A 120,465-nucleotide genomic window follows, 5' to 3' on the forward strand; every position below is an offset into this window, starting at 1 on the left:
GGCCTGGCATCTGGTGGTGTCAAAATGAAAATGTGACACATTGTGTTTAGCTAGACCTGAGATGAATTTTGAAAATTGCTCAAGCTTGGAAAGTTTTACATGGTTTGGGAGGAGGATGAGCTGCTGAAATGCTCAGCTTTGCTATAGCAGCCACTGTAGATCTCATGTATGTGTTGAGCAACCCAAGATTAACAAATCTGACCTGAGAGATAAAAGTCATCAGGGGAGAATATGGTGAACCCTGCAAAGCCTGGACTGTTTCTGTCTTGTTTGTATCTGAGCACTGGACTGCTCCAATAAACCACTGAGTACCTGGCAAAATGGTGTGAAAATCTGCAGTCATTTGCTTTGCCAGCAGGTTTGTTGAACCACTAACAGAATCACTCCGTTAAAGGTGGCTTAAAGGTACAGAGTATGGCCAGGGCTTCAGTTTTAAACTTGAATCAAATTTTGAGTATTCAGCTCTGTGTTTCAGATCTCAGTAAATCACAATCTGGACCTGTGTTTTCACCCCTCCATCTGAAACTGGGACATTCAGGTTGACCCTGCTGGGAGCTTCTCTCTCCATGGTGGGAGGACACGTGAGAAGAGGCTGAATTTTGGTTTTCCATTTTCCATTGTCTCGCTCTGACTCAAGACATGCCCTCAGAGCTGTCAGGCTTTGTCCTGGATGAACAGCGGAGCACCTTAGTCCCTGAAAGCAGTGCAGCCATACACAACCTCTTTAACCATCATCACCTCCTCCAGCCTCCCAGCAGGTTTGGGACAACGACACCGTGGCCGGCTGGTGTCAGACGCACACAACAGTGCAGTTTGTCATGCTCAGCTGCCCCGTGCCCAGAGCTGTACAGAGGCCGCTGTTTCCCACCTGTGTGCAGGCAGTTATATAGCTCCAGTATTTGCAAACAGCTGTGTTACAACTGGTATAACTGTTCTTGTGAGGATCCATCATGTTGGGGAGTCCTCCAAAGCTGTGAAGCTACAGCAGTGCCTCCTCAGTGTGCCAGACCATCCTTACAGGTTTTTGGTTTTTAATGATTATAGTATCACCACGATTCTAATTAGAAGGCTGGAGGTCTTGGGCAACGATGAGGTGCTGCGGACACGGCACAGCACAGCTCTGGGAGCAGACGCTGCGGGTCAGCCACGCATTGAACCAAGTTAAACAGCTAATTCTTGACAGGAGAGTGCTGTCACTCACGTGCCTCTGTGGAGCCGATATATCTACACGTTACTTTGCTGTGACAAATAGAGGAGGCGTTTACAAGCCTCTGTTTACATCTTCCCAGTTTTCTCGGCTCCAGTAATTATTGACAGGTCTAATTACCACCAGATGGCTGTATTTTAGCGTGGAAAATATCAAAGACACCCAAAGCTTCTGTGAATCCGTAGCTTTTACCTGGAACCTTAGCAAGGCAGAGAAGTTCATAATGTCACTGATAGTATCTCACAGAAATAGTGATTTGTGAGAACAGTCAGAGTTTTGCTGGCAGATAGCAGATATTTTTTTGACATTCTGAAAACAGCCACAAATAGAATTGGTAACGTTCAATTAACCAGATAGGAGCAGGAAGGAAAATGTGTTAGAGAAGGGAAAACAAATACTTCCTTTACATAACAATAAAACTTTATAGAAAGAAAGCAACCTGACCATATCATATACCTTTCAATGTTGTCTGCTCAGGACAGCATAATAATGCAACACCGAGTAATCCCAGGAGCATGCTGTTGCACAAACATGCAAACCTCCTACGGCATTTCAGTTAAACTGAAAGTCTGACATAATTTTCGGTCCTGGCTATGATGTGGGGTCTGGAAATACTGCTTCAGGTATATCTATTCAGTGCCTTCTTCATTAATCGTTGATGTCAGTTATTTTGTTTTTCAGGAGCACTAACAGTCCTAGAACGGCTCCGGCAGCCCCTTCACGTTAGTAACTAACTGCACACGCTCGAGACACTACTAGGCTGAAGATGTCAGAAGAAAGGATGGTGGAAGGTGCCATATGGCCAAGGGAGGACGTACAGACAAACCATTGCACCGTCTGCTTTGCTGTCCTCTATCGCATGGGCTGAGTTGTGTAGGACACCATGGGAATCCCTCCTCTCCTGCAGGCAAGTAAAAATGTAGTGCTAAGAGAAGAAATTTTTCTGCTTCTTTCAATTTGCTAACAGTAAAATAAAAAAAAAAAACAAACAGCAAATGCACCTGGGGTAGCACTTCCAGGGATAGCCCGTTCGGTCATGTTTGTGTAGGCTGCAACCAGCTTGGTATGTAAAGTCACACGCTGCTGAACAAAGGCATCAGCAGTGCCCTCAGCTCGAGCCCAGCGTGTGTGAGAAGGCAGCTGGCAGCTTGTCCATGGAAAACTCTTCATCTTAGTCCAGAACAAGTTCTGTAACTGCAGGCAGCAATGGACGGGAGTCCTTAGATACTTGGTCTCTTGGCTGATAAAAACATGTTTTTCTCAAATTTTTCAGTGGCTGCTGCCTTAAGCTTTTGGGAGTCTGAAGTGATTAGGCTGAGAAATGCAATGCAGTGGAAAACTCAAAGGATGCATTAGTCACTGTGTTCTTTGCTAAGTGAGTAAAATAAGAGACTATGTAAGAACCATAGTCAGAGGAAGGAAGTTATTGTCAGCCCTGGGTACTGAAACTGAGTGGGTTTACACTTTTTAAAGTTTCACACATTACAGCCTTCTGAAAGATTCATTGATTCAGGGGTCCTAAAACAACAGAAAACCCAGCATTAAAGGACAACCTTGGTGAGGGACAGGTACAGTCTGAGACGCTGTACCTGTGGGAACGTAGCCACGAGATGTTGATTTTGGGGGGTCCTGAAATGATTTGGGCCACTACCATCTCCATTACTGCTTTCAAACAGATTCTCTGAAAACACCTGTGTTTGGAAGAAGCAATTCTGTGCTTTAAGAGAGCTGAATTTCCCTGGCAAACCCCCTCACTGGCTCTAATACAGCAGTTGCTGAACTCGCACGTGTAGGGAAAGACAGTGAATTAGAGGTTTGCAGCCTCACGTGGAGAGAAAATTGCAGGATTCATAAAGCAGTAGCTGGAGGAAGTGTGTACAGATGCTTCAGAGACCTCTTGTGCAAACAGACACCGCCTTAACTCATAGACTTAGAAAGAGAATTAACTTTGTCCTTCAGCACTGGTTCACTTAACTATTTCACTGCCATCACGAATGCTACTGAAACACCCTCTGGGATGACTTTTTCATGGAATTAAGCCTATGATGTCTAGTACCTTCCTCCAAACTAATTGTCTCTTTCAGCATCTCTCACTGGATGTAGTAGCTGGGCCCTGTGACTGTGTTCATCTTTTAACTTCCAGTATCTGACAATTTATTGTTTTCTTAATATTGCATCCTAGACATATTGGGTAGTACCTAATAGACTCGACTGCATGCACTTGATTATACCCCTTTGTTTTCCAGTTTAGGAACAGCTGACTCTAGATGGGATTTATTACAGCATGAAATACCTGACTCAGCAGGTGCAGCATCACATGGTGCCTTCCCCAATAGCTGATTTTTCCTGAGTTCATTTTGAAGTTTGTAAAATGTGCTAAGCAAACTAAGAGACATGATCGACTTCAGGCTTATCCATCCTAAAGCATCACAGCACTGCTCAGTATCAAAACGTGAGTCAGAATTTGCAATCACCATCACAGCAAATATCAATATGGTCAGTTTACAAACCCTGAAGCATTCAGGTTCACTCAGGGAGCCTATAACATGTTTGCTTTTCATTTAGTTCATGCAGAATTAATTGTATTTCATATGAGAATTTCATTTTACATTAGTTAAATAAATGTTATTTGACTCTACAAATGATAATTCCTATCTTTTTTAGAAGTTCCTTTATGTATTAATGATGTTCACATATCTAGCACAGCCTTGCCAACTGTCACAATCTTATTTCCCTGTCACCTGGGTGTTGTTGGCTATTTATGTATAAATGGATACTTTCTTTCTTTTATTTTTGTAATCATCTGATCATTTGTCCTGGAGACAAAGGCAAACCCCTGTGCTTCCCTTGCAGAAAAAATGAACTTCATTAAGTTCATTCACATGCTGCATATACCGTTGAAGCCCCTGAAACAGACCACTTATGAGGCAATCTCTTATCAAGAAAGTGCTGTCAGGAGGATCTCTAGATCAGATTAGAAAATCTCTACGGAGTAGGGCATTTAAATAACCGGCTCTGTTGGTCCCTTAGGATGTGCCTGTCTGTGAAAACTTTCCAAACAGCATAGTCCTTTGAAAGCATTTCTCCACTCTGGATGGAAAGCTGCTCTAACTAGGACGATGTAATAAAATGCCCTGTGTTGAACCTGGCAGAAGGGGGTTTTGAGGAGAATGGTTTCTAAACAGCTGGTTTTTGAAGTTTGCTTAGAGATCTACTCAAGCTGCATTGCCTCGGTACGTTCCTGGCACTACAGCATGCAAATGCAAGGAATGACTGGACGGAGCCCCTGAGGCTGCTGATCACCCCAGATCCATAATCTGCGTGGAAGCTGGGCTTGTTCACGGGGGTTTCTCATGCCATATCTCAGCCATGCAGGTTCTTGGGGCTGCCTCTGCTGTGGTTCTTTCCCCAACTCACCCACTGCCTCCTCCAAGTGCTGCATCAGCCTGTCCTCACACAAAGAGCTGCCCTGAAGTAGCTCTTCTGTATGTACAGGGCCTTCTAATGCTCATCAGTGGCAACAGAGTACCAGCCTTCTTCCAAGGAGAACAATGGGTGATGACAGCACACAAAATAGAGGCTGATACAAGCAAGTATCTGAAGAACAGGATGAGGACGTAGGAGAGATGAGTCAGACGTGCAGCAGGCTGAGTACGCACTTTGCTTTTGTTAGTAAGAAAACTCGTGGCACTCTGAATGCATCTTCTAACTTTCTGGAGTCAGTGAACATGCTTTTGATTTGTCCAAACTAAATCAAGGAGCTGGGTGAGCTGGGCTAGGTGGTCGTTCTCAGAAGGAAGAGGCAGTTGTGTTCAAGCTCTTCCCCTGGCCTGAATTCCTGGTTGAAAAGCAAAACAGTTGCTTAGCTGAAAAGTAAATGTCAAAAGATACTAGAATTCAATTATTTCTTATTTCCACCTATCAGAGAGACTTAAGTGAGAGGGATTAAGTGGATAAATGTACCAAGTAAACCAGCAGTGAAAACAATATACTCCATTTCTACAACTGTAAACAATTACTACCGTGTGATTTGGAAACTGTCAATTAGCCCCAGCCACAGTGAATCAGAGCTGCTTTCTGGTGTAATGAAAATAGAGCATCTTAGTGTGACATCAGTATAGATTGCATTAACCTTAATGACTCCTGTAAGGCTAAACCTTGCCTTGGCAGGCAGATTGAACGCTGTGCGTTGTAAGCTTTGCCTTTAACTTATCTTTGTAAAACTTCCATTGATTCGACTCTAATTTAAACTAGAAATACAGACATTGTCAGGTTGGAACAGACCACTGGTGCAACTAATTTGATTTTTTGTTGCTAACTGTAACCAGTGATGGATGGACTCGGGGAAAAAAGAATAATTCATTCCCTGTCCCCTCCCCCTTTTTTCTTTCCCCTTGTATCCTTCCCCTAATTTGTTTAATTAAGTGTGATGCGATGCCATGAAGGAACAGATTTCTTTAGCCCCAGTTGATGACAAGTTTATGTACTGAAATGGAAATACTAACAGCTCTTGTATCTTCAAACTCCCTAGTATTACTAGAGATATTATTCTTGCTAGTGTAAATGTCAAATCCCAGTTTGGAAATAATTCTTCTGTATCTCCTGTATTAAGTATATTATTCTAAGAAGTTTCCAAATTCATTGCCAGGACCCTTTTTTTTTTTTTAATTGTTGAATGCTCACTTTCAGTGGGAGAAAATGTAAATAGGACCATGTTACTCCATGAGCACCACCATCTGCCACATCTCCTCTTTCATTATTAATCCCTGGCTAAAGTTTATTTGGTGAATTCGATAGGAGTTCCTCTTGGACTTATCCCAGCATAATAAAATCTAACCCCCTTTTCTTCAGTTGCAGGAAATCTGTCTCTTCATGTTGCACTTAGATAAAATTGCTAACTCTTCATGAGAAGAAAGATATAAGGTGATGTCTTAGCTAGAATGATTTCTTCTTGGTCTAAACGTTGGTATAGCTTTGTTGATTATCTTCTCCAAAATGTCTGTTGACTTAAGTTCCCAACCTATGACATATTAAAGTGATTTTGCTATGGGCAGTTGCTCTGCACTTCAAAATTGAGCCCACTGAGGATTCAAACTCATGATTTTAAAATGAAGGTACCAGAAGCTAATTACTTTTTGTGTAAAAATATGATATGGTTTCAATTTCTGAGATATATGAGTTTTCTATTAGTTTTACTTAGCTCATACTGTATCATACTTTAACTGAATCTCTACCACGCTTCAGAACATTTCAGCTATTAATACAGCAAAGCCACTGCTCTTGTCAACCTTATTGCTGCACAGATTTTTTCCAAAGCTCTCTTGCTGGTGTTCAGAGAATATATATTATCAGTTTATTTGTTCCACACATTAGCAAAAAAACCTGCTTATGAATTAGGAAAAAAGCTCAGAAATATTTTATTCCTGATGACTACAAACACCACAACCTGCTACAGCGCAGATTAGAAGGTTGCAGCTGTACTTGAATTAAAGAGGGAAAAGAATCCTTCAAGCTGTGAAGTTAACTGGGAATCTCTGAGTAAAGCACTTTCCTACTCCCATGTGAAGCTGGAGCATGCTGCTGGCATCGTGCCGCACAGCTTTGCAATCCTAGCTATGTTTGAATAGTAGCTCCACTGCAGGCAATGTACTACAATATTTTTTTAAATTCAAGTTTAACTACTTCTCCTATCTTTATTCTTTGCATTGGTATGTGCAAAAGCTTCTCATTCAAGTGGGAAACTTAACGATAAGCAAGTGAGAATGAAGCAGTCAGGAGGTTAACCTGACAATTCCCAGACCAAACAGGGAAAATGTTTAAAAGTTGAGCATCTTTAATATCAGGATAGAGGAGAGAAAAACGTTACAAAGACCACATTTGTGGGAACCTGTGCAAGATTTTATGGACTTTCAGAGTGCGCAGTAACAACAGAGCTGAGCGAACCTGAAAAACAAGCTAATTTAGCTTGTTTATTAAGTTAAATAATAAACTTAATTATTTTACGTTAATAATAAGGGGAAATGGATAAAAGACTAAAGGCTCAAATTGTTGCTAAAGCTTCCCTCACTGAGGACTACTAAAAAATAATTATAATAAATCAGGAGGTAAGGGCAGAGGTAAGGACAGAAGATTTCACTAACTATAGAACCTTTTATTTGAAACTCAGCCTGTATTTACAGCACAGCTGTGTGTGTGCACACGCACAGGACTGTACGGTCTAATGTTCCCTAATCTAGTTCTCAAACAATGCCAGAATGCGTTTTTCTGCAGAAATCTCCTTTGCAGCTCTGTTTGCTGTCAGGACTTGAATGTCCCTACCCTCCCGATCAAGTGTAGCAAGCACTTCTGAGCTGGTGTCTCATTCATAACGGAGCAGCCAGTCCCATAAACTTGTTTTGCTTAATCACACCAGAGGCCAGGATTCAGAAATTTGGATGTAGCGTTAAATGCGCATGGATGATTTTGTACAGTAAAGAAGCTGCTTAGTGTTTGCATATAGATGTGGGTGTGATGAGCAGTGATGTCCTGTGTAGTTTGGAGAAAAAGAGATAGGAGATGCTAATGGATACAAAAGTTATATTAATCTCATTTATCACAGAGCCACCCCAGCATTCATACTGCTCAGACACGGTGTTAATAGCAGGGTTTTGCAGTTCTCAAGTTTGAACCATGTATTTGTTTCCAGTCTCCCATATTGTTTCAGTCCTGTTCCTCTTCCCCTCATACAGTAAATCAAATAGGATGTATCTAAACTTCTAAAGGTTTCCAGATGTTTCCTTTATTAGGTTATTGGGAGGCAATAACTTTCAAAGGGTAGAAGAGTTTTGGTATCTGGTGAATTTAATCAAAACATATGCGAGTGAAATTGTGGGGCTTGTATGAGGACAGGCTGACATCAGCTGTGCTCTGGGAAGCAGGAGGAGAGCAGCACATCAGAACTGAATCAGGATCCCCTTCTGCAGGGACTATCTTGGGCTCGGACATGTGCACTGCCTAAATGAGGCCAAAAACCACGACAGGGAAGCTGCAATATACATGTGACTGAAAGATGCTGTCAAGAGAATTTTTGCATGCTAAAGAACATGGACATTGGGAAGAAGTAAAGTGTAAGTGGAAAGTAAGAAATACGAAAGTAAGAAATAAGAAATAAAGTATAAGTGGCTTTTTTTTTCACGTTACTTCTCTGCAGAGACAGGTTTTCTTCTGAGAGAATGCAAGAAGACCATAACACTTATGCTGTATGTTACCTCCTTGGAAGTGTTTTAAAGGGAGAGCTCAGAGTCTATCAGAGCCTGAGATTCTCCTGAGTTTAATAAAAGCAGCAAGGGTTCACCTGGAAGCAGAGGGGCTCCAAGTTTGCTCCCAGGAAGTGCTTCCCAGCTGTTTTGTTGTATCCTCATGGCAGGGGGTATTACTGAGATTACTGAAACCATCCTACCTAAGAAAGTCGTGCCCAATCCTGTTTATAACTTGAAATACGAAGGAAATGCCAAGACGTCTGCTTGTTGCAGCGCTTTGAAGGACTGGTGGCCTCAGTGGGCGCAAACGCTGAATGCTGCAAAGGTTGTGTGACAATATTGGAGGAAGCTTTGAAGTCAGGGAGTGTGGAAGAAAACACGAGGCTATGTTACAGCGTGTCTGGATTAGGTCCTGCATGGTATGTATAATAAGTGACTATATCTTTTAATTGTACTTTCAAGTCTGTTGCTTTTACATAACTCAAAGAAGAAATTTCTGGGAAGGAAAGCCAAACCAAATGCATTTCTATATAAAGCAGAAATAACTTTTGTGCCAGGGGTTCACGTGGTCTCAGAGCAGTGCAAATTAAGTTGTTGTGATGTTTGTGCCTCATACAATGTCTGTGCCTTGGTTACATCAGGTGCAGACCCTGGTAGTTCTCAGCTCAGGTGGATTAGAGAAATAGTGTCACGGGTTTACTTGGTTTCTGTTTATTTATTTCTTTCACAAATTTTTACACTGGCCTCTGTGTTTCAGACTGGGGGATATGAAGAGTTTACCAGTTCATTGACTGTTTTGACAATCATAGATTAAGCCAGCTAATTGCAGAGTTTGGTTATTACAGCCATATCATGTACCTTGTGTACATCACTGAGGTTCCTTCTTGCTTTGTCTTCCTGGTAAGTTGTGTCTCATTGCTTTTAAATTTCACTGTTGCCAAAACCAAGTGCAGGATGACTGAACTGCCACTGGGACAAGCAAAAAACCCTATTGCTTAAAGAGATCTCTTTTTTTCCTAAAGTACCTCCAGACCTGTTTGCATCTTCCATTTACCTTTAGTGAAGGAATCTAAATAAAGAATTAAGATACAAGCACTTCACACTCTCCCAACTCCATTTCTTTGTCCAAAACAAAGAAATTTGTTTCCCCTGCTCAAAATCCCATTTTTAAGCTTATAAACAGACTGCATTAAGTAGCCTCTCTGTGTGGCAAATTTCTGAGGCCACTGGAAAGCCAAGGACAGAAACAGCTGCATTCAGTAACTTGAAAACTCTTAATTCTGAATAAATGAGGTGGGGCTTACAAAGACTGAAGTTTTTTGTTTAGAGAAAAGGTTTCAAAATTAGCAGGCTTAGGTTGAAGAAAAAGTTAATTGAAACTTATTAAAGCTGAAATTAAGCACTGCCTTTACCATGTTGGCCAGCTGAAGTGCATTGGTTTGGAGTTGGAGTCTAGAGGCACAGGGAATGGCAATAGTTTAAACATGGTTTCTCTCTGGGCAGTGAAAGTATAGGGTATGACAAAGAAAACATGCCAAGGGTCTAGACCCTACGTTCCCATTGTACATAATACTATTTGCAGAATTTGGTTCCAAATGCAGAAATCTCCAGCCTGAGAAACACTACAGTCCTGGTAAAACAGGAGTGACAGCACGGCGCGCTGTGGTGCAAACAGCTCCTGGCTGCCTCTGCGCCCGTACCCTGAAACAGTGTGCCTGGTCCCCAGAGGGGGACCCTCCTCCCAGAAACTCCAGGAGGGACACTGCAAGTCCCCCACCTTCAACTGAGATAGCACATCCAAGAGATGTAACAAGAGCTGTATCTTCATCTCTGCAAGCAATATATGACTGCTGCGCTGCTCACCTGAACTTGTACCAGCTCCGTGCATTTCCGAGATGCTGCATGTCCAACCTGCTGGCTACAAGCCCATGAGATCTCATGATGCTGCAACCAGGTACTGCTAATACCACGTGTGCTGTTTTCCTATTCCCATTAGTTAATCTGCTTCTCACTTTTGTAGCCTCACTACAAAAGTACTCACTGAATATCACAAACACCCAATTTGGTCAGCTGCCGTTCATTTGAGCTTGTATTTTCTATTTAAAATGCCTAATTTGTTACCTGAAATAACAAAATATTGTTCTCATTTCTGAGGGCTGAGACTGCTTAAGCAGAGGCTTGAATTACTATTGAACACTGCGTAACAGACTTCTGTGAAGGGAGTTTGTGTCGTGTGTTGTAATTTGTCTCCTGAGGTATGCAAAATCTGTACGTGACTCTTCAGTAGCCATAAAAATATGTGAAGAAATGCAACTACCCCAAAATTCTGCAACTTCTTTTGGGTATAAACGTGTTTCCATTTCAGAAATGTTTATGCAGCTCTAGGACATTTATTTGCAAGATACAGACTACTTCAGCAGTACCTAGAGTACCTTAACCTTGTCTGGACTTGACTCGAGGTGCTTGTGTAATACAACAATAAAATCAAATTAAGCCCTAACTTAAGTAATTGAATTTCAGTAGCCAAAATTTATGAAGGAAACAAATTTCAGTTACACCTGTGTGCTTGTAGAAGATGAATTTTCAGTTGTTAAATGTAAGTGTTCATAGACAAGCTTGTGCACTCAACCAGGGAGGGAAGAGAATCAATATCACCCCTGAGCAGCAGCTCAAATTTCAAATATTCACAGCTTGTAAAGTCGAACTTGTGAAGTTTAATTGACCAGGAATAATTTGAGGGCAGAGTGATCTGTATGTGCTTCATAGGCAGAACACCACCGAGTTATTCACTGGAAATTATTTATTCCACTTTAGAAATTATGGGACACTTGCAATGGGGCTGTGCATTTGCTAAAACCTGAACTTTAATTTGCTCACGAACAGTGCATGATCCTCAACCAGAAAAGGAACAGCAATTAGGAACTTGTTTACATGTAATTCCCTCCCACCATTGCGCTTCCAAGTAGTTCTTAAAATGTCTAACCTGGGTATCAGTAAGCACATACCTGCTGCTACAGCTACACAGCATTTTAGCTGTAAAGGAGAAGATTAACAAGGGATCCATGATCCCTTTTGCTTCTGTGACTTTCACGTTCAGAGCAGAATTAACCTGTGATTCTTGCCTCTGCTTCTCTGCTTAGACCAGTGAACTAAACGCCCGTTTTTCTTCCTCAACTGCCAGTGAATATTTACTGTAGTTTTTCCTGCAGAGCCTTGCCCCTTTAGCAGAGCTGAGAGTTTGGCTCATCCAATTTCAGTGTCATTTTTTTGTAACCTACGGCAGAGCCTTGCTCCTCTGCATGGTTGTTTAATGTTACGTGTCTCTGGAAAAGCCAGGCAGGAATCAGGATCTAGTCGGAAAAGAGCTTCTGGGGAAATGAGGCGGACTTCAACCCCCCAAATATTGTGAGTATTGTACTCAAGGATGTAAAAGCTCAGCTAAAAGAGTGTCAAGAGGAAGAAAGGCAAAAGTAAAGCGAGTAGAATTTAGAAGATAAGTGACATTTCAGTTCTGTTTATAAACTTAAACCTTGGCTTAATTCTAAAATTGCATATTGTTTATGAATATTACTGTTGGCGGACATAAAGTCATTTGGAGGAGTCTGTGGTGACTAAGAGATCCCATGTGAAATACTTCGGTGTCATCTTGCAATCTCTCCTCCTCTCTTGGTGTCCAGATTTACCACTTCTGTAAACCTGTTAAATTAATCTCCAGTCAGGGTCCCTTCACTAGCCAACAGGCCAGGCTACCTCTGCCTAGGTTTGGTAAGGCAGCTGGGTTGGAGAGGCCATCCTGTCATAGAGCTGTCATGTTTGCAAATTTGGCATCCTAAATTAGACAATGTCTTTACTCTTAAGCTGCAGTTATCAGGCACCTGGTGAGACTGATATCCTATAAGGCTTCTGTGAACTAGCTGGTGAGCCCACAGTACAAAAAAGCATGAAACAGAACCAATTCTGATAGGTCTTCACCTCATGCCCAGGTGTAGGTACAGTTAATATATAAGTACATACTGGCTAGAGAACAGATACAGAGTGCAGTGATACTTACTGCTTGAAAAAATGTCACATCCAGACTCCAGGATTTAGATTTTCCAGGAGGGCACTGGTGGCAGAGATCTCTCCTTTTCAAAGATAAAAATGGAAACTGAGCACATAGCAGTTTCTTTCTACAGGTCTACCTTAGTGCTAAGTTTTGATCTTTAGGATTTAAGTAGGTAACAATGCTTGTGCCCATTAAACATGTGAACTCAGGAGTCCCTGGTTAGGAGACACAGTTATGATGCATGGGTTCCCCAGCCAAGGACCTGGTATCCCTGCCACAGCATTCAGAGCTCACTTCAATCTGATAAATGTTAAGAACCTCTTAATATTAGAAGCCTTAATTGTTCCATTTCAGAGAAGGTGCTACCAGACTGTGGGCTGAAGGGCTGGGGGTGCTGAGCACAGCTGTCTGCGCTTGGCCAGTCTGACCATCAAGCTGGCTCGCTGTTGATGCCTGCTCACCTCCCTTCTCTAACAGTCCTGTCTCAGCATTTTAGTCTGCATCACCTCTCTGTTAGACACCTTTTTATGTCAGGTTTCCTATAGGTGCAAGCCAAGTAACTGCTGCAAATTATAAGGAACCTTTTGTGCTTTGCCTTATTTCAAAGCCCCTTTGTCACTTAACGGTACATGGTCTCTTTCAGTATTTAAGCAATACAGTTTGGGGGCTTTTTTTGCTTTAATCCAACTTGTTTGAAGGGTTATCTGTGTTTGTTCTCTGTTGAAATTCTCATCCAGCTTTTACAGCTCTAGTTCCTTGGTGTAAACCATGCTGCGAAGCTAACATCTCCATTTTCAGGTCTGCCTCACATCCTAAGGAAGGGCATCCTTTGGCCAGACTCTGACCTGATTTATGCGATTTTAAATTCTTATGCAGCACAGCCCTCTCAAAAACCAACACACCTCATGTGTCTGGGCAGAAGCATAACACTAGCCTGAATAGCAGTGGTTAGACAAGCGCTGGTGATCTACAGAGAACTCGTCTGAGGGAAATAATGGGGGGGTTTTTAATATTTTACAGGATGAGCCTCCTAGTTTGCAGTTCTTTACAGCTTTATGCTGTACATTGAATGAGAGTCCTTCACCAGCTTCTAGACATTACTTTCACAAGAAAATTGACTGGCAGGAGCATATTTTTTGCCTGTCACTCCAGGTGAGATGGCTCCATTGACTTCTTTAGGTCACTGGCTGAAAATCCATCAGAAAGCAAACTTTTCTGGGCATCATGATTACTAGCAATGTGAAGGGAGACAAAATGAAGCAGATTTCTATCTTTTTCATACAGCTCACCAGGGAACATTTCTTCCCATCCATTCCTTGTTTTTTCTTCTGGAGTGGACAAGGTTGTCTTCCTTGACATTGGCCTTGCACCCCAGCAACCATCCTACTCCCTGGTCAGAGGAGAGGAGCTGCTGTGGTCTGATATCTATTCAGCCTGATCTAGACCTCAGTGGCCACAACCGAGCTGTGATTACACAGATATCCTTCTTTTTGCCCTCGCTGTTGAGAACCGCTGAGTGATGTACGCTCAGTGGTGGCAATGGCATTCATACATCTGTTTCATTGTACTCCAGTACCTTAGTTTCCATGGCTACCACAGAAATTGCAGGTTTGCTATACAAATTGGTAGGAGAGATTCAGAACACCACCCCATATGCTACAGCCTCCTGAACCTCATTCTCCTCTCCTGGGCTCAAACGTGCTTCTCTCTGTCAGGGGCTATAATGTTGGTCTCCATCGGGTACGGCAGGTCTTTGCCACTGCCGGGCTGCTTCTGGGGAAACTCAGAGCACGCACCAGATTGCCCCCTTGCACTACTCTTTGTTGTCGAGTTTTTGAGCAGGGAATATGATCTGCATTTTGATGTACAGCTGACGTGCCTGGGGGGACGTTTCGTCCCTAGTGTTTGGTTATTCTGCCACTACCTAGGTGTAAAGCAACTGAGTAAAGGCATATTTTAGCATGTGATCATGGAGCTTTATGCAGATTGCGTGCAGGCTGCAGGCAGAACATAAAATCAGCCAGATTAGGTAAAACAAAGCCCATCCAGGCCAGTACCTGTTGTGACTGGAGACTGACAGCAGGTCCGTAGGGAAGATTACAGGAATGCAGAAACATTGGAAATACTCTCCCTGTGCCCAGGTAGCTGCGGCTCTGCTTTCCTGAGTCAAAGATGGTATCTGTGTGTTTATTTGTTTAGTGAATTTTTTCTATTAATTTGCCTATATCCCATTTAGCCTCTGCAAATAGCCCAGCAATAGTCTTCACAGCTTAACTATGCACCAGGTGAAGAAATCCCCTTCAGTCATATCTTTCTCAGTGTCAGCAGTCCTAGTTCATTTAGCCGTTCCACAACGAGAAGCCATTCCATAACTGTGATTATTGCCCATCTTCATGTCCTTTCCGCTTCTAGTAAATCCCTTCTGAGAGGGATGGTGACCAGAGCAGCTCATGGTTGTCCAGATGTAGACACGTTTTGGATGTCCCTGTTCCTCTCCTAGTAAATCCCAGTATCTGGATTGTTCCTGAGTACTGAGCTGGCACTATCTGTCAGAATACCAAGATTTCTTTCTTCACTGGTAGTTACAAAGGCAAAGCCCATCACTCTGTGTGCCAAGACAGCTGCCTGTTTTGAGGATTCTGTCAAACTCCTTTCTTGGGACCAGCCCATCCCCTGGCATGCCTTGTTCAATGGGGTTAAAAACACAGATGGTTTTGGAGACTAGAACAGCCTTTGGACCTGTGAGGCAGAAGTTTTGATTCACACTCAGTTTGAAGTTCCTTTCCACCAAGTGACTTGTATCAACGTGATCTTTCTTGAAGGCCTCTCACCAGCTCTCTGAGGAGAGGGCAGGACTCTGGGCTCCTTATTCTGTAGCAGTAATGAGTTAACCGCCTAGTCAAGGCATGTTTCAAGTGGGCACTTCTGCACTGTGGACTACTTTGGTGATCCTCCAACTCTGCCATCCCACAATACTTTGCCTACTCGACTACTGCATGTCTTCTGCCCAGAATCCTAATCCAAAAGTGAGGGTGGGAGATCCTCAAACCAGAAATGCCATCCTCTACCCTGATTTAGCCCAGCTTGAATTTTAAGCAATATTTGTTGACCATCATTTATTTGAAGTGAAAGATATACTGAAGTAGGTAGTTCTGGTGCTCCTATAAAATTGTCTTGTTGTAGCTAGTCATCAAAAACTGCCCAGGGTGGTAATTACAGAAGCAGACGTGTCCCATTACAGCCTCTGAAGTAATGTCACAAAGCTCACCCAGACACCATACCCTGAAATCGCCAAGTTCCTTGCAGTGCGTGCATTATGCCAGGCACATTCAGCCAACTAAGAAGTGTGTTTATCTGGTGATAATCAAATCAATAGAGTGTGTTATTACATTTGAGTGTGTTATTGCTGTTATTAAATAGCTTTCCCAAGGTTTATAAAATAGCTATTTTTCAATAACATTTTGCATCATACCACCGTGAAAAGAGTTCATGAGGAATTTTAAAAGGTCTGTTAGCAACATACCAATTCAGTTAAGCATTGTAATTTTGTAAATGAACTCAAAAAATAATGAATAAAACATGAAATAGATTAAGCAAGATGAATGGAGTGTTGAGAGAAGATCCAAAATCTGTTTTGGCTAATGCTCATAGCATTAGTTCTCTAGAACAGCCTTCTTCACACACTGCTAACTGAAACTGCTTCATCCATTCAAATACCTGCACTGCCGTGGAAAAGTTTCTTCTACATTTTCATCTTTTACCAACTTGAAATTGAAGGGGAGTGACCATATAGGATGGCTTCTAAGATACATAACTCTAGCATCTAAAGAAATTTAACTTTGCCCTGTGAAGTCAAACAGCATGTGTTTAAGATGGTAGATTTTGTTGCCAGATTAGAACAAATTTCTTTACGGATGTGGGAGTTTTAATGTTTTCTTGTTTTCATGGTAGATCTAAGTGTGTCTTTGCAATATTTAATATTTAAATATTTCTTTTAAGTGAAATTTTAATTCTGACTTGGATCACTTGCATTATCATGTAAGTAACATAATTTCAGTTTTAGTTGTCTAGAATATTTTCTTTAGGCCCTTATGATATTTTTCTTCGGGTTTTTACTTAATTTTGTGTATTCTGACTAAACCTGTTGAAACAGAACAATACCATGGACTATTTCTAGCAGTTTGACAATATATAACATTGACCTTGCTAAGAAGCAAGGATATTCGTTCTCTGTTTCCCAAGATTAAGAGCATCACCAGATTTACTCGCTAGCGTTACTGCTCCCTCCCCTAATAATGTATTTTGTGAATTTGTCCTCCAAGTTTAATGGAGGACAGTGCTAGCAATCTGGAAAATTTGGCAACATTACTCATTGTAAAAAGTCTATTTACATATATTAAATACGCCTTGCTAAAGTCTAACAACTAGACATCCCTGACCATCCCAGCAGCACTGAACCTCTCAGGTACCCACACAGTACTCTGCATGCCTTTGATGTTCGGCGAGGTTAAATTATGCAGCTGAGTCAGCTAATAATCACTGCGAAGAAAACAGATCCAGATGTTTACTGTAAAGCACTGAGTTCTTTGAACAGGCACATTCACCATCACTGCAGAAAATGATAAAGCATCGAGTCAGGCAAAAGACCCATCTACTGTAATAATCTGTCTCTGGCCTGTAGCAAATGTCAGGGGAACAGCATAAAGACAGGGCAAGCATATGGTGATACCACTCAAAATACTCTCCCAGTCTTCAGTCATCTGCAGCACAAATATTTCCTAAACCAGCGATGGTGCCTGTTTTGAAGAGCTTTAACTGAGTTTTCTTTCATTAATCTGTGCAGTAAGTTTTGAATCCCTATAAACACTTGCATTTACAACCTCCTGTGGCAAGGAGGTCCAATGATGTGGCAAGGATCTTCTTCCAGTTTATCCTGGTTGTCTGCCTGAAGCATTAGTTTTAGGAGAGGGATTACACAGTGGAAGGTGTAGAGCAACTCTTATTGAACTCTTTGGGCTGCTTTCAGAGGCACATAAAGGAGATGTCCACATGGCAAGCTTTGAAAGCAGGAGTGACTCATGTCCAGTGAGCACACTGTAGCTGGGAAGCAAAAAGTAAGATTTTGGATGAGCTCTAGTCTCCTCACTACATTTTCTCTCTTCCAAGCACACTTGTGGTGCTGTTTGAAACAACTCAGCCTCCTTTGAAAAATGATGTGAATGTTCAGGTAGGGCTGGACAGAGTACAATGCATAGGAAAATTCAGAGCAGTTTTAAAATCCAGGTGTGCTTCAATTTGTTATGCTGTGGGACCCACTGTTGTATGCAAAATCCTTTTTGGACACTTGTAGTTTCTCCAGCAGTTGCCACTCTCCACAGCAACTCCTACCTGCACTACTCTTGTGTGTTGATCCCTGTTATAATTTATCAATGTTACATCTGCCCCATTCTATACTCTGATTAAATTAAAATCCCATTAACCACAGTTGGCTGTCAGACAAAGGAAATATCTGATCTTATTTTCAATATAAGACATGACCTCTGCTCTGCCGCACGTCAGAAAATTTCCAAGGAGTGATAAGGCTGCAGTTTTGATAGGATTCCTACATTTCTCCAAGGATTTGTTGAAAATGTGGCATCTTGGTAGTTGAATATTAGGTTATTAAATTGCACAGTGCAGTGTCAATGTATTGTCTACAACATGCAAAGTATTTCCTGAAGAGCTGTCCACTCCCTTGCACTGCTTGAGAGCAATCCTTTCACAGCAGCAGGCAGCAGCCACCCTCCAGTGATGCCACAGCAGCAGGAGGACCTGAAGAAAGCCACCCCTTCAATCCGTTAGACCAATCACGCCAGTGGAAACTGTGGCCTGTTTCAGGATAAATGACAAACCGAGTTTGGCAGTCCTTTGAGAACTGCTGACAAAACCTGAATTTAATGCGCCCTGTGTTTTTTTTCTTTTTGTTGAAAGAGTGGGATGTCAGTAGAGCAATTGCCTCACGGACCATATGTTGAATGTTCCCTTCGGCATTTCTAATGAAGCCCACGGGCCTTGCCACAGTGTTCAAGGGATTCCTTACACATGTCACCCTTACCTATATACCTGGTCATGTTCCTATAGGGATTACAAGTCCTTGCTCATCAAATGTTATTTTAAATGCAATGTGATTTCTTCTTGCATGTTGCGGGTATTTGGCAAATCATCAAAATCTCTGCTTAGTTGCTATTGTGTTAATATTGCTATTTTCCTTTAAAAGGCAGTCTGTCTTCTGCAATCTTCCCTTGAAATCAGGTTGCTTGACAGATTAAAGTCTTTAAAACAGTGTGCACCCATTTTGTTCTCTTGGACCATTTTATGCTTTCTACCAAGCAGTAATAAAACAAAACTGAAATACAAGATTTATTTTTTTAATCTTCACTCCTTAACTGTGCATCCTTCAGGTTGGGCTCAGCTAATCTCTAGATTTCAGCATCAAATATTATGGTATTTATCTGTAAAACTCATTTGTACTACACAAGACTCTCACTTGAGAAAATCCCCAAACCAAAAACTTTTTGTACTTGGCACATTCATTTTCTGCTATCAAAGGAAAAAAAAAATAGCTTCAGACCAGTAAGCAGCTGCAGCCTTTTCTATAGACCTTATTTATCTGATATTAGCTGAATTGTGTATTGCACTTTGTAGCAACAGAAAGAAATCTCTGCTCTAAAGCAGGAGTCTGCAATGCCTGTAAATGTCAGCCAGCCCTCTCCAGATCAAAAATTAACTGTGCACCCACCATGAGAAAGTGAGCAGGTTGAAGCACTTAGAATATTATGCTCTGTCAGGTTATTAGGTTTTCACCTCAGGAAATTCAGCTTCAAATGCCATGTAACCTACCTGAGCTGGTCACTCTGGAGCATGTATGCAATATACACAAAAAGTTAATAAAAATACATCAGAAACCCCCCACTGACAGCTATTTAATTACCAAACATTTGCTGCTCACACAGGGGAACAGCATGTTGTCCTCTTGGGTGCTTCATTAGTACCATCCAATTTTGGCTATGTCAAGGTTTATTTTGTGGTCAGTCCTTTGAAAACAGAAAAATCAAATATAATAAAAATATAACCTGGAGTGTTATAACTGTCAGGGTAGCAAATATTGCTCTACTGAAACCAGACCTTCCAGCCTGGTTTTCACACGCTTATAGTTTCTTTTGTTGTTGTTTCAAACTATTTGGAGGATAAGAAGGAAATTTCAAAAATATTTCAGGTTGTATTGTTCTTCAACAGAAGAACAGGGCTTTGAGCCACTCTGTCATGACAGACTTGCAGGGGATTCTAGGCGTGCTCAAAGGACTAATCCCCCTCCTTTCATCCATAGCACAGCTGACCAATGTATTTGGTCCCTCAGTCCACCCAAAGGTTAGTGAGCACCAATGAGCATTGCAGACATGCAGTGTTTGCAGCTGATTTAAGATGGGAGAGCATCATCTGTGATGCTGTGCTTCCTTCTCCTCCCTTAATTTAGGGCTCCATTCTGGCCAGTGGTGTTTAAATAGCCAGATCCCATCCTATGCTCAGAAAGAATGAGATTAAAGTGAGAGACTCCTTAAAAAAAATCTCATTGGAGCATCTAATAGATTCTTGGGTCTCTTCTGCCACCACATTTTTTGGTTTTCTTTGCTCAGCATGATAATCGCAACAGCTCCTGGATTTATATACTGGAGGGGGATTAAGACATGCACAACACTATCTTTCAGAAGGTGCAATTTATGTTTATCTTCCTCCTGCTGCTAGTCCCATCTATTGATTTCCAGCTGCTGCTTTTTTACCTAAGCCTTGCTGCAGAGGGAGATTTAGTCAAATAAAAGGTCCACACCTGTTCCTTATGAACTGCTCAAGGTTCTTTAAATCTTTTTCAGAAACAGGCCTGTGGCTCTGTGCTGGAGCCGAGATCATCTCATCATTCATTCCACTTGGTCAGCTTTGTTTTTCATGTCATGGTCACGTAATAAGGATGGCAGCCCTGAGCAAATTGGGCACTTTGTCTCTGGGGTTGGATCTGTTCTGAGCTGCCTGTTTAGACTAAGTTTTTCTTGAAAGGAACTGTGTGGAGAGTAATGTATTTGTTTTCCAGGACATGTCTGTATGCAACTGCAATACCTGCTAACCCCTGTGAGCTCCAGCTTCAGATTTTTTCTGCTTTGGATTGAATAGTTAATCCTTCATTTCTGTTTCATCAAATTGTGTACTAGGTAGGTGCTGTGTGCTGTTAGCCAGTCCAGGTCATCAACGGCTTCAGCTGCTTTTACTAGCTCTTTTATCTTGCCATAATTCCAGCCAAGCCCTGTGAACAATCATGGCATTTTGTTGTGGTCAAAGCACAGTAAGCTCAGGCTTTGCAACTATATGCAGGGGCTTTGCTGTCAGTGACTAATTCTTTTAGGCCTTTGTTTCCAGAGGCTCTATGACAAGTTTTGATGCTTTCCTGAAAGCTGCAGCCATCTGCTGCAGCTGGAGAAGGCTCAGGTTAGTATTTCTTTCTGCAGCCGTGTCCTCTTCCCAAGCTTGGTGAAGGACTGATTCCAACACTGATGCTCAAACTGTGAAGGAGAAGCTATCTGCTGAGCTAGCTCCAGCACAAAGAAAATGTCCTTTGGAAAATAATCATGCTTGGGATCACTGCTGTTCTCTACGGCTGCTGCTGTGCTCTAGCAGTAACCTTTTGTGTCTTGTTGAGCTATTTCACAGTTCAGAAATGCATGGTACAGACGATGCCGTAACACTGTTGGTTCTGTGCTTTTCTGCTGCTTGGTTTTACTCAAGGTCGCTTAACAGAAGCGATTCTTTGGCTGACTTATTCCCTCAGCTAGTTTAGATTCTAGACATGCTAAATGCTAAGTATTCACTTTTTTTTTTTTTTTTTTTTAAATTCTGTTTGGTGAGTTTTATGGACCGAGTGCTGACATGCACATGTAGCAGTAATTAAGTAGGGATCGGGAAGTAAATTTATTTGTATAATTACAGAAAAGTTATTAAGAAACATTTTTATACCCTGCTTTTTCCTTAAGAATGTGGACTCATCAAAGCAAAGTGTTTGTAGGAAGCTACAGATTTTTAAGAATAATTTCTTGGATCCAATTCTACTTAAACCTAGAGAGCTGGATCAACCTTCTGAGTAACCAGCTGCTGGTATGTAAGGTAAAAGTCTTGGGTTCAGTTTCCTCTTTAAGATCAGCAGACCAGGAACTTGAATCCAGATTCTTTGCGCACAAAATATGTTCTCATTATCTTGTGGCTGCTAGGGAGACACCAGCCTTCTATGATCTTATTTTGCCTAGACTATTTTGGAAGATTTTGTGCTATTCCCTACACAAATTGAGGCAAAAATGTTCTCAAATCTCAAATATTTGTGTGGAGGGAAGCGTTTTCCTGCCCTGCTGTAGTGTAAACTTTATAGTGGATAAATGCACAGATATTGCAATGGTATTTGCAAACTCTAAAATACAAATCCTTATCTTCCCTTTTTTTATACTTTCACGACCCAATCCTCATCTTTTCCACAGCTTTTAAAGAAAAGCTTTGCTTGTTACTGCAGCAGGAACAACTAGATCTTGTAATATGGCCTAAAAATTACCCATACAGAGCTCCAAGAAACAGACTGAAAAGTTAATTGCACCTTCTATGCTCAAATGGAGCATTATTGATTAGGAACACTTCTTTAAAAAGAAAATTTCTTCCATACTTCCAAGCTTTATTGCCCAGATAGTCAGATCTACTTCCAAAAATCAGTGGCTTGAAACTCCACTCATCAGTAGAAGTTTATTACCTGAGTTAATCTTGGTTTGTAGCAAATAAGAAAGGTATATCCAATATTATGTTTCTAGAAATATTTCCAGCCTTACTTTGGCAAAACACTGTGGTTTTAGTGGCTTGAAATCTTGTTTTAATCTTGTTGCAATTGAGATGGGAAGAATATAATCTGCAATACTTTTCTTTTGCTATATCTACCAAAGTGCCACACTGTACTTTAAAAATATTCCTGTACCTGAGGTTATTACTGGCATCTATATACTAAAGGAATAGAATATGTATACCTTATAGAAGTAATTAGTCACCTACCCTTTTTTTTCCCTCCATCTTTTGTGATGAAAGCAAATTCTAACTTTCCTTTCTGCCTCTCTTCCCAATTCAACCTGGCAGGCAAAGATTCACCACAGGAAGCAATGCCAAGCACTTTCTCTGGGGATTCCTTTGCCTTGGCTGCTGACTTAAAAGTCTTTTTCCCTAGTTTAAGGTCTGATTGAAGAAAGCTGTTCATTTGTATTTTGCTAAATTTAAGTCGAAAAATGTAAGGTGAGGAGGAAAAGCACTATCCAAATCAAGCCATTAAATTCCACTGATTTAAGAAGTTACAGCATCTTTTTGAGATATTTGCTCTGTTATAGTCCTTGCAGAGGAGACAAATGCTTTAGTTAAGCCAGCTGTCAGGTTTAGCGGAGCTGGGCAGTATATTACCTTCCCTTCCCAGCGGCATGCTAGTAACTTCAGAGCTCTGCCACAGATCATGCATAAATGGTACCTTGTTAAAGTGTTACTTTTACATCTAGAGATACTAGCATCTCTCAGTGCCCGGCGTATTTCCTAAAAGTTTACAACAGCCAGTTCAACTACTAGAATAAAAATTAGCACGAGGATGTTGGCACAGCTGCTAATATAGTGAGTCTGAAACTCTAAGAAACAGTCAGATGTAGTTACGCTCTGAGTCTAGTTACCCTTCTTCCTTCCCACTAAATACTCTAACTATAGAGACAAAAATCTTAATTTGAGCTGTTTAATCAGGGAGGTCATGGAAGCAGCCACAATGACATATTCTTGACTGTGAAGGGGAACAAGCATGCGTGCTTTCCAGATGTCCATCTATTTGGTGACTCTGACAGAGTCTTGAAAGACAGACAGCATCACGTTCATCACAGCCTTTTTCCACAAGAAATACAGCATCCCTTGAAGCACCTCTCCTAAGCAAGCACAGGCCAGTGAACTCTGTAGCACAAGTCAAAATTGCCACCTTCTAGGATAGTCATGAATATTAAATCACACTTTAAAATGATTATATGAAAGTTGCCCTGCCTTGCCAAGTGAATGAGCTTTGCCTCTGTATTCAGTCTCTTTGGGTGAAATAGATTTGTAGCAGTGTTTTGGTTTTGTTAATACCGAAGAGTCAACACAGGTCAGTGAGCAAACTGAATTGTCATCTGTCTGTGTGAAACAGAATTGCTGGCTACGTCTTAATCAGCAGCGAGCCTGGAGAGTAAGAAGAACCCTTCTCAGGTCAGCCGGTCTTCTCTGCTGGGCAAAGGGACTTTCTAGGTGTTGGTATGAAGCATGCTCACAGCAAAAGGCTCCTCAGGAATAGCCACTGCTCCTTGGCTTGTCCAGTCCTTGTAGAACCACTTTGCACAGTGAAAGGAAATAATTTTTTTTTCACTTTTATGTACTCTAACAAACATCAGAAGTGATTTCGTGAGATTAGTGCAGTATAAAATTTTAACTCACTTTGTATAGCTTCACTCTTTTTAGATAGGAAGGTTTTTTCTCCTCTATAGTATGATGTGCTTTGGCAAAAGCAATCTTATTCTTTTATCAGTGGCAGCTTGGGATGGGCATAATATTTACAAATGATGCCATGAACAAGTTATGCAAATCACCCAAATGAGAACCAGTAAGATTTTATATCCTGCCAAACAATCGTGTATTGTAGAAATGCCACATTTTACACTCAATTTGAGAAACATTTTAGAGACTTTAAAACATTAGTGCCCTATTTTTCATATTGCTCAACATATACAACAAAATTCATTAGTACCATGAGTCCAACAATACAGCCTTTGGAATAAGAAGGAAAAAATAACCGTAATAGATTTTAGAAACCTAAGTGACTTTGAAAAGCTTCTTGGAACTTCATAATACTGTCAATTTTTTAAAGATCTTGTCTAAAATTGAAAACCTGTATGACTGCGAAGAGGCAATCTGTGCCTTTCTACTAGTATAAAAATACCATTTCTTAGTGCATGTAAATGAGCCATTATAAAATAAATCAGCAAAAAGTAATGGATTCTCTTAACTTATTAAGCTCTCCAAAGGGCTCATCTACACTGCAGAATTTACTAGTGTCTGAACTGAGTGAAGGATCAGTGATTGCATGGCCACATTAACTGAGATTTTTAAGGTTGTTCCACGTTCCCTTTGGCAGTGTCCTGAACAGCATCAGTTTTAGGAGGTTCTGGCTACCCAAAGTAGGGTTCCTGGGAGCCACATACCTGAGGGACATTTGCAGGACCCCCCTTTCCTAATTCACTGTGGGCCTACTAGTGAAAGACCAGTGGAGCCAATTCAGCTTGTCAGCTTCTACGCTATTGGTAGCTCAAGTTTGAGTGACTTATCTAAATTTGAAGACACTATTGAATTATTTGTAAGCTTTTATCTTTCCAGCTCACAAGAGGCATGTGAATTCTTGGATTAAAAAATAGCATGAGTTTTCCCTTGGAAAGAAAATTGCTAATCACAGTAGCAGTCCACACAACTTTTCTCCCCAAGTCAAAGGAAGAAAGAAAGGAACATCTTGGGAGGAAAATAAGGAGCAGCAAATATTTAACTGATAGGTAATGGCGAATTTGCGGGAACTACAAAATAATAACTTTAAAAAAGGTGTTTCCATGTTTTTTTTTCAAGCAAAAATATTTTCATGCCATAGTATATACAAAATCCTTACAGCAGCTTTCCACCTTCCCTGTAAAAAGGGCTTATTTTTTTAAAGCTCTCCCAAGTCTTCATCTTCCTGCCAGACCTTGCTTCAAAGGTAACAGAGCAATGATACTTCTTTTCTGGTGTTTTACTCAAGTTTGTGTACTGAGCCCAATGCCCTTGTTTTGCATAAGGCTGGCAGTGTGTGTCTTTGTTTTTTTTTTTTTTAGCAGTGAACTGCTGGATAAGGGCAGAGTTGGTGATTTTCTAACCTTGGTTTTCCAGGAGATGTTTTTTGTTAAGGTGCCAATAATTTTGTTTTGATTGAAATAGTGACAGAAGCACCTGCGCTGAGTTTCTGGGCTGGATGAAGCCCTGGCCAGGCCCTGCCAGCAGTGGGGACATGGGGAGAGCAAGGGGGTACATCTGAGAGGTAAAAAGAAAAAGTATGAGGTAGAGAAGAGGGGGTGAGGGATGCCCATCCACATGGTAAAACCAGTATGAGGAAAAATGTTGGGGCGCATGGGCACAGCCAGCAGGTGAGGAGAGGGGAGGCGGCCATCTTGGCCGTGGAGGCCTGCGGAGCCCGGCCCTTTCCAGAACCTTCTCCTCAGAACAGCCTCTGGTGGGGCAGTGCAGGCTGCAGCCAGTGGCCTCATCTGCTCGGCAGAGCCGCAATGGGTAACCGACCCCCAGGACAGGCTGGCAGGCACCCAGAGGAGATGTCTGTGGGGAGAAGGCACTGCTGGGGCAAACTTCACATTTCAGTCAAAGCGCTTCCCTCAGCTCAGGGCACCGACAGGATTAGTGAGGCCCGGAAAGGTAAGAGGGTGCTGGTGTTCCAGTTTTCTTAATTTAATTGAGATGTAAAAGTTACCGAGTTTTGCTGCCCCGAGGGGAGTACAGACCTGAGTACTGCTGGCTACAGGCCGAGGGCACCATACTACCTGTACAGCAAGCAATTACAGGTCATTTTTGTGACAACATGCCTTCGGAATGATTACTTTCTACACGAATTGAGTTCAGTATCATGTGCTACTACACAAAGATATTAAAAATTGTACCTCTCTGTACCCTCAGGGACCGCAGGGCCTCTCTAGCTGCATCTTCTTCCCTGCACTTTTCCTGCTCAGAGAACGTCCTCCCCCATCACTGCACAGGGGTGTCAGGTGTTCCCGGTTCAGCCTGAAGCCCATCGCACCACCTCCTGTCCTAACTGCCAGCAACAGCGACGTATTTGCAATAACTTAATGTGTTAGGCCTAAGTGTTGGGACTGAATGAAAATGTTACCACTGCTATGAAGCACCCTACAAGTTTTTGGCATTGAGAAAGTAACTATTATACTTAGTTCTGCTGGCAGTGTTAGATTATGAGCTATTTCACCCGTGCTATGGCATGTGCAATATATATTGCACGTGTTCCAGAGACAGGAAGGGATGATGAATGGGTAATATGTGGCCTGCTTTCTGCTTCTGTTGATAAGTGACTGATAAAGCTGACAAATAGCTATATTAAGTAAACAGAGCCTACATAACTCACTCGAAGTGAATAACTGTTTACAAATTACCAATTGTTATCTGCAAAATTTTCAATTAGGAATGATGGATCCCATTCCTGCGTAGAAATAATGGGCCAGTGATTACGTGTATCAGGTACGTGAACATAAAACTGGCCATCTGACAATGCTCATCCTCAGGACAGGAACTAGCAAGAACTAGAAGAGAAACAAATGCTCTTTGGACCAAGTGCAGCAATTTTTGACTCCAGCAAAGAACAAGAATCTGAATACAATAGAGGCTTCGGGATTTGGCTCCTAAATACAGTCAGAATAATTTGTAGTCTCTTTCAGAAGCTATTGTAACTAGTTACTACTTGAGGACCAATTTCCATCTCATTCCCATGAGTAGTGTTTGCAGAAAATGTAGAATGGGTATCTTTTTATTAGAACAGGAAGAAATGCCTGCTAATATAATACCGCTTCATTTCATAATTCACTGTAGTATGAGAATGGAATTTCAGAGCTGTTGATGTTTTAATCTCATGTTTCTTTGTCCAAAGTAAAAAGCTGCGTACAAATGATGTTAAGTGAAACAGATTTAGTTCATCAATGGCTGTGTCATGTTTCTACCACATGTTAAAGGCGGGGGAGGGTTTATGCTTGGCTCTGTATGATCAAGTGCTTGCTTTTAATTTAGTGAGTCGTTTCTGCAACATCCTGATAACAAAACATGGCTTCAGATTCCTGAGATAACATTGAGTGCCAATTGCACATCAGAGAGAAAATAACTTGGCTTGCAATAGCCTAGATTGATCCACAAAGTAAGAGGTTATAAACTGTCATGGAAGTGCTGACACAACCAAATGAGGTAACACACTCCAGTACAGCTCGCAGCGCGGCTGGAACACGCGGCTCTGAAGTGTCCCGGGGTGGCCCGATCACTCGTGCTGGAGCAGAGCTGTCCCCGCGGGGCGGGGGCGGTGATGCGGGAGCGCTCGGCGGGCCGGGGGCTCTCCCTCCTGGGGGTTTGGCACCCTCTGCTGTCCAGGCTTTGAACAAAAAAAAAAAACAAACCAAAACCAGAAACCGGACTGTACAGGGCATGTAAAAGAGCAAAGAAACTCTGAAATCAGCAATTTTGGTAATCGAACCCCCACGCTCTTTCTTGCTGCAGCAAACTGTGAATGTTTACAAAAAAGTATTTTTCATGCTTCACAATAGTAATTGCATAATTGCATTGACTCTGTGTCTCATAAATAAAGTGACCAAGTCTTGTGCTCCCAGTCCTACCATAAGGCTTCCTGACCATTCATGTTGGATGCAAACAAAGCACAAAGGCTCTGGTCCTGGAGGGGTCTGAGATATGTTAGGGCATAGGGAGGCTTTTACTGCCTCAGCGAGGTCTCTGCACAATTGTTGTACAGTTAAAACAACCCTGCCACAGTAGAAATGCAGTGGAAACAAGTGGGTTCATACCTAACATCTGGCATGACTGTTCTCACTACACAAGCATCTTGTGCTGCAGCTCATAGTGCTGAAAATTGGGTAGGGCACCTTGTGCATGTTTTAGCTATTTAGCTAAATGTTTATTCACTCTGGGATTTTTTTGGAAACAATTAACAAATGCTCTCCTTTACAGTGAGACGCAGAGCTTCACTTCTGTAACTGGAACATGAAGGGGCACCCAGCACTGCAATAAGCGGAATTTAAACCTGAGAACTCTGGAAAACAGGATTCCTTTTTCTATTCTCTAACTACCTCCATTGAATACCTCCTATATTTGATTGACAAAGTGCGAAATATTCCATACAGTAGGCACAGTAACCTGTAGGAAACTGCCTTTGTTTGTTCCTTACGTATTTTGCTTTTTGGATATGCTCTTGCACACTGTATTCAAGATAAAACCAGAAATTTATCAACCAGATCTGCAACACACACCGTGCCAGTCTTCCTGGATACCAGGAAACCAAGGCTGTGCTTCCCAGTAGAGGTCCTTCAATGGCTTCAATTATTAAATGGTTTCAGTTATGGCTTTATCAGTTTTGACTTATCAATGGCTTCAAGTATGAAATCAATGTTGGCTTGACAAGAGTAGGAGAAAGCACCCATCTTCTGAGGGCACAGAGATAGCTAGATCGTGACAAACATTGCTTCATTCCTTCTCAGGTTAGCTCAGGTTCTGAGTAATATTCCTCTGGCAGTTAGTCTAGAGTCGAGAAGATACACTTAATCCAAGGCAATATATACATATGTCTGTGTAGGGCATGTTGCACAGTTTTCGTATGTGGTGGGGAATGCCTCCTCCCATACAAGCAGGGGGGCAGCTACAACGTGCCCTGCGTGCCCTGGATCTGTGTGGTTCTTGGGGTACCTAGTTCAACAAGAGGCTGTTCTCTGCAGGAGCTGGCTGGCTGTGCCTCTGCCTGCTAATGTCCACCATGTTCTTAGGGAAAAATAATTTGGAGAATGCAGCTATAGGGTAAATTGCCACTTGTTTTGCTTATGTTTCACTTCGCTCCAGCAGCCTCCACTCTACTTCCTTAATAGAGCATAAATAAATGGATCTACTAATAACTGCTTTTCTCTCCACACCTGCTCTGCTTCTCCTCACATCTTCTCAGACCTGGGAGGATAACTAAAGGCTCAGAATGCTCATATTCATTTCTGTTATAAGCAGAAGAAAATACACTGATTCTAAGAAATTCCACGTTGGAAATAGCTTTGGTTTTCTGCTGCAACAGCCATGATCTTCTGAATAGACTGCAGCTCTTCACATTCAGTCTCAATAGAAAATAAAATGGAGGAAATGCACAAGGCAGCACTGGCATGATTTGCATATAGTCTTTGAAAACAAACATCAGATAGTGGCAACTGAAAACCAGCTTCATATTAGGCTCTTGCTGCAAATGTTGTGTAAAAGTTAAAGAAAGAAAACATGACCTTGTGGAAAAATAACCCTCACCCTAGCGTATATCTGAAAAAAAAAAAAAAAAAAGATAAACCATTATTTTAAAAAGGACACAGAATTAGGTAGAAACCTGAGTGGTGGGGAAAAGCTGAATAAAACCCAGAATCCTTATTTGAGATCTCCAGTGAGTGGAAGCCATGGTACCTAGTGCTGTCTGCACACGGGGCAGTCTGCTGCTGGGCTATATATTCAACCACAGATTGGTTTCCCCAAGCATCAACCAAGACATTGTTTTTATTGATTTATTTTGCTATCTTCCCACTGCAGTGATAGGATGACAAAGGAACCACCTGTGGGTATCCTAATATATCTAATGCCAACAGATTTTCAGGTTGAATAAAAACAATAAATCTTTCTAGGCACAAAGGGGAAACCATGAGGTAAGTTAATTTGGGAAACTAAAGAGCATGATTTAGGAATATTGGGTTTGTTAGAATAGATCAGACTGGTCCTCCTGGTTTACTCTCCTCTCTCCAGAGACAGTTCCTAATGGATGACACACAAGAAGATAAAATAAGCTGCAAAACAGTTAACTGTTCAGTGACACTTCTAGGGACTAGGCTGCTTTCTGACAGTGTAGCAATAATTGTGTTACACCAGTAAACATGAGGCCTGATTCTCACTGTATTATGCGCATTACAAGTGCTACAAAAATTAGGTGGCATTTCTTAAAGAACCCAGATATAATGCAGATGCTCATGGCTGTGCTGATCACTGCATCTATTGTGGGACGCAGCCTGTATTTTTCCCTACGGCACTACAGTTAGATTTGTTGTACAACTTCCTGTTAAATTAAGGGAGAAAATGAATAAACATGTAAATCTGTTCAATTGCTTAATATATTCACAAACCAAGGCTAAAACTGTAGCTAGTCAAAGAAGGTGTAGAGTCTAGCACACTAGAAAACAAAGTTCTCTTTCTCTGCTGTTCTTCCAATGGGTTTTCCTGTCTCCTTGTTTCCATGAACAGGCTGAACTTGTCTTGTGAGGTGCTCCTAAAAATGCATATTAAGCCATCGTAATAACATAAGGATCCTCAGTTCTAATCTACTTCAAACCAGTAATTTTACACTCTTTTGAGCTTTCTGCTAGTAAAAGCTTCCAGAGTAACACACCTCTGAGACTATATTACTCTGCTTTCCCCTAAACAGGTACAGCATGGGCTGCAGTGGATGAAGTTCCCTACAAGTGCTGCTTTGCTAATGTATCTCAGCCCTGACCTGTCCTTGGAGGTCCATCTGGAAAGGCTAGTTTTTGCTTTATAGGAATTTCAACTCCTCGTTGCTGCATCATATTTCTGTGTCTAAATTTTGATTCTGACCTCAGGAATCTAGGCATTTTTCTTAATCCTGATTGTAGATTTTTTTTGATGATTAGGCTACAAGATGATATATGCATGAGCACTGCTATTTATGTAGCTCAAGAATGCAGTTTTGCATGATCTAGCAATATACTTAAGCTTCTTTAGATTGCTTAAAGGAACATAAATAAAGGCTCAGTGTATCTGCTTTAATCTATGCCACTGAAACCCCAAATAATATTGGTACTGGTTGCCTCTGTAGAGTCAAGGCAGGCAATAATACACACATGCCAACATCAGACCTGCACCCTTCTCAGACACAGGAAAAAAAAAAATCAAATTGAAGTGAAGATATAAGAGCTCAGGAGATATTTCAAAGGAAGCCAATGAAAGAGAAAAGCTAGAAACTGACACTCACCAGTAACAGGATTCTTAAAGCCTCAAATTCGATAAACCCACAAACCAAAAGAAATTAAGCAGGCTTTGCCGCTTCAGGATGGCATGCTATGGGATTTTAACAAGAGTCATAGGCATTAAAAAGTAATGGCATAAATTGGTTATTTAAAGTCAATATTGATTTGTTGCCAGATTCTGCATATCAACAATTGCACTTGAGTGTCCATTTACTTTGCTCAGAAATGAATATTCCTGTCCAGCTGCATGTGTTAGTTGGAAGAGAATCAGTTTTCACCACTGGCAAAGGGACAGGTTGTTATCTCAAGCCACATGGTTCATTGATTTATCAGTGGTGGTGTAAATACAGAAATTTATAGGGATGCTGTCAAGATCATTTATTTAAAAGCTTTTTTTTTTTTTGAAGAAGGATGATAGCACATTCCTAGGTAAGAATGTGAGAGGCTTTCTGAGTATTTGGTTGAGGTAAATTATCTCTGTTTGATGTTTCTGGCTGGCAGAGTTAATTTATTTGTACAAAAGTATTTAATGATGCAGGGAGATTGTTATTGGTGGCTTAATTATTGTTTTGATCAGAGCTTCTGTATGGGTGGTAGTACTCTTAATAAGATAATCATACTTTTTCATCTGTTAATGAGTCTTTGGAGTATTCCCAACACAGTTTTAAGTCTTAGTTGTTTTCCCGCTCTTAGTTTAATTTCTGTGTTTCTTTTGGCTTGCATAGTGAAACAAGATGGACTGCTTCACTGCTGTTTATAATCTGTTTTCGTAATCTGGTTTTCTGTGCTTGGGCTGATCAGGATTTTCCAAAACTATATACACGTTTCTAATCTGGAGGGAAAACCCACTTTGCCCATAAATTGAAACAAATAAGTCGGGTATTTGTTCCTAAGTAAATTACAATATTGTTTTTGCACAACCTCATTGTGGTATCTAAACGTTATCATTAAAAAGCATGTTGTCTGCATCTCTTTTCCACCTGTATCTCTTTAAAAATCCCCAAACATTCCCTGTATCTCTTCCTGCCAATACTTGCTAATCAGTATTGGCAAGATCATAGTCAAATACAGCAAAATACTGACAATATGGGCAGTATTTAAAAGTTAATCTTAGCAAGGGAATGCCCTTACTGAAGTCCAGGGTACTTCAGTATTGAGTGTTGATAGTAACTATCTTGTATAGATGTTAAGTTGAATTGTATGAGAAGCTGGAAAGTGAATAGAAATGTTAAGAGAAGAACCATAAAAGAGCAAAGTTAATATCATATAAACAGAGGGGCTTTGCTTTTCTATAGAGATGAATATTCTGGTTCTTATAGTACCTTCTATATAGAGTATTTATATACTCAACTTTTCACTGGTTTGTGACCATACTTGCTTTCCCTCTATTTCATTTTTTATTCTGAGTTTATTGGGCCTGGATCTTATTTGCTTTGAAGTCAGTACTGGTTCTGTTACAGTAGATGCCCACACTGCAGAAATGTAAAAGCGATGGGGGACAGGAAGAAGCAAGTGGTGTCCGAATGTTCACACGTGCTGCCTGCCACAAGCACAAATAGTATTTCAGTCCTCTACTATAGTCATACAGATGCTTACTACAAAAATCATACTGGGAGAAGGTGATAGTTAGGAAATTCCTCCTTCTCCTCTGGAATGTTCTCATCCTCTTGATGGCATGGAAAAAGAAATGTAAACACCGACATATACTAGAATACGATCCTTCTCCTTCATTTGCCTGTTGTGCCTGTTGTTGACTGAACATCTCACCGAAACTGGAGGAATTATAAACCTTGCAGAAGTCCAAAGTGAACATCACCCGGTGAAATCTGACCCTGTTTAATCAGTCTATAATTAAAAATAAGTGAAGAAAGCAAACTCAAGGAGTTAATGAGAAGTGCAATCCGATTGTAATATTAGAATCCAAAACTATCCAGCCATTCCAGGAAGCCTAACCTTACAGTGAAATGAAACAAATCTTTTCTATAACATACTATTTTTACAGCAAAAAGCAATTTAATATTTTCTTCATTAACTAATGAACTTTAATTTCACGTGAGTAGGTTTCTTCTAATGTGAGAGCAACACAGCATTGACCATACCTTGTGAATGGCTGCCAAAGAGGGTGATTAAATCTTCTTGATACCAATGGCTATTCAGGGGCAATTTTTAATGCTTCGGATTAGCGTACTCTACAGTCCAGCCACCAACCCTACTCTGCACATGGAGTTTATGCTGTGGTTACCAAGAGCATCTTTATATCTCTTACTGCAGTCAGTAAGTGTTTTGTAGCAGTTCACACATTCATTAGATAACTAGCAGCACTCTCATAGCTGTTAAACGCAGGCGATACTTGTGCAGTACTTGGGTGATGTGACCGTCTTCTTACCTGCACAACTTCAAAAGCATCAGCTCCAATTGTTGAAGAATATTTTTCCCTTTGACCAGAAACAAATCACTACTGCATGTCAGCATGCAGTCATCGTATGAAGCAAACAACTTCCCTTTGTGCTGTAATGTGCTGAAAACATTACATGGGCTTGGGGTTTAGAACAACCTGTGCTAGCAGAGTACTTAACTACTAAAGGAAGTGCTCCCAGTCCAGCTTTACCTTCAGAGCTGGGCGATGGCTTTTCATTAGGTCATTGTTAGGGTCTCTTTGGGACTGCTTCACTGTTTCTTATGTCATGAAGTGTTTCACTTGCGCCATCTCAGAGAGCTTCCAGAGGCAGCAGGAGACAGAAGGAGGCCTGGTAACATTCTGGAGATTAGTTGCCAAAAAAAAAAAAAAAGAAAGGACTGGAAGGAACTGGAGCAGAGGAAGAGGGCTTGCTGTATTTTCTTGTATTTTATCAGATATCACAGATCTGCAGAGTTAGCAATAATTTCCTGTTTGGTACACACAGTGAACTGGGGAAAGGGCATCAACCACATCTGCCTATAAGTAACTTGGGAAAACTGCAAGGGTACTTAGTTTCTTCTCCCAGCTCTCCCAGGCTTCAGCCTGAGTTGTTTTTCCCTTTCTGTTGTGACCTCTATAATGTGTCTTACACGTGCAAAGTCTTCAGCTGTTTAACTATGAAAAAACTGTGAAAAGCTGGCAACTATCCTAACATCCAGTCATAGTAAGGATGAGGAGAGACCATGCCCTAGGGAAGGTGTAGGATGGCAGAGCACTGCTTTCTGCAGCCAGTATCTCTTAATAGGGGCAACATTATAAAAAAACTTCCAAAGATAGCTTCAAAGTGCCCTCTTCTGCTGGTAGCCTGGAGGAGGAGAAAATATTTATCCATGCCCCTTTGCAGAATAGCATTTAAGCTGTGTGAAAGATTGCATGCTTTTATCTCCATCTGTGTGCAGAGGGACTTAGAATAAGGAGCAGGATTCCAGATCTGAAATACTGGACTGTTGTAAGGCTCAACTTGAGGCTTGTATCACTTCATCAGTGACTCATTTCCCTTATGGGTGAAGGGTTCAACTTTCTGCCATTAGAAAAGTTGTGAAGGAGTCTACTTTGTGTCAGTTATCTCCATTAATTATTACCGTATGAACCTGGGGAACACCAGCTAACACTGGACCTCATATATGGCGGAGCTGTTGCAAAGTAGAGATTAAAGCAAAACCTCTCTGAAAAGCTAAGCCTAAATAGGCTAAACAAAGGGCAGAGGAAAATTACACATATGTAAAGTGAACAGCATCATGTCTGGTGAAAAACAGGTTTCTTTCATGAACTTGTTTTCCTTACAATGTTGGGAATTCATCTGTAGTGTCAAATAAACCAATAACCCAAATGAGGTACAACAGATATTAATAGAAAATAATAAAAATTGGGTGTACAGCAGTCAGGTGAAATGAGAAAGAAGCAAAAATGCAGGCAGAAAAAAGCAATCAAGCATAAAAAAGCATGCCTAGAACCTGAACGGGAGAGAGAAGGTGAAGGTGGGTGTCCCATGCTGTGGGGAACAGTTTACTGATGTTTTCTGCTGCTGCTGCCAACTAAGTGTCTACTAATGGCCCCGTAGCCTTTTTTTGTCACTTACATAAAATGACTGATAAGGGAGGCTACATGGGCCCTGAAGCCTTCTTCCGTCTGGAGTCTCAAAACCAGAAAGCAGGCAGGTGGGGAAGGGAAGGCAGAGAGCAAACCACTTGGATCTCAGTTTCTTCCTTCCATCCTACGGCTGAACCTGATCAAGCATATCTGCAGCCCAGCAAAATGCCTTTTAAAGAGAGCTGTTATGAGTATTTGAAACAAAGGAAAGTGTTGCCTCATAACTATTAACATCCTCAATGTCCACACCATAAGCTACCGGCACATCTGGCACCTGCTGCTTAACGGTGGGAGCGTCTTTAACAAGGCCACTGAAGGAGATGGCTGGTCTGAATTGCACTTAACCTTGTGTGCCATCAGCATACTTCTGCAATAGCGAAGGGAGGAGTCTGAGTGGCTCCTCCCTTGTGTCTGCATTACGGTTCCTTTGCGGATGAACAGATTGTCTTTCACAGGGCTGTCAGCTGAGCCTTTCGCCAACTTTAAAACTGACATGATTTTCAGACTAAATAAAGTGTGAAAACAGGAAGAGCAAAGCAGAAGTCCAGGGATGTCACTCAGTCACCCACAGGAGGTTATCTTCTGGGTTAGAGTTAGTCTGATTCATTGACCACAGAAATGGCAACTGCAAATACTTCAACATAGGTCTCTGGTTATTATCCCAAAAGTACGAGCTCTACATTGATGCCCATGGGAACAGTGGAGAGCATCGAATGTTAAAAAGTCTTTGGCAATTTTTGTTCTTTAGCATTGCAGCAAAATACTGTGTATTTTGGAATAAGACTTGCAGTTCTAAGCTAACAGCTAAACATCAACAGCATTTGCTGAGAAAGTCGCTACAGTTAGGGAAAATTTAATGAGTTCAAACCATTGTGTCGAGCTCCCTGTGGAGTAGTTAGACTAACTCGTCTTGGTCTCAGCTCTGCTTTGGGCATCCTGGGCCATGCTGGTTTGCCCTGCAGCTCTTGTAATGCCCCTGTTTCCTTCACAAGCACCAACTTTTGCCCCATTAAGGGGTTGGGTTGCAGATAAGGGTCATGAGGGATCCCAGGATTTCCAAAGCACTCTTGGATTCGCCATGTAATATACAAATAGTAATTCCAGTAAGACCAGTATATGATACTCATGTCTACGTTAGGTCCAATCTCACAATCTTTACTCAAGCAAATCTGCTCTATAAGTAGGGACAAAAAGTTTTGACCAACTTGTATCTAATTTTAATTAATTAATCTGTAACTTAAAGCAATCACCTCTGCATTTTGCTCCCACAGACACTTGCAATGTTCCTGTAACAGAATTATGCCCATTTCACTGAAGGGAAATGCTCTGCTCCATGAATTACATTTGAATACAAGCACAGGATTGCAAACCCACACCAGTCCTGTTCTCAGCACAAGGATGTATGGTTTGAGCCTGCTGTCTGTGCACTCACAAGTTCAGTGCAGTCAGAGGGACTGCTTGACACTTGCAGTCTATAGGAGTGTGGTCCTAATTAATGCAGCAAACCAAAGCCAAGCTGAATGTTTCACTGAAAGGAGCAGAAAACCCTGCTTAGGGAACAACTGGCTGACGCTTACACCTGGGTACTGATTATCTAATGCTGTTCACACCGCTTGAAAACTTAGCTTCAAAAAAGATTTTCCTTAATATGAGGGAATGACAGAAGGAAAAGGCAGTGTGATACTAACAATATATGTGACTTACTGATTCAAGTACTGAGGATTTAGAGAAAATTTAGAATGCCTCTTTAATCACTTAATGTAAACAAGAAAACTAAGTTTTTAATGATTAGGAGGCTGATGACCCTAAAAGACATGTGGCTTATTTTGCGTGAAGCATTCAGGTTTAATTTTGTGGAAGAAAGGCCTACCACAGCCTGCAGCAAAACAAAAGTGCCAAAACATAGTAAGAGGTTGTAGGGAAACAGGTGAACCATCGCGGTTCTTGGAGATTAGCATGTTGCCAACGGTAGCTTTGGGTGAAGAAATGGAGCATGCTGAGAAATTTGTGAGTGGCCTTGAGCTGGGAAGTTTCAGAGAGGCTCAGGAGCAGAGTGCTTTACAGGAACAGTGTGTTTGCCACCTTTCTGACACGGCAAAAGGTGTGGATGGGTTGCACAGAGAGTGAGCTGCTATGGAAGAGAGGAAACCTCTGAGCAGGCTGGATGGTAAATAATCTTAAAAACAGGACAAGTTGCATTTTTTAAGGCATAGTATCTTCTTAAACTGCACTAGCACAATTACTGAAGATGATCTATTGCCTGAAGTACCAGAAATGGGATAGAATATAATAGCAAGAAGTCATGCACTTAAAGATTAATTAGAATAACTGTGAGTAAGCTCGGAGGTTCATCGAATGTGAGATTACGAGGAGAGGAATCCAGGTACGTTATTGGTTGTAGGATAACAACGATGGCACTGTAATGCGGTCTTAAAAATGCTAATGTATTCCGGGATGCATCAAGTGAGGTATTTTCAGTAGATGGCAAGGTATTAATATCATTGTACAAGGCAGTTGTTGAGACCTTGTTTAGAACAGTGCACAGAGGGTAGAAGGTATAGAGGACGCTGGAAGAATGGAAAACCTATTTAGAGAGAAGATGAAAAACCTGGCAGAAAGACTGAGAGATGATGATCTGATTGCTATTTATAGGGACATTTTAGGTAAATATCAGAGAGGCAAAATTATTTAATTTGAATGGTAATAATGGTAAAGAACAAATGGCTATAAATTGGTAGTGAATACATTTAGGCTGGAAATTAGAAAGTTTCTAGTTTTAGAAGAGTGGATGCTAGAAAAGCCTTGAAGATAGAAGCAAGGCATCTAGGCTGTGTGAAGGCAGGGTGTCCATACAACATCCTAGTTGTCCACTTCATCCTCCAAACTGGATCATAAAGTGGTGTTGGGTGTCTTGTGTATTACCAGTCCCGCAAAAGGCATATAGAGATTTAATCCAGGATGAAATGTGTCTTTGCACTGTGTTAGCCCCGTGTTCCAGGAGGTTTGCTAACATACTAGAAGGTCCAGAAAGGAAGATTCCGCTTCCTTTCGGTGCCGTTTTACCTCCTCCAAATCACGACAGATGACACAAAGCTAATTTATCATGAAGTTGGCCAGGCGAAGATTTTTGTAAATAGCTACCCTTCTGTGGCTGGCAATTAACAGGACATCGAAGTCAGTGTGCAGTGGCAAACCAGACCCTTTGAGGCGTTTCATACTGGTGGGGATGATGTTGCTTTTCCTATGCTCTTTTTCCTCCCCTGTGGTACGTCCCAAAGGCTGACCTCCAGGCCCATCGGAGCCTTTCCAAAGGGCGTGTTTCTTGCCCTTGCCGGTCTGAGAACTTTGGCGATACTTCTGACTTTTGCGGGTTTTCTTCCTGCTGCACACGGTCGTTCGGGGCTTTTGCAGAGAAAGGTCCCAGTTTCTGCGAGGCTGTGCGCTGGGAAGGGGGGGGGCTCCGGTGGCTCGGGACATGTTTCTCGGGACCCACGGAGACTGGATGCCTGGCCGGGGTGGCCCGGGGCTGCCAGGAGCTGCACTCGCTTATCCAGCTGGTGTCTGCTGGGACTCAATTAGGCGGTGCAGAAGCAGTTTAATTGGAATAGTTAATCCCGCCTTGCCGCCGGGACTCAGCCCGGTGCGCGGCGGGGCCTCGGCACGGGCATGGCGAGACCCCCCTCTAGCGGATGGCCCGGGCCTCGCCGCGCCCCCGGCGGGAAGGGCAGCGGGCGGGCCGCCGCCGGGCCTTGCTCGCCTTACCGGCAAACGGAATGGCGGGCAAGAAGCCCTCCAGCCCCGAGGGGGGGCCCCTTCCTCGGGCAGCGCCGCGGCGGCTGCCGAGCCCCGGGGCGGCTCCCTGCCCGCTGTGCCGCGCTGTGCCGGGCGGCGCGGGGCTGCCGGGCGCGCTGTGCCCCCTCCGAGTGCGAGGGCAACCGTCTCCGCTTTTTTAAAGGCAGTGGGAAACGGAGGTTTCTCATCTGCGTGGAGAGCGAAATCTCTCCCGTGAGGGCGCGTGGCTGTGTCCATCCCGCTCGGTACCGCAGTGCATCGCTCGGCAGTAATTTGAGCTCGGCGGGTCTCCCCGATGCCACCGCGGACAGACCCGTGTATGCAATTTGCCTGCTGGATGGGTAATTAGCGAGTTCATGGTTACATTTGTTCTTCCCGCCCGCTGTTCCGGCACTGTCAGGTCTATTTATTTCTCGGCACTTCTCTACTTCAGAGACAAACGGTTACGGCTTATTCTGTCCCGCCCGCTCTTCCCCTCTGAACGCGTATTCCTAGTTGCCAGCAACTAGTGTCCACCGCATCGCGAGGGGCACGCACGGACGAATAATGCCCGGCGGCAAGGCGGGTGCCTGCCCCGCTGCCCGCGGGCTGGGCGGGCCGGCCGAGCTCCCGCGGCCCGGAGCGCGTCCCTCCCGGCGACGAGCGGACCGGAACGCGGCCGCAGCGCTCCCGCCGCCGACTCGGCCCGCCGCCGCCGCAGCGGGCGGGCGTATGCCCTCCCGGGGAGCTCAAGGGCTTTCCGCGCTCAGATCCCGCTAGCCCCCGCTGCCATTCGCCACAACCGACCGGCGGGCTTGTTACTGGCCACCGGCTCGGTCTGGACCGCCTGCGCGGTCCGGGGCGGGGGGGGCGCTCCCTTTCCACCCCTCCGTCTCCGTCGCACGGGCAGGAGGAGCGCGGTGTTGCACAACCCGCTTCCTTTTTCTTTCGCTTCGCTGTTCCGCGGGCCGCGCCGGCGAGTGCGCGGGGCGCCGGTCTCCACCCTGGGGCGGGGGGGGGGGCGGGGACCGGTGCCGCCCGCCTGCCCACTCCCCGCAAACTGCGGCGCCGGCGCGGCCCGCTGGCTGCGCGGCCCCGCGGGGAGGGTCGCGGTCGCGGTCGTGGCCGCGCGCAAGGGGCAGCGCCGGGCCCCGCGCCCCGACCGGCGGGGCCGACTTATCTCCGAGAGGGAAGGGGGCTGAATCCTCGGCGGGGCACGGGGGGATGGAGACGGGACCGTGCATCCCGCGGGAGGCACCGGCCGCCTGCCGGGCTGTGCCCCTGCCCGCGGCGGCGGAGCGAAGGCGGGCCGGGCAGGGCGGGGACGCCCGCCCCGCCCCGCCTCGGCCCGGCAGGGTCGCGGCTGCGGCACGTCCCGTTACCCGGCGGCCGAGCCCGCGCTGCCCCCGGCGCGGCGGGAGCAGGTGTCCGGGGGGGCAGGAGCCCGGGGCAGCGCGGCGGGGGCGGGGCTGGCGGCGGGCCCCGCGGGGCCGGCCGGGCGGGCGGCCCGGGGGGCGCGGCCGGCGGCGCGGCGGCGGACTCGGCGCGCCCGCGCCAGGAGGGAGCCGGAGCGCCCGAAAAGCCGTGAGGGGAGGGCGGAGGGGCGGGAGGGGGGGAGGCAGGCGGGCGGCGGGCGCATGCGCTCTGGCGGGCCGTGCCATATTGGAATGATGGCAGTGAGCGGAGCGCCGGGGAGCCCGAGCCCCGGCAGCGGCGCAGGGCTGGAAAAACTCCCCGCAGGTGAGGCGGGCGGTGGCGGCGCCCGTGCGCGGGCGGAGCGGCCTCGGGCGCAGCTGTTGAGGGCGTTTTGCCGGCGGGCCGCGGGGCCCGGAGGGTTTTTCCGGGCTCCCGAAGTTTGGATGCGGGAAAAAGGCGGCGAGGGAAGAGGAGGAGGAGGAGGAGGAGGAGGGGGGAAGAAGCAGGCGGAGCGCGGCGGGGAGGCGGCGGCAGCGCGGGGGGAGCGCGCCTTCGCCCGCGCCGAGGAGCGATGCGCGGGGCTGGCCGGCCGCCGCCGCGCAACTGCCCGCGCGCAACTCCGCGCGCCCGCTAGGGGCCCCGCGGCGCCCCGGCCCGCGGCGTCCCGCGGCGCGCTCGGGCCGAAGTTGCCCCCCCCCTTCCCCCGGCCGGCCCCGCGCCCGCCGGGGGGGTCGCCCCGCCGGGGCACGCGCCCGGCCCGCGCCGCCCGCCGGGCCCCCGCGGGAACTTTGTGCGCTCCGCGCCGCCGCCCCGGCGCGGCCGGTCCTTGCCCACGCCCCGCGGGGGGCCGAGCCCACCGAGCGCCTCTCGCTCGCCCCCCTCCCCCTCAAAATGGCGGTGAAAGGGGACCTTTAAACCCCGCTCCGCTCCGTTCCGCACCCCCGCCGGGCGCGGCCGTGTCCCGCTCGGCGCGGCGCGCGTCCCGCCCGGGGCAGCGGCTGGCGTCGCTCCCCGTCAAGTGGCCCGTCAGCGGGCGGCTCTTCGCCTCCCGTTCTGGGTGGGTGTGGGGGGAGAGGGGCGGGCGCCGCCTCCGCGGCCGCGCCACCGGCTCTCCCGCAGCGCCGCCGCCCGCGCTGCGGGGCCTGCGCTGCCGCGGGGCCGGGCATTGTGTGCGCGCCGCGCCCGCCGTCGCCGCTCCGCACCTCCGGCGTCTTCGCGCCCGGCGGCGCTCGGGCGAGCCAGAGCCTTTGTCTCTCGGGGAGTCGGTCTGCGCTGCTCGCCGCTTCTGCACCTGAAGTCGTAAATCCGCCGTTGGTGACACTGCCGGGGCGGCCGCCGAGGTGCCGGGGTGCCCCGGGACGCCAACTTCGGGCTGGGGAGGGATCGGCGCTGGGGCAGCGGCTGCGGGAGGGCTCCCGCCCGGGCAGCGCCGGGTGGAAACGGGAGGGCGGGATGCCCGCATGGGAAGGACTGTGCAAGTTTTCCGTCTGTGGCTTTTGCAAACTTATTACCAGGGCCCCCCCCCCGCCCCCCTCAGCAGTGGAAATAATGAGAAGAAAAACCACGCGGGCAGTTAATTGTGAATTTTAACTGCATTCCGCTATTGTAGTTCTACAAGGCCCTTGTTTATTCAGAAATAGGCTAGTGATGCCTAGTCACGTGTGCTTTAGCGGAACAATTATATCTACTTTGGAGAAACTTGTTGCCATGATGGAATGGTTTTACATGGTAACCTTTATGTCTGACAGTTTTACTCCCTCTGATAGCAGAATTCTGGTGGGAGAGGTCTTACAACCAAAGAAAAGGCCTGCCTTGATGTTTCTTTGCTGTTCCTTCATGGGAGCTGGCTGCTGTCAGTAGCCCAGGAGGTTACCATAGCGAATATTTCCATAAGGCAGGATATAAGGTGCGCCGTGCTAAAGTCTTGCAGGAGGAAATGATAACCCATCTTGTAACTTCAGAAATACCATTGTTTTGCAACTTGCTTAAGGTTTACGATGTATGTCAACTGGTCAGAAACATCTGGTTTGTAAATGAAAAAGTTGTTAATGGGAAATAGTCTTGTATTTACTGGAGCGGGGGCTGTAGCTTGGAGCGTCTACAGCACTCGGCAGCATGGAATCCTGATCTGGCTAAGGTCTATGATTGCTGTTTCAAAATGGCTAGCTTCTTGGGAAAAGGAAATGAATGTCAAGATGAAAATATATCGATTAACTGTGAAAACATAGGTTTTCTGTGTGGTAGGTACTACTGACTTGGATTTTACCATTAAAAAAGAGTAAAAAAGCATCTGCCTATCTAAAAGATCATCTATAGGAAGAAGGCTTAGTGGGCTTTCCTGCCTTCAGTTCAGCCATTTCCTCTTTTACTTTTGGTTGTGAATTGTTGCTGTGATTGAAGGATGAGAATGAAATCTAGTTCTTCCCAAAACACATGTTAGTGGAAGAACAGGAAGATGCTTCTGGACAAGACAGACAACAAAATAAAACTGATAGATCTTACTCTGCCTTTTTTTTTATGACTCATACTTAAGACTGAGCATGGCAGTGTTGGGAGAATGGCTTTGCCCGTGTTTGCGGCATGTCTCTGCTGGGCAATTACACTGGAAGACTGAAGTATCCTGTTGTGTTAAAGCTGGCATGCACGTTCTCCGCAGGAAACAGCAATGCAAGATAGATAGCTAAGAAGCAGTGGCAGATCTTAGTGATTATTGATCTGTATGGTTCTTCCTTTGCAGGTTTTTTCCCCTCTACTATTAATTTGCTGGTATTGGATTATCTTATCTGATTCTTAAACCTGGCAAATCTCCTAAGTGATTGCTATGTGGAAAAGAAAGGCGGGTTAAGTGTAAGATGACACGTTAATGACTGATGTAGTTTGCATGGTGTGATCTTTATATTCTGGGAACCCTTTCACTGTCTCGTGAGGAAGATGTTACACAGTATTGCAAAAGCAGGTTTATCATAGTATATTTTGGTAACACGTTACAGGGTTTTTTTTGTTGTGTTTCATGGCAGACCAGTGACGGCTCTACACCTTCACCTTTCTGTCATGCTTACTTTTTGTATCCGCTCTGTTTATTGTTTGGAAATCACTTTAACATCATTACTGTGCTTCCACTTGTGAAGGTTTGGCCGTGGCATGATCATCATGCGGTGACGCAGGCATCAATACAGTCACTTTGCGCTGGCTTGACTTAGGTAATTGTCCCTACAAGTGATGTGCTTTAGACACATGGCAACTTAATTACATGAGCACGTGACAGTGAAATGACTCATGTTAAGTTCACTGAAGTGTCCTTTAAGTGTAGGAGAAATTGAAACCTGGGAGGTGTTTAGTAAGGGGTGTTTTGGGAAGAGAGCTTTCCGTGCCTAAAAACACAGGGCTTGCGTTACATCCATTGTTCCTGTATTAACATGGTAGTCTTCTTGTTACAGAATAGTCTTCGGATGTGTTTTTTTGACCTTTTAAGTGTGCATTCTGTATCTTGTAGATTGATTATTGACTTAAACCTTGTAGCCTGTGTAAGTTACAAATGTTTTCTGTAACTATAAGGTCTTTCTTTTGTGCTGTCCATCTGACACCTTGCTTGATGATTAGCAGATTTTGTGTGTCGTCTCTGTTTCGGTGGCTTTGAGCATGAGTGTTGCTGCTGATAGTGGACTTCTTTGTGCCCGTTTCCTTCTGCTCTTGGGAAATGGCTATCAATTTTTAGGTCATAGGTATAAACTTGAGGTGGGTGTTGTTTATTTCTAAAGCTTTTGGTTCCCCCCCACCCAGATTACTTTCTTACTTGAGAAGTCAGGGGATAAAGTAAGCGGGTGGGAGTAGATTGTTTTATTTTATTTTGTTTTGATTCAAATGCTCTCTGAAATTGTCCTGAAGGCAAATGCTGTATTAGTATGCGAGACCCAGAAAGGGAGATTTAGCAGTTTGCGTTCTCCAAGTTTAGCAAAAGTTGAAAATGAAAGTAAATTTTAATGTTAATTATATATTAATATATTATTATTTAAAAGCTATGTCATCAGTGTAATGCTATTTTTTATGTAATTATGTGTTTTTACTAACTTTAACCCATAATTCCTCCCACTACTGTTTTCTTTATATTGATAAAGTCTATGAAAGAAGCATTGAGATGTTAAGTATTGCTCATTTGATTTTAAAATGTTTTTGGTCCTAAGGGTACAGAATATTTTTTTTTTTTTAAAAAAGACTCAGTGCATGTAAGACACATACACATTTGTGTTCACTCTGTATCCATGTTGATTTTTCCTACCTTTTCCTGAACTTTGCTGACACCTTAGTGGATTGGTGGTGATCGTGGGAGAAGTATTAGAATTATTATTAACATTATTATTATTGTGCTCCTATCTTAATGATGAGATTGTATTTTTTAAGTGTACTTAGCGAAGCATAGTCTGTGGAATTGAAGTATTACAACGTGAATTCTACTCTGTATTCTTAATAGGGCATCTCTTAGGGGAATCACTTGTTTGAATATTTTAAGTGTTCCCCTATGAGAAAGAAGGGTGTGAGCTTAGGCTGGAACAAGATATTCTGCATATTAGTTGGGACTCTCCAGGTAGCTCTCCACCTCTCTGGGAAATTAGTGTATTTTAAGTAATGCAAAGCTGCATAGTAGTTACAGAGTCCTAGATGAATGCTTTAAAAACACTTTGAAGATGGAAAGCGGTAAGTCTTAGGTATAGCTTTCTGCTTTGTTTGTTTTAGTAGTATTGGATTATCACCCACAGACACCACTGAGGAGCCTTTCGCTAGGAACCGTGCAAATAACAAGCCTGGGAGCCACAGGACTAAGGAAGCCCTGGTCCCAAGGTCTCTTTCTTCCTCTGTCTCCTCCTCCTCTTTTTCCTTTATTACCTCTTTTGGTTTCTTTGCAATATCTGCATTAGTCTTTCTTTCAGTGGAGACAGGGATGTTTAGATTTCTTTTCCTTGTGAAAATAAGCATCCTAGTACAACACTTGTAGGATCTTAATATCATTAAGACCCTGCCCCTCTGTCACATTTTGTTGACCAGGTTTGGTGAAGAGTCATGAGAGGATAAGCAGAAAACTGTGTACATGCAGACATTTCAAATTAATCAAATGAGCCTTGTTTCCTAAGAAAACCAGGTAAGCAATGATGTGAAAACCTGAAGAGGACTTCATCAAGGTTTGTAGTAGAATAGCCATCACTTCTGTAGATGCCTGACACTAATACTAGGATTTCTGCTCTTTCGAGCTGTCTTTTTTTTTTTAATAAGACGGAGTAGTCTTAAATGATGCTTTTGCTGCGCAGATTACATCCTGTAAACAATGCTCAAATAGGAGTTTTGCCTTCTCTTAAAGGAGGTGGGTGCCATGCGTGTTTTGTTTTGGCTTTTTTCACTCATTCAGATTTGGCAGGTGAACTGATTGCAGATGCTTACCTACAGTTCAGGTGAGTTGCTAGTTGTAGAGGTAATCTTAACAATTTCTTCAGATTATGTGGACACTTAAAATGTGATTGTTGTCCCTAGAGTCACCCTGAGCAGCAGCTTGCTGGTTTTCAAGGTCATTGCTTATATTGCTGTGGCACTTCATTTACACTGGTTTATTTGCCGTTACACTTGAGGACACCCTTGTTCGCTACAGAAACGATCTCTTTCTTCAAACAGATGAGTTGGGAAGGAGACTAGTGGCATTTGATGTTATTTAAAAATGATGCAACTATTAAAGTAGCTCTGAGATATGAGTACTGATGAGAGAGAGAGGACATGCATCTTGGATCTTTTTTTTTTTATTTAAGAGTAAACTATGCAGGGCTGAGCGACCTCCTCTCCCATTTTGGCTGATTGGAGTCGAGGGCTCTCAGGGTATCTCAAGAGGTCCTCTGTCTTGCAGAATTGGGTCATTGGTTGAAAGTAATGGTGGGGGAACCCTGCAAGGTTTTGCTGTTTGTCACTTTTTCAAGGATGCAAGGGACTGGAGCAGTGATATTGAAGTAGATATCAAGTGGATTGGAGAAGATGAGCTCTGTCTTGACGTATTTAGAGGCTGTAGTCTCTATTTCTTCTGGGGATGGGTGAGAGAAAGCCATAAATAGCACCTTCAGATTTGTCATTGTTTCCATAAGAAACCGATCAAGTCAGGAAGTGAAGGCACTTCCCCTCTGGTGCTGGATGCGCATTGATTACAAATGGCTCTGTAAGTTCTCTGGGTGTCTCGCCTCTCTGTGCTGGAGTAAGCCATGCCCTGGCATTTCTTATCTCTTTCTTGGTCTCTTGACCTGCGAAAATGTATATGAATGTAAGATTTTCCTTTTTATTTGGGATATTTTTTTTCTTTTTGTAGCTTGACTGAAGTAAATACATTTAGGAGTATCTGTCTCCTCTGGAAATGTAGTAACGTGCACGCTTGCTGCTTTAGCGTGATCTTTGCTCTGCGCATGGGGAGCCATGGCCTCTGGTTTAAAAAAGAAGGTTATTTGTCTTGAAATCATAAAACAGAGAAAGTATTTTAAGTCTAAGGACTGTGAAACTCCATTATACTGTAAAGCCTTGTCTGAAACGAGGGTAGCTTTTTTGTAAGTGTCTTTCTCTCTTGTCAAAGCATCTCCTCTTGAAAGGAGGCCACCGTTGGCCTCGGTGCCCATTAACTTTGCTTCGAGAATGAGGATGTGGTGCTGAAAAAGCTGTGGTGTTTCTAAGCAGTACTGAGAAATGCTCTTGAAGCCTAAAAAGTGTATAAGATCTGTACAACAAAATTCTTAAAGAAATGTCCAGGTCGGAAATGCCGAGCAGACAGGCATGGTGAAAACACGGGATGCTTGTTTGCAGTTGGGCCAGCAGAACTCACATAATGCACATCCTAAAGGAGAGTTCCTTCCAGGATTAGCTCTGCTTATTGCTCTTTAAAGTGTTACCATGAGGGTTAAAATAGTGGCCCTAAGAAATAATGAAAGTGCAGGATCAGTCAGAAGTGTTACATATATAGCTCTAATTGGCCAATTGAACTGAGCTAATCAACTCTTCTAAAACAAATGCGACCATGGGCACAGGCATATGAAAATCTTCTCCTCTTTCAGGGAAGTTCTTGCTCCTTTATTTGCAAAACAAGACTTAATCAAGTTAGCAGTAAGGCTTTTTAGTCCAGCGGCCAAGAGCAAAAGTCTACTTTTTTAATGTGACTATTTTATGTCTTAAGTTATTTGTTAAACTTTTTTAATAGATTAAGGTGAGGGAGGAGGAACTAAATTTTGAATTCCCATTGCTGTTGTGGCCAAATCTTACTTTTTGAACTTACTCTATAGAAAATTTAAGCATGTATTTTGTCACTCCTCTTAATGAAAACCAGTGTATTTAGGGAAGTGGCTTGGCGAATCCAGAGCTTATTGTGATAATAAGCCAGGTGTAGATAATTCTAGCCTACGTACAAGTGTAGAGGGAGTGTGTCCAACAGTTGGTTCGTTTGGTTTTGGTTTTTCAACCAGTTCTTATGTAAGTAAGTAATAATGACTGGAAACTGAAAAATCAGGGAAGATTGATTGCCTCTTCGTCTTCTAATCAGGGTATAAAAATAAGCAGGAGCGTAATAGCTGGAAGGACAATGTGACATGAAAAAAAAAATCTTTCTTAATTGCACGTAATGTTTCTTGGTTTAACTCTATGTACTTACTAAATTGAAAACCAAAATATTCTTTTCTTTGTATCTGCTTTCTCTATATGTGCTTTTAAGGTAAGAATATTACTTAGCTAAGTAAAATGAAAGTGCAATTTTTATTTCTAATTGGAGTCCAATTTCCATCTAAAAGCAACTTGACATAAGTTGTAATTCTTATGATTATCCAGTAAGAAATACAGAAATTATCTTTTTATAGTAAAGCTAAATTTTTAATTTAAGTATTCCAGTTTAATCTTTTGCATTTATACTTTGTTTCCAAACAGTGGTTCAGTCTTACTCGGAACTATTTTTAGGTTATTGAGAAATTGCAATATTACATAGTTTAATATGCTTTTATTTAAAGCAATTTATATAAATGCTCTTCTTTTGTGCTGTTAGGTAGACAGTGACATCAAAATATGCTTTGTCGGTCTTGATCATTGTTACATGCAAATGTGACTGATAGTTAATATAACAATACAGTGTAACAACTGCCTCTCAGCTAGCGGAGGCACCTTTATAGAAAAATAGCAGCATTGATGTTCCTAAATAGGTAACTTTTCTGAAAGCTGCGTTATGGTGGTTACAATGGTCTGGCTGGGAGTGTCTCTGGAACAAGCAGTGTATTTTGGATTTCAAAGGCAAATAGTGAATGAATTCTTTATTATCTGCTCAAAAGGGAGAAATCTGTCTTACCGCAATGCGAAAACTCGATTTCTGACAAATGGCATGGCAAAATCCACTTCAACATATGAAATGAACCCTTCTGAGTTCCTACCTTAGTAGTGGGATTTGAAAGAAAAATACTAGTGTCATAGCTGTTGGAGGTGGCTGAGAAGCTTCTCTGTGTTGCTGGAAGAAGAGCGGCTTCAAGTCTAGCTTAAGTTGTGATGAGCACAAAAGTTGCCGTAATGTGTCAGAGCAGTAGGACACGCAGTCCCATGTCTCACCTCAAAAAGCTTTTGAAATGAGGATAAGAAACAGTGAAGTAGAGCATGACCCTTCTCGCAGTCGGTGGTGCGGCTGTGTAGGCTGCGTAGGAACCAGTGATTTGACCTGTTCTCTGTCAGTTTGTCTGATCCTTTCTGAATCCACAACTTCCTGTGGTTATGAGTCTGCAGTTTAATTACGTGCTACGTGAAAAGGTGCTTCAGTTTGTGTTTTCTGGTTCTTGTGGTAGGAGAAATAGTGAATAACCTTTTCTTATTCTTCTTTTTCATACTAGTTTTGATTTTACACATCTCTGTTGTACTCTTCCATAGTTGTACTGTTCAGCTCGACGAAGGAACCGGTTTTACTGTAGAGAAGGCCCTTGAAGCCTGTCCGGAGCTTGTGTGTGTGTGCAATGCTGGACTGGGCAGGACTGCTCTTTCTGGCTGTGGGTATTTCTTAACTTTACTGTAAAACTGAATTATGCATCTGTCTCTGTTAGCATAGAAGTACTTCAAGCCTCTGATCTTCTTTGATACCTTTTTTGTGCATCGTCTAGTCTCGCCATGGCTGCTTGACACCAGCACTACATGCTGTCTCAAGGTGCTCTGGATTTCTAGAATTGTAGCGCAGCATTTTCTGTTTTCTTCTTTGTTCCTTGGGGCTCTTAATGAGTAAGGAATTGATGCTCCGAGACAATTAGTCATAAAAATTTCAAAATCTTGAGTTGCAGTAGCCAATTTAGATTTCATTGTATAGGTGAGGTTATTTCTTTCTCTTTGTCTTACTATTCAGCCTTAATTTCATCTTCTATTATCCTTCTGCAGTTCTTAGCAAACAACATTTATTTTTCATGTCTTAAATAGTTCTTTGTTGTCTTAAAACTTTGCACTTACTTCATGTTTGTGTGCTTCTCTTGAAAAGCAGGACTCAGTACAGACTCATTAGTCCTCCTTGTATTGTGAAAAATTACCTTGTATTTTTGTCATTACTTCCTGTCTTTATAATCAGCCTTTAAAGTATGAGGTGATCTTCCCAAAAACGCTCCAAAATGTTTCAAGTCTCTGTGGACAATAGTAGGTCCTGGAAAGATGGTACTGTGTTTGATGTTTGCTTTTCTTAACTTGTGTTGAAGACACTGAATGGGAATTCAAGGTGCTTAGAGCTTCCCACAATGGAAACCCCAACAGTGTGCGCTGGTCTGATGGATTTTCTTTTTTCTGTTTCAAGTAGGTATTGTTGTACTCAGCTCCCAGGCAGAAGGCATGGGAAGCAGTATGCCAGGAGCTCAGGGGTGATGTGCATGAGGTGCTGGCCTTTGGGTTTATGTGGCCACAGCTTCTGTCATTGTTGGCCTTTGGACATTCGTGTGGGTATTTTGCAGGGGAGGGGGAGAAGGAATTAAATTGTATAAAACTAAATTGCATCCCTATAGCAACATTAATACTGAAAAGTATTCCATATGGAAAAGACTCATAAACTGGTGATTCTTAGCACTTACAATTCTTTTTTAATTTCAGAAAGTTTTCATTGTGATGGTAGAGGATGTATAAACCAGAAATGCTTATACCTCTTCTTATGTGTTCCTGTTAGTTTTTGACCACCCTCTCACCTGAAGTGACCATTAAACTTGGTTTTGGCCTTAATGCCCAGGTTGTATCATATCTTTAGTAAAACTCTTGCTTCTTTATAAGTTATTTAATAAATTAATGTCATTAAATGATGAAGCTTCATTAAATGAAATTATCTTTGACTGGATCTGCTGTGCAGCACGTGGTATGGAATTTAACACTTACGTTTTCAACATTTAAAAAATCTTATTCTGAAATTCCCACATTGTGAATTTTTTAAAATGCTGTTAATTCAGATATGTATTCCAGGCTTCCACACAGCCACCAAGCCTCCATGCTATGGTATGAATAGGTCACCCGTTACTTCAGCTTGGAAAATGGCAAAACGAACATCCCTAGTGTAGACGTAAGAGATCAGATCAGTCTCCTTGCATGGTGCCTTTTGGAGTTCCCTGTGTCTGACACGTGTGTGATGGAACAGGAGAAGAGGAATTTTGCATTTAATCCATATTAGATGGGAATATATCACAATCCAAAGGATTTGTATTCCACATGAATTACTTCTGTGTAAGATACTAAGTACGTTGGAGATTGTTGATCGAGGAGCCAGAAAAGTTATTTCATTTTGCTGTTAATGAGTGTTTTTCTGTCAGCCTTTTGACAAATCCATTTATTATTTCTCCATACCTTAGCAGTTTTCTGTTCATTTTGTGGCCATTCACTTCTTGTGGGTGTGCCCAGCCCTGGTATAGAAGAACAAGCTTTTAATCTTGGGTGTTTAGAAGACTATTTCTGTAACCATAAGGGCTAACAAAGTACCTTCCAAGAATTAAAGTTTAGATACTGCAGAGGTGTTGACCTCAGCTTTGGAAAGCTTTTAGAGAGTATTTTTTTCTAGGCCAGTTCTTCACTCAATTTATGTTATTGCTTTGCATAGACATCTGATAATTCATTTTTTTACATTCTTGTTACTCCTAGGAGTGATCATGGCAGTGCTTGGGTGCAATTTCCGGTTGCAGCTGAGGGCAGCACTTAAGTGTGAGATGGTATAATTTACATCGAACACTGCACTTTCCGCTTAATGTTTTGCTAGCAACTCCATATCTATACAGAGCAAATCAAAACATACTCAGGCTGTCAGCAGAGATGTTTTTTAAACACAACCAGGCAAACAGTTTTCTTTTTCATTTAATCAAGAGTATATTTAAAATTGAATCTCACAGCAGAAGCACATGATCATAATACATACAGGTATTTCTTGTGGTTTCAGCTCTTAAGAACTTCCATGGGCCTACTGTTACGTGCAGAATATAGACATAGGGGAGGAAAATCTAGGAAACTTCATAAAAGAAGTTTTTAAGGTAGTGTTTTCAGGATGAGGGAATCCTTTGATTTTTCTGAGACATTATTTTTGTTACATCGTGCTGTAAAATTAAAATTCTGATTTAATAATCACAACTATTGATTCAAAAGTTTAAATGGAACTCGAATAGATGAGTATTATCTCTCTTTTGTATTTATATGTCAACAACAGAAATGAGGTTGCATGTGCCAGCAGAGTGATGCCTGAAAAAATATCCACTGAACTTTGTGGGGATGGGACTGCAAAAATAATTCAATGAAAAAAAAGTATGAATTTGAAAACACTTTTTACGACAGTGTAAATAATTCCACTGTTGTCAGGATCAAGCTTTGAAATTGTACTCCTAAAGTAGAGGAATCTCTTTCAGTTGCACTCTGTCTTTTGAGCCCTTAGGCTCAAGTCTTGTTTTTCTCTCTATAAGAGCAGAAGTGCAAAAAAAATCTTAAAATGGGAACAGATTTTCGTGTAATTTTACCAATCCTGATGCTGGGATAATAAGAACATCATCACTTACTGTGAGCTCTTCACTAAAACCCTGTGCTGTCACTATTCTTAGGCCTTTAGGCTTGTTAATGTTCTTGGGATTTGAAATTTGTATCGTTGAAAGCTGTTGTCTTTTTCTTTTCTTTTTTTTTAAGCTTTCAGTACTTTTTTAAGGGAGGAATGGGAAGGAAGCATATCAGTTAATGAGCAATAACAAAAGACAAGGCCATATTTTTTTGGTGTTGCCTAGAGAGAGCGAATTCCATGATTTAGCACAGCTCGTAATACTGTAAATCCATTTTCGAGGAAAAGATATAGGGGAGAGCCATGTTTTGGCATCACAGTTTGTATGTGGAAAGAGTGGTAGAGTCTTAGTAGTGACTCAGATGGAGATTTAGCAAGTTAAGACAGCATTTCACTGGATAATGCAGAAACAGTTCATGAGCTACAGTGAAAATAGGTGGCCATGTGGCTCCCCGTCAGAAGGTTTGAAGATCATGGCTGGTTGAAGATGTTCCAAGATCAAATGTGGACACTTTTGAGGATTATTTATGTTGATGCCTGAAGACTCTCAGAATTAATCAATCCACTAAGACCTATACTAGTTTCATAGCCAGCCCAGTGTGTATATCATTCTCAGTTTTCTAGACTTAAAATGCCACATTTAAAGCCTTGTAGCTCTGAAATGTTTTCTCAGCCTGTTATAAAACTTGACTTATGCACTTCACAGAAAAGGCTTGGGTGCAGCTTTAACACCCGAAGTGTCTTAAGTAATCCAGTCTGTAAGGTGAGAAGTAACTGTATTTCTGTGCTTTTAGCCTCTATAATTGCTGCTTGGACATGATGTTAAGAGATGTGCTGGCAGTGGAACTGAAATAGTGGCCAAGTTCTGCACAGTAAGTGATGATAGCAGGAAAAGGATTTTGTTTTCACATACGAAAAGTTAAGTGTCAGGTCATCAGACAGTCCGGAGAGTGTATTAGTGATACAACGGCAGTATACTGAAGCCAGCTTGTCTTTGTGAGATTTGTTGGATCTTACAGGTAGAACTAAGAACATGTTACGGTATCCAAATCTGCAATTTCGAATAGACTGTAAGTAAATGTGTCCTATAAATATCTACTGGTTGAACAGATTTTTTTCTAAGCCTTGTGATGGAGCTCAGGACATAGATATTTCTGGGATCCGTTCAGATACAGAGGGGAATTTTTTTGGTTATCATTGTAACATCCCTCCTTTAGATATGCATCTATTTCCGTTAAAAACATATTTGCTAATCTGAACTGGAACCCTTTTAAAACAAAATGCGAATGAGATCTTGGAAAGCAGTGGGAGACCTCAGGACTCTGCAGTGAAAGGATTGAACTCTGCCATCCGCAGCCTCTTATGAATAAAGTTAGCCTTCTAAAGATAAAAGGAAATTCAATTACAAAGCAAGAAGGAGGGTGAAGGGGTGTAATTAAAACACATAATCCTCAAAACAACATGAACAGTGCTTTTTCATGTTATACTTAAAGCAGTCTGCTTTGTGTGTGCAGTTGCTATTGCTTAAGATTATTGATTTAGTTTCCTAGGGGAAACACTTTTTGAGAGGATGCGAAAAGGATGACGTCTGTTGGTGTAACTGGCAGCGTAATTTCACGCAAGCATTGTACTTACAGGCAGCTTGGTGGAGAGTTTTTCTTCACAGCTTGCTAATTTTTCTTTAAAAAAAAGAAAAGCAGAAAATGAAGTGCTGCTTCTGCTTTTTTCTCACACTAATGGCAGTTGTTGTACCAGACAGAGGATGAGTGCTTCAGACAGCAGGAGAAACCAAAGGCAGCGCGGGGACAGCTTGTTCTCTCCTGTTACATCTACACCAGTGGTCGCTTCCCAAAGTTTAGTAGTTTGGACCCTGAGACTCAAAGGATTTGGAGTCCAGCTCCCATTGAAGCGATCAATGGCCAACGTTAATCTAGGAACTTGAAAAATCTCTTTCGAGTTTTGTGATGAATGCTAATGCTGTGTTGTAGTAAATACACATCTGCTCTGCATCACTGTTGCTCTGCTAATTAGCTGCTTAGTCTTATGCTAATAGCAGGAGTTGGGTTGGAGCACCTATCTTCTTAGTAGTGAAGCATTCCCTGGCTGGAGCTAGAAGTGTTTCATTATCAGGATTGGCTTTAATGACAAAAATATTCTGATTCCATCTAGCGGGGTGAAGTTGTACGTACACACGCTGACCTGCTCACTGCGGCTCTGTGTTGGAAATGAGTACGTGCGGGTGTCCACGAGTAATTGAAGTTGACAGGCTGTCCCTCTTTTGGCCCTCATTCCTTCAGGAATTGTAGCTGTTTTGATTTCACAAACATGGATGATGTCTGATTTGATGGAGAGAAAGAAGCTGTGGGGAAGGAAAGGTGGGAGGGAGCTGGCAAAAGGAAAATGAGGATGAGTATAGAGGTCAGGATTGAAGATGGACTTCGCAGTCAAGATGTTTCCGAATGTCTTTTGAATGCTCTTCGCTTATGCGTTTAATACCGTTCAAAACCCCATCTCTTTTCCAGTACTCTGAAGTTATATATTACAATTTCCTTGGGTTATTTAATACTTAAGATCGATAGCTTGATAAAATATTAGTACCATTATTTCATGAGTTATTTTGTGCGAAAAATTTCTCTCTTCTCTCAGAAGTATTTTGAACTACTGCAAAGAAAGAACGCCCATTTCTTGTAGTACTTGATGTGCGTGTTCTGTTCTCTGCTCAAATATTGTATGCAAGTTTATAGAAAAAATGCTGCTTATATTGAGTAAACTTGGTAAAAAAACCAGTAATGCAAGTTGTGTAGTGAGTTTTATTAGTCAACATTCTTACCTAGTTTAATCTTTTACCAGGTATACCTGATGCCCTGTCTGCTTTCGTGAAAATAGCTTGTGCTGTCAGTTTAGTTCCTTTGATAAAACTAATAATTAAAAAATACGCAATTAGAAGCTAAAAGCAGTTATGCTTTTCAGCTGGAGAAAGCAAGAGCATAATCACACTGCTCAGATGAACAGGTTCCTGGAATCAGGTTGCAACCAGTGTATTTGCATATTGTGTCTATAAAAAAGGAACAATCCTTTCAGAAAAAGTCACTGGAAAACCTGTTTCTGCAAGAGATGAGCATGCTTATTTTCTCCTGATCTAGTTGGGAATACAGGTGGATGAACCTAAACTTGTTAATAGTATCCGTCATTAGTTGAAATACTTGTATGTGACTCAGATCCTTCCCTGAGGACATGTTTCCTGGGGCTTGCATCAAACAGAGAAGTCCCAGGCTTCAGTTTGAAACTGGTATTTCCCAGACATATGTCTTGCAATTAAAACTTTGAAAGTTTCACAGTGGCTTTTAAATGGCTCGTGACTCTGTGGTCCTTTGGGAAACTTCATCTATGATGGGTTTGATAATTAGCTGTTGGCAGTGTGATGGTGTTGCTGAGGAATGGAGCTGGGGATGGAGGGAAGATCTTTATGGTGGCTAAACCGGCTTTTGGGATGCATTAAATTAGTAGTGGAACTGCAGTGCAAATATTTGGTCTTGAAAACTGTAAGAGTGACTTTAATATATTTCATTACACATCTTGGGGAGAAATTTGAGTACTGGCAGAGAACCACAGCAAAGGGAAGGCAGAGACTTCTAAAAATCAAATATAGGACAAACTTTCCCTGAGTTTTTAGCAAGTCTCATGTGTAATGCTGAATGTTGAAAATCTTTGTGGATCATCATAATAGCTTGGGACATTGCTATAGTGCACTATCTTATTGTACAGATGTGTTCTAGATGTTTCTGATGTTTCCTCATACGAAAAGTTACAGGGCTCAACAGTTTTCCACGTGCTGCAGGTGCTGAAGAAGTGTAGAGAATGACCTACAGACGAGATTAAATACAAGGCAGTTGTACATGCTCATAGGTGACTCTCAGTTCCTACACAACAGAAATTTGCCGTTTTTACCATTGCCACTTTTATAAGAGTTAGGTATTTTTATAAAAAAAACTAAGGTATCAATACTGTGTCTTACCTTTCATGCGTGTTGGTATCTTACCACTTTTGATGGTGCATTGTTAACTCTCAAGCCTAATTGTTATTGCCACTGCAATTCTGGGGATATACTTCTGCCAGCCCTTGCTTTCAGCAGTTGTTTTGTTTTGTTTTCTTAATCACCAGGGTTGCTCTGTAACGAGGCATGTGTATATGTGTTTGCAGGCTGTAGGTGGACATTTGAGATGGCTCTGTTAATTGACTTGGTCGTAAAATATCTTCTCTGCCAACAGGCTGAATTATTTCATACACTTCTAATATGAAGTTACACAGGGTCTCCAAATGCGTGTGGTGTTTCTTTTTGTCTGTTGTCTAAAGTTTGCTTCAGAAAGACAAGTGGAAGTTATTTAATGGAAAGTGAGCCTAGTTTTAGTTCATCCGCCTGAAAAACTTTGAGAAAGGGTGACCTGCGATTTAGAGAATTGTTTAAAAAATTATAAACTGCAAAGCCATTGCCTTAACTCTGCTGCAGATATGCTGATATAGAGTTGATCCTTATGACTTGTTATTCTCTTCCCTTCAATCAACTGTAAATCAATAACTTTTAGCAAGATTATTTTAACTTAAACTTTATTTAAACGTCTCTGTATTGTTATTCCCTTACATCAGTCAGTAAGGCTTCATGTGTAGCAATTCCTTAATCTGATTTTATCAAAATAATCCACTTTTATAAATTGTTTTAAGCCTAAAAAGATAGTTTTGACTGTCCTCTATAGGAAGTTGCAGTGATAACTAACATTCTCTGGTAATTTTTCATTATGTATTTGTTAACTTTTATCTAAAAAGCAGAGTGAGCTTAGGCTAAAACTCTTCCCATTGACGCAGACACTATAATCTTGCTAGACAGATAAAATTTAACATTGGAAAATCAAGCTTTTGCTGGTTTACCTCTTTATCCTCTTACCACCCTCTCCCCTGCAAAATGACAAAGCCTTTGCAGGCTTTATATAAATAAAAAAAGGCTGAAACCTTTTGTCCTGTCATGAAAATAACACAAAGTTTGCGGTAACATTAGTTCAGAGTTGCAGCAGATAAGAGGTGTAATGTGCCTTGTGGGTTTTTGTGGGTTGCCTGTCAGGTTTTAAAAACTGACATGGAATATTGGGTTAGAATAGAAACAAGATTGTATCTACCCGAATACAAGAACCCCTTAAAAATTATACGGAGTGACATGAGGAAAATTGGAGAGTTCATGTTTGCTTGTTCATGTTATCAGTGTGCTTTTGGGTGAAGGATGAAGAGTGTTACCGTGAATACAATGGCTAGAAGAAAGATTTTGAATCTTGGTCAGAGAACAGGAGGCACCAGTGCATGGAAGGACCCCGGCTTGTTATCTTCTCTTGTCAGGGTTGCGTTGGGGAGTCTTGTGTGCCAGAAATAACAGTATGCCACAGTGAGAAGGCCTGGAATGGAGCGGCCATGCTTTAATGGGCACGTAATGCACAAAATGTAATGATCCATTTTCCTTACCTACCAGCTCATTGTTGCTTGAAGACCTTCCATAACAGTCTTTTCCTTGTGAGGACAAAAAAAAAGAAAAAGTTTAAGAAAAATTCTTGGTTTTGGCTGTTGCAGCTTTTCAGTCATTGTTATAGGTATGTAATTGCAGCGAACATATTTGCCTCTTTTAGTTAAAGCAGAAAGGGAGCGTATCTAACTTTTATACGTGCCAGTTACGCCTGGTTTCTGGCCAGTGTGAAGAATGCAAGGAGCACGTGCAGGCTGTTACTGCCTCGTGGTACCTGCTTTACTTCATATTAGGCCATTTTACAGTCATCACATCAATGACTTTTGACCTTCCAGCTTGAGCTGCCATCACACTGGCAGCCTGGAGCTTCTTCCCATGCAATGATTTCTTTCTCTATCAAAACTGGTTTAGTAACAGGTTTCCTCTTACACCTTATCTCTGCTCACCCTTGCTTACAGTGCAGTTCAGCTGCAACGGCAGGGGGTATTCTTAACCTGCATTAAGCATATGTGCGAGATACTTGTGCTGATCAAACTGTGGACCAGCTCCCAGGTAAGGTTTAATGTCTTGCAAATCCCTTGAGCCATCCAGCTTTCTCAACATAAACGTGTCAGGTGGCCTTTGCAGCTACTTGACCGTGACTGATTATTAGTGTGCAGAAACTTTGTATGCTGTGCAAAATTTCTATCTTCCTTTTATTTGATTACAGTTTCTCCCTAACCATGAGGTTTCCTGGTCTTCTGGTGATGTCTGATTCTCCTCCTGAATTTATATCATCTATTTCTCTGATGTTGTCGTTATATATATAAAAAGCTGAAAGATATTTCACTGAGCAGGTGAAAAGCTGGTTATCAGGTCTTGTTTAATCTGATGTCTAAGGCAAAGTTGTTGATAAATATGTTTTAATAATTTAATAAACATTTTAAGGTTTTTCACTTAATACATTTTAATAACTGAGATGGCAATCAGAACTTGCTGTTGGAGTGAGTGCTCCCTGGAGGTCATGTAGAAAAATTGGGTAGAAATTTTGAATAAGGAAGGTGTGGTATGAATTACTATAGTGGGCTTTCTAAGAACTGCTGACATGTTCTGCATTCTTTAAGCTGCACTGATTGTTTTGACCAACCCGAGATCTGCAATTCCTCCAAGTTTTGATTAAATTTGATTTCCTGTGTGACATTACATCATCATGTTGTCATGCTGCTGGACTGCTTTTGCAAGGTCTCACTCACCCTGTGCAGAAGTGGCCTGTATGGGTTAGCTTTGGTCATGGCAGTCTGCACTGTAGATGGAGATGCTTTTAAAATTAATTTAATCTCTTTTAGCGTTCACTTTTAAAAAATGGCCCTTATTATTGTCTCTTTGCAAGAGCACCCTTTTTTAGTAAAAGGGTGGTACTGCAAATTACAATAGTGTTATACAGCAGCATCCCTTCAGGTATTGTCACAGAAGTCCCACATAACCTTGCACAGCTGAGCTGAATTCTCTCTTTTCTGTTCGTGTTAGAAGGAGAAGGCTCTTGTGAAGTACAGTACAAACCAGCGGTAGGCACCTGTCCTCTCTTGGGACACCTGATACAGTTGTTCAGCAATTTACAATAATAGACTGAGTCTCTAGTAAGTAGAAATTTGATGTGAAGACTCTGATTGTACCTGGGGCATTACCCAGCTCTGCCACCAGATGATTTGACTTCTTTCGCAGTTTGCTGATACGCTGTGTAAAGTCACTTCAAATGGGATGCTCAGAAAGCTGCCAGATGTTGTTTGGCTGTCTGCAGACAACACTCCCATATTAAGTCTTTAGCTTGGTGCATCAGAGAAGAAAAAGTACATGCTTTAAAGTGGGAGGTTATTTTCAGCTTTACTGTTTAAAGCAGAAGATCTGGAGTGGGAGCCTGGAATCCCATATTGCTAGAACAGTGAAGTGGCAGTGAAGAGGAAACCCAATTTCTCATTTGCTCTTAACAACTCCCTAAGAGCATTTGATTTCAGTAGTTTTTCTTCAGATACTGATAGTGGATTAATTCACTTATATTATAAATTAATAAGCCCTCATGGCATTTAACTTAACTCCTACTTTATTTATTCCTGTTGCATTTATTGTCTTTAATGTCAGGGCTGCTATAAATTGTGGAAACTGATTTTGTGTGTCCTCTGCCCACAATCTCTTGATATCAAAGTACTACAGGCTGTGCTATAGTGATGACTAAAAATCACTGTAACAGAATTGGGATTTTTTTTTTTTGTAGACATCTATTTAAGATCAAGAGGATGTTTCTAAAAGACACTGTCATTTATGTGCCTTTTGGGTAGTTACAAATTCTTGGTAATAGATGTTTATGATGTGATCTCTCTGTCTTAACTGACTGTAAATGCACCAGTTATGAAGAAATTAACTTGGGGTTTTGCGTTATAAGAAAACGTACTGAGAGCAGAGGCAGTCAGGCAGTGTGTGGTTTGCTCCAATCAAGAGAATGCCCAATGTTGTGCAGTATTGCTAAGCTAATCTAAGTTGTCTGTGTTCAGTGACAACTAAACCCAGAACTCGTTACACTTTGGGTAATTTGCGTTAAAAGAAAGAAGATTTTATGTCTGCTGAGCAGTTCTGTTGCAGTGCTGGATGTAACCACTTGACCGCTCTTCATCATCGCTGGCTTGTGGATCAGTTAAATGAAAGCTGGTCGTGTGCACGCCGCTGAGGCGGTTGACAGCGTTAGACGTGTGGCATTGCCAATACTTTGCTCGGTTTTATTTGTGTTTGTGGTAACAATAATGAACGTGACTCTGGAGCAGGGAGGTTGGGCAACTTCAGAGCAACTCTGAATTTTAACTTAAAGTCCTGAGCAGCATTTGGCCCTAACTTCTTTAATCCCCAGCTGCCTCATAGGAAGGCAGTGGCCTTTTGGGAAAGTTTTTCTGATCAGCCTCACATACATATCTGCAAGCAGTTGAACCTGGAAACAGCCGACCTGAGAAAAAGGTCAGTGGTAAATTCCAAATTTTCTCATTTTTCCCACTGTGTTGTCCCCACTTGGGAGGGAGGATTGCATCCCTCCCTCTGTGTTTAGATGCAGCACTCTCTCTTGAACCTTTCTGATTTGTATTATTTTTGTCTTTTCTCCTGGGTAAGAAGGAAGCCAAGACAAAGTAGAAGAACTAGCTAATACACTATGTCGTTTCATTTCCTTTCTTTTGGAGAATAGTGCTAGGAAAGCAGCATGCTGCAGGAAAGATGGGCTGTTGCACTCCCCTTGCTAGAGCTTGGCTGCAGCTAGCAGGCAGCCATTGCCTTGCTGCTCTCTGGAGGCAGCAGTCTGTCTTGATATGCTGGGCAATAGGAGACCTTTGAGCTCAGCTCTTTAGATCTGTTCTACCTGTGTTACTCTAACCCAGGAGAAATCGTTAATGTTCACCAGTCCAAAGCTGATCTAGTATCATAAACCAAAGGCAAATGCAGTAAGCCTCAATTAAAATAAAAGAGTAGTTGCCCAAGAAGAAATATTAAGTAAAACCCACAAAACATCCTTTGCTTGTATCCTGAGCAGTGAGTGAAATGGCCAGGCTGAATGGTCGACTTTCTCAGGTTGAACAACTGGTGCTGTTTGTGCCAGGAGCCGGGAGGCAGCCTGGCTACTGCTGCTGCGTGGCTTCACAAATTCAGAGCGCTGCTCACTGTGTCCGTGCCAGTGCTATGGTTTACCAAATGGTTTTTCTGCTTAGCCACAGCAGAAGGCTCACAAATGATGCTTAAAGGCTGATGGCATTCCCCCATTGGGGGCTTCATGCTGTGGTGGTCCTATTGTGGTGGATCTGGCATCTTCAACATAACGTATACCATGGTTTTCAGGTAAAAGCAAGTAGATTTTTCCTTTTCCGAATAATCAGCTCCACGGATCTGGTCCAGCTGACTGCATCATGCAGAATAGATGTCCAAAGCTTTTGATAGTTCTAGATGAAGTGTTATTTCCCATTCTGTTCAGCAAGTGCTAAGAGGAGAAAGGAAGATATCCACCAAGCCTAAATCAATAAAAAGTAACACTGAATTGTCTTGACAATGGACATTTTTTTCTCATCTGAAGATAACTTTAGAGGACAGATGCTCTGTTCCTGACAGTGACTGATGGATGTGGCTGAGAGTCTAAACCGTAAACTGGCTCTTGTATTGATTAAAATGTATTTGTGTACCTTGCTGGGGGAGAAGGGAAAACTTGATCTCGTGAGCACAGATGCATTTTCATATGATGCTACTGTATGAATGAAACAACTGTTTTCAGTGTATTTTGTTTTCAGTTTGTATTCCTGATCCAAGGTAAATGAAGTTGTGGTACCTTTAAAAGCAGCTGAAGTACAGATTTTCATTTAACACAAGAAGTTGAAGTATGTTTCTCCTCTTAACAGGTTTTTTCCCTTGGAACCAGCATAGTTACTGTCATATATAAGTTCACTTGAGTTTCGGAGGTACCAGACTGTGCTATAGTGTAAACACAGCTGCTATGGAGTAAAATAGCTTCAGTCTTCTCGAAAGTATACAAGCTCAATGTTAGTGCAATAATAGGTGCTTATTTTATTAACTGTTAGTCTGCCTGTCGGCTTTCTTGGCAAACTAAAACGATGAAGTACACTGTATGCCTGGCCTTCCATTAATTGATAAAGAATGCACACGGAGAGTACGGCTGTAGCTCAGTTGAGAAAACTTGCATCTTCTGGTGACCTAAAGGAATGAATAGAGGGGTTCCTTCCTCAGGTTGTAATACGGAAAGCGTACGTGTAATGATGTGCAAGCCACATTATTTGTGCTGGTTAAGTTAAGTTTATATAACATGCCTGAATGTTGGATACAGTTGTGTGTACTTTAAATACCAGCGTAGATAAGGGCCTCTGGTGTACTGCATGGGAAACTGGTCAGGAGCAATTCATCTAGTGCTAGTGAATGGAGATAGACATACCCCTACCACGTGCTTGTCAGTTCTGCTGTCATCAGGGCAGCAGAGGTAACCGTCATCTATATAGAACTTTTAATTATTTATCTTTATCGCTGTACGAATGCTTGTATTTCCCGTGGATCTTTTCCTAATCGATACAAGTTTTCTTTATTTTTATTTTTTAGCTTATCAAAGACAACCTACTGAATACGTAAGTTAAACTGCATAATGATACAATTTAGCTGATAAATGCAAGCCCCTGCATGTTTGTGCTTATTTCACATAATCTGGACATAATGGTTCGCTCGTCAGAACCAGCTTTAAGGAGATTCCTTCCTTAATGGGTGTCTTTCTGTTCCACAAGTTCTTGGATTAAGAATATAGAAGTGCACAGTGGAATTTTATCCTTATAATAACTTAAATATAATTTAACTAAAACAGCTCAACTTTGTGTGACCATACAATGATCAAATGTGTAGAGCTTGTCAAACATCAATATTTAACAAGACTGACTTCCCTTGTGCTGGTTGCGAATTCCTTTTTTGATTTGGAAGGCTGTGATGTGTCAGTCTCCTAAAGCTGTCTGTAACAGCACTGGTGTTCTCTTCAGTTCACAACATACAGTACGCATAGATAGAGCTAGTGGGTGAGAAGGAAGAGGGGCAGACGGGAGCTAGGTAGCAGTGAGAAGTTGCTCAGACAGGTGGGAAGCATTGCCATGAGAGCAAACAATTAGAAGGGGAAAAAAAAGGTTTCAGGGCTTCATGAACATTATTTGGGACTGGTGCTTGAAGAAATCGGTTATTGCTGAAAGCGCAGTTAACCTACAAGTGTGATTCAAACTACTGTTTTGCACTTCAAATATTATTAAAAGCAACTGTGTAGCTTGTAAGTCAGGTTGCATTGATCAGCGAAGTCATAGTCTGACAAAGCGTACGCTGTCTTCCCGTGGCTTCTCTTGCCGTGATGCACGGGGAGATTTACAAAATGTGGGTGCTACAGAGCACTGCCAGTTCTGCTGTAATGCTCAGTGGCAACCACCTGAAACTCTGCTCTGTGGCTACAGAACAAGCTCGGGTTTAAGCCTCTGCTGCACATCCCTTCTCAGCCCAAACCGGGTCACTGAGCCATGTGCCATGCTGCTTCAGGTGCTGGTGTTGCAAGTTAATTCCTGCTTGAGAAGTTCTGGGAGTTCATGTAAATGAAGAAAGTAATTGTTTTGCTCAGAGCTCTGTAGTTTCTGGGTTTCTGGTCTGTGCTTAAATATTTCTTATAACTACATCAGAATGGAGCCTTTGCTCCATGGTACTGTACCATGCAAAACGGGTGTTACTGCCCCAACAGATCGCAGAATCAATGCACGTTGTATGATAGCCAGGATGATGTGATACTAACAGGTTTATAAATAACTGAAGTTATGAAATCTCATTCATCTTTGCTGCTAGAATTGAGTGTTGTACCTGACTGGAAAGACGATGGGGGTAGTAGTTCCTTATAAATCTTATAAATAGGAGGAGTTTTAGCCTGGACACAGTCTTCTGTTTGGTTTTGCTGTATGAGTTTGCTCCAGTAGAAAGTTTAGTGTGGGGTAGGGATGAATAAGTGGGTGTGGAGCTGCCTTTTGGGAGTAGTGTAGCCTTATTCTGGTTTAGTTATGTGTGGAACTATAGCCAAGTTGTAAAGAATGCTCACAAGTCTTTTAAAAACAGGTAAGGAGTACAGTCTAGAAGCAAACCTCTTTTTGAGATACGTTTCCTTGTTCCGTGTTGAGGCTGAGCCCTGAGGAGCTGTCATTCTCAAGGGAAGCCTGACCTTTTCTTCCAGTTTCCTTCTCTTTCTGTAACATCAAAGGTTCTTGTAGCACATGTTGAGGCAAGAACTTATTTGGACATTAACTGTTAGTGCTTTGATTTTTGCTCTCTTCATCATTGCTTACTTGTTTGTGGAGGTATGGTGCAGGTGGAAGATTTTTCATGGTGCAGACCCAGGGTCAGCGTGATGGCCACCGTTTCCTCACTGAATCCAGGTATGAGGTGATCAAAGCAATTACATGAGTCTCCCTGTTCGTGTTGGGGTATTTTGAATTGGAAGAGTGAGACAGCTCTGCGTTTTCACTTCCCTTCACACATCGAAAACTTAAACTCTCTGTTTCATCTTCATCTGAAAGTGAGTGCTAGACTGAAATAATAAAATTTAGGAGGGGAAAAAGACAGCTCTGAAAAATTTACATTTATTCCAGTTTTCCTCCCCCATGCTGATTTCTGAGAAGCAAACTCCCTCTTCTCTTTCCTCTTTTCTCCTCTTCAGAAGCCATCCTTTTGAGTGCTGGTGCTCGAGAGCTGAAAGCATCAATCGCACTGAGCACGTCCCCCAGCCTTGTGGGTTGCCCTAAGCCAGCATAAAGCCATGATGCATACAACCAATTTGGGCCAGAAACAGCCAGTAGATTTTTTTTTTTTTCTTCTCTGTAACTGAATTTTATCACAGTAACTGACGTACTAATGAACCAACTTGTAATTAACGTCAATGAAAATTAATTCAGTTGTATTTAAATAATGCAGTAATCTCGGTAGCAGCATGTGTGGGGTTTTGTACCATCATGTAGTGAAGACAGAGTGTGGAAAGTTAAAGATAAACAGTAAAAATCATTGAAAGCTGACAATTGAGGCTGTGAGCAATACTTAGTGTTTATTGTAGTAATGGATGCTGTAGGGTTCATGGATGCAGGAAATGAATAAGCTCTTTGGGATGTTGGTCTCAGAGCCTTTCCTCACATCAGAGGCACAGGGCAATGGATTTGTTTGGCTGAAGCAAAGAAATTCTTCTAGGTCCTGAAAGGAACTGGGTATGTGGACCTGGGGCGACTGTTGCGTGGGAAGAGCAAGAGTTTTGTTTGGCCTTTGTTTTTCTGAGAGTTTTGACAGAATGAGACCTGTATGGGCAACCTCCTCGCCCCCCTTCTTTAGACCTAGCAAGTGCTCACTTTCACCCTGAAGTGCCAGTAAGTGGGCCTTGTAGGGCAGGAATTTTAAGTGTAGAAGAGATTTGCTACAACAGTGTGTTGTAGGTCAGTAAAATAAATTACCGAGTCTTTTGCTAAAGGATTTTATTTGCTTGGTCCTCAACTCCTTCATGGAAATCTCTGGACCAACTAGTTAATGTTTGTCAGAGAAAATTTTGTTTCTGAGGCAACTAAATATTTTCTAGGTGCTTATTCTTTCTGTTACCTTTGTTTCTCTGATCCGTAGGGCAACATTGCAGTGATTGGTTTTACTGACTCCCCGTTTTCCCTCTCCCGTCTCTGGCTCCCCCTCTCCCCAATTTTGTGTGTACCATGGGAAAGAGCCTAACACCCTTTCCTTCTTGAGGCTTTACTTACAAAATTTAAGCTTTTCAGGCATGATACTTCTTTAAATATATATGATATAATGTTTCTGTGGTCATGGAATTGCGTGGTGCTAAAAATGATTGTTTTCTTGTTGCCTGAGAAACATTCTGGTGTTCCCACTTTTGAATCCAAACAAAACTAAGGGTGAAACAGTGCCTTTCCAAAGCAATAGTCGATGTCCACAGTCAAAACCTTGAAAAAGTAACCAGTACCACTAAATGAGCACATGCAGAAGATAGCATTTAAGATCCCATGGTCTGGAAAGAAAGACTGCTCAGAATCTGCCTTGCTTAAGATTTCAGAGTAAGGTTTGAACAAGCAAAGCTTCTGATCTCCCTTACCCATTGTGTTTGCGGCATATGAAGTACAAACGTATGTTTTTGTGTGTTGTGGCCTTCAGCACTGCATTGCTCGGCAAGGCTGCAAGAGCATTGGGTTGTTTTAACTAAAGTGCTTTCTTAGAAATACCAGGTTGAGAGGCGCCATGTGGGCAGGCTTTAGCCTTCCAGTTTGTGAATACACCTTTTTACCTGCTTGGTACAAGCCTGTTCTTTGTGGGGTCCTCCACAAATTGGTCCTCTTTCTCCTTTGGAAGTCCTTGCTGCAATCTAAATGCTGGTTTGCTGTGATTTCTGATCTCTTCTACGTCCACAGCGCTGTTTTCCTCTCCTTCCCATTTTGATAGCTTGCATTTTAGAGAGCTACAAGTTATGATCTTGTTTTGCTTGGCAGGTGAGCAGCCTCGATGCAGTTCACTGCCGCCATAACCTTACTGTGGCTCATCAGTGTCTTCACCTTTGCCTTCTTGCCTTCAGCACTTGGACTTTGAAAAAATGACCTGTCCTCCTACAGTAAATCCTCCTTTACCTTGAGTCCAAGAATTAAAATTAATACGACTCTGGGAATTGGTGGACACTTCTGAAAAGTGCAAGATGCCATTTTTCTGTGGAAAAGAAATAGCTTGCACAGATAATCTACAGCATAAAGCTATGAAATAAGTTCTGCAAAATTAAAATTCAGGTGGGGGTTATGCAGATTGCCTTATTTGAATATTTAAATCTTCTGTAGCTTTTTGATGACTGCTTTATCATTGTTTTCCATATATATGCAATGATGCTCATTTACAGCCTTCCCCAATCAGTTATACAGCAAATACCACTGCTATAAATAAAATGTCATTTGCAGGAGACAGAGTTTTGTAAGTTAAATGAGAAAGAAATGTTCCCTTTGAAGAAATGTTAGCTGTGATCAGTTGGTCAGGATTTTCTCTACAGGATTATTAAAAGGAGTGGTTGAAAAATACATTTTTCCATTCCCCTTCTTCCCTGATACTAAGGAGTACCTTTTTTTTTTTTTTTTTTTGTTAGTGTTTCAGAAAGATTGCCTAAAAGCAAAAAAAGGTCTCTGATTATTATTTCGTGTTGCAGCTCTGTCAGTGTAGTGGTTGGCTCAGAAAGGAGCAGTGCTGGTTGTCACCATTCTTGGCCGTGCGTCGCACCCTCCTCTCTGCCACAGCTGCTCTCCTAATCCTCCAGTTTCTTCTCTTCCACAGAAAACTAATCGCTCCCTTGTTTTTCTTCTTCTTTTTGTTTTCTTGGTCAGATCATGCTTTGGCTTTTGCTTCTGCACTGTCTACTAAATAATTCAGATATTTCTGTCTAGTTATTCAGTATAATTAGGCTTTGCCGTTAGCATTTGAGGCAGTGTCAGTAACTCATATTTGTCACCATTGGGAAAAAAATACACTTATTTTTGCTGTTACAGTCTGAAGCACCATTAGTATCTGACAGATACACCACTTCGTCAGCTCGTGCAGCCACACATCAGACTGCTCAGCTGCTTCTGATCCTGGTTCCACCGTGGGCTTCCTGCGCTTGCAGGGAAATCATGTAACCTCATCTGCAGTTTTATCATTTCTCGTGGGAGTGACAGATCCTGCACTGGACTGGGGAATCTAGTTGAATAAGTTTTAAAGTAACTTAGATTAGTTCAAGGTGATTATACTGTAAGACTTCTTACTTCTACAGGGACTGTGACATTTCATCAGCAACACTATCTTTGGGAGATACGGAGCAGCTCAGGTCAGAATGCATCTCACAGTAACAGCATTGTAGTTGTTTAAGAGTACACAGGAAATGTATAAAAACAGGTTGGGGATCAAAGTGGAGATCTGACTGCCAGACTCAAACTGCAGAGGCTTTTTTGAACAGTTTGTGGAGGTTAGGAATGTAGGATAACCTGTCCCCAACACTCTTTTTGTTAAGGGCTCTTTAAATATGCATTGTAGGAAGCTGAATTTTGCCTCCTGTAGGATTTCTGACTTGAGGTGGCGATTTTTACTCAAATAGTTGAGATGGAAAGCGAGTATATTTAATAAAAATGGAATCAGAAGTTCTTATATTCACATTTGGAGACTTGAGCAATGGGACACAGCCTTTGAGATACGATCCCCAGTGGCTCCCATGCATGCTAGAATCATGGTTTTGGTTTTGGCTTCCCCCCTGTTTTAAGGTGATAATTCACAGTTATGTTTTTGCTTTTAAATTAGGGAATGCCTGTGAGTAGGAAATCGCTGTAGTCCTGTCAAGGTCTAGCATTTGGATGGTATACAGGTATCATGCTTCTAATTGATGCTTGAGCTGGTCTGCTAGGGGAGGGAGAAGAGAACATGTCCTAACGGAAGAAGTGAAGCCTGCTGCTGTTTAATATTCTGTGCTATTGGTGTTGCCATACTGTGCTAGTAGTGGACTTTGTGAAGAGCCGGTCAGTCACAGGTTGCAGGAGCTGCGAGAGGGAGGAAGGGGGTCTCCTCACTGCTTCTCGTCTCCAAGGTGACTTAGTGCAGGGCACTGGGAGCTCTCCTTGAGGTGAAATGTTAGCAGGGGAAGGTGATACCTTCATGTTCAGCTGCTGCAAACGTCTGCTCTGTCCTGAGATGCTGATCCTCTTTCTCCTTGTGTAGTACTATGATGCGATCGGCGATGCTGCACACGAGGCAGCATGTTGCTAGGCCCCAGGGAGGAACAGCAGTGGCTGGAGGGAGGAGTGGAGGCACAGCCCCTGCTCGGTGCCTGTCCTGCGCTGCGGAGCGGGAGGGGTACGTGTACGCTGCTGGCTCCGAGGAGCAGGTGGGGAGAGGGGTGTGCGGAGCGGGGCTGGTGCAGATGCGGTGATAGTGCTGGCGCCTGCCGTCTGCAGTGCTGTTTGGTAGCGTCCCAGTCCTTCTGTGGTGACGAGACTCTGCCTCTCACGGTAATGAAACAGTGAGATTAAGCTATGAAAATAAAAACTTGAGGCATAGAAGTCCTGAAGCGATGCTGTACTCTGAAACGTGGTTTTGTGAAGAAAATGATATGACAGGCCTGGAGTCCTGACTCTTAAAAGTTTGTAGTCTCATTTACCCTCAGGTTTCATCTGAAATAAAAAACTGCTTATCAGCATTTCTGAAACCAAGGCCTGAGTGCTGATGGTCTTGATGATGAGGTGGCTTTGTGGAGCCTATTAAATGAGTGTTGGGTGTGGTTGTCACTTTTTAAAATCCTCCTTCGTTTATCACTTTCCGAATGTAGCAGCTCCAGCACTTGAATTCACGTGGTAGGTTGAGGCTTACTTCTTGGTAGTGGGTAGCACAGAGTCCTTGCTAGGGAAAATGATACTTGGTTTCAGTTGCCGAAGACAACTTCTGCAGCCACTGGCTTTCCCCGTTTTATTTCCCTGTTCTGTGACCTGCACTGGCTACCCAGGAGTCAGTTAATTTCTTCATAAGGAAAATTATGACTTCTGAGTCTGTTTTGATCCAGCTCAATGTGTTGTGGTGAGTGCTTTTGATAGAACTGTGTCCTGTTTGCTACTGCAGCTTTTATTGGCAATCATGGCTTTTGTTTTTAGTGCCTCTGCTTGTTAAAGTAGGTTTTCTGTCTGTTGAACAGCAGTTTGATTCACAGTTGCATCTGTCTATATAGACTGTATGTTCAAGTATCATTAGTGTGCATAAAAACAAATACAGATTCCTCATGAAGTTTTTTCTTTGATTGAAATTATTTAAACTTGAATTATTTGAGTTGAAATTATGTAGTACCAAAATTACAGACTTTGAAACCAGGTATTTTCCATCTTAATTTTTACTCTAGCCTGCCATTGGCAATTTGACTAACAGGGGTTGGCTGTTTGCTCAGGGAAGAAAGCCTGACACACCGTGTTTGTAAGAAGTATGAATGAAATGACACTCCCTTTGTTGTCCCCTAATTTCAGTGCCAGTATTTTAAAAATAGGAACCTAAGGTTAGACCAGCAAGTCTATTTTTAAACCCAAATCTAGGAGGTTGGCTATAATTTCACCAGTGATGTGCACCAGAGAGCACTGGTTGAGTTGGAGAGTTGGGAGCTCCTGCTTCCTCTAGGAAAATGAGATCTGTAACTAGATGTCGTTGTGTTGATAAATAGATTTAGCTCCTAAATTCTAAAATTCTATATTGGTGGGGTGGAGCATGTCCTTGGGAATAAATGTCCTTGGTATTAAGATGGGCTTTATTGTGGATCTCAGATGTCTGGAGGTGGTGTGAGCCCTCACTGACTGACTGGGTTTGAGTTTATCCTGTGGCTGTGTTGGCATTTGAGAGAGAGTTGCCCTTTCTGTGTGTAGCTTGTGGTTTAGGAGCTCTTCTGAGAAAAGGGTGTTGTATATTACCTTTTTCTGTATCATGTACTATTTCAATGACATGACAAAGGAAGGAAACAAGTAGGAGTATGCTTTTACATATTAAAAGCATTTTATATGATTTACTTTTTTTAAATGTCATATTTGCAAAGTACCTTCCTTCCTCCTCCACCACTTCTTTAATTGTAGTATTGTCTCCAGTGGTGACATCCATTAGGTGGTCTGCTGGAATAGGAGTTCCATTTCAAAAAAGGATTTGGAAGATAGTGCAGGGTTTTTCCCTTTACATGACTGAGTGCTGAGCCAAGATGAGTGTCCCACTCAGATTTTATTCGAAGACTTTCCAGTAATGTATGCACAGAATATGAGTTGGCAAAGAGGACTTGTTTGAATAAATTGAGCCTCTTAGCAGTATTATGGAGGTATTAATTGTAACTTCATTAAGACTGCATTGACCTTCATACTTTATCTGCAGGACAGACACCCTTGCACTGAAATTAGTTTCCAAATCTGGTGTTCTAATTTTTGCAGATTTCTCCAGTAATTTTCATGTTTTAGGCACTTACAGATGAATTTGTATCTTTGTTAATTGCCTAAAATTATGTGCAATGAATGTACTTTCTGGTTTAAAACACCTTTCTCTCACATAGTGGATAGCCAAGTATTGTATCCTTGATTATGTTCATCCATTGGTGCTTTGTCTTCTACCACTTAGCAAGGGAAGGGCTCTTCCTTGAGACCATGGAGAGGGCGTGATTTTCTTTTTTCTTTTGGAGCTAGTAGTTGTTAAGTGCTTACGTGGTTTGCCACCTGTAGCTCTCCACAGGTTGCTCTCAAGGGCTCTGTACTGCAGATCTCAAATCTTGGCATTGGCTCAGACTTGTCTCTTGAACAGCATCTGAGTGAGTTCTGTGCATTTATATTTCAAGCCAGAAGAATGAGACTGGTGGTGACTCTGACAAAAAGTTTAGTCATTTCACTTAAAAAGTCTAAACCAGGATCCTGTACCCATTTACGTAATGTATGTGGGGAAGCTGAGAAACCAGGTATTTCATAGTGCTGTTTGTGGTGGTGTACATTTCACTTCAAGGCTACTCAAACTAAGTTTAAGGGGTCCCATAATCTGATGGCTGGTACATTGCTGGTGGCAGTTTAACTCTTGCATATCACTTTCTGTTGGGCAGCCATCTGTATCACGTCATTATGTTGTGTAGGATTCGATACTTAAATGCGCTAGGGATTCAGAAGTAGAGGTAGGAGTTATTTTCTTTCCTTTTGAGCACACTATTTTATCTCACCATGAATTATACTGCATGTTACTGGCAGAATATTTACTCGTTCATGCTGCCTGTCTTTATACAGAGGATAAGAAGTTGCCGAGCTGTTGACTGGGACTTGGGAGCAGCAGGATCTTCACATTCTTCCTTCACCACCTTATCCAACTTGTAACTTTAGGCAATTGTATTCGTGCTATAGGGTACATAATAAAAAGTCGACAATGCAAACAGAGTGGTCTGTTCTGTCTGGTTTCTTTATTTGGCTGATAACCCTCAATATTCTTGTAGTCTGTACGCTGTAGGAAGTAGATGGAGAAAGCAGAATAATGCTGCAGAAATGCAGAATAATTGCATTTAAAAACCAAAGCCAAACCTGAATGATGTGGCAAAACCCCCCCGCTATCTTAAATGTTGAAGAATCCAACTAAGCAATTCTTAATAGCTTCTTTTTGCAACCAGTTACAAATACAAAGGAACTTTTTGAGACACTCTGTTTTATGTTGTTCCCCTGTGAAATGGATGCTCTGGCTGTCCAGTGGCATCTGAATTAGCTGGGAACGAAGCCTTGACTTTTACATTCTCACCTGGACTTAAGGTGTCGTCTCATGGAAATTGCTTTGCCAGCTGGGTAGTGCAGCACAGGCTGTAAAGACAGATCTCATAATTTGTTCAGCTAGAGCTGAGTGTTTCAACATTTATTAACCAGGCTTTCCAGTTTTAAGTGTGTTATGTGTATAGTCAGGCATATCCAGGCAGTAAGTCAAATCCTGGAAGCAACTGGTCTTCAGGCTGGGGTTGGGATTGGAAAAAATTGCGTAAATTGACATAACCTAAATGAAAGAAGAAAAACGCGACATATTGCATCAGCAGAATTGTGTTAAATAGATTATTGTTTGGTTTTTCTGTGTTGTACAAATACCTCTAATAAAAGGTAGAGTTAATGGTATGAGCGTCGGTCCCTTTTTGTGACAGAAGGGACTCTCTCTTTCTCTGGTAAATATTTTTATGCTAATAAAAATGCACATTCACAGACAACATTTCCACATTTTCAAAGCAGAAAGGATTGCCAGGCTGTAACCTTTCAATCTGCTGCGAGGTTTTTCTTTATTTGTCTGTGTAATGCCAGCAACTTGCTGTATTTAACCTGACGTGAGGGGCTCTGACGTAAGTTGGCTGGCGAAGCAAGCAGTGTCTGCATGGGCTGTGCGCTGGGCGGGCGGTGGTGGGACCCTGCGCCCATCCTGCGCCCGGCTCTGCTGACCCCACCGCCTCTGCCAGTGGTGCGGGCTGGGGTGCTTTTTGCAACACAAAAATGCATTTGCTTTGTTGCAGGCAGGGTAAGGGCTCTGCCAGAGGGGCGAGGAGTGCAGCTGGGGTGCTGCTGTGTAAGTGCATTGTATGGATACCTGTCTGAGTCGTGAAGGTGTCTGTGCGTGAAGAAGCAATGATTTAAAAGTCTGTAAATAACTTTGGGGTTTGCTGGTTCAGTGCGGACAGGGCAGTGTGTGCTGGTGGTGTTCTGCCCACTTTGTTTGGGGGCATTGGGCAAACCCCAAGAAGCTGTCACAAACAGAGGCTTTTCTTTTTTAATACACCCTTGGAATAAAAAAAAAAGTGTTTGTTATTGCAATGGGCAGCAGGGGTGCAGGCTGGGCAGCCTCCCCTGCAGAGCTGCTTGCAGTCCTGCGGTTACTTTAACTTGGAAGGTGTGGAGTATGCTCTGGAGCCACACAACTTACTGTAAGCCTGGGTTGCTATTGATGGTTACCTTCTGGAATCTCCACAGCAGATCCTTTGCCCCTTTTATTTTTTCTGAGAATTTCTTTGGAAATGTAGGAACATAAGGGGTGTTCTTTACATGCAGTTCTCTTGAGGAGTCTCAGTGTTGCTGTTGCAATGGGAGGGATGAACAACTTGGAGTTGTGTTCTGCAGAAATAGATTTAAAAGAGGTAGCAGGGAAATGGAAGGGTGGAACTGTTAAGAGTACTGGTGAGTGAGCGGAGATTGCAGTGCAGGTGTGATAGAGGAATATAGTAAGTTTTAATAATTGATCTAACTCTGGTGATAGTAGTTCCCATTTGCATATATATCCATATATAATCTTCATGTTCAATGGGTTTTGTTCTCAGAGGCTATACAGAAGGTGTTCGGATAAGAACACTCGAGCACACTCTCGGCAGGCAAAAAGATGAAAGGGCTTGCAGGAATCCTGTGCCATGTCTCCAGGAAAGCTCCCTTTGCAAAGAGCGCGAGTCGAGTGTTGAGACGAACACAATTTTTGTCCTTGCAAGGACAAAGCCCGGATAAGTTAACAACAGTAGAGACTTGGTACAGAGGGATTGGAGGGGCTGTAACTTCAGAAATTTTGACCACTCTTGATGAAATAATTTCTCATAAAGGATAGTTGGGTTTTAAGTTACTCCTGTTGTCCTTGGACAGAACATAACTATGTAAGGTGAAGTCTGCAGCTAGAGCTGCGGAAGGAGGGCTGGTCACCAGGACGGTGCGCTTGTGGCCTGCCACAAAAGAACGAAATTGTACAATTTGTCTGTCAGAGACAGGTTAAGAGGGGTGATAGTGGAAGGTGGTAAACTCAGACTGGGTTTGGTTACAGTTGGTCTAGCAACTGCAAAAAATGTGGAACATATTTGCCCCTGTTACTTATTTTTTAAATATAGGAAGGTTTTGCCTTTGTTTTGGAGCACCCAATATGCTATCAAGATGGCCTAAAGAAAATGTTGGTGATCATACCTACCATAAAGGGTGATTCAATGATCTGTTTATCTTTGATAAATCCTTACAGAAGCAAGCAAATAAGCTCCTGTTTACAGACCCACTGTTTCATATGTGTGTATAAAAATAATGCTTTAAAGCACTGCAAGTCAGCCAAAGGTTTCTGTTCTTCACGTTGGACAGGATAATTCCTTTGGCAGCTCTGACTTTAATGAAATTGGTATTATTTTTATTACTTTGTTACAGAAACATCAAACTTTATTTTGCCTATCTATAGTCTACTTCCTGGGCCTGGCAGGGCTGTCTTGGAAAGATTTGGAGTGTGCTAACAGTGCTGAGCCAAGGGCTCTGTGGCAGGTAGTTTTCTTTGCTGCAGAAGCCACTGAAACTGATTTTTGCTCGTCGCAGAACAGCAATTGAAATGGCTTGAAAAATCTGAATTCCAGCACAAATTGGAGATTATAAGTCTTCCACTTTGTCTTTTGTTTGTGGAGGGTCAGATACTAGGAAGGCATATGCTTGTGAAATACTTTCTTTGTTTATGCAACTGAAAGTTAGAAAATATCTACGTGTTATCCAGGCTTCCAGCTGTTAGTGACTAAATAAGAGAAGACAAAAGTACAAGAAAGGCCTTAAACCCTATTTTGACTCTAAAAGGCTTAGAGAACTAGGAGCTTGCATGAAGTACGTGACTCTGGAGAACCTTTCTTGGAGAAGTAGGAGCTCTGCTGAGAGCTCCAGCAGGGAGAATGACAGAGGCATGGGGCAAGAGATAAAGGCATAGAAGTAGGTATGTATAATAGTGTGCTTCCCAATAAAATAATTTGAATATCCTGTCTGACAGCCATGTACTGTCCTTCTGGTGCTGAGGGTACGGAAGAACAGTTAATTGGGCGCTCAGAGAAGCAGGGATGTGGGTTGTTGAATCACAAAACATGAGAAGCGAGAATCATACTCCATGTGGCAGGTTAGACAGAGGCTGGTTTTGTGCCTGCCCTGCTCTTGCAAGGTGTGAATGAAGTTAAAAAATCCTCGAGTGGGGGAGAGGAGAGCAGCGAGCAAAGTGCTGGCGGCTTGTGTGCTCCTGCGGCAGCGCGGCTGTGTGGGGTTTGGCGAGTTGCTTATCCGAGTGTAGCAGAAGTGATCATGCAGACATTTGCTGATCTGTGAGTTTTGAACAGTTCCTTACCATCACAGATATTGAAGATTTCTTACACCGAAAGCTGTTCAGAATATTTGTTTGGTTTTGCCTCTCTCCGTCCTGGTTTCAAGGGTGAGATTTTTGCAAAGGAGGCAAATATCTGCCGTTGCGCCCTGATGGAGATGGTTTCTGGTTTGCTATGGCAGGCAATCAGCTGTATCCTTCCACTGAGCTGGCAGCAGCATCCAGCCAGAATCTCTTGACGTTTCCCCCCAAAAGGATATGTCTGTTTTAAGGAAATATACTGACTGCAATATGGGGGGTTGGGTGTTTCTGTACTGCGAGTGCATTGCTACAAAAAAGAGAATGAAACTTGCCCTGAATAGCTTGAAAGTTAATTTTCTCAAGTGCTGTTGATTTTGTTTCTGATTGAGATATTTGCTTACTAGGTATCTTACTTTTTCTTGTGCTGAAAATACTAAGTAATGGTATTGCAAACTACCGTGATATGAAACTCACCAGTGTACCTGTAATGGATTTCATAAAATTGTTTATGAGGAATCAAGTACTACACATTGTACGTGGACCTAAAATAAGCTGGCTCCTACCCAGATAGTTTATTATATTGGGTTCTGTTTGTGCTATAGACTTACTTTTTTTAATAATTCTACTGGAATTTAAAACACTTCAGCTCAAGTTGTCATCCTAGATGGTCCTTTGCATTTTTTGACTTTCTCCTATCAGTGACAGGTTAGCAGAGGCTCAGTCAGGCCGGGTGGACTATCTTTGTCCTTGGAGAGGGTGCAAATGTGTTTTCCAAAGGCCTGATATTCTCTGCCTGGCTTATCTCCTAGGGTAGAGGATCCCTCGCAACTGCATTTTGGCTACCTTAGATCTGCTTATATGTTGATAAGGTGTGTGGCCTGCAAGTACCCAGTTGCATACAAATCTTGATTCGTAACATACCCCTCTTCTCCCCTAGAGCCACTGTCTCATCTTCTTGTAGCAGAAGGGGCAGCTGATGCCTATATTAATGATTAACTGAAGTGGTGTTAGATTAGGGGAAGATTAAAAAAAAGCTTGAAGTTGTCTTTTGCAGGCTGTGGAAATTGCTTGTTTCTACAATAATAATAAAAGCAGAGGGCAAGCGAGTGTCTGGAGCTGGCTGCAGGTTGTAGCTGCCGTTGTGCACGGCAGCGTCAGGAATAAGGCTCGAGAGGCTCTGTGCCCCGGCGTGTCAGAGCTCCGGCCGCTGCAGCGGCGGGATCGGGCCCACTGGCACATAGTGTTGGCGCAGAGTCTTCTCTCCGTGAAGGAAAAATCTTTCCTTCCAGCTAATTTTGTCATGAATTCTAGATCTTAACTACAGAAGAGCTTTTGTGATGAACTTGTGCATTAGTAAGATGAATTGGGAATATTCACTGAAAGGGTCCCTGAGTTCAAATGTACGAGGGAGCACAGGAACGACTCATTGTTTCCTATTTATAACTCCACACTGGGAAAGGGTGGCTGCTGCTGCTGGGCGCTTGTCTGTACCTGTTCTGTACTTCACATTGTTCTTTCTGAATGTTTTTCAGACAGAAGGTTGTAGTAGAGGGATGCTTTTGTCCTGAATAGTTTTTTTTTTGACATGCCAACAAGAATCTGCACTGCAGACACTGGACCTAAATAGAAGATGTGCTGAACAGGGCACTGCTTATGCCATAGCTGTGAGTCCTACAGTAAAGAATGTGTTACAAAAAGTGCATGTGCCATCTCCCCTCATAGGGAACATGTAATTAGTATTTCCTTGGAGTCAAAAAGCACAGGTATATGTGTGAATGGGCACAGAGACCAGGAGGACAGACATTTACCCCCTCTCCCTCCCACCTCCAGGGTATGGTCCAAGAATAACAAAAAGGACCTTCACCGTTCCTTGGTGGTGGTAGCAGTAGATACATCTTGGTGTTCAGTGGCAGAGTTGTAGGTTTCAGGTGCTGAAGAACCTCTCCCCTGCTCTGACAGACCTCTGCAACAGGTTTTCTGCCTGCCTGTGCAGAGTGAAGCTCTATATGTTAGACACAGGGTTTTGAAATAGATTTTACTGGATGCCTTGGCATGGAGGAATTTGCTGAATCCTGAACCTTTTTGTAGCTTCTTCCCCAGTCCGTAGGGGTGTCTCATGTCCCCATTGTCTCACGTGCCTTTGTTTTAAAATAATATTAAGCCTCAGACACCAGCTGATTTACTTTAATTCAACATCCAACTTATGTTTGATTTCTTTTCATATTCAAGTGAGCCATCTGGCTTTAATGAACTGTAACTGTTTTTAATGCTGCCTCCAGTTGCTAACATCTGAATATTTCATGTGCTGAAAGGAGGTTTGAAATGCAGAAGTGAGACTGAAGAGTCCAAAGTATTTCCAGATCAGCTCTGTTCCAGCAGCACTTGTGCTCCCCTCCCCTCGAGATTTATCAAAAGATAATCTTTGGGGTGCCAGACTAAGCACCAGCCATGGCGGGTGCTAATACAAGTACTCTCAATTTTGTGTACAGAAAACACCAGAGCTGCTTATGAAATCCTGAATACCTACCCAACTTGACTTGGGCAGAATATCAATCAACTTCAACAGGAGCTGCCAGTATTTGGCATCTTTTAAATAAACAGCCTCTTTGGTGTTTGGTTTGGTTTTCTTTTTTGGGGGGTGTCTTAAATATTTCTGTGTTGCAAAAAAAGACGAAGTTAGTTTTACATCACCTAGTTTAGTTATACAAGTTAATTGAGAGCTGGATCTATAATCTGAAAATATCTTAATTGCAATTAACTTCTGAGGGTACTTTGCCAGGGCTACACTATTAGAATCCAGTGGCATATCCCCAGATTTGTTGGAGTACATGCTTCGCTCGGCGTTTTTCACAGCGTTGCCTTTGTTTTGGCTTAGCAGTGTGACAGCTGATAGACTTAAAATGGGCCATTACCAAGAAATATTTTGATTAATGATTAAAAAGTAATTTGTTGGTTAGTTCTTCAGTGTGTGCCAAGCATCGTGCAGGTTGCCGATGACATCATCTTCCAGCATTACTTCATAAAGGATAGAAAACATGGAAGCTTAGACTCTGTCTACAGGAGGAAAGTCTTTACGAAAGGTAGGCTGGGAACACGCGGTTGTGTTAGCTTACCCTGCACAGCTTTGTCCTGAGAGCGTGGGAGAAGTACGTAAGGAACCAATGGAGACTGATAGAGATTGGTACCTGTGGTTGATTTCTCAGTAACTTTCTCATAGAGACAGAGCTGAACTGGGAGTTAACTTGTGTCCTTGTAGGTATATGCTGAGCATAATCTTTTTGAGCTGGAGAGGAGTAGGTGCGAAGCAGTACAGCAGAAATTGGCAGCTGAGTTTCCTTCTAGACTCTTTCCTGAAGCTGTAATGAATAAAACTGTATTAATATATTCTACACAGTAGATTTTTGTGGCATTAAGGTACCATTCAATAGGAGCTCTTAATGATACCTCTTGCTACTCTTAAACATTCTTATTCCCACATGTAATGAAAATTTTTTAAATTGGCTGTATTTTTGATTGTACTTGGGAACTTTCTACACCACTGAGCACTGTTGGTGGATATTTCTGTAATTCTGTTCAAGTTTGTTGTTTTATTTGAGTGTGAATGAAGCTACCAGTGTTGTGTACAGGAGACTTCAGCCAGACTTTTCAGTGCTTTGCACGGCAGTTCCCTAAAATTCATGCCAAAAACTGTAGCTCAGTCTACAGTACAACTCTGGCATCTTGCTTTCAGTTGAAGTGTAACTCGAGTTTGGTTTGACTTGTGTGATGTTGCCAGCTAGCACGCCTGGGCGCTCCGCAGACATGCTCAGGACGTTTGCAGCATTTTACAGTTAAGCCACGGAAGTCCTCCACAAAATGGAATTATGGTACTTTGAGAAGGTTTGAGGGGTTTTTCCCCCTTTTCTTTTTTTTCAAGTTCTCTGTTTCTGAATGGTGAAGGCATGTCTTGATTAACTTGCTTTGCATGGGGACCATGGGAGCCTAAAGATACTGCTATCAGCAGGGACAGTGACACTGCCCTTTCCGGTCCCAGCCACGGGCGTCTACCCAGTCCTCATGCCCGGGATTACGGGAGCTGCCTTCTCTGATCGCTCTGAGACACCGCTTGAGGAACTGGGCAGGCAAGCTGACAGAAGCAGTCACTCTCCCACCTAAAAGTCTCTGTAATAGAACTACTTCTTCAAAATACTTCAATTTTTAACAAATAGATTTTTCAAAGGAAAAAACCATTTAGTTAGAATTTTTCAGACCAGCTGTAGTTCACAAGCCATTTATTTGAATGGCAATACGAATGCAACTGCAGCCTGCATAAAGCTGCTTAAGGTCTGCTTGCAGTTGTGGTGGGATGGAAGATGCTCTTCCAGAGAAGAGCTGGATAGTGTCTTAGTCGTTTATAGTTACTGTGTGTCCAGTCCAGTTACACCTTCAGAAGTGAAATCATGGTTGCACCTTTAGAAGCAGTATCGTATTGAAAAATCTCTCATTTGTGGTGCTCATTTTGAAGTAAGATTTTTGTGTTTCCATCTGCTAGGCAACTTGCATTTCTTATGGATTTGTCCATGCTGTAGTAGAAAAAAACCCACTTAAAATAGGTTGGTTTCTTTAACCTTAAAAAAAAAAAAAGGACCCTCCTGCAAAACCTCTCTAAGGATTATCAGGAAGTCTCCATAGACACTAAAGGAATACAGCTTTTGAGAGGGATGGATTTGTGGTGGGGCTGAAGAGATGTTGAAAGTCAGCTTTATAATTGACTGATTTAGGAAATCTTTTTTTTCTAGAATCTGTTTGGTCTGCGGATGAGGAGTATGGAACAGCTAAACATACATAAACGCAGTGAGGCGCCCTTGTTTGCTTTAAGGTTTTTGGTTTATTCCTGGAGTGATGTTTTTAATGTATCTTAAAAGTAGTTAAAACGCGATAAAGATTTTCTTATTAGTTGTTCCTTTCAGGTTTTTTTCAGGATCCCTTCTTGAATGTCCTGGCTGCCAGTAGAATTGAAGGCGGGCGGCAACTCATGACCACCAAACTGTGACAGCCTCGGATTCGCCTGCTTCTGGCTGCTCAAAATAACCGCGGGCTGCTGCGGAGATGAATGGAGAACAGCAGTATGATGCAGGTAATAGTGCGGCTGAGCTCCCTGGCTAACGATTCTCAAAAAACCTGGCAAGTGAGATGGAACAAAGATGAGCACAGTGAATGTTTCATAGTGCCCGTGTCTGACGCTGTGTACTGTATACAGAGGGAAACTCAAATTTCAATGACTGTGAGTTAGATTTTGGCTACAGGGCTTATGTTTGTTATTGCTGTATTTCAAGAGCAGGGTATATCATTGGCTTAAAGGAGAACAAAATCTGGTCCACCTTAGCGATTGTGTTTTTAAGAAGCTGTGTCTTTCCTCTTCGTGGTACCACTATGAGATGGGCTTATGAAAAGCTCAGTGGCTTTAACGCTACTACTTTAAGGCATTTGTCTGTCAAAGTGGTAATATTATCTTGTTCTGTCCTTGTGTTCATCTTCTTCATATTTTGACAAGGTTGTGCTGCTGGTTTAAAAATTCAGATAAGTTGTTTGCTGCTGTTGTAATCTGTCCTGTTTTTCTGATGTGCCTTGGTACGCCTGCTTTGATAGGCTTGGGATATCAACTCCTAACCTGCTGCAGAGTGGTATATTATGATAAATTAGCTCAGGTTTTGGTTCACCTTGAAACGCCAGGCTGGGAAGAATGTCTGTCTGGGATGGCTGGGGATCCTAACAGCTTTCTGAAACAGTTCTGGGACTGTACTCTTAGGAGGTAGGGACCATCGGTTTTTCTGACTTGCCTGCCACGGTTGGTTCCTTTTCCTTGAGGAAATCCCTGCCTATAGTGTTGGTACAGTTAATATAAAGTAAATTTTAATTTGTAGTTACCAGTGTAAACAATTGGATTAGGATTTTATCTGAGTTTACTTTCCTTTGGTACTTGTCCAACAAGCAGTTCTTCTCACAGGACAATTCACTACTGGTAGTTTTTGTACCTTTACTTTGTGGAAATCTAATTGCCGTCAGTGTTACCGAAGAAATGTTAAACATTATTTTAATCTACAGTGCTTTTAGCAGAATGCTTTATGATGCTGAAATATGCTTTCTGATTATTGATTGTAGCCAATCAGTCAAGTTGTTGTTAATGTTATATCCTCAAATAAGCAAGAAAAAGCAGCATGCACAAGTATGCAGAATGTCTCCAGGCACATGCAGATGCTGTTTTCCTCTGCTAGTGGAAACTGCTAACTTCTGTCACGTAGTGTAAGAAGGAGAAGAGGCTTTGAGCAGCTGAGAAGAACAGTAAGGAGATGTACACATGGTCAGCAGTGGGGTGTTCACAGGCTGATAGCACATCCCTCTGTGCTAAAACCTTTATTGGCATTTTTTCCATCTTCCTCAAGAAGTATCAGAGGTCACACAGTCTTCTCTATGTGCTTTTGGAATAGCTAGGCAGGGTTTGATACTGTCATGAAATTACTCAGCAGCTATTTTCCTGAGCATCCTTTTTGTGCCTGGTTTGAGTACAGGTGGCTGTGAAAAGCAAACAATAACTGAAGAGAGCTTTGCTTGTGAGTTCAAAGATAGTTTCCAGCAGATAATACCCATGTAAGCATAAGCACGTCAGTTTTGTTGTGCCCTCTAATATTGTTTCCTGAAGTGCTTTGGGTTAGACCAGTCGTAACCACTACTGGAACATTCCCTTCGTATTCTTTGACTGGTGTCTTTTTTTCCACTTGATGATTTTTAGCAGTTTTTGGAGATTCCCCTCTGTCTTTTTTGGTTTTTACATACAGGTTCGCTGCCTACAAGAACCCAGACAGTGGTCAAGATTGTTGGTTGTGATGCTCTCCTGCACTACAAGGGGAAAAGACAACTTTCATTCTTGTCACAGTCTTTCTCAGCTGCTGAAGTTCCAACCTGTCTTTATTTATTCATGGCCTTGCAGCTGGTATAGATGGAAAAGATTAACTGTTATTAAAATCAGATTACAGTACATCTAAGTTTCAGGGTGAGAAACCTTTAGGTTAGCCGTAATTGAAGGTCTTGCAGACTTCAGTGTGATGTGCTTAAATGTCCGATATGACAGTCTTCAACTAAATCACATTAAAGATGCATGAAAATTATTTGCGGTGAGAATTTAACTCTAATCCAAAGATCAAAACAGTCTGGTGTAGACTGTTTCCATTGCAGGTATTTTTAAGGGCTAATGTCCTTAATATTTTACTACCTTCTTGTGTCCAAATAGTACAATTCAGTATTCTTTCTTTTCCTGTATGTATCAGAGAGCAGCAGGACATAATTCATGGTAAAATTCAGGAAGAGTTAGTGTTCACAATAATGTTAGTAGAAGTAGTGATAAATGGGAAGTGATATACCTACCTAGGAAACGTCTAATATTCTTACAGACAATTTTCTCACCTCCAGAGTGGGTAAGTGTTCTCCACAGAACCTCTGTAGGACACTTCACAGATTTTACTTGAGAAAATGTTAGCTTGCTAGTTGTATAGTGAGGCCACAGAGAAGAGAATCGCGTCTGGTTTCTTTCCCTGCCTTTGCCAAAGTTGTGCTTTGCCACTGAGCTAATGTGTGGCTCAGTCATCCTGTCCAATATAGAAGAACATGTCTCAGTGTAGTAGAAAGCTGAATTCCTTTAGGACTCGTAGCAATTAAGGATATGGGGAGAAAGAGAGAATGTACATACATGTTCACGCATGCGGCATTAGATTAAAAAATTGTGCTTTAGGATTAAATGGATTAAATATGGTTTTGCTTGTGGTCATCTGTTAACACTAATTTGCAGGTTTTCTCACAGTAGTGAGAATTTCTGATGTAAATATCTGAGATTTTATTGAGTAGTTTGACCTCAGACTGATCAGGATGTTTAATACAGGCATACGGCCCCTCAGGAATGTAGCTTCATTAAACTGGTCCTCTGTGTATCCCGGGATCTGCTAACCCATGAGGATGGTGCTATGCAATAGGGTCTTGCAAGACTAATCACCTATTCTCATGTAATTGTAAAACCTTAGTGAAGTCTAAGCGCAAGCTGAGTTGAACTCTTATGAAGGAACAGAACAGCAAAAGTTCTGGGTGCTTTTTTAAAGAAGTTTAAAAAAAAAATCCCGCCAACTCAATGAAACTCCCTAAAATAGCACAGGAATAGTATTAAATTTCCGGTGTGTTGGACAGGAGTTTGTGAAATTTAAAAAATTTTTTTCTATGAAAAATGAGTTGCAAGAGAGCTTCTGGGTGTGCTGGTGAGATTTGGGCACTGTACAGTACAAAGCAATCTGAGCCCTTCTCACCGCAGCGCAGATCTGGAAGGAAACGTTCTTTTGGATATGAAAACATACAGACTGCAGAGACTGGATTAGTGGAGTGAGAAAGGACCTGTGGTAACTCTGATCCAGTTGGGAACTGGTTTTAACTGTAGGTAGAGGCGAAAGGGTAGCTGGAGCAGCATGCAAACTGGCTTTCTCAGGAGCTCCTTGTAGCAATTAAGTGGCAACATAAGTCACTAATTGACCCTTTCAGTGTGTTAAGTGACCTGTGCCTCCTTTAAGGAGCTTAACTGCCCCTTAGACAGTTATCTGATGATAACACCTTATTGAAGGCTTGGTGCTGCAAGCCGCTTGGTAAAGAGCACGGCTGGAAAGCCTCAGGATCTGGGTAGTATTCCCAGGTCGAGCTGCTTGGCTTTCAGACTTGTGAAAAAGCACAGAGCAGTCACGTTGCTTTATGTTTCGCTTCAAACAGGAGTGCATTAGACATTGCAAGCGGTGCTTTATACATACAGAGTGTTTTTGGAGGTGGGTGCAGGTGGGGTGGTTGCTGCTGTTGAGTGGCTGGGTGCTTTTCGGTGGGAAGGGGTGGGCTGGCTTTCTCTAGGCGGGAGGAAAATAAAAGTTCACTCTTGGTTTTGACTGACCATAGATGTTGTGTTCGAGCTGATGGTTCTTCCCACTTCGGTTCTGCAGCTGTGAACTTAAGCATTTTTATGGCTATATTAAAGTAAAATGATGTTTTAATGACTAAGATTTCTTAATCTGTTTCAACATTTTGCAATGAAATTATATTTTTCTTAGAATGACTTGCAGCCAAAGCTTTGATCAGCTCCACCCTAATTTGCGAACAGCTGTGGTCTGTGCCTTATCCTCTTTACTCCCTCAAAAATTTTTGAATAACATTACTTACTTTTGTCCTTCTCTAGGTCTGTTTCTTCAGTAAGTTAAAAATTATCCCCTAAAAGTGATGGTTATATTCAAGCTCTGAATTTTTTGAGCTCTGAGGCTTATGAAAGGCCAATATAACCAACTGTGGTTGTTTAAAAATAGCAAAATGAAGTTGGATTTGGGAGAGATAAAAGCTGCCTTTAAAACAGCTACTGTCATCAGCAAACAAAAGCTACCTGAATATACATTTCTAAATTTGGGGAAATTATATTCCTAGAATTACAATGAAAATCAAAGATGAGCTTAACAGTTAGTTTGAAGATAAAATGAACTTACTTTACACTCAAGACTTGTGGGTTTTTTAGATGATTTAACATAGCTCAGACTTTTAGGCAAATATTTGCCCGTCTTTGTTGGAGGACTAAGAACTGCTGTGAAGCATACTTAGCAGGCTGTCAGCATGTCGGCGGGTCTGATAAGGGTGTACTTCATTCATTTTTTTGGACATGTAATGTTTCCTACTCAAGCTACTACTCCTTGAAAGAACAGTTACCACCTGTCCTAAGAAAGGCTGAGTGTGTAGGAAATGCTGGTGTCCTGTAACCTTTGCTGAGCTCTCCCTGTGCTTGTGATACACAGAGATTTCTCTGTTTTCAATATAAACAAGTTATCAGGTTTCCTGGTACTGAGAGATGGAAATCTCTTGTGTTCATTCATAAAGACAACTGTGGTGCACGTGGTAGAATCAGTCTAAGAGTGAAAATTAAAAGCTTTTCTTTCATGTCATGTCACTGCCATCCCATTTTGCTGCTGAACCTGAGGTTGTAGTTTGTGTGTTAAGGTTAAAAATGCCGCTGACATGTGGTGGGACCCTCCCTGGTCATCCCACACGGTGCCTACAGGAAAAATATAATGTGGCTGCGTGCTGAACTAAATAGGAGACCTGAAATCCAACCTGTGTTGGTTGTGGTGTCTTTTCAGCAGAGTGGGTTACACGCTGGAGAAAACGGGAACAGGAGGGGAGTGGGGAAGTGAGCCAGGCACTGAAGAGGAGATGAGCGCTGGGGGGTAGGTTTGACAATGATAGTAGAAAACCTGACTAATTGGTAGTGTGGCTTACTGCAGCGGCTTGCTTCCCTAACGGCCTGAGTGAGTTTTGAACTGTGGCTTGAGTGGTTTTAGCACATTTTTGCATTAAATGCATCCAGAAATGAGATTTTCTTGGTCTGAAGAAGCTGTTGCACCATATGAGCTGGGGTTTTTAAGTGACTAATTTGGTATTCTTTATTTCAGTCATGTCTCGAGCTGTTTTCCTTAGAACTACCCTGAATCCTTCTCTGTGCTTCTGGTGTTTTATAACATCTAAATAAATACTATCTAACTTGAAAAAGAAGAAAGTCGTATTTCAAATTTTTTTTCTTTCTTTTCAAACCTCTTACTATTGGTATTGCTGTTTCCTGGGTGGTTTTTAATTTAATACACTGATGGTCCAGTGTGCCCAGAGTTTTGAGTCTCTTATATTTGTTGATACAAATAAAGAACTCTTCTGCCTATGTTCTCCTCTCACAAACCGTAGACAATTTGTGCTTAACCAAAATCCTCAGGATCTCCCTATTTTTCAGACCAGATCCAGCTTAAAGTGCCCTTCACATACAAAGAAAGGCTAAATAGTGTTGTTTGTGTGTTGAAATGTATAATGAAGTTCACTGTGAACTTGTGTAGTTGGTCATTTGGAACTGAAGCAGGTTTTGCTATAGTTCTTAGTAGCCTAAAACTTAAGCCAACAGGTGGCTAAATAGGAGGCGTTTGGCTTCTCTTCCAGATGCTGGTTCCAGTGTGGAAGAAATGGAATTCAATTGGGATGAGTATCTAGAAGATACAGGAGCAACTGCAGCCCCCCATGGATCTTTTAAACATGTGAGTAAGGGAGCGTGTGTTTACTTTCCATCTCCTACGTTGGTTTTTTTTGATACGCTGAATGTTCAGGGTTTCTTTGAATGGGTTGATGCTCTCAAATCTGGAAAACTAACTAGAATCACGTTTCTTGGAGTAATGAGACATTGGGAATTTCACCTTTTTATTATTGTTTCCCATCTTCCTCTGTGTACGTAGCACAGGGTAATCCCATCCCCGCATGCTGAAAGTTAAGGGGCTCCTAGTCTTTTCTGCACCAGAAGATAAGCTTGATTTTTCTCATAAAGCCCAAACTAGCCAGTCTGTTTCTTCTTTTGGTGATTGCTACTGGACAACTCCTATGGAGGAGCTAGCTTTAGAAAGTTGGTGGCATAGTTCTTGAACAGCAGAATTCAAATGTGCTCTCAAAGCAGGTTTTAATGGTGGCTCTCAAGGAGGCCAAGGAGAAAATAATAGCTCTGCCAAACACTTGACTGTAGTAGTTAGAAAACTGATGAGGATAATTGTCGATCACAGGCTTAATGGATAGGACAAAGTCTTGATAAGCCCTTGTCTTTGCCCTTGGATATCTTTAATCAAATGTTTGTTGGTAAAATCCTGGAGCGCACTGTCCCATTGGGTGAGATCTGAATGTGAAGTCTGCCTTCTTGTACTGAGTCATCACTGAAGGTGAGCTGTATCGAGCTGGTTTCCAAACCTCTTGGATCTCTTCTAACAATTGAAACACCTTCCAGGCTGCCAGCCTGTAACTTATTCAACTCTTTATTAAAGTTACTATCTAATAGTCTTTCAAAGACGAGCTGTGGGTCTTTTACCATGGCAGTGAGGGTAGTGACTTGTGTGTGGTACATTGCTTGGAAAGCACTCCGTGGTGCTCAGGCTTTCAGGTCCAGTGTCACCGCTTTCAGTATATGAGACTTAAATGAGCAGGCAAATAAACTGAGGTCTGTTCACAGAAGAATCACAAAGGTAACCTGCAGAAGTGCAAAACATTAAAGAATCTATTAAAATATGGCAGTTGTGTTAGTAGTGAAGATGCACAGTAAATGTGGACTTTGCAGAGGCTCTTCCATACATTAGGATGCAATTGTAAGCTTTTTGTTCAAAATAGACATTCAGGTATCTCATTTCTGAAGGGGAGAGGCCTATGCTTGCTTTGTTTTTCCTTAGTGTACTAAGACTCTGGCAAGAGCAAGCTTAGTCAGAGTGGTGGTGTCCATGCAGCCCACGTTGAGAGAGCAGTACAGAATCAGAGAGATGGCGTTGTGCAGTGGTGCGAGGAGCAGTCTGTCTGCTCCCTCTGGTGTGGTTTACCTTACGTGATCTCTGTTAAAGCAGCTTGCTATCGTAGCTCAGACGTTACACAAACAAACTGTAATGCCAGCTTTACAGTAGTGGCCAGCTGAATTAACAGTGCAGCTATATTTTGTTAATTGGCAGGAGACACGCTTTGAATGACTTTGTTACCCCTGCACCACACTCTTTGCCCACTCAGCTATGTCAAACAAGAGGGCTGATTGCTGTGGCCATGGTCAGTAAAAATACAATTAGGTTTAAAAAAAAAATCCACGGTTTGTATTGTTATTATTCCCTGCGTGTGCAGAACACGGTGCAGTTTTGCTGGTGCCAGTGACATTGTGGTGGTGAGTGGTAGAGTGTGCAGGTGTGGGCCAAGCCTAGCTGTGTCGTCCGGTCCTTTTCTGCTGCATCGGGTGCCCTCTGTGGGCAGCGCGACGGAGGAGCTGCGCTCGGTGAGCTTGGCTGGCCACGCTCCGCTCCTCAGCATGGGGAGCTGGCCTGGGGCCTGGGGGTGCCAGGAGCGCTGCGCAGGGGGTCCTGAATGAACGTGACGATAGATGCCTGCGCGTTCAGAAGGGGAACTGTCAGGCATTTGCTGGCAGGGTTGCCTAAGAATTTGTCTGGCGGCCAATTTTGATGTTCTCTGTAATAAGCTTGGCATAAAATTTTGGGAAGTTAATGCTGACACCAAATTGACAAGCAGAGAGAGGAGCGTATTTACAGCAGCGTCTCATCACTTAGATCTTGCTGTTAATAGAAATTCAATAGTGCAAGGTCACATGCTCAGGATTTCTGCTGTCCATTGGAGAATAATGGTTTGGAAAGGGTAGAGGAGGAGAACCTCAGTGCCTCCCAGTGGATAGTGACAGCCTGTCTGTGCGATGAAGCCCTAAAAAAATGTTAGTGTGATTCCAGGATACACGAGGTGAGAGATCTTCAGTGGAGAGCATACAGGCACTGATGTCTCCGTGCTAGCGACTGGTGGTCCCTCCAGCTGGAATCTGTGCGGTGCTGGTTGCTTGACTTGAAGTATGATGTATTTTTATAATCTACCATCAGGAGAGCTAAGAGTATTTGTATTCTCAAAAAAACAGAGGGGAAAAAAACGAGCTGAAGAATAATACTGGCACAAGAGCAAATGGACATGTATAAGTAAATAAATTAATATAAATAAATTTTAGATGGAAGCTTAAGGTTTTTGTTTAGTTCTTTTTAAATATTGGAGCAGTGAGACTATGACGAGCCTCCCATTATAAGCAGTGGGTGAGAAATACCTAACCCATGTTCTAGCAGAGTTACATGATCAGGTTAAGAAAATGTAATCCATGATTATGTAGCGTGTGTTAGCAAAGAACTAGACTTGCTGATGGGAGAGAGGACTTTTTTATATTTGTATGCTTATTTAATTCTGAAAGTTGTGTTCTTACTATGAGCAAGATACATTGAAAAGTGTAAGCTACTTCCTCAAATTAAGCGTATTCTAATGTTTAATTTGTTTGCATTTTAAAAATTAAACAATATTGAGATCAAAGTGACTGTTTTGCCTACAATCTATCAGGAAAAAGCTTATCAAAAACCTGGAGTTGCACTGGATGCCAATGCTATCATCCCACCTAAGCCTAAATGCACTTCCTCTAGAATTGTTGAATGCTCTTTTTTAATTCCTTTTGCAACTTGTGTAAACGAATATTAAAAATAAGTTAGTGTTCAGCATCATCTGAACACTTGTCTTTGCTGTGTGTTCTTGCATGCTCGTAATACTTTTTGTCTGTTCTTTATCATTATCTCCTTATGAGCCGAGTCAGATCCCCAGGCCTGACCTGTGCCATGGCACAAAACGGGGGGCTAGTACTCGATGGGAAGGAGGGACCGGGGGTCGGAGCTGCCTGAGCAGTGCTGTCCCTAACCGCTCATGGCCATCTCAGTTTGCCATATGTGCAGCAGGAAGCTGCCACTCTCAGACCCAGGGCTCCAAGGAAAATACTCTCAGAGCTCATCCACAGCATCCCCTGCTAACTAGTCTGCTCAGGAGCCAGCCTAAAGAAACCAAGGTTTGTGCTTTAAACCACTTAGTGGTGTCGCCTTGCCCAGCTGCCAGGAGAGGGTGCTCACTTCTTGTCTCTGCTCCATGCACCGGGGAACATAAATGACAGTGTTTGACAAATGCACCTGACTTCAGGGAAAGCTCCATCTGTTGCTCTTGGTTTCGCTGAATGCAGCTCTCTCGCCGGGAGGCTTTGCTGAAAGTTTGGGGCATAGAGAGCTGCACAGATTTCCCCATTCCTCAGACTTTGTGTCGAGCTCATGGCTTTTCTTTCAGGAATCAGAATATGAAGCCTTTAGTAATGTCTCTTCATCAAGGCAACTATCTTTTTGAAGAGGTGACTTCTGTAATACCACTTCAAAACGTCTGCAGGTATTGAGTCCTGCTGATTTTGTTCTTAAGGGTTTTCTCTAAGTGAAGGGTATTAACCTAAAGGATGTGAACAGTTAACAGAGGCATATGCTTTCCTTTCTGATGTGGTTCTCTTAATTTTATTTTTAGCAAACCAGTGCTGGCTGATGAGACTACAATAGCTATGGCAGTTACTGAACCGTCAGCGCAGAACTGGTGATAAATAACCCAGAAAATATCTACTGCATCTGCATGATACTGAAAGCCTTTCTTGCAGTTGATTCAAAGAGGAAATGGAACTTGGGACCACTTAAGAAAGAAAACACCAGTTATGTTCAGCTGAGAACAGGGGATCACCATGTTAGGTTTTTAATTAAGGCTGAGGCCATGGAATTAAGCGTAGCTCAGGAGCATACTGTAGTAAGAGCAGAACAGGGTTCTTCTGCTCTTTCAGGAGTGTTTGAGCTGGGAGAAGTTAGGGACACGAGAAATTTAATGTTTTGCTTTCTCTTTTTATGTTTACGCTTCAGTATCTTGAGTACAGTGCAGTCAGATTCATCGCCTACACACAACACACACGCAGAGCGTGCAGTATTGGGTGCTTTATTGTTGTCAAAGCATGAGTTCACTGAAGAACACATACATACATCGTGTAGAACATAAACAGTAACAATGCTACATACAGAATTATTTAAGTTCTTGGATAGAGGCATTAAAATTCCTTATTCTGCAGTTCGTGCAGATTCATGCCTTCTTAAATGAGCATGGTGGAAGAGACAGTGGTATCGTTGTCTCAAGCACGTGTATGTGCTTTAAACAGGCTTTTTGTCCAAAGAGGTTGAAAGACCTAGTTTAACACAAAAAGTCAAAGTTGTGTTGCTGAGTTTGACCTTTAATTTTGCCTAGCTGTGAGTTGGAAAACTTTTCAGTGATGGATGAGGTATTGTCCAGGGCAGGAAGATGCATTGCAAGATACTGATTTAAGGTTGAAAAGATACTCTGAAATGCAAAGGAGACTTCATTAATGATAATTCAGTGTACTTTCCAGTTTGGGCCACATAATGTGATGAAGTTGTTTCTCTGAAGAGACTGGATAGCATTTGACTTGAGTTTCTTTGCTAATGAACATGTCTAAATGGTTCCCCCTGTTGTTCCATGAAATTTCTGGGAGGTGCTCAAATGTGATGATCTTCTTCCTCTTCAGGTGGATACAAGTTTGCAGAATGGTTTTGCCCCTGGTATGAAGCTAGAAGTTGCTGTCAAGTCTGAGCAGAACACCTACTGGGTAGCCACCATCATTACTACCTGTGGGCAGCTGCTCCTGTTGCGCTATGATGGTTATGGGGAAGACCGCAAAGCTGACTTTTGGTGTGATATCATGACAGCTGATTTACACCCCATCGGCTGGTGTGAGCAGAACAAGAAGATTCTCAAAGTGCCTGAAGGTATTGGCTCCATATGCAGAAGCAGGGAGTACATACAGAAGTATGCTTTTGTCCTGTGCAAGCCTGGCAGGTAGTCTTCCTAATTGCTGTTATGCGCAGGTGGTGTTGCTGTGATGACAAGTTGGGGTTGTCTGCCGTGTTCTTCTGAAATCCTGTGACTTACAGTAGGAGGTTGCTCTTTCACCAGAGGAATTAGCTTAATTTCAGAATTGGACTTATTTTTACAGAGGCTTGTGGTTATCTTAATCATCACCCACTAAATTGTACTGCTTTGTCATTTCCTTTAAAGATCTTGTTGTTGTTTTGTTTCTTGTTTCAAGGTGTTACTGGTGAGTGTGTGGCAGATTCTGGTGAATTAGGCAGTGCCAGAGTGTGGTAATGTCTTTTTGTCTGAATGATCTTTAACTGGCAGGAAGAACCACAGTCTGTCTTTTTCACTTTTCATTTAGGTATCAAGGACAAGATACCTGACCAGGAGGAATTCCTTCAGCGGGTGCTGAAAGGAGCATGCAGTGCTCCTGCTAAGCTGCTGGAGGGGGTAAGTGCTGCAATGTGCTGCATCTTGGGTTTTGTCTTGGTTTTCCCCTTTGTCATTAAGGGAACCCCTATTCAGATTGTCAATTCAATTCCTTTTTTAAATTCAGGGAGTGTTGTAGTATGCTGCTGACCTTAAAGTTCCACTCTCTAGTGTTTCCTGTTTACAGTATTTAATTTTGATAGCATCCTGAAACATATCTGTCACTGCAGCTTTGGGCTGTTCATTAGTCCTGTCAAAAGAAAGACCTTTTTCAAACACCCTTATGTTTCAGTCTTCTTCCTATTCTGCTCCTCCTTCATACAGCTCTAAGGAAATACTCCTTTATTTATCTAGCTTTCATGTTGTCCCCTTTCTCAGTTGACTCCTTTCACTTTATTGTTAATTGCAGGTTATTGTTTCACTAAATCTTGCATCTTTGCTAGTGAAGGACCAAATTTTTATCCCCTCCTCTGCACTTAAGACAATATTTGCACCTCGTGTCAGTGTCTGGTTGTAAAGTGTAGAATGTAATTTTTTTGGAAAATGCCGTTGACATCATCTTTACAACTAACATTTTAATCTTTGTATGTTTCCTGTCTAGTCACCTTTGCATGCTAGATGACTCAGTTTTAGAAAGAGATTATTCACGTTTCCTTCAAACCTTGAATAGATAAGTTATAATGCTTCTGAAAATGATGATGCGGGCTTAAGTGAAACGTGTGACTATCTACAGGCAGTGCAGAAGCTCTGATGCAAGCACCAGGCGATTTTAAACGTTGTCATTTCTGTTATCTTGTGTTAGTAAGGGACCTGTATTTCTTTACTTCTGTATTCATACTTTATTTATGCAAAAGGAATGTGTATAAAGAAGTGGAAGTACAGGATTTGTTTTGTTCTGTTGTACAGAATAATTTGTGTTCTTTTTGTAGCTTCACAGAGGAAAAAATCCATTGGATCTCATTGCACCAGGCTCCCGACTAGAACTGCAAAACGTCCGGGATTCCCTGGAAGCCTGGATAGTCAATGTGGTAGAAAACGTTGGTGGGAGACTTAAATTGCGATACGAAGGTCTGGAGGATTCTGACAAATTTGACCAATGGATATTCTACTTGGACCCTTTCCTTCATCAAGTGGGGTGGGCAGCTCAACATGGATATAGCCTGCAACCACCTTTAGGTACTTCAAAACATACATCTTTTATATGGTGATCAGAGGCTAGAGAATGCTGCTGCTTTGGTGCTCTAAATCTGCCTTCTGGATGCATACGGTCAGTGTGTTATCTGAAAAATATTGTACCTAGTGAAATGTAAGTGAAAACCCTGGTAAATAGCCCTACAAGGCTTTTCACCCACTCATTCAAAAGTTGCTAAATGGTTTTGGCCATCAAAACTTTCCACTTGTTTGTGGAAAGGGAGAAGATGAGGAAGGGATTGCCTTCATGGTTATTTTTGGTAGGTTTGTATCCTTGATGAGGAGAAAGTCGTCTGTTTTTGAAGTACTGCTTAACAGGAGCTTTTGCAGCTGGGACTCCAAGTCCACGGGGCTAATTAAGGCCTTGTCTAAAGAGGTATTACATGGATATGAAAATGTCTTTAAAAATGGATGCCCAGGGAATGAATGCGTGGAAGCAGAGGGTGGGACAGATTACTATGTTTTCCAGGCATGTGCGTGTCAGGGTGGGTCGTCAAAGAAGTGGGGCATAAAATGACTGAAACACAAATGGATCTCTCATGAGCTGAGCAGTGATGTAACATTTCCTGATGAGGGGACACCTTGGGGTAAAACTGGAAAATGTTGAGCATTTACCCTAAAGCTTTTCTGCAAAGGCAGGGGTACCTCTAAGTTCTGGCACACTCTGTGCTATTAGTTGGGGAAGTTCAGGTTGTTTAGAACAGTTGGTTTTGTTGTGGGGTTTTTTTTAAATGTTTTTCCCTTATGGCAAGAAGAAACCATGCTGAGGAAAACAAAACAATTTCTGTTGAATTGACTGTGCGTACTGGTTTTGCTAGTGCTTGAGCAATCTCTGCTGAAATCAGGATTGTGAACAGGGAGACGCCAAATCGCTGACAGAAACGAAATGGGTGAATTCCACATCACTATTTAAGTAAATAATGGCTTTTAAAAATATTAGTTGGCTACTAGACTTGTTTCCTTTGTATGTCTATGTAAGAGTCTCTGATATACTCACAGGCTTGACTTCAGGGATCCTTTATGCATGATGGCACTGGTCCAAGTAGTTCCTCTTCTATCGGAGAGGTGTGTGGTCTGCAATTACGGATGCTAAAAGAGTAACTTATGTAACTGGGACAGAATTATGGAACATTTATTGAGCTTTCTGCTTGTTTAAGCATAAAACAGACTAGCATTATCCAGGTAGGATTTGTTTTCTGGTCATACATTTCTCCAGAAGTTTTCCTCGGTGTTGTTGTGACCTCTGTTTTCTCAGAAAAACTAGGCTGGGCGGCATAGGGATGATACTGCTGCTTGACTTCAGTCCCTTTTTGTAACACTTCCAAATGTGTTATATAAACAGTTTTAAAGAAGGAAGGTATTTGCACAGATTCTGAACAGATGTGAATTTAGCACTTGAAGGAGCACAAATCAAACAGGTTTTTGAGGGAAAAGAAGAAGATGACTTCATTCACTGTTCTCCTTTTTACTCAAGCTATTAGGTCCTTGAAGAGTGAAGAAGATTGGCAAGAGATCCTGAAAAAGGTGAAAGAGGAGGAAGAAGAGTCATCAGTTCCTACAGATCTCTTTAAGGTAAAGACACAGTACGTGTAGTTTAATGCTGTGGATAGTATAATGAAAATGCTATTTCCTAAGAAATGATTCAGGGAAGTTGTTCCCTGTTACTGAAACTTCTGAGGCTGTTTTGGCTTGGTTTTTAATTTTTTTTCCTTTCCCTTTCTTTTTTAAAAAATCATACTATGATACAATTCTTCTTAAGTTGGACAACGCACCCATCACAAACGTGTGAGCCATTAGTTGTCCTACTGGGAAAAATCCCTGGTTCTGATCCTTTATAATGGCATCTCTGGTTTTCACCAGCTGGTTTTGCAAATTACTGTCCTTCTAGAGGAGAGCAAGGTTACTGCAGTCTCTCTAATTGTGTGAGTACATTGAAAAGTTTAACATGTGTAACACCTAACCTGTAACCTGATAAAGTCACACATGCTGTATAAGATGTCCTGTTATATTCTGAGTGTTAGCCAATGTTACTAATGAGTCTGAATTTAAATATACATGAATTAAAATTGAAAAAAAAATCTTGACATGTTTTGGGAAGCAGGAATGTAAATTTAGTCCTTCAAGTTCTCAGTTCATTTTTCTCAGCTTCGTTTGGACCTGTAAGCAGAATAGAACAGGAGATGCTGTTGCTCTTGAATGTATTAGGTCATATACAGAGCGGGATATACATAATTCTGGAGCAGGAATCCTGTTTTGCAGGTTTTTGTTAGACTGAAAATGGAGACTTTTATAGTTCGCTTTTAGATTAGCTCATGATGACTGCTGAAGGTCGGGGGAAAAAAAAAATTCTATTCTATACAGACCACCCTGTATTGTGAAATCTTGCTTCTGTGTGGAGAATATCAGAAGAGGAAATCTTTGGGACTCAAATTTCCTAAAACTCATAGAAAACTGTCAGTCTCAGAGGGCATAGTTGGCCTTTTTCTGTCCGTTATAGAGAGGTTGCTGGTACTCCGACATGTTTATTTCTTAGAATGAACTAATAAAAATTCAAGTTATCCTGTTCAGTTGAATTACACAAGGGACATCTTTTTGATGGGATACTTCATTTTTCAGGATAAACCTGTGATTGGAGTGCATTCGTTCTCTGAAGGCATGAAGTTAGAAGCTGTGGACCCAATGGCTCCTTTTGTAATCTCTCCTGCTACAGTTCTCAAGGTACCAGGGTTCTTTCACTTGTCCCGTTAAGATTCAATTCAATTGCTACTTCTCTTCTTAAAAGCTCAGGAAATTCTCATTAGTTGGTTATCTTAAAATCTTGAACTAGTTTTCAAATTAAGTATTTTGTATGTCTCCCTTAGGGGACACGTTACCAGGAAAAAACAACTTCACTGCTGATGGTGAAGACATTGGGTTTGAAAGTAGGGGAAAAGTTCGATAAAGGTAGAAGCTCAAAAGGTCAAATGGTTGAAATTGTCAAACCTAGATATTGAAAATTAGTTACAATCCCTCTAATCTGAGTATCCACTTGAAGATAGATTTTGGGGGTTTTGTTTTTGCAAAAGTTAATATCATTACTATGTACAAATTCTGTTTAAGTAGCCTAGTTTTCAAACAAGGGCCCATACATGGATTTAAAAGTTGAAATGGAAACTCCTCAACATAGTCAGGTTTTGAGCAACTTCTATCTTCCTGTTTTAGTAAACAGGTGAAAAGCTCTAAAGAGACCTGCTATGATGTAGTAAACCAAAATGTTGCTGTACAGCATAAAACTAGGACATATTTTTAAATATTTTTTTGTATATTTTCCAGAAGCTGTTGCTTTTTCTTTAGGACAGATAGTCTCTCAATGAGATATTTACATTTTGGTGATCTCTCTCTTTTAAACTCTAACATACAGTTTCTTCAAATAAGATGCTAGCTTATTATAAAAAGGCACAACCAGTTCCAAGCAAAGCAAAATCATTTACTTTTCTTGATATTTTCTTGTTCTGCTCCTAGTTACTTCAGGAGCATAATGGTTTTATTTGTGACAGCCCATCCTAGGACACAGTTCAGCCTTGTTGAAATAAGCAGTTTTGTTACTACAGAATGGTAATAAGGCTGGAAACTCTAATATCTCTCCATTTTTCATAAGAAAATTTCATATAGTACTTGATCACCTGTTTTTTTAAGTGCTTTGTCGTTTATTATTACTTATTTTTTGTAAGTTTCCAGATAATGCAGAGGATCTGCTGGTTTATGAATCCCGTAAATTCTTCTTTCTTTTTTTTTTTTTTCACTCTCACGTTATTTCAAGGTAAAGAGTTTCCATTGTGCAGTGTTGCTGTTTTTAATAAAGTTATCAAAATGGGGGAGAGGGAGCAGTAGATCAGAATCTGCTACTTACAAGACCACATGGTTCTCTTTTGGCTAACTACAGGTATACAATGAAAAATATTTCATGATAGAAATTGATGACTTGAGACCAGAGCGTACAACCAGCCAGTCTTACATTTGTCATGTCAACAGTGCTGGTATTTTCCCCGTGCAATGGAGTCTGAAGAACGGCTTGCATCTCAGTCCCCCACCAGGTATGTCTGCGCAAGCCTGTCATGCTCGCTCCTCTTTGAAGAAAGTAGATTGCCAATCCCCAGAGTGCGATGTTTTGGACAATGCTTTTGCAAAAGAATTACATGTAGCAGCACAAGCAAAGAACAAGATCAAATTCTGAGAAACGGGAGCTTTGAGTTTTGAAACTGAAGTTTCCTGGGTATGTGCCTGGATTTGAGATGATGACAGTGGCTGGGGATGCTGGTCATGCATAAAAACCTGAACACTTAAACAAATGGAGTAGGTGTTTCAGGGCTGAAGGCAATGTTGATTTCAGCATTAATTAACATGTATAGTCTTTGCACTGGATTTTTGCTTAAGGTCAAATTGGAACATTGTTATCCAGTGTCTTATAATATTTTTAGAATATCTTATCACTTAGAGGTTAATGAAGTATTTTTTTTTTCCAAGGACCTATCAGGCAAGGTAGCAGATTGCTGAAGCATTGCTTTAGGACGTAAGGGAATTGGAGAGCGATCCTCAGCTACTGAAATATTTATTCATTTTCTCAAATTGGAAATGTCAATGGTATTGTAAAAGCAGGGACTCGGTACTCTTATTCACCGCCACAGAATTCAGAAAGTTTTCTTTTAGCTGCTCGTGACATCAGAGGAGCAAAGAGCATAGGGTGTCTCTTGCCTTTCCTCGGGTAAGGTACAAAAAGCAGCTTTGCTTGACCCAGCATTACTTAGGATTTTGCATGTGAAAGATGAAATCTCACTTTCTAGGAATGTGACTGGAGCTGGTAAAGATCTTAAGCTTCTCTTCTTGAAAGCCCCCTGGAAATGGTGGGCACTCTGAGTTGTCTCGAGAGTCCTACTGGCACGGATAAAACTGAGAAAAATAAATAGGGCCTTCTGTGGTTAGGCCATCTCTGAGGGGTAGTTGAACTTACTGTTTTTAGATTGTCATGTTAATGGTATATTCTTAGACTAGTTTTAAAATTTTGTTTGATTTCTCAAACCCTTGTCACAGGCATCTGTTGTAGAGGAGTGCTGCCAAGGTACTACTGGAATAACTGCTGCAGTTATCTTCTTGCTCTAATATACTGCCAGCCTCAAACTATCGTGGCAGCACACTTCTGCACCCAGTTCCTTTCAGTTACTTGCTTTTTAATAGATTCCAGGGAAGCAAAGTATTTCCTCTAAGTAGAATTTAATTTGTCTTTTTCTTGGAGAGATGCTCTGTCTCCTGATGGACTCCATGTTAAGACTCTTCCCTTCAAACATGTACAGATTTACAGCTGTTAGCAAACTTGACAAGCCTCTTAGGACGATTAAGTGCTCTCTTTAATGACTTGGTATTTAACATGTGTTTGAGAGAGTAATGTGGTGGTATTGAGCACTTTTTGGGTGCTCTGTTTAAAAAAAAATTTAAAAAGTTTCGGAGCTGACATGATGTTAATGAAAGTAAACTTGGAGAAACTTTGCCAGAATTTCGTTTGTACCCTGTGAAAAGGGTGCAAACGCTTCCCTGTGTTTCGATTGCTGCCCTTGTCTGCTTAGCAGATGTACTTGATTCACACTTCAGGTTGTTCTCTGTGAAGTCACTTTTAGCTTGACACAATTTCAAGTCAAAAATGGGAATCAAGGTGGGGCAGTGCCCAAAGCCCATCTGCAATGAAAATAAGAGGATATCTCAAATATGTGAGAACCATGCTATGGGCTGACCTCAGACAGCTCAGTGAAGCCATAGTCAGCTGACAAACTTGAGTGACCCAAAGTCATTTGTTCTCATGCTGTTAAACTAACCCCTTTGCTTTTTCTTCACCTAGGTTATCCTGGGCAGGACTTTGACTGGGCAGACTACCTCAAACAATGTGGTGCTGAGGCAGCTCCCCAGAGCTGCTTCCCTTTGGTAAGGTTCTCTTGCAGAAAAATCTCTCTTCTGTTTTGTGAATGACATTCTTGATTCCAAGGAGAAGAACCTTTTGCATGTTTTTTACTTAAAGTACCTGTGATAACTGAGGAAATGGAAGAGTTAAGGAAGTGCAAGTGTATGTGAACAGTAGTAGGTGTGTGCCAGCTTCCTGGATAAGTAAGTGGTGGACCAAATGCTTCAATTGTGATAAAACAGATCAAAAAGAAACGAGTGTTTTGTAAAATTGAGATGTATGAGCATCCATGGAATAGTCATAAGACAGTATCAATCCTTGGCACTGCTGTAATTGTGAAAACAGGGCCTTTTAATAGACCTTGTTTTCATTTACTTAGTGTACTCTTTCAATCTTCCTTCCTTTCAGCTTGAAAAATTCATTCCATTATATTAATCAATACCAAGTCATCTTAAATTAGTACCAAACAATCATTTTATATTAGTCAGTGCCTGGAGTACTTGCTAGATTTTGGGCTTTTGTTGGTTCAGTAACAGTATTGCTGTCTCCCAAAGCAGAATACCTTGTCAAGCAGAAAAGGGTACTGTTAACACCTGCCTTCCAATTCCATTTACAATACTTGGGCTATTGCAGTGCTTAGGGGAAGAAATTAAAATGAATAATTACCGTTTTTTGAAGAGGATGTTGCTGGCTATGAATTCTTGTTGCCCTTGTTCTGTCTCATAAGCTGTGGCGTCTTAGAACAGGTCATTGAATTTATTATCCCTTTTCTGAGAAGAGTTGATCACTGTAGGCTAGTTCCAGAATTTGTAATGTATTGATCGTGTAATAATGTTGCAGAGTGGCTCTGGGAGGAAGAGTCCTCTGTCTGGCTGTTACTTCTTATCTTTAATTCAGGTGCTTCAGAGCTGGATAAATACCCGTTCTTACGTTTTAGGAATTTTTCAATAAATGGTGACTAAATTGGTGAATAAAGTGAAATCCTACTTATCCAAAAAATGTAAAATGAAAAGAAAGCTTCCTTTGCTGTCTGCCAGAACTCACTGGGATGAGGCAGGAATGTTATTTGCATACGTGAAATGGATTTCCAGGCTAACGTAATAGAGAGCCTGGTCAGACTATTTGTCAGACTTATCACTTAGGTAGCAAGCAGCAGAGAATTCCTGGTTGCTTAGAATGCATTCAATCCTTTTAGTGAATCTCAGCATCCTTATTTTGTGTACAAACATATTCTTTTCTAAGTCTGTCTAGAGAGCTTTTTTTAACTTAAATTCGTTGTAGTTCATAATATATCTTGTATTCACAGTGTGCTAATTATCTGAAGTAGTCTCTGACTGCATAAGTGTCTTTCTGTTTTACACAAACACTGAGGCTTTTATGTGTTGCTCCTGTTCATGGCTATTCATATCATATCCTGGATATACAGATGGTATTTTACTGAAGTATTCTGTTTTTTTCATAGTTAACTTCTGACCATGGATTTAAAGAGAATATGAAGCTTGAGGCTGTGAACCCAGTTGATCCTGAAGAAGTTTGCATTGCTACAGTCACCAAGTTGAAAGATTCCTACCTCTGGCTTCAGCTGGAGGGTAAGCCTGATGTGGGAGAGGAGAGTAGCACTGCATTGACTCTTCTGTAGTACCGCCATCAAACCTGAAGAGTATCTGCAGCAAACTCACTGCCTGCTGAATATGGGCAGCAAATCACCGTTTCCTCAACGAAAACACAACAAAAACCCGCTTGCATTGTCTGTTTCCCAGTTAGCCTTGGGTGGCAGTGCTTATTTAAGCCAGGCAAAAATGGCATTTGTGCATTGCAGTGTGCCAGTGCTAAGCTAGTCACTGTGCAAAATGCTGATCAGTGTCTTTTAGAAAGCAAGGGCCTTGTAACATTTTTACAGATGAATGACTTGCATTCTGAGCAAGCTTTGACTAGACCTGGGAAGAAAACTTTTAGAGAGGTTCTTCATTAAGGTAGAATAGGCCTATGTCAGCCGTTCTCCATTATAAATCCCATTTCTTGATGGGAGGTACATCAGCATGCACTTACTATGCACTGTGCATCTCTGCTAAACTGTGGATGAAAAATTCCCATCTCCAGCCTTTAGGAGGAAGCAAATGAGGTCAGGAAAGAATCTGGTCAATAAAAGGGGATGAATAAACAATCGGTACTGTGTTCCAGATACGCCATAAGTAAAAGCAGCTTCACTGGCAAACATATAGCAAGCATTAACCAAATGACGTTTTTTATTTTTATGAGTTGTTTCAATTTTTGCTTCTCTAAATTGAACAGGCTCCAAGAAGCCCGTCCCTGACTGTATAGTGAGTGTGGAATCAATGAATATATTTCCAGTGGGTTGGTGTGAGACGAATGGATATCAGCTCAGACCTCCTCGCAAAGCAATAGGTACCAGTTCTGTTCAATTTGCAGTGGTTAGCTGGGTTGATAGAGATGGCAAGACCTTCAAGAGCAGGCTACTGCAGAATTATTGCAGGCATCACTGAATTTGGAAACACCATGTACAGAGAATCAATGCCTTGTGCAACTGTTCCCCTGGTTGTTAGGTCTGGTTGGAATCCCTACAACAACTCCAAAACAGGCAGTGTTGGCTTGAGACCCTTGCACACTGCGCAAGTGCGTGGAAACAATCCATTAATCACAATAAAGAAATCATACCTGTGTGTATGCACACACACGCATGCTGTGCATATACTTTTGTCTGAGGTGTTCTTGCCATGTGTCTGACCCTGATACTGATTTTACACTTGCACTTGTGCAAGTAAAATTAATGCCATAACAAAATGGTGTTGAGTGTGTATACATTTTGGAGTTGAAATAAAGGGGACTAGCTTTCTAAATGGGCCAGGTGGTTATGGTCCCTTAATGACAAAATGTGGAAAAGTAAATCCTACCTGTTTTAACTACACTAGTAAGCAGCATACGATAGTGTCCTCTCTCAACTGGTTAGTAAACTCTTTTTATTAAAGTTTAATGGGAGTTGGAGAAACTGAAGAACTCCCTGAATGTTTATTAAGTAAGATAATAAAATTGTAAGATTGGAATGAGCTGTCATTTACTGCAAGTCAAAGCAAGAGAAACTAATCGGAGACGTTTCTGCACTGCCAAGGACACAGGAGGAAGGGCTCGGGGGGTATCCTAATTAGAGAAAAGATGCTTTAAAAAAAATCCAGAAGTTTGTTGGGGACAAAGCCTGAAATTGCTGAAGAGGCATGTATTGCATTACCTTGTGTAATATTATTACCTGATCGTGAAAGCCACAGTTAGCAAGTGGACCCATCACCTAGTTGACTTTCTTAGTTGCAACAGTGTTCTCCTCCATAGCAACTGGCTTAAGTCATATGTGTTTCCAACCAGCTAATTTCATTCTGTTTCAATGTTAAACAGTGTTGAAGTTCCCTGAGCCAGTAAAGTGGTGAGTTAGGCCTGTGAACCTAACCTTTGGTTAGGTATCAGCACCTTTGCATGCTGAAAAGGAAAGCATATCATTCCTTTTTCGCTGGTATTACAGGTAGTTTAGGGGCTATGATGCAAACAAAGATGCACAAGAGGTGAGATGTCTCAGAAGACTGGGGATATGCGTGCCTGATTTAATGAATTTTTAGTTGAAGTTGAAGGAAACCTTTTGGGTTGCTTCAAATTACACGGGCCAGCTTGTCTCTAGTGTAGATGGGTCAATTATCTAACATTGCGGTGACTTTGAACATAGATTCTTTTTGACGTGTAACTTAGAGGAAATGAGGCTAGTATATATATTGTACTAGAAGTTTCATTTGTTTGCCTCCCATACTTCACTGTTGATATTTTCTTCTTCTTCCTTCAGTAAACAAGCAGAAAAAAATTGCAGTAGTTCAACCAGAGAAACAGTAAGTAACAGGCTTTTTGCTTTTATTTTCTGTTGGGGTTTGTTTTTTTTTTCTTTTTCTAATTGGTAAATCATGTTGTCTTAGGGGAGATTTAGCTTTACAGAAGTGCTATACAGAGGGTTGAGAGATCCCACAATCCATTTATCTTAATGCTGGTAGTTCCTGTTGATATTGAAAAAGACCTCTTGCACTGCTATAGTAGGGGATAGAAAGCATGGATTTTTTTTTAACAGTGCTAGTGCAACTCAGCTGAATTATTGAATGGGGTCAAGCCGTTGAAGCTCTGGGGTTAAAATTGTTGATCTTTCATTTTTAAAAGATTGCATTATCTGTGAGTATTGGAGTTCATTTAAGAAAAACTAGCCTGATCTTCAGACTGTGTTTGTAAGTTTGTGCTTGAGCCTTTTTTTAGTGGTGATTAATAGGAAAAATTACTGGATTCCCTTTTGATTGTATTCCTTCTCAGATAATACATTTCTGTAATGTAAACATGCTTAGAAAATGTGGCTACCTTAACATGTAGCTGTGATTTTGCACAACTGATCAGAAAATTTGGCTTTAGGGTGAGTGCTGTCATTTAGTAGATGAACTTCTAATAGTTCCCTCCCAGGTTAAATTTGGCCCAGACTAACCAAAAAGGAGAGTTCTGCTAATATCTACAATTTGTCTATAATCTCTGTGTCACACATATGAAACTTCTTCGTGTGAGCCTGCTCAAAAATGCTCAGCAGAATGCCTGACAGTTGGTTTTATTGACTCTTACAGCTTTACAAACACCAAATCTGTCAGTAGTCCTGCCAATGCTTTCATTGCTCCTAAAATACTGAGCAGACTGTTCTTCCATGTTTGTAATTGGAATTCTTACCAGAGAGTAATTTTGGTTGGATTTTGTTTAAAATCCACCTTTTTCAAAATGCATAATATAAGACTGTACACTGTCTTGTGCCATGAAAAGTGAAATGAAGTTAAAAGGAGGCAGAAAATGTAAACTATTGTCGGTGGCTTTGTGTGGTGTGTTTATCAGCATGATAGCCCATATCCTTCAAGCAAGGATTGCTGCTAGCTGTAGCAGTACAGTAGTCCTTTCCAAATTGAATTTGATAGTCCTTGCATGTTGTTATTGTGAAACAGGGGAGGTATAAAAAGTAGGTTAATAAGGCTGGACCTGGAGAAAAAAAAAAAGACTAATGGTTGGGTTTTAGTAACTGAGAGGTGACTGTCCTTACCCTATGTCCCTTTCCTCAATCTTTGTCTTTCATTTCAGAATTTTGTCTTCAAGGACAGTTCATGATGGACTAAAGAACCAGGAACTGAACTCTTCTGACTCAGGTACTGATCAGAGAAACATAACAGGCGCGCTGCATCTGTGCTCTTGAGTCGTTAGATTCTAGCTTTGGGAAGCAGGTTTGTCTGTTTTTTATGGTAACTTCATCATCATGATAAACAAAAGCAATTCAAACAGTAAACTGCTTTGTGTGCCAGATGGCGAAATCTAATGATTTTCTAAACTGTTGCAAGAATGAATATGATGAATAAGTACATCTGCTGGTGAAACACTCATACAGATCTATCTGTTTGGCAACAAAATGCCTCTCTGTTGTTTTCTGTACAGTGAAATGCACATCTGAAGCTGCACCAAATGCAAGCTTTATAGAAATGATTCGTGCTTGCTAAGCATTTTAATTGGCTTTTAATGGAGTCATAATGTAAATTTGACTTCATTTATTTATCTGCCAGTTATCAGCTACTGAATTTAAGATCTTTAAGTGATAGTGTTAGCCAAGAAAAGCTACAACACTGCTAGGGTAAAACAATTTTGTATTTATACATAAATATCTTGCAATACATATTATACATAACTTCAATTTTGAGCAGCGTTGAACCGTTTAATAGGTTTAGAAAACTTGATGTCAGTTCGTCAAAGGTCACTGTATCAGTTGCTGCATCTTTTGTTTGCTGATTGAGGGAAAGAGCCTAAAAATGCAAAGCAATGTAATATTGCAATTTAGGATAAGCAGTGGAGTATAACTTTGCCAGCTTCTCTGGTGGCAGAAGTTTGAGGGAGAGATAAGTATTTGACTAGAAAATTTATCCATGATTCCTGTGTAGGAAGTGCTTCTGCTACCAAAAAGTTGGGATTGTCGTCTTCTTGCCTGTTCTCACTGATGTAATACCATGAAGCATCAGACTAGCCAGGAAGAAATTTTTTTTTTCTGATAAATGACCAACTTTATTTCCTATAGTTTGACAATTTGCAAGCGTGCATGTGAAGTATGAAAAATATTTTGGCAACATTGAATAACTAGTGCTATCACCGCAAATGTGACACTGAAACTACCCCAAATTCATGTCATTCAAGACTTTTTCCCCTCCTTTTTTACAGCAGGCAAAATATTACACATTGTAAGAAGTCATTCTTTGCTGGGGAAGTTGTAGCGTGTGATTTAGATCTTTGCTTTCTCCTTTCTCAGTGGTAATTAATGGAAAGTACTGCTGCCCAAAGATCTACTTCAACCACCGGTGCTTCTCAGGGCCTTACCTTAACAAAGGCAGGATTGCAGAGCTTCCACAGTCTGTGGGACCTGGGAACTGCGTTCTTGTTCTGAAAGAGGTGAGGTGGTTGTACGTTCTGGACCTGCATGTAGCAGTGTATCGTAAACGCTGGAGTGTCTCTCTAATTATAGATGGGTAATTAATAAATTTAAGCTGATAATGAGTAAAGAGTGTTTTCTGTATAAAACCAAGTATAAATCATGGACTGTTTTGTGAACAGCTGGAAAGAGTAAAAGCCTCTCATTTATCTGAGTTGCAGTTAGCCTTCTACTGCTAAACTTTATTTTAAGTTAAAACAGAGTAACCTGTAATTACCACAGTCAGAGGAGTTAGTATCTTTTTATAGCTGTAATAAATGCTTCAATTTTAATTAACAGAATTTAGCTTCAGATAATCCCCAAATTCCTTTACAGTTTGCTCTGTTGATGTTAAAACAGAGGAAATACAGATTTTCTTAGTAGAAATGGCAAACTTATTTTCGGTAATTGGAAAATTAAAATAATACTCTGTGTTTTATAAGTTGGATATGATTTGCAAAGATTAGATGAAATTGTCCTTATCGTGGTTCATGAAAGCAAAACAGAGGAGAGCTTAAGATTCTGCAGTATGATTTTGTAGCAAGTAGTGGGTTGGCAGGCAGCAAAATCCTGCAGCATTTTTTGGCACATCTTCACATGTCAAACAGTCTCTTAAGATAATCACTTAGATTTACGCAAGGTTATGCAAGTTTTGTGGTATTCAGCCCCAGGGTTTAATTTAGGGACATGTAATTCAAGGGCAATGACTTGGAAATTGCTAGATAGACTCGTGGCTCTGCAGACAAATTCTGAAGGTTTGGCGAGACCCGAAGTGTTGGCTGCTCTCAGTTTTCACTTTGGCAGTATCGGGCGGTATCTGTCATCCTGCTGTGAATGAGTGCTTTGATGCTAGATAATGTGGATGAATAGAAGTAATTTCCTATTCTACCCTGGCACTTTAAAACAGATTTATCATACAAATAACTTAAACGTATTTTCTCCTCTTCCCTCCCTTACTGTAGGTGCTCACTTTATTGATCAATGCAGCTTACAAACCTAGCCGCGTCCTGCGAGAACTGCAGTTGGATGAAGAGGCTGCATGGCATGGGCATGGAGAGACCCTAAAAGCCAAGTAAATTCTTGTCCTGTTCCCTGTTTAGTTGATCCCAATAGCAATGTTCTCTGTAGTCTATGCTTTAACTTCTCACATTTCAGAGAAGGAAAAATTGCTTATAGCATATCAATGTGCTGACAGCCATTAAACTTCCAAATCTTTATAAACTTTATGAATGTCTGGTGAAGTGCATTTGATTTTAATGCTCCTTAATATGCCGGGGGTTCTCTGCTACTGGCACGTAAGCAGCTAGTGGTGAGGTAAGAATGGTGTGGTACTGGTACAACGTAGCATATACACTGGCAGACCTGCAGGTGAGGTTTAAGATAATTCATCTGAAGATAATTGTCAGTATTTTACAGCAGAAGCACATACTACTTAGGAAGCTTTTCAGACTTCCGTGGCATTTCCACACATATTTCCTAGTGGAAGAAGATTCCTCTGAAATTAAGTTATAGCAGTGCTCTGAAATGGCCTGGCATCAAGTCTTTCTACAACAGCCTACCCTAAAGCGCTCCTTAGTTTTCCTGCTGAGCTTTTTGAGTTGGAGCTTCTTTGCAAGATCATTTTGTGGCTAGGAAAAAAGCAGAGATAATATTTACATACTTTTGATAAATCCAGATATTCCTTTATAGTCTAGTGATGGTCTTGTAATTAGGTCGCTGTGCGTACTAGAGATTCGATTTTCCCGATGTGCCACAGCACACTTGCCTACATAGTTTTGAACATGTCAGTAGTTCTTTTGTTGGATCAGTTTCATGTGTAAAAAGACACCTTTCCATATATCAAAGCATTGCCCTGGATTTGGACAACAGGAAGATCGTAGGAAAGGTTAGTGTAAATAGAAGATGTACCTGAAGAATAGAGAAAAAAAAAAAAGAAGTTTTTGGTTTCACTGAAGTTGCTGTGTGCTTTCTTTTGTCACAGTAGTGACACCAGGGATATCTGGACTATGATGATATAGCTCTTTTTTTCAATGCATTAACTAGATACTTGCAGGCCTCAGACATCCCTAATAGATACCAGCACGTGCCAGTAGCTGTGCTGGGAGAACAAAGCAGAAATGATGAATGACTCTGGCAGATATTTCACAGTGCGGCTCTGTCAGTGTCATGGTAAGGCTGATGAACAAAAAGAAATCTTTTCTTAATTTAAATCAAACAGGAGCAATATGTAAAGTCATGGCAAGTGACTGTCCTGACAAATTGTTCAGCAGTTAAATGAAAGCTGAGTGGAAATGTGACAGTAGTTCATTTGTTTGCCATAATATGTGCATAGAATGGCTCACTAGAAGCTGTCTGCTGTTACCTTTATTAGCTGAATTGGTGCACTCCATCTTGGTTTTAGGGACCAGCTGTCTACATCACAGTGGACACTTCTGCAGTCCCATAAAAACAAAGAAAGAACAAATCATCTGTGAATAAAGAAAACGAAACATCTAAACTGTGGGATAGTCCTCTGGGATGGTATTTTACAGGAGCTGGCAGGGCAGCGTTGCTGTGTTTGGTACTGCAGGCATCTCTCTGGTGCTGGCTTTGTTTCTTTGCTTGAGGATCTGTCATAAGAGACAGGACTACCTGTTTCCTGGACTTGTTAGTCCATAAAGTTCCTCATTGCTCAGGTTTTCCCCGAGTTTGATCTCAAAGCAATGTTCTTATACACCTCTCAATGAAGTACTTTAATCCTGGTAATTAGAGGATGCCTGAACTATGATGATATTTTCAATGCTAGGTACAAAGGGAAGAGCTACCGTGCAACTGTGGAGGTTGTGAGGACGGCAGATCGTGTGGCAGATTTCTGTAGAAAAACATGCATCAAGTTGGAGTGTTGTCCAAACCTCTTCAGCCCTCAGATGGTGCTGGATAAGTGTTCAGAGAACTGCTCTGTCCTGACAAAGACTAAATACAGTGAGTAGGCTGCTGATCTCAAACTGAGGTGGGGCTTGGGGTGTTATATTTTGTGTTCTTCTGGCTTTGGCTCCAGAAGGAATCCAAAATACATTGCTTTGCTTATACAAGGAGCAGCTCAAGCACTACACGCACAGGCCTACAAAATATCTGTGCCAGTGTGTAGGGGAGAAAAATTAATTCTGTATTAAGTGGTAGAACCATGGCTTAACTTTCTGTTGTGTGCTTAAAGCTTTGTCTTCTTAAGACAACGTTTGAGGCAAGAACTGACTCCAAAATTGTAACTTAAATGGCATTGTAATTGCTTTTACCAGTTTCTTGTGGAACAAAATAAAACACCTTCAAGCTCTTTTCTTAGCTTTTAGGTTTTTTAGGTTTTTAGAGTTTTTTCTAAACTAACTTTAAACATTTGACACTGTGAGAACAAACAGTGCGTTGAGGCCATGTCTAAAAACTACAAAACAATCACAAAAAGCACCATTAAATTGGACCAAGTCTGTGGCTGATGATTTTTGTATAAAAAAATGATCATTTGGGGCTTCTCGAGATGGAGGAAGTAAATCTTTATAGGGCAGATAAAATTGATTAATAACTCTTCTTCCTTAAACCAAATTGAAGAGGAAAATATAGACATACACATTTTGAAGTTTTGCAGAGTTGGGATTTCTATTGGCAAATATCCTTCTATGGATTTTCCAGTCCTGATTGTGGACAAACATAACTAGTGACATTGAAGGTGCATTTCAACATGATGCTCCTTTCTTCTGTCCTGGTAGCACACTATTATGGCAAGCGGAAAAACAAGCGGATAGGTAGGCCTCCGGGTGGCCACAGTAACCTGGAAGTAGCCATGAAGAAAACAAATAAAAGACGGAAGAGACGAAAACATTTTTTTGTTCATAAGAAAAAACGTTCTTCTGCTTCAGTGGACAACACTCCAGCTGGATCTCCCCAGGTATGAGACTGCCAACAACTTTAATAGATGTGGTATGTGATCTTTGACTAGCTACATTTGAAACCACGGACTGTTAGTCTCTTGTAACCTCAGGGTACAGTTGACAAATGGGTGGCAATCATAGCTTTTGTCCTAAACTTACAGGGTTTTTTTGTTTCATCACTTTTTTTTTTCCTACCTCTTCAGGGCAGTGGGGGAGAAGAGGAGGATGACCAGGATGAGGTAGATGAAGAATCTCTGACTGAGGATAGTACCTCAGAGCAGCAAGACGAATTGCTTGAGGAATCAGAGGTATCAGAGAAGAAATCGCTGTCATCCTCTCCTACACAGAGTGAACTGTCTCATTCCCTGGCTCAGGACCGAGACAAGAGGAAGAGAAAGCTGAGGACCTTTTCTTTTTCTGACGATGAAAACAAACCTCCTTCGCCAAAGGTAACTTCGACTGTAGATTTGTGTTCTAGCTTGCTCACTGTTGGGCAAGCTCGAATATCTTGGGACTATTAACCATCACACATGTGTTCTCATAAAATACTCTGTTACCCCATAAAGGGCATTGTGAAGACACTACAGAATAATTAAAAATCATTATTTTTATTACAGTCATATTACAGGACTGTAATAAAGACTAAACAGAAAGCTGTAGACAGAATGGTGAACTTTGCATTTCCCAGCTGTTAGCACTCGTCTTGGTTCAACCTGAGCAGTGATGTGGTGTTGACGAAATCCTGCTTTTAGATCCCTGTTTACTGGCTATAATGATGTTGCAGCCTCCACCCTCAGCACAATGCTAATCTGCACATCTCTGCTAACCAAGAAACCTCTACAGTTTGAGCTCTCATTAGAGCTTAATTTGTCAGCTGAATGATTGAGTGTGGGGGAGAATGTTGTTGGTCCATTGCATATGTAGTACTTTGGGAATTCTTTTTGTGCTGGGTGGCTTGTCTAGGACATAAAGATGGAGGCTGCTGAAAAGCTGCAGCTGGACAGTAACCCTCTGGAATGGAGCGTGGCTGATGTTGTACGATTCCTCAAATCCACTGACTGTGCACCACTGGCAAGAATTTTCCTTGATCAGGTATGATTTTCTGTCTGTTAAAACATTGAATCTGTTACTTTGCTTCTTATCCTCTAATGAATCACAAAAAGAAGCTAGTTTAATAGTTTTCAAGGCCAGGTTGGAAGGGGCTTTGAGCAACCTGGTCTAGTGGATGGTGTCCCTGCCCATGGCAGGGGGGTTGGAACTGGATGATCTTTAAGGTCCCTTCCACCCAAACCATTCTATGATTCTATAAATTTTATAATAGGATTTTGAGGAAAGAAACACATGCACAATCTTCTGCAGTTTGGGAGAGGAGGGTCAAGGGAATGGCCATAATTTTTCAGGTTTCTTAGTACTCAGTGAAAGACATTTTGGTCTGTGGGGCATCCGAATCCCAAAACTGTAGAGAATGCCTACAACCAAGCAGCATGAAGGCAGGAGCCTGTTTTCTAGGAGATATAGTTTTGCCACTTGTATTGACTTTTCCAAATGATAAATGTTTTCCGTTCTGCAGACTAACTGCAGGTATCACAGTGTCGTACAGCTGCACAAGAAGTGAACGTTTTATGTTAAAGGATGACAGCTGGCGTAGAAACATGAGTCACGTTAACGTTGTTCTTGCATCTTGGTTAAAATTTGCCGTAAAACAACATCATCTATTAAAACTGTAGTACTGGAACTGGTGATGAGTATGGTTTACGGTAGATGTTCCAGAAGATGTACTTTTCCTTGTAGAACCTCTGTTTCTCTAGAAAGATGCAGAGGGTTAGGTAAAGTGACTTTCTGCATGAAACTTTCTTTGTTTCTGTTACTAGGTTTATTGTTTAAAAATAGCATCTCATGAGGTTCTGTCCCTTAGCCAGTGAATTGGAGCTGACATTTTAAGAAAGGAGTTAATTTGTTGTGAGAAGGAGAGATTTTTTTTTTTTTTTAAGCTGCCTGGGGTAGCATGAAGGAAATGTCTAGTTCACAAACTGTCGCGAATCTGAAATTACAGCAAGTCAAAGCTGAAGGAGCAGGGAAGACAGAACAACAAAGTCACTATGGAGTTTTTGTCTTCTGACAGGAAATCGATGGCCAGGCACTGCTGCTGCTGACCCTGCCCACCGTTCAGGAGTGTATGGACTTGAAGCTTGGGCCAGCTATTAAACTTTGCCATCACATTGAGAGGGTCAAACTTGCCTTTTACCAGCAGTTTGCTAACTGAGGAGCAACCAAGTTGAAGTGGACCTTTGAAGCACAACTACAAAAACATGCTCCTTTCTCTCTAGCAAGGAAAGCCAAATAAAGTTAAACTGGGGCCCTGGTGACCTAAGAAAATCTGTCAGCCTCGGTTTTTCACTTTGACAAAAGGAAGACGACATCTGGAGCAAAATGCCAATGCAAACACAGGGGCTACTCTACCAGCTGCCAGCTCGGGAACACGATAGTCTCTTGCTCTATGGTTCCCTTTTTTAAATGTATTTTTTAATGATTACAGAAAAGTCTCCTCTGGTGGGAAATGACATTTCAATAGTTCTGTTGGCGCGGAACTTCAAAAGGAGAAACGGATCCTGTTTACGTTAGCATGTAGGCTGCCAGAAATAATCTTTCTCTGTTCCTGATGATTTACAGAATCCCCTTCCCTCCCTGTGGACGAACACTTGCTTTACCACAGCACTGGCTTCAGAATGTGCTCTTTGCACGTTGAGTTTTTTAATGAATTTGTTCATTGTTAGGACAACAACATGGCCACAGGGTTCTGAATGTACAGTATAGCAAGAATGTGGTTCCTTTTGGTTTTTTTTTGTTTATTTGGGTTTTTTTTGGTTTGTTGTTGTTGGGTCTTTGTTTTGTTTTGTTTTTACTACCTCTGTAGCCTGAACAGTAGAAGTGATGAACTAAAAAGGGAGGGAACTACTTCTGGACAAATCGTTTGTAGCTGCACAGCAGTCTCTCTTCTGTAGGCATGTCAGGAGTACAAACCAATATCAGCATCCAGAGCTTCTGTTCCAAAGCTTTAGCTGAAACCTGTGTAGGCTTAACCTGGATGTTACCTTTTTTTCAGACGTCAGAAAACTTAAATTATTTTGCACTTCTCTTACAGACAGGCTGTAGGAAAAAAAGGAAGGAAAGAGAAAGTGCCTCTGCGTTTTATGTATTTTGGTTGTCAGATAATTTTTTTTTTTGTAATTGTGTGAAGTGATTTCCTTTTTCTTATAGCAAACAGTTGGGCCGTGTACACAGAGCCTGTCAGCCAACTTTTGCTTTGCTGCCTGAACATCTTTTTAGAGAATACACTAAGAAAACTGTGATCGACAGAGGACTGCAACTTAGGTCTGCCAGTGTTTGCATACTGGAAACTATCTTACAAGCATGACTTTGTATTCTTAACTACTTACAGCTGCTCAGGATTAGACTTGATGAAAATATGGGGAGTTGGGAAGGGGTTTGTGTGCTTTTTTTAGAGAAAAGTAAAAGGACCAGAGGGACATCTAGTTCCATCAGTAGGCTCACAGTAGGATGAACTGCTGATTTTAATTTCCCAGGGTAATAAAACCCAATCAGCCACTTGCTGTAGACCTGTGCTTTACACTTCAAGTGACAGGCTTACCCTACTTTCCATTAAAGATGTGTGAAACTTGCATCAGGCTCAAGATCTGCATTAAGTAAGCATTAGGTTTCAGGTGGCTTGCATTCATTCGCTCTGCCTGTTCTCAGAGTATTTGGAGGAGCACAGGCAGAAGCTTCACGTGTGCAGCCCTGGTCCTTTATCTCCTATTCAAATACATTTTTGCAGAAAGCCCCTGGCATCCTAAGGCGTTTGAGGTAGGAAGATGCACTTGCTGATTTTTGATAAACACTGGTTACTCTGGTCAGATGGATTGATTCAAGCGTCTCTTAGGCCTAACGTGATCAGTTATTCTGATGCTGTGAGCTGTAGGACTCAGCGAGGAAGTTGTCTGTAAACTGAGAGCTGAGTTTGCACAGTCTGTGTGTCTTTATCTGCCACATAGGTGTTGAGGAGGAGCTACCTCCAATGAAAACTGTTTAAAGTAAGCAAAGCTAAATAACTGGGGTTTATTTCTTTTGCCCCTTAGACTAACTGCCTAATCAAGGCAGAACTATTTACAGAAGTGCTAAAATCAGGGGTTTTTTTCCATTCCAGAATCAAAACGTAAATGTCAGACAGACTGTTTACTAGCTGAGTGTTGTTGAGGGAGGGAGAGAAGTGTGTAGCTAGGACAATTTTTTCTCCCAAGTTGTAAGCAGTCTGAAAACAAAATTAAATTGAAATCAAAGTGCCCCTTCTTCTTCCTCACATCAGATATGTGGCCAACAGGTTGACATTTTGGCTCTTCATGTTGTGCTTAGGTCATCCGCATGTATGCCATTCCCTTAGGACAAGCCCAGTGATAAGCCATTAGGCCTGAAAAAATTTTTGAAAGAAATATTGCTGCTTTGCTGTCAGCGTCTTGTCTTCAGAAATTTGACCAGGAGAGAACTTAGGGGCTGGAAAATGATGCTTTTGGACCATATTTGTCATTCTTCAGGGTTTCCAGAGTTCTATTGCACTCATGCCCAGCAGAATTGACCTGCATAGCCAAGAGGTATTGCTTCCACCTTTCCCCATGGACAGATAGATGTCTTTTTAAGTAGTTGTCAGGAGAGAACAGAGCTTAAAGGGTAATTTAGTGAACTTGTTAACACGGTGCCTAGGGCTTTAAATACAAATGTCATACTTTTTCTCAGTAAATAAAGCAGTCAGCAGTTTCAGAGGTTAGTGGGACATTTACTGGTCACCTTTGGCACGTTTTACAGGCTGGATTTTTCTGCCTTGTTTTGGGAGGCACTGACAGTCTGGTCCCAATGGGATCTATTTTTGTTGAGATTTTCAAAAGGGATGTTTTCATTATTTTGTGAAATGTTTTTATGCTGCACACGGGTACTGTACACTCCGTTTCCTGGAAAAAAATGCACTCTGTTTTGTTGCTGAATTTAAAAGGGATAATTGGGGCTTTATCTTGACTCTGTTTCAAGTTCCTCTTTCTCTATGCGTGGCAGATGACACAACTGCACTTATATTTGTCCATCTTATTCCAACATTACTTGAAATCAGCTCACGTGCTGCTTTAGTTGCTCTTGTTTCTTCAAAACTGGATTTTGGTAGCCGATGGCTGAATCTTGGCTTTGGGGGATACTGATGTTTCACCAGCAGGAGTTTCGAGGACTGCACTAATTCAGGCTTCAGGGATTTGTGCTGTCCTCTACCACATCCATTCACCATAAGATAAAACAAAGCTGGAGTCCAGGAGAAAGGCAGTGGTGTCCTGCACAAATGCATTCAGCACAAGAAAACAAGCCCTCCACTGGGCCTCATGTGCTGTTTATGTAAAAGGAGATTTCCCTTGGCTGACCCATTGAGGGTTTGTATTCTTGCTTGTCTAGTTTTCGTATGCATTGTACCGTCTTGGTTTTGCACATCATAGCTTTAGAAACCTAGTGGTGCCTCCATATGGCACCTGTACTGTCCTAAGCTTAGCCTTGTTAAGCAGAAAGATTTTGTTGAGTTACTATAGCGTGCTTTCTGCACCAACACAAGGAGTCCATAACAGAGAAGTATTTGACCTCCAAAAATGTCATGGAAGGTTAATGTGGTAGAATTATCCCCCAAAGCACGAGCAGCTTGCAGTCCGTCCTAAACGGAAGCGATCCTTCCAGAACAGGAGAGGTACAGCACTGACCTTGGTGAATGATGACTACTTTTTTCCAGTGCTAAACATTTCTGAAAGTTGCTCTTTGAGGAATGAAATAAAAGGGAGATTCATTTGTGTGTTGTACAGAGCTCCAGGAGTGTTTGCAGTCTCTCCTGGGATTAATGGAAACAATACATACAGAGTTCGGGAGTGGTCGTTAAGATTACTTTCTCTTGTCACAACTTTCAGCACTCTTTTGTTGTTATTTTAGGATTTACTAGGGTTTATTCTTGATTTCAATGATGCTTTAAAGGAGGGAAGTATTTAGCTGCTAGGCCCACAGAAGTGTAAATATATTTACAGTTGACTGGACCGAGCACTCCATTCTTCTGTATAAAGTACAAAGATTTGGTACATTGTTAGCAAAAGGCAAAGTGGCTTGAGAGATTTTTGAATGTAATGGAATAGGCTTCAAAACTGTCAAGCTTGAATTGGAGACTGGATACCTTTGGACCAAATCTGTTATTAGAGGAGAAATTACTAGCCTTACCAGAAAGCCAAAAATTCAGAGATCCTATACAAAGCTACTCCTTAACCAGTCCTGTCACATAGTGGCACACTGGTTACTGCCTACTGTGAGCTCGAATTACCTAAAAGTAACTAAGCACAAAGACTTAGGCTCTGTCAGGAGACTTCAAGTGTTGGCTGAAGGCTCCATTTTAAAGGGATTGTGTGCTGAACCCACATTTCAGAGTGCTGCCAACCTTCCCCAAATATGCATGTAGCCTTGTTTTCAAAGGCAGCCTTTTGGGTGAAGGATTAGAGTGGCACTTGGGAACACCAGATACAACAAGCCTCTTTTATTGTTATGTGTTTTTCTAAAAAAAAAAATAAATCTGTATGAAATATAGCAAAAATGAGTTAAGGTTAGTGACACTTTGTCTCCCATGGTCATTTCTGGCTTCCTCGACGTCGCATCTGTTGTTCTGAAATGCACCAGATATATAAATGGACTTTTTGATGAGAAGACAAAGTTATTCTGTTAGGTGCAAAGCCAGCAGTGTTTGGCTCAGCTTTAAGCCATGGAAGCGAGCAGGTCTTGCACTGACAAAATCCAGAGGCAGTAGGTCTAACTGACTTAGCACAAACATGGGCACAGACCTGTGGAAGTCCTCTAGCCTTGCACAGTTCAAGAGGAAGAGGCCTTCTGCTCGAGACACGGGGACAGCTCACTCAAGTTGTGTGAATGAACAGTGAGGTCTGGGCACAAATGAATTCTTGCCCACTCTGGAAATTATTGAGCACCAGTTTCCAAGAAACCTCGTGGAAAAAAAAAATCTGGAGGTGTCATGTTTCTCCTCTCCTCTTTCATTTTTTTTTTTTAATTTTTTGTTTAAAACAAATTTTAAATAATCCTTGTAGACAATCAGAGGTCTTCTAGGAGACTCTACCCTAAAGGGTACCTACTCTCTACCTGTGGGCCTCTTTCTTATACTAACTCATTGGAACTGATGCACTTTTCCTGTATTTTGCCTTTTTTAATTAGCTGCTTGTTCTTAAACAAAGATTTAAATGCATATTGTGTTGTGTCCCTTCTTCTCATTGTTTTATCTTTCTTTAACTTTTAAATATATATATATATATGCAGTGAGACTGAAGTACTACATGGAAGAGAAACATGCACAAGAAAATATGCCTATTAAGTCCCACCATTGTTTGAGCAGGTGTAACAATTTAATCAGAGGATTTTTTAAAAAATATTTTGGATGGATATTTTGCTTGTTTTGTCTGTAAATAGTGTACATAAGTTTGTGGTATATGACAGTTTTAAGTGGTTGTAAGAAAATTAAAAAAGATACTTAAACTCTTACTGATGGCTTTGGTGTTAATGTAATGATAAATACCACTGCTTACCATGAGCAATTTTCCATCTTACAAAAGTGTGGGGAAAACTGTATCACGTGTTCTATTACTGGAATAAAAGGTAAATGCAGACCATGTGCATACCACTTGCACGAGGTTCATGTTAAGAGCTTCATTGGGCTGTATACAGTTTCCTCAGATGCAGGAATCCTATTTCTCTGAGCCTTCTTCTAAGGTAAGAGATTTTGTGTTTCGCAGGATGCTGAGGCTAATGTACAGGAGCTCAGGACAGACCCTCCAAATCGAGGTAATTTTATTGCTTTCTTTGAACGTAAGGAGCTGCTTGGTACGATCTGAAGCAAACCTTGCAGATGCTTCTGCTCCCTCTGGATGGTTTTGTAAAGGTTTACAGTATCCTGTTGAGTTGAAATTTCAAAAAGAGCTGGCTTTGCTTTCTCCGAATAACATGAATGTCCACAGGATGTTTCAGAAACAGGTCAGCCTTGCAAAGTTCTTGTTTATTTACTTGGCGTTCCAACAGATTGTACTCGTGTGCTCCTTGGCACTTGTTTCTTGGCTGCACTTCAGTTGGTCTTGAGCTGATTTTATACTGGGTGCAGAAAACACACAGGAGTGGGATGAAACAGATTTGCTTAACAGTGTATTTAAACATCTATAAATATGTAGGATTTAAGGTGAATCTTTTACTTGCCTTCACAGAGCACTGTCTACTTGAGAGAAATCTGAAGGCTTGTGAATAGCACATATCAGGACACAGTGTCTCGACTGCCCCAGGTTTCAGAAGGGCTTATATGAATCATGAGGAGCTGAAAACCCTTGAAGAGGTATTTTTGGGGAATGATCTGTTTTAAAGCATGGAATATGGAGTAACACGAGGCATAAGCCCTTCAAGTTATGTTTCCAGATTTGTGTCTGAAACGTAAATTTTGTGTGTAAAAAGCATTTGGTAAATCTTAGCCAGTATAAGCATCCAGGTCAGGTATGTGTGGGGAATGTCTAACATTCAGCAGCAGCTGTGAAAGCTTAAAAACTGCTCCTGGGCCCCGAGTAAATAGGTCAGGCCCACATTTGAGGTGTGGTGCTTGATGGCTGTAGTCACTGCATGCAAGGGGGAGAACAAGTAACCTACTTTGGTCCTTGCCCTTTCTTTTAGATAACTCCATTTGCATTCCTGAACCTTTGCTTTTGATGCAGCTCAAAGCAGAGGAGCATTGACTTGGGGTGCAAAGGCACTGGATAGCGCAGTGTGCTTCTAAGTCAGAGAATTAAGAGCACTTCTTTTTCTAGCTGCAGCTTCCAGATGTTTATGGCACAGCTTAAATATCAGAGAAATCACTGCTGTGTGCTAGTACTGCTCAGCATCGTCTGCCAGGAAGGACAGTCAGGTACGTTGGTTTGTAAGAGAGATGCAACAAATGTCATTATTTGAACAGCTATTGCTTCATGTGCTCAGCTTAGTTTTCTGATAGACTTAAACATGTACTTTCTGGGTCATAAGTGAATTCATATTTGGACTGGGATTTCAATTATTTGAAGAAATTCAAGAAACAGTGTAAGAAAAAACTACAATGCAATGTGACCTAGGCTGATCCCGCACTAAGAATATGAACCTGACCTTCATGCAGTTCTGCCTTGTGATTAAGAGGGCATGGGGTGATGGGATCAGTCTGACACACTGGTCAACAGGTACGTTTTCTAAATGACAACGCTGACGTGTTTATCTGTTGTGCCATTGGTTGCCCTTTTAAAAGAACAAACATTTTTGCTGAAGAATACAGGTCATAATTTTTTGTTTCTAGTTTAATGTCAGACTTGCCTGGCCTGGGGGTCTGAGCTGTAGCTGTTGGGTAAGCCAACCCCCGGCTGGCTGCGGTTCTGAGCCAGGGCTTCCTCTGTCAGGGCTACAGGCGGTTTAGGAAGCCGTGGGATGCTGGAGCCAAGTTCTGCGGCTGCTCTGAGCATCGGGCACACCGGTGCGTGAAGCCCAGGAGCGTTAGGAGCTGCCTGGCTGGCTGCCGGCTCTCACCTGACAGCAACGGGAAGACTTGGGGAGCGTTCATGGGGCTGAAGGCGGCGCTTTAACTGCAGCCCGCGGCAGCTCGCCTGCCACAGCGGGGCGCCGGGCGCCGGCCTGAGCGCTCGGGCTGGGCTCCGTGCTGGGTTTCCCTGGAGGGGGAGCCGCCCGCGGAGGACTGCCAGGCCGCCCCCGTCCTTCTCCGGCCGCCGCTGCCCCCTGTCCCCGCC

At 41.9% G+C, this 120,465-nt stretch overlaps 1 protein-coding gene across 1 annotated transcript; it reads left to right on the top strand.

Moving 5' to 3' along the window:
• Nucleotides 1–40,891: 40,891 nt before the first annotated feature.
• SFMBT1 (Scm like with four mbt domains 1) lies at nucleotides 40,892–112,969 on the top strand. Its single transcript, XM_068408418.1, has 21 exons — nucleotides 40,892–40,957; nucleotides 81,261–81,427; nucleotides 87,328–87,422; nucleotides 92,318–92,558; nucleotides 93,008–93,096; nucleotides 94,005–94,251; nucleotides 95,741–95,838; nucleotides 96,883–96,984; nucleotides 98,189–98,339; nucleotides 100,133–100,215; nucleotides 101,655–101,781; nucleotides 102,485–102,598; nucleotides 104,034–104,076; nucleotides 105,341–105,405; nucleotides 106,548–106,687; nucleotides 107,669–107,778; nucleotides 109,492–109,667; nucleotides 110,444–110,622; nucleotides 110,809–111,054; nucleotides 111,569–111,697; nucleotides 112,728–112,969. The coding sequence occupies exons 2-21, from the start codon at nucleotides 81,400–81,402 to the stop codon at nucleotides 112,866–112,868; spliced, it is 2,604 nt and encodes an 867-aa protein (XP_068264519.1). The 5' UTR covers nucleotides 40,892–40,957; nucleotides 81,261–81,399; the 3' UTR covers nucleotides 112,869–112,969.
• The last annotated feature ends 7,496 nt before the right edge of the window (nucleotides 112,970–120,465 follow it).

Source organism: Nyctibius grandis, chromosome 10 (genome assembly GCF_013368605.1).
Source record: "Nyctibius grandis isolate bNycGra1 chromosome 10, bNycGra1.pri, whole genome shotgun sequence".
Classification (NCBI taxonomy): Eukaryota; Metazoa; Chordata; class Aves; order Nyctibiiformes; family Nyctibiidae; genus Nyctibius; species Nyctibius grandis.

What these genes read in the sequence shown, in the direction of transcription:
- SFMBT1 (XM_068408418.1), top strand. Translation starts at nt 81,400, where the DNA reads ATGAATGGAGAACAGCAGTATGATGCAG. An exon ending in AGAACAGCAGTATGATGCAG is followed by an intron (nt 81,428 to 87,327) that starts GTAATAGTGCGG and finishes CTTCTCTTCCAG; the next exon opens with ATGCTGGTTCCAGTGTGGAA. An exon ending in CCCAGAGCTGCTTCCCTTTG is followed by an intron (nt 100,216 to 101,654) that starts GTAAGGTTCTCT and finishes TTTTTTTCATAG; the next exon opens with TTAACTTCTGACCATGGATT.